The sequence below is a fragment of the Paracoccidioides lutzii genome (assembly GCF_000150705.2).
Source record: "Paracoccidioides lutzii Pb01 unplaced genomic scaffold supercont2.41, whole genome shotgun sequence".
NCBI classification, from domain to species: Eukaryota; Fungi; Ascomycota; class Eurotiomycetes; order Onygenales; family Ajellomycetaceae; genus Paracoccidioides; species Paracoccidioides lutzii.
Genome location: NW_015440987.1, coordinates 44 through 139,079, shown reverse-complemented (window position 1 = coordinate 139,079; position 139,036 = coordinate 44). Strand labels below are relative to the sequence as shown.

The window sequence follows — 139,036 nt, the reverse complement described above, 5'->3', positions numbered from 1 at the left end:
TGCATTGAAGTAGCGTATTTCTAAGCCGTAATGGGATTTCTTTTGTAACAAGGCCAAATGCTGTTTCTAGTGCGTATTGTGAATGTTCTCTTAAGAGCCTTGGGCATTTGACATCTAGCTCTCCCCGCGATTTACGGCTCCATACTCCGTAGATTGGCTTTAACCCCTGTATCTTCGTCATTTACTCTGTACTAGTCCGCTTTGAGCCTTTATGGTCAAGCAGAGTCAATAATCCCCAATCTTTAACGGAATACTCCAAGCCGTTTTTTTTGTACTTTTCGGCGACCTCTGGACGGTTTTTTACCATTTTCTAATTTTTAACTTTATTCTCCCCAATTTTCCTGGATGCGCTATTCGTACTCTGTAAGTTCTTTTCTCTTTTTACCCTTTTTTCAAAGACACTAATCAGTCTTAGTTGATCTGTTCCTTACACTCATCCCTCTTTTGAGGGCTGCAAGGGTACTTTTGCACATTGTCGCTTCAGGTTGTGGTTTCGTGCTGTTACTCCAGATTATAAACAACACCCTCTGCGGCCCCTCACAGACCTCCTGTCGCTTCCGATAAATGAAGCTCAAAAACTGCATACCCGGGCTTGTCTGGTTTTGTACCTGGAGTGCTTCGTTTTGAACTGACTTGTTCCTTGCCAAACACCCTTCCTTCTATTCTTCCTTTCTTGAGTCAATTTGGATTCTTGTGTTTTACGCCGTTTAAGTATGAATCGAAATTTCCTTGATTTTCTATAGTTTGAGAACCCTCATCTTCCACTGCGCTTCTGCAGTTGATCGATTTACTGCCCACGTCATCTTGGAACATTCTTTTCCCCTAGTCGGCCCGCTCTTTCATGCCCTAACGTATTGAGAGATACACAACACGTGTATAAGGAAAAGAGTATTATTCTCCTCTTCTAAGTGATTAAAAGAAAGGGACAAACAGGGACATTGACAGATTCACTGGATATGGATACTGAAACCCAACCGCAAGACCATGATTTTGGCGCCCCTCAATGGGTTGATATGGGAGGGTACGGTCAATCCCAGCACCATTCGCCATTAAATGATTATAATAGCTTTGCATATGGCTCCTCACCCGTCATGCCAGTAGAACCTTCTTACAGCATGTCGATCCCACAGCCATATACATCCCAACAATTGCTACCTCTATCAACCCCGTCGCAGTGGCCGAGCATGTTGACCACCCAGTCGAATTTTCCACCAGTTCCTCTTCCACCGATGCCAATGTCATCTTTGCCCAGTTTGCATCCTATTCATACAGCTCCAATATCATCCAGTGCCCCTACACCGCGCAGAACTTTAACGGATAATGACCGACGTCGAATGTGTTTATATCACGAAGAAAATCCACATGTTAAGCAGACTGACATTGGAGGTAAGGGATAGCTTTTGATAATTCGGAAACACTCCTTTACAGCCTATCGTGCTAACTTATTTTGTTTGAATAGCCATGTTTGGTGTGGAACGAAGGTAGATATATATCGCAAACCTCGTCTGGCGTTTACCACTGTCCGTTTCCTAACTTCATTTGTCCCAGCACCGTTTCCAAAGTTTTACGGCAGAAGGAAAAGTATCTCTACCCCGATGACGGTAGCCGTTCGCCGATTAAAAAGTCGAAGGGCAAATTTCCGGACATTGAGCGGGCTTTATCAAATTGGGTTAGGAACCATCAACGCCAAGGTGGTCAGTTAAGCGATGCTATGATTAAGGAGAAGGCTCTTTTCTTTGCAAGTACTGTTGGTGGTCCCGAAAATCATCAAAAGATACTGAGCTCCAGTTGGCTAGAGAAATTTAAACAGAAGAACTATTTATTAAGTACACAGTCACGAAAGGGCTCAGTTGATACAGTGAACGAGCTAGAAATCCCTAAGAATGGGCTATCCAACACGTCCTTGTCGAGCCAAAACCCGAACGGCCTTTCTCCTCTGTCACAAAGTGGAACGACAACTCCTTCGCCTCTATCCCCAAAGCAGCGGCAATCCTCTTTGAAGCAAGAGAGCTTCGATGGAGCCTTGTCTGAGTATGCTTCTGAATTCCGAAAGCAGTCGCACTCTCAAAGCGCCAATTCAGTTGACAGAACAACCACACTTGCCACCACCATAACCAGTCCTAATTCGATTGTTTTCTCTGAGAACCCCTTCAGTCCCGAAAATCAATCACGTGTGCCTCCAGACTTGGGCAGCAATTCCAGTCGACCAAGAAGTCAGACATTCCCGATTGCCGGAACAGAGCCAAGTTCAGTTGCCAACGGATCGTCGGATCATGTGTCACCTAAAAATGTATTTCAGCCATCCACGTCCCCAGGTGTAGACGACGAAGAACACGGAAATACTCGTCCATCGTCGAGCGAATCATCAAGCATCAAGAGGAATCGCAGCAACCCAGAAATCAAAACCAGTTCCATGCAACCCCCATCTCTACCTAAATCCTCCACCGTCTCTCCTATTTCTTCCCCGGGTTCTCCTACCCACGATGAGGCACGTCGTGCCCTGGAGCTGGTTGTTAATTATTTTAACAACCAACCAGCCGGTCTGGGCGCACAGGAGTACCTAACCATCGGGAAGTTAATGGAAAAGCTAGAGCTGGCTCAAAACCAAGCCGTTGGACAGCGAGGGCTGCCTCGCATTGATGAACATTCTGACGGTCCCCGGGTGAGCAAGAAGAGAAGCATACACACGCTATAATTCGAAGGCGCGCCAAAATGGTGACTGCATGAGTGGTCATTACAAGATTATGGATGAGCCCGTTGTCAGGTTTTGTAATGTTTATTATGAGCTCTGTTAATTTTAACGGAGAACCATTGGTTGTCTTATTGTTTATGCATCAGCGGGCTCTAAAAAAAAGAAAGCGAAATCAAAGAGACTAAGGTTGTGATGGGTATGCGAAAAGTAACAATACGTTAAAGCTCCGTCATGACTTTTACTTTTCGTCGGCCACAGCGGCCGTCTCTGTGTTGCTTTTGACAGCAGAGACTTCCCCTTGGAAGATAAGGAGACAGACTTGTTGATTCAAACTTGAGAATCGGGTATCAAGGTCCTGAGCTGTGGGAGGATGCACACGCACCGCATGACAGCAAGGTCACGATAACTCTCTGTGATACAGCAAGACCAATAAATGGGGGAACCTGTTGTGCAATTCTGGGAACATTTTCTTGGCAACATCCAAACCCAGGGTGGACTTCGAACCACGGCAAACTGGGCCCCGTCAGCATTTCCCGCCTCTATCTACTCCAAGTGGGCTATGTTGCTGTCTTAACCTTTTCTATATGTTTACTTCTTTTCTTTTTTCGTGTTGTCTTTCTTCCGTATTGTTTTATTTTTTGGACCAATCTGTGCTCACTTGATAGTTGTCTGGTGCGTCCTTTTCAATGTCTTCTTTCCCTTTCTCTCTCGTCTTATTTCTCACACTTCATTGGAATCATATATTTATCTATCGGTGCATTGAGAAGGACGGGGATCTCACATGGAATCAGACAGAAGAAACAGTGCGTCTTGGTAGCTTCAACCCTCAGCGGCTTCAAACATCGAGGTCTATAAGTGTTGATATTTTGTTTATATGTGGATCCTTTTTCTCTCCCTCTTCATACGTTGTTTTCTCAACCCTCCTCCTTCGCGAAAGGGGCTCCAGTTTTGCTGATTTCTGGACTCACTGCAAGTTTTATTTCTATGTATGCCCTTCTGTTTTTGATATTCGACTCTTCTTTTTATGTTTGACTTTATTCCCCTCTATTGTTGTCTTTTGCTAGGAAAGTTATATATACACCGCTCGCGCGGATAGGGATATGGGGTAACCGGTACGAAAAGGATTAAAAGGGAAATTTTGGATACACGAATCTCCGGGTCTTGGGAAAAGGCTCAATTTACCAGCTGGCATTTTATCTTGCTAACTGGACATCCGTTGAACGTTTGGACTCTTTCTCAGGTTGTTTTGTTGTCATTGTTATTCACTCATCCCCTCGTTCCAATTTCAACTATTATCATCCAATTTGCCATTTCTTTTGCTACTTATCTCAATGCTCTCATATTAAAAGAATTCTTATATTAATCTGATACCGATTGACAAATATGAAAGATTATTAATTGGTTGCCGAATGTTCCCCTTTTCAATTGAAAATTGGTAGCCTCCAACTTTCATAGCTTCTCTATGCTTGGTTCTTACTATATATATGTGTATATGGGTGGGTCAAGAAAGCGCTGGGCAAGGATACGTTCGTGATCGTGGACGGCGGGATGAATTATATTAAAGGATAGAGGTACCACCTCTGGTGCAAGAGCCCATTTTTGTACATATTCAACCTAATTCACGGTATGTACTGCATATATCTTAAACGACTTGCTACAGTCATACCACCCTCTCTCCCCAAGGGGGGTTTTTGCTTCATCGGAAATTCCTACACTTTTACTAGCCCTTGTTGCTACCCCAGTTTTATGCGTCTTAATCTTCAATTTGTATTTGTTTGGTTCTCCATTGAAGGCAACTCTTCGAACTAAAAGAGGTATAAATCCGATATGAAGCATATGAATTACAGCTGTTAAAGAATGTATTTCTTCAAGTAGCTGTACCTCTCCCAGTCATGTAAACCTTGGAAAAGGTATCAGTCGTGGCATTAGCCCCGCCACAGATAGATAATGCATCACAATATTACGGTATACATATTAATTTATCCATTACAGTCTCTTCACATTAGCAGACATGACACCCTTGACCCATGAGAATTATGATAATAGTTTCACAATTTTTGACACGATATCTTCATGTATCTCCATGGAAAAAATTAATTGATCTCTTTCATTGAAATTGTACGTCAATAAAAATGGAGGCGTCTGGGGCCAAAAACGAGGGGTCTGACCAAGCGTGGGAATTAGAGTTACGTAAAGGGGCCCAAAGGCGCTTGAAAACGCACCAACAATGAGGATTTTATGGACATACAGAGAGCATGCCGTACGCATACTCCAGAGACTCATACCTAGTTATGGAAATATAACATTTATAATTTATAAAACAAAACTTAATGTCAGGCATAAGCTCATTGAAATATCTGGCTAGCCCGCATTTCTTGCCTCCTTTGTAAGCCGATGGTAATTCTACCCGTGTTTTAAAACTTTTACCCCTTGAAACTGGGATGGTCTGTGGTGCCCATTGGATTCTGGGACCTCGGGAGACCTTGGTCTAATTCGAGGCCAAGAAGTTCTGAAGCAAGATAAATGTAACCAGTCGAAGGCAATAAAACATGTTCAAGGCATATTTAATATCTACATGGCAGAAAAGTGAAATGATTGGGAACCGCGAAATAAGTACCCACATTACAAGTAAATGGAAATACCTCTCAAGTCCGCTCATCATTTATGCATGTAATTACAGTCCACCACGTCCATCCATGAATTCAGGAATAACTGATAGCTAAATCTCCGGTTCAATTTTATATGGATGCGTCTCCACGGTTTATATGCCCACACGCACAGATATACCTTCAGGAGTTAGGGGAGGACATCGGCGCCTATCATCACATCGCGTAGATATGCAAAATGAGAAAAGGGACAAGACTGGATCCTCAATCAGCATGACTTAAGTACACAGGTCACCAAAACAATGAGAGAAAGGAAAAGAAACTGCGATAGGAAGCAGTTAAACACCTGAGCTTCCAGAGATATTTGATCATTGGAGGCAACCTCTCATTCCCCATTTTACCTACAGATAGGAAGAGAAAAAAAAAAGAAAAGAAAAAGAAAAAAGAAAAAAAGAAAAAGAAAGAAAAAGAAAAGCCCCGTCAACACGATAACGCTGTTGGAAGCAGCTCCAAGAGAGCTCTAGAATTTCCATTAAATAAAAGTTAGCGGGGGGCTGCAGACGCCGCCGGGCTTTTCTTCTTGTTTTCGTCTCGACTTCTCTCTATTTTCGGGCGGTTAAAAAAAAAAAAAAAGAAAGAAAGAAAGGAAGGAAGAAAAGTAAGAAAAACAGGCCTTACTAGTTAATACGTAAGTGAACTAGTTAGTTAGCCAGAGGACATGAGATGGAACTAAAACCCATAATAAAAAGCAAACACATGCTCAGGACGCCTGAGCCACCTCCAAATATGACATTGTTATTATTCTCCAACATTGCAGGAGTTTATTGAGTGGTTCTTGCTTTTTTCCTTTTTTTTTACCCCTCCCCCCCATTTGCAGGCTTCGTTCAGTGGGGCTAGGAGATTGGGGAGAGCAAGCAGTGGGGGGGATGATTAACAAGCCACGCAATGCAGAAACGAGCAGGGAAAGAAAACCATCCGCGGATGGCTTCTTCCGAACATGTATGAATGGGTTTGCAGCACTCCATATAAGGGGGGCATGGAATCCGTAGATCAGCTGAAGCTGAAGAGAATATGTCCTCAGCAGCGGCAGTGGATTTTCACAGCAAATACACCTGGTTTTCCTCCGCAGCAAGCTTAGCAAGCCTGCATTTGCAAATTACAGAAAATTTTTGACATGGGACTACGTCAGTCTACATATGTGAGATTAATAGAAAACAAGTTGAGAAGATCATACCATACACAGGTAACAAATGAGCATTTGAGGAAGTAGATCTCGAGGAAAAAAAAAAAAAAAAAAAAAAAAAAGGTTTTCTAGACGCCCCGTTCAGCCATTAGTTCGGTTACTCCAAGTTCGGAGATTTCGGGCAGGAGTTTGACGAGCACCGTTTCGATGATTGAGTACATGAGATGTTTGTTACAATATGTATCCGCAAATAAATCTAATATATCACGTTCAATGGCGGAGAGGAGCAGCTCTTCTTGGTCGTCATTTGCTTCATGCTCGCCTAAGGACGCCCCGAGGGCTTGAGTATGAGGATGAGCAACACTATTTTTGTTCTCTCTATCCGGATTTGTATTGGGAGTGCTCATGGTTTTAGAATAGCGAAAGGAACCGGGAGCACTTTGTATGGGTTGAGATGCAGATGGGTTAACGCCAGACTTGCATGGACCATAAGCGGATCCGAGTCTCAGGTCAATATCCGTGTCAACGTTGGGTTCTCTGTTACTGTTGCGGTTGGAAGTGTTTGCTATATTCGTAGATTCTAATTTCAGTGTCTGTCGTGATTTTTCAGCTGTAGTTGTTGGAATACAAAATATTGCCAAAGCCACTCTGTGTGGGATTAGCGAGAGAATACTAGCCGCGCATGATCGCCTAATAAGATTTGCTTGGGATTTTGATGATGTTTGTGATTCCAACTTGGTTGAACCCGAGGAGCCGTTGGTTCCGACAGGAGCCTGAGGCACCGTCAAATCTGCTGATGATGACCTAGCAGTGGAAATGTTGGTGTTTAGACTGGGTTTGGAATTCAACGGGAAGAGCGTCGTTCGAATTGCAAGGAGCAAAACTGGCAAGATTGTGGGGGTCAATAGATGGTTCTGGATCGTCTCGTGTAAGAACCTGCGAGGAACCGAGTGAAAGTTGTCAGCAGGCAGGTCATAATTAATTCAGAGGGATCGTTCTGAACTTCAAGCGAGAGAAGGACAAGTGAATTTTGGAAATTTAAAGGGAAACAAAAAGAAATCTGAAAACAAACAAACACGCACACACACACCAAAAAAAAAAAAAAAAAAAAAAAAAAAAAAAAAAAAACCCTAAAAAAAACCTAAAAAAGAGAGAGAAAAGAGAGAAAGTCAAATAAGGCCCATTCATAATCAACGCTAAAAGTGAATATCATCACGAGCCTCCGCTATCTATCGATGGACAGACATATACGGAAGCATCACAATCGGAAAGGCGGAAAAAGGAGGAAAAGAGAGGAAGAGATATAATAGTTTTCTGTGATATTGATAGCCACCGAAAACTGGCACGGTGAAGGTAAGAGCTGCACAAATTGAGGTGTACCGATATCACTGGTTTAGACGGGATCAGAAGATACCCATTTCCCGAAATTTCAAGCCGGGAATTGGCTCACGAAGTGGGGAGATGGTCAAATCCTCGAGATGGTCGATTTTATACTGGCCTGGAATTTCGCCTTGCAGATAAGACAAGAGGGGATCATGTGGGGGACGATCAGACTGGAGCATCGACAGACATGGTGGGTCATGACCAACAAGAATGATCCATCCCGTGTGGAGCTCCAAGATATTTTGCTGTCACTGGCTGGCTGCTGCGAGGAAAGACAGGTGGAATAATCGACCAATGACACCGCCTGCTAAAGGGCTTAAAATAAACATATTTTGAGAGCGGACGGGAGGGAAAGGCCCGGCCCCGACGAAAAAGATCAAAAATGACGCATCAGTAGCAGCCAATGAGGAACCGGAGAGGATGTTAGCGACGACTGTTTGCGAGCGTTCTTTTTGGTCTGTCTGCTGATCCTATGATGATTGCTTTCTCAGGTGGCAGTTGAGAAGAAAAAAACCCAACACAGCCACTAGCATTGAAGTAGTGCATGAAAATACCGCCTTTCTGAAACTGGAAAGGTAAAAAACGGTCTAAAAAGACCGCTAGAAAGAAATGAAATAAAACAGACATCAGTGAGACGTGACTGGTGCAGCGTAATACGGTAAAACAACGTCACGGAAATGCAAGGGTCGGTAAAAAGATCTCCAAGGTAAAATACAAAACAAGGAGGGCAACGGAGGTACAGGGTTTTTGGGCATGTTCAAATCACCAACGCTGGTTGGTTGAGGGTAAGACTGCGGCTAGGTCTGTCCCTTGGGAGGATATTCAGGTGCTCATTGGATCAAGAGCAGCAACTATCAGATCAAGTGACTGAAAAACCACGCACGCAAGTCACCAGCAACCCCTCCCGCTCATTGTTTGCTTGGCATCTCTGGCAGATGCCACTGCAACAACTTATGATCGATAGTAAAATCGCCAGGGTTCTCACTACAGGGGATTGAGCGATCCTGCCCTACCCGCTGGTGCATATGACGCGCATGACAGACATCATCGAAGAAATGTGATGTCACAATCAAGACGCCTTCTCAATTTAAAGAATGGGAAGAAGACAATGCAATTCTGAGCTTTAAGGGTAATGTAACGTAAAAGGTTGGGCTTACCGGTCGACAATCTCCCCAGTGTTCCCGATCATTCCTGGTCCTTCAACCATCGCATGCTGGGTAAGAGCTAGAACCCCTCCGAGCCATGGCATTCGCTTTGGCACATCGACCAATTGCGACACCATGCCAAAGAGTCGATATTTAAGAACGGGACGCTGCAAGCTGCCCCTGTTGGTTAAATATTGTGCTTCACATGCAGGGTTGAGGGGGCTCGGTGGCGGAGATGAAGACGGCGCTTTCCGTGAAGCAACCGGAAGTGACGAGGACGCTGCTCGGAAAAGGCCAGCCACTGTAAATCGAAAAGCCAGATATATCAGATAGCAATATTGCAAGAAACTCCACAAAATCGCTGACAAATTTGATTTGTTTGCGACTGACGAATCGTCGCTGGCAGACTCCTCATTCGTTGAAAGAAGGCCGAACTTTTCAAGTCGACTTCTTTGAACGTGCTGCACCTTTTCGTTAGAACATCCCTCCTTTTTAATTACCGTGATAAGGTGTGTGACAATTTCCCAGATAAAAGGACCTTCACTGGCCTTGCCGCCGACCAATTCGCCCAGGATCATATCTGCCAAAATATCACCAACCAAAGTTCTCAGGCAATCATTCTCCAGATCCTCGGTTGGTAGAAGCACAGCTAAGATTCCCTGGGCAAGCAATTGACGGTAAACTGTTTCCCGTTTTTGCTGTTCTTCAGTCGTCTTCGGATCTGACAGGTCCGGGACGGGGGAGAGTGCTGGATGTGGGTTTAAAGTGTGGTAAACCGTACGGAAATAAGAGGCAGGGCAGTTTAGTTGCGGATTCTGGCTGGCGGTGCGGTAAGCTGGATTTAGTGGTAAACCCAGTTAGCTTCAACGTATAAAAATACACAACGCTCTGCTCCACTCTCACCAACAACATGCGCTTCAATCAGCGCAGGAATCTCATCCAAGACCAAAGAGTCCACATCTACTTGTCGCAGCCTTTGTTCTAGCGCACGGGTGCAATGGGCAATAATTTGAATAACTTCATCTGTAAAAGTATGGTCTGTCGTAATTTTGGAGTACCAGACATTAACAAACTCTTTAATTATGATGGCAATTAGAGCATAGAGCTGTAGGTCGACTTCGTTTGAACTTGTTAGCGGAGGAAGCAACTCTTCTAGCGATCGCGAGGTCCCCCTTTCCCGTTGGTCTGACCCATGACTATTGGATTGTGGACAGAGCACACGGCGGATCAGCGACGCTGTAGCTTTGTCGTTGGTTGCATCGGTCAGGCTGGTCGGAGCACTGAATTTGTTGGCTTGACTAGCTCGCGACGGGGAGCGAGATACTGAAGATGACTTGGAGGATGGCACAGAAAGTGTGGCGTCTTTGACTGATAATTCTATTGATCCAGGTTTCGTGGCGGCTCCTTGAAGACGTGATCGTCCACCGTTGTTGGTGGTGGTCATCTCTCTCCGTTTGAACTGTGTGCGGTCAACGCACTATCCAGCGGGATGGCATCGATTTCATGGAAGTCCGTCGCTCGCAAAAACCAGGGTTTCAAGACTGTCGGTATATTTACAGCTATATAGTTTTGACCTGGAAAGTGGCTGATCTAAGGATACCTGACACTCCAGGAAAAGCTGTCGTTAATTTGTTGTTTGATCCTTGTACAAGAACCATGATCCTTTATCATGCGGCTTGGACGGGCCGAGAATAAGTCCGAATTAGTTAAAGAGCTAGTGCCAATATGTACTAGCGCTCTAAAATTGCCGATGCGCTTGTTGTGATCGATAAATAACGAAACTCTAGGTACCTAGGTACCAAGTGGCGAACTTCAAGCTTCTGCGGGAAAATTGCAGCAACATCGGCGCATGAGAACAAATCCGTTAGTATGGAAGACCGAGAAAGCCCTACACATGGGCTGTTGTCGCATGAAGGATGGGTAACTCCTCTTTGGTTGGATTGCGACCCAGGTAGGTTTTAGCTGTTACTTTTGGCGTCAAGTCAAATAGAGCAAATAACTAACATATCCCATACAGGACATGATGTAAGTCACCCAGTTGACACTATATTTGACCCCTTCGCATACAGTATTACGGCAGAACTGAGTTTAACAGCCGTAAAAAGGATGCATTTGCGATTCTCTTAGCTGCCCACCATCCCGCTTTGAAATTGTTAGGGATCAGTACCGTCCATGGAAACAGCTCGCTCGAGAATACTACGCAGAATGCGGGAAGCATACTAGAAGCCATTGGCAGGTCAGACATTCCTGTGTATCCAGGCGCGGCAAAGCCGTTTTGCAGAGTTGCTGTCCACGCACCAAATATTCACGGTACGGATGCACATTCGTCTCTACTCGACTTTTGAGCTGGCCCACCTAGCATCAGTCCATTGCTAACATGAATATCTCATTCCTTTTTAGGTGAATCAGGCCTAGATGGTACATATCTACTCCCAGCACCAACGCGACCCCCGATGAAAAACTCAAATGCGATCCTTGCTATGCGAGACGCCCTTCTGGCGCAGCCTAAAAACACTGCCTGGCTAGTGGCAACTGGCACACTCACCAATGTCGGACTTCTTTTCGCAACGTTTCCCGAAGTTGCTGAACATGTTCGAGGTGTCAGCATAATGGGCGGGGCAATTGGTAACGGGTTCTCGGACGCCCCTATTTGCAAACGGCAAGGGGGGGAAGCTCGAATTGGAAACATCACACAGTGTGCGGAGTTTAATATCTACGTTAGAATCCCTTTTTATGAATTCAGTTGCATTATAGTCCTTCCCTTTCCTTACCTCACTCTAATGAAAATAGGGTGATCCCGAAGCCGCACAATCCATCTTTTCATCCCCGATTCTCGCAGCAAAAACCACCTTGATACCTCTAGACTTAACCCACCAGGTATTAGGTACACCCAAAGTGCAATCCCTAATTTTACAGACCGAACCCCAACAAGGCACGAACGGCACTTCATCAGTCCTCCGCCAGATCCTGTACGCTTTACTCGTCTTTTTTGCGAATACCTATGAAAGTGTTTTTGGTCTAGACGTCGGACCGCCACTGCATGACCCCGTTGCTGTTGCCGTGCTCCTGTCTAACCTAAACAACGGGAGTAGTGGAAGCAAGGCTCCGGAATTTCTCCGTTTCGACGATAGGGGCGGAGAGCGCTTCCTCGTCAACGTTGTCACCGATGGACAACATAGTTCGGACCCGGAATTTACGGGCGAGGTTGGCCGGACTCTTGCTAGCCTCCTAGAACCCGGGAAGGGCGGTGTCACTATACCACGCGGAGTCGACGTTGATGGATTTTGGAATGTCGTACTTGATTGCTTGAGGAGGGCGGATGATTGGAATGCATCACGTGCCAAAAGACTTCACGAATTGAATTGATAAGATCGACTTTTTGGATATACTTATGTAAGTTTGGAAGGTTGGTTTCCCCCCCTTATGATTCAATTGTTGATGAAAATGTGGGCTCTTTTTCTACGAATAGATTTATTTATCGAATTTATTCTCAACATAGACGCTCAGATAGTTTAGTGTAAAAACCATATTTATCCTATTCGCATCTACGGGATACTTTCCCTCTTGTTAAGCACATTACCTCTCCCTGGCGACTTTTACTCAATCCTCTCGATCTTGGAGAACTGGTATCGGAAAGACATAGCGACTCGGGATGCTTTGATGTCTTGTAGCATTCACAGTTCAGCGGAAAGTCATGGCATGTCATTGTAAATTGCCAATACCCCTTATCCCCCATCTTCACCTTCCCCTGTCTGGGAAATTGGGCTTTGAAATAATACAATAAACGGTACCAATTGCCAAAGGCAAGGTTTCTATTAACCATTCTTTTAGTTCATTCATTTCCTAATTCCGAAAATAGGGGAGGGGAGAGTACGTGAACCGAATGTTGCAGTGTATTGACCTCGGCTAGCGTTTGTTTCCAAGTTGCCTTGGTTCAACTCAGACGCCGACATCGAATGCAGTCAATCAGACAGACCTTCCAAGGAACCTATTGAAAACTAAAATTAGATTGACAGATGCAAAGGGAGAACTGGTGTGGTTGCAGATGTAATCGCAGATGCTTGCACCTTTGAAACCTGCGATCATGATGATACAACACAAAATACATCTACAGAAACATTTATATTTCAAGCTAAACCAGGAAATCAACAAACACCTGTTCCATCATTCACTTCTGCTGTTCGCATTCCTTTGATTATCTGTACCATTGTCTTGTCATCCCTTTTCTTGACCTTCCGCATCTTTACCCACAAAACACAAATATATGTCTATGCATAATTGATTGGATAGCTATATTCACTGCAGGCCACCGATAATGCATAACACTCTCGATGTGGGCTGCTTTTTGGGTTCCAAGCTAGTAGCAATTACGCCGGCAAACTGCATTGATCAATTTTCGATGATATTGAGTATTTTTGGGCCAGAAAAAAAGAAAACATCACCGACAATGGATGTCCTTCCGAACTGTTTATGAAAAAGAAAGGCGTCGACTATCTGATTTTCTGTAACTTTCTCACTGCCAGATGGATGGCTAAAATATCTCGATTTTTCACAGGAGGCTAAATTCCGATGGATCAGTTGGGATATTATTACCCCTGCAACGACTTTTGGACATGATAAATATTTAAATGTCCCAACCTGTTCCTCCCCTTCAGTGGGTCCAGATTCACCAGCGGATCACTGCAACCAAACACCGTCTCTTACACCAGCTACCGGGAGGCTACTGGAGACACTACTGTCTTTTGATTCCACATGTCGAGTCGACGCTGTCCGATATCCAGCAATTTAAAATAGGCTTAAACTCCGGGGGATCTTTGTACGTTTCATTCATCAAGAAGAGCGCCCGTCATATTTTCTCATGAGTTCTCACTTTTGTGCCACTTCCGCTTCCGCCGTGTAGCAGTAGGTTAGCCAGCTTCCACCAAGGTCCTAGATAACTTGCAACCTTTAGATTGGCACAGATGTGATTACTTGTGTCAATCGATAACATGCGCTCGATTTTCTCTATTCCGATAGCGCCAAGGTATCTTGTATTGCATTCCTGGGTTACCCTGTTGTTGTCTTCCAACTAAATGCTGTCGAATTCCATGATGATATCGTGAGCATGTTATCTCTCTGCGGCAGAACCAGCATCGGGAAACCTCGCTTTATAGTATGTCGCAATGGACTCCGCTCCGTTAAACCATGCGGATACTAGCAGCATCTCTACCTACCTAGATTTGCGGGATACCCATAGCTAGAATTGCATCATTCTTGCTTTGTTAATCCCTGCTAGGGCGGATATATTCAATCCTACGAAGAAGACTTACTGTGGATTGATGTGTCCTTTCTCGACATTTATCACCCTTCTCCCACCTATATAAGCTGGTATCATTCTCCCTGTCCATCATCCATCAATTTCACCGTCCATTCGTTCGTCTCCAAATCCCCTAGCTTGACGAATTCAATTATAATAGCTTCCCCAGCTTTACTACTCAACCCACCATTCCATCCTTGACAAAAGATTTAGCATGGGTAAAATCAGAACCATTGAGTATTTCCGTGTACTTCCACGTTGGCTGTTTGTTAAAGTTACTGATGAAGATGGAAACCATGGATGGGGTGAAAGCACATTAGAGGGACATTCAGAGGCCGTTGAGGGCAGCCTGAATGCTCTTTGTAAACGATTTCAAGGATATGAAGCAGAGTATGTCGAAAGAATCCATGCAAAGAAGAGGACTTATATATAATGGCTGATTTAATTGGTACAGTGACATCGAGCAAATCTGGCAGACGGCTTGGCGCCTAGGCTTCTACAGGGGGGGCGCTGTTTTCATGTCAGCAATCTCTGGCATTGACATTGCCCTTTGGGATCTCAAAGGCCGCCGGTTAGGCGTACCAATTCATCAGTTATTAGGAGGCAAGGTTCGCAACAAGATATCTGTTTATGCTTGGATTGGGGGTGACCGTCCTTCAGATGTTGAATCAGCGGCTAGAGCCCGGTTGGCCCAAGGGTTTAAGGTAATCAAAATGAATGCTACTGAGGACGTGAACTGGCTTGACTCTCCCCGAGCTCTCGAATCCTGCATCCAACGACTAAGAGCCGTAAAGGCTCTGGGACTTGACGTTGCTCTCGACTTCCATGGCCGTCTACATAAACCAATGGCCAAGCAGCTGGCTAAACTAGTTGAGCCCTATCATCCCTTATTCATTGAAGAACCACTCCTCTCGGAGCATCCCGAGGGAATCAAACATTTTTCAAAGCAGGTTTCCACACCGATTGCCCTGGGAGAACGGCTTTACCACCGATGGGACGTCAAACGGTTCCTGGAAGATGCGAGCGTCGATATCCTACAGCCAGATATCAGTCATTGCGGGGGTATCTCCGAAATCCGCCGCATCGCAGCCATGGCAGAGGCATACGATGTGGCGATGGCCCCGCACTGCCCGCTGGGGCCCATCTCACTCGCTGCTAGCATGCAGATTGACCTCACAATTCCAAACTTTGTCATCCAGGAAATGAGCCTAGGGATCCACTATAACACGGATGCGGGGGAGTATGATATCACCAACTATGTGACAGACCCTTCAGTTTTTGATGTCAAGGACGGCCATGTTGACGCTCTAATGAAACCTGGCTTGGGAATCGAGGTAAATGAGGAGGAAGTGCGCCGTGTTGCTGAAACCGCGGCATCATGGCTACCAAAGGAGTTCTATGGGATTGATGGGGGTATTCGGGAGTGGTAACTGATGCCCGCTGCTCTGCTTGTACTTGGATTTTTTGTTTTCCCATTGTAATCAGACTGAGATGGTAGGGAATAAACGGTTATTATTGTCTTAAATATCTCACTCGCTGATTTTCCTTTTCCGAGAGGTTGTAGGCGAACACTGTAATCTGGTTTTACTTTGGGTCTGGTCATAGAATTCTATAATGAACGATAGTAAGCAATGTATTATGCTTGGTATAGTATTGGATAAGTTAAAAGTTGATTGAGTGGCTAGACTTGTATATCCAGCAACTAAATTCTTGACAGGAATTATCATAGCTGTTCAAGAGAGCACGTTAGAGCACCATTCTAGGTAACATTCTGCAGAAGGAATACATTAGGTTTAACTTTCTGGTATCTAGCTTTAAGTCCACGATGTATTGGCGTTGGCAAAAGTCATCAAATAACTATATCAAACATCCAAACAGTAAACGTTGTATCTCAAACAACCATTATAGTTCGCGACAGAATTGATAGCCAATAACAGTCAGACATACAGTTGGCTCTGGCTTGGTTCAGTTCATTGGCAACCTACGGGCCGATGGTCCTTCTTTTATGACGTCGTACACGGTGTGCATGTCCAACAGAAATAGTTGCCGACGATGATGGGGCTATCCAAAGGCAGGAGGTTCTGGATAGCCAAAGATGGGAAGGTAAATGATTAGGGTCTAGGAGGAACGGGTGACAATGCTTAGTTGGCCCAATATCGTAATATCGGAACAAGTGCTCGCCGTTCAACCATCACTGTCATGGTCATGCCCTTGGTGGATCACAACCATCACCATTTATCTAATTAATTTAATAAAAATAAAAATAATACTCATTAATATGGTTGCCCAAGACTGGGAGGATAACCCTCTCGCATTGAGGGGTGAAAAAGAGAGCGATTCTGGAGATGCTTGCTTCTCAGCAGATGAAGGCAATGAGACGGGCTGTTCTTCTGTCTCTGGCGATGACCTACAGGCCAGGCTACGTGAGCTCTATGGGGGTGGCGGCCTGGATGAGCCAGATGATGTGGGAGCTTTGCTCCTCAACGACGAGGAACATCCTCCGGAGCATTACCTTGCAGAGGAAGCAGACCTTGAACCTTCATGCCTTCGACAGCGACGCTACAGCCCCCGAACACAAGAGAAACTTGACTGGATCAAGGAGCATTGGGAGCAGTGGGTGTTGCGCATTGTTATTAATCTCCCTAGCTTGCGCTAAGCACCTTGGGTCACCAGGTATTGCAAATTTGTACATCGGGATCCCATCCAGGCATATCACGACATTACGATACAATCCCTTAAAGGGTTCCTCAGCTGGGTCTGTGACCGGCGTCGGGGGAAGAATGGAAGGCGACGAGGGATCAAGCGTCTGAGCTCGTTCCATACATTCTGGAAGTGGTATATGCTTGTCTACGAAGTTGAAGTAGGAAAGAGGATCAATGAGATGATCATTGCCCAATCCCAGGATGTGAGTATGCATTGCCCTTGCATTCAACCGCTCTGGGTCTAACATCTTCGCAGCTGCTCAATCTCATTGCTGATGAGAAGCACCTCAGCCGGGAAAAAAGAGAGAAAGCAACAATGTATGTCCAGGACCTTGCAGAGTTTTGCTGTGTGCTTCTGGCAACAACAGAGATGCTCTACTTGATTGGCTGGCTGCGCATACAGCTGATCCTTTTCTCTCACCTTGCCGGCTATACCGGAAACCGCCCAGAGGCATTGTTGCAGCTGCGCTACCGGCATCTAAACCCGACGCTAGTCCAGGACCTTGAGAGCAAACACCCCCATCTTGTAATCGAGTTCACCGCTGAGTTCACAAAAGGGTTTCTAGGAATGAAGGATGCGTATGGACCCTTGGACTAAAGCTTAATACATAAAATGCTTTTACTTACTATTTGCAGCAACACATTTCCACTTCCAGAAATTATATATGATCCCACACTGGTCCTGAGCCCACATGTCTTGCTGCTCGGAATGTTATTCCATATCAACGCATACAAGTCACCAAGCATTGATTGCCCGCAGAACCTATATAACTTGAATGTTCTCAAGGGCTTAAATGAGCAACAGCTACCGCTTTGAGATGACTTGGTAGATAAATTTGTCTTCTGTGAGGCAGTCCATCAAAGAGAGACTGCTCAGCTTGTCCATGAATTGCAGTACTCCGCTGCCAAAGTGAAATATCGAATGAGAAAAGGCGGTGAAATCACGGGCTTTGCGCAGGTGGTCAAACCGTACGTGCTGCGTCATGGTCCGGCAACAGCACTCAATGCAAGCTGTAAGTTATATTGATTCCCCTTGCTGACTTCACTATACTAACATGCTGAAATGCAGCGGATGTCAGCGAGTCTCTCCAGAATCTTATCCTTCAGCATTGCAATATCAGCACATTTCTCAGGCATTACCTTGACCGTAACATCACGGCTGATGACCTCAGCATCTACCGTGGCCTCACACCGCAGAAGGCCATCATGGATATGCTGTGCTCTATGAGCCGGTCAATTGACCCACGCCGACTGTGGAAACTGACAACGGAGGAATCAAAATCTGTCAATGATCAGCCGCGCGTCCGGGTACTGAAGGCGAATGTGGATACCTTGAAAATATACGTGATGGGGCTGCCTCTCGAGACTTGTATGAAATCTGGGATGATCAGCTTCACCTAGCACAACGTGAACTGCTTAATGAGAAGCAACGAGCTAGAGCACAGCTGAAACGGGTTAAACTGGATCAATACAAACAGGAACAGCCTGTGATTGACAGCGAGCGGCAACTGTCAGGAGGGATAATCAATGAGGATGTCAAAAATGCACTGGAGGGGATTAAGTATATGACACCTGAGCACTTGACACTCATTGATGCTATTCTGACTCTGCCTGGACGAACCTGGGAAGCGGAACAGCAAAGACGGATCAACGCAATGAATGCAGTTACCAAATACTGTGGGGTGGAGGAAGGCTCTTGGTTCTTCCGCCAGCACAACCTGCAGGGCCCAACAACTAGTGCCTCCGTGCAGATCGGCAGACAACTCAGTCAACCGCAACCACGTATCCATGAAGCTATTCAGATAGTGATGGCAGATAAGAGACCAACTATCTGTTTTCTCTGCCTCCAGAATCCCGCGCTCCCAGAGTCTCAGCGAGTTAGTCAGTTCAAAAGGCCGGGAGAGTTGACCAGGCATTTTGAGAGGAAACATCTCAACAAATTTCAAGGGTTGAACTGTATTCTCTGTCAAGTGACACTGCAAACCCTTTCACAACTTATGCTTCATGCAGAAACTAAGCATGGGACGGTCACGCGGAACTCAAAATACAGGATACTCTGCAACTCACCGCACCCTTCAGCAGTATATAAAGGTCAGTTGTCTCAATAGCAGTTGGTTATCTTCTATTTATTCTGAGGGAGAGCTGGTTTCTCCACTGTTCAGGCGCATGTTTTGCTTTATATAGAATCTGAGATTTAGGATTATATATTATATGTACTTGTGTTTTCTGCTTTAGAATACGGCACTTTGAAAATGCAGTAACTAGGTATGAAATGGTCTTGGGACCGTTGAATTATTCCTTTGTCGAAATCAGGCTATGTGTTAGAAAGCATATACTGTGCTAATATACAGTAGTAGAAACTGGCAAGACCAGATTGCATTCTGTATAATTTATCTCTAGTTCGTTGTGTACAACTACCAGTCTGAAGACAATGACCACAAAGTTAATAGCAATCTTCTTTTGAAGGTTATTACCACTGAGTATCACAATGAGGACAGGTATGCTTCATTGTGTCAAAATCTGGATAACATCTGCCGCAAAGCAAGTTGTGTTTTGTAGCATCACTCAAAAATTGTCCTTTTCCAACAATTCTCTGATTTGCTTGTCCGAAATATTTGCCAGCACCTGTTGCAAATCAAATAATGCAGAATCAACTCCAGTGTACACATCTGCAATGACTCAAGAGAAACCATCCATGTTTCAGCAGGTCTGTACAGCATTCGCAAACTTCTCTTCAGCATAACTTATGAGTGCATGAACCCCATATCTCTCCGCAACTCTACACACTCTAGCATTAAAAATCATGGGCGAGAAACTGCCGCTGTCATAATCAGACCCATACATAAAATGAATCCTGGCTGCAATCGCGTGAGGATCATCGCTTGTTAGCAGTACTGTAAAATTGAATTCATTCTAGGGCCAAGGAAGTATCATCCTCAGCCCTAATCATAGAGATTTCAAACTTACTTTCAAGCAACATTCATCAAACAAGCAAGAGGAAAATCCGGATTGACTGCTGAGTACTATCTTATGGACTTTGAGCTCACTGTCCGCTGTTTAAATAATACAATCCGAGAATTTTGAGGTATAAAAGTACCTAAAAATTTGAGTCCACAAAGAAGGTATTTTGCACAGAGACAATTTACCTCTAGAGACTCCTCTGGAGTGCAGCAGGGCTGTCTTGGACTTCACTCTGAATCTCCAACTTCAGATATGGTTGAAATCACCTGAGAAAAAACAGTATGATTGAAACAGAATTTATAGATGAAAAAGTGGGCTGCAGCTATCTATGTGTGGCAGCCAATTTAGGCCACGCGTTTACAAGACCATATATTCAAACCCTTGCAACATAACCCCATTCGCGGGCTCCAATTTCTGCCAAGATGCCAAGCAGTCCTGGATAGGGCCCTGTCTACAAATCTCACACAAGGTGCTATCCGGCACAAACTGTGACGGCGTGGCAAAGCCTAAGCTCAAGTGCAAGCACCAAGTCTTGTTGAATACTGCTGTGGCTGGTATCACAGTGGCTGGTGATTGTGGCAGGGATTGGAAATAGATAACTACATAGTTAGATATGGATGGCATGTGCCCCAGTGGAAGACAGCCTTTTAGTTAACAACAAAAAACTAACTAAGAGAGATTCCACCGTCACTTAGCTCATCCGGTACAATCATTAAACTCAACAGATTATGAGCCCGGGTGGCTGCTCACGGCAGTCTCTGAGAATACCGCCAACAGCTAAGCTTCCCTTCAAATGATAGCTCTGTTAACTCAAGGATCTGACCATCAACCTTTGTCTGTGCTTTTGTCCTTGCCTTTGTCCTTGATTGATTGCTCCCTCTTCTAAGACCTTCCATCGTTGTTCATTATCAGTCAGGCGGATTTCTTGTTCTCTTCCTCGACCTTTGTTTTGTATAGAAAATGACCTTTCTTCTGCTACCGCGCTGTCACAGATGCCATAACAGGGCTTTGGACAAGGGTGTGTTTCAGACTCCAATTTCGTAGTAAATTGGCTTTCAGTAAAATTGCCATTGTCTTTGCATTTGCGGCAGCAGATAGGCTGCAAATCCTGGCTGTCACTCCTGGAATGTATAGCTGGCCGCATTATCAGCTGTGCAAGGGTTTCATCAGCGTGGATCTTTGGGTTATACTGTATTTAAAACCATTGTGTCTCAAATGCAGCTGAATAGGGCGACTCTATATTCTATTTCACCCTCCGACCCCTTTTGTCCTAAGGATCCCAATTTTCCAGTTGAGTTGTTACTATTTTAAATCCTCTTGCACATTGACAGGCACTCAATATGACACCCTTCCTTGATTTAGATACCCCAGTGCCTTTAAATCCGCCAAAAGTGCCACTGCAGTCGCAGGAACATCGTGACTTGCTCGATATCATCGATAAGCTACGATCACAAGGAATCAACCGATATGTCGACCTGCCGCAAATTGTTGTTTGTGGAGACCAGTCGTCCGGCAAGAGCTCTGTCCTCGAGGCAATATCAGGCTTGTCTTTTCCGACGAAGGACAACCTCTGCACGGGATTTGCAACAGAACTCATCTTACGTCGAAGTCCTTCGAGCGCAATCAACATTTCCATCGTTCCCGGTGAGGACCGTTCGGAAGCCGAGAAAGAAGTGCTGCATGCGTTCTCTTCCTCTGTCTCCATCAATGAGTCCGGCCTGGAGAAGGTTGTGGAGGATGCCAAAGTCGCAATGGGCCTCTCGGTACCGGGTTCGAGCAGAGTCTTCAGTAACGACATTCTCAGGGTCGAGCTTTCCGGGCCATGCCAACCACACCTTACCATGGTCGATTTGCCCAGTCTGTTTGAAGCCGGGAACCGCGATCAAAGTGAAGAGGACGCAGGGATGGTCAAGTCTCTGGTCCTTGCATATATGAAAAACCCACGAAGCATCATACTGGCAGTTGTGTCAGCAAAGAGTGACTTTGCACTTCAGAGTGTAACCAAATATGCACGGAATCTCGATCCGCAAGGCATGCGCACAATAGGTCTTATTACCAAACCGGACACCCTCGATGCGGGTTCAGACAGCGAACAAGGCTATCTGGATATGGCCCAAAATAAGGATGTGAAGTTCCGCCTTGGATGGCATGTGTTGCGGAATAGGGATTTCTCTACACGAGATGTGACGACTGCCGAGCGTGATCAGATAGAGATTGAGTTTTTCTCAACGGGAGTCGGGACATCTTTGAACCCAGCTCATGTGGGTGTTTCCGCGCTGAGACCTCGATTGAGCCATATTCTTCGTGATCAGATTCTTGACCAGCTCCCAAGTGTCCTCGCAGATGTTGAGTCTGGAATTGATGACTGCAAAGTTCGACTGCAAAAACTGGGTGCCCCACGTGCAGACCTACAGCAACAACGGCAGTATCTTCTGCATCTCAGCCATGCCTTCCATACCAACATTAAATCTGCCATCAATGGAATGTATGACGGCCCCTTTTTCGGTTCTGCTGGGACGGAAGGAGGATATAAAAGACGACTGCGGGCAGTTGTGCAGAACAGGTTAACTTCATTTGCGGCCGAGATGAGGACGAAAGGACACGCCCTGAAAATAGTTGAGTCAGGGAAACAGTGCAAACAAGGCCACATCACCCGTTCCCAGTACGCTAAGAAAGTGACAACTCCGATGTCTCGAAGTCGTGGCCGCGAGCTTCCTGGAACCTATAATCCACTTATCGTTGGCGAGCTTTTCCGCGAGCAATGTGGTCCGTGGAAAGGAGTGATTGGTCGATTCAAAAGCGACATTCTTGGGGCTACGCACTATGCAGTCTCCGCAGCATTGGACCATGCCGCAGATGAGATAACTGCGGCGAGGCTGCTGCACGAGATCATTGGCCCTGACCTAGGCCAACTTGAGGCGGTCCTAGATGAGAAAATCATGGAGATTTTGGAGCCTCATGAATCGGGACATCCCATCACCTACAACCACTACCTCACGTAAAACGTCCAGAAAGCCCAAGTGACACGGAGAAAGCAGGAATTGGAAAGCCTTCTACAGAATTTCTGAGGAAAGCCTTCATCGGTGTGTGGCACCAACACGTACTTCGATGTTGATATCCAGAAGTTATTATCGACGCTCGTCGAAAGCACGGAAGCAGATATGGATCGCTACGCTTCCTATGCAGCGACCGATATGATGGAAGCGTACTATAAAGTATGTTTGGAATCTCCCATGTCATATTCCTGAGCGGCACTGTTCCATGGCCGGCAATAAGGAGAAATGCATGCAGTTTGTTTCTTTGCAACCTTGAGCTAACTCTCCAAAGGTTGCCCTCAAGAAAGTTGTTGATGACATCAGCGTCCTCGCTATTGAGGCGTGTCTGATAAAAGAAGTTGCCAGCACTGTTTACTCCTGAAACAGTGTATGGCTTAAACGATGATGTCATCCAGAGAATTGCAGCGGAGAGTGAGGAATCAGCGGCTGAGCGGGCGCGATCCACAGAGAGGTTGAAGATCTTGGAAATGGGATTCCAAGCCTTGAATAGTCTCAAAAGCCATTCGAGGAAGACTGGTAAGGGCCATCAATTTTCGTACTTCACGAAGCTTGCTAATTGTTGCGGGCACATGAAATTGAAGGGTTCAAAGAATCAGCAAGCACTGAGGGCGACATGGGTTCCCCACTTTTGGAGACTGATCCTGAGGAGCTGGATATTACACCCCCACCAGACGAGGAGCACTCTGAACTGTGGCCAGCTGTGGAAGCGGAAGCACCGATGCCCGAAAAGCCATGTGACCTTCCACCGCCTTCGGTAGAGGTCAACTTTGCTCTGTCAGGTAAGAGAAAAAAGGAAGGGTAGGCAGGGTGATCTGGGTGGTAATACGTGTGGCTAGATTATGCTGTGCAAAGCTGATTGGTTGTTCCACTCAAATAAATTGGCCTGTGCTCAATTGACAAAGACATGAAGCGTCCGCGAATGATGTTTTTCGGTTTTCAATTGGATTATAGGAAAGCTGAAATATGGCAAGGGTAGGCGCCGACTCAAAGGCACCAAAGCAACAGGTGCGCTGGAGCCAGACTGGAAATATTTCCAGGGTTACTACAGGAGGCAGACAGGGAATCCGGTGGGCAAGGAGATGAGTGAAGATGTTCGCCGAGTGGTTCAACAGCATCCCATCTGATACACCTAGTAGCTCAAGGCTGAGAGCACTGATGGACAGGGCCGTGATCGTGGACGACGAGTTGAAAGAGGAGGCAGTGGCTTCCGTGGAGGAAGAGAAGGTGTATCAATGACCTATCTGTGAAAGTAGAAGAAGGGATAGTGGACCTTGCAAACAGTTAAGACAGAAAGATTAGGATAGATGTGGTATATTAACTTGCATATCCCCTGGGCCGTTCCGGTTTCGGATTTTCCTATTTACCGGCCCAATAGTGGTTTCAAGCACGGCCTCCTTGCGGCTCCCCAAGCTTCCTTCATTTGCCCATGTTGTTATTCTCTTGAAACCGCCTGTGATCTCACTGAGCAGATCCATTCATGTCCACCCACCATTGAGATGTCATTCTTCATAACTTCTCAAGTGCACAAGTGTAGGTATTGTCAAAAGGCCTACTGACACAGACATTCTTGTCATGGGAAGTCGCATAGACCACCCAAACCCCCAAAAACAGAACATTTGTTATCCAATCAAGGTCATGAATGCGAAGGTAGGTCCATCATCCTTGTCCATATTCAAATGTATGCTGATAGAATTACAAGGCCAGAGTCAAATCTGGCCTCCTCATTGCACTTCGACATGCAACACGTCCCTTTCACCAACTGAGCAGGAAGTACTTCCGAAGTGCCAGTGCTTTGAAATGAAGGATCAGTAAGTGGGGTTCATCACAACAGCATCTACCAGCAGAGTGAAGAATGACTTTCCCAGAACAATATTGTCATCAAAAATTTACCTGATCCTGTTTTAAATATTGTTAAAGAAATTCTCACAGACCAAGAATATTGCTACAAAGTATAGTGATTTATTTTATATAGCACAGTGTATTAATAACTAGTTGAGTTGATTTTGTTAACTTTTTGCTAGCAGCATTTAATATCACATTCGGAACCTGAGCTGCTGAGAATGAATTCTCAATTTGATTTATTATTTTTCACAGATACATGTGAAGATCACTTATCAATAGAGTATTTTAATATAGCTAAAAAATGATATTGATAACTTCAAGTATATCATCAAGTTATTCTTATCAAAGTTAAATTCTAAGTCTCTCAATTTAATATATGTAAATTTTTCAACATTATATCTATCTTAGATAATGAATCATATATACAACTTCAGTTTTAACAAAGTGTATAAAGAAGTTAGAAAATAAATACCTATTGCAGAAGTTTCAGAAAATCAGAAACATCTGCTTTGAGATCAGATACTTTATGTTAGTCATATTATATAAGAAGAGAGATAATTTGAAAAGATAAAATTATACTTTAAGACTTGTTCTGCAACTCTTAGACTATTTCAATCTAAGTATTTTCTAGTTCAATCAACTTTAGTTGATCTTTACTATGAGCTGAACTATTTATAAATGAAAAACTGAACTGATTATCTCTTTCAAATAAAGAAAATACTAAAATCAAAAATTGAATGACTAAGACTATTATTTTATAATCATCTAAAAAAAATTTCAGTATTTACTTTTTTTCTTTATTAAAGTTCAAATTATATAAAAATATTATCTAAATGTTGATATATTGATTAGAGAGATGATAATAATATATAATAATTTATAAGAATAAAATATAGTGAATTAGTTTGAGCATATCAAAGCTTTTATTATATTTGTATATCTCTTTTTATCACTATAGAATATGCTAAAGAGATGAAAAGATGATCTAATCTGAAATAAATTCTACAATCTCTCAGAAGATGAAGTTTTTATTTTTGATGTTATTTATTTTTTTCTTTATATCACATAGGATAAAGTTGGAGATATTGACAAGAGTATAAAGAGCTTTAAAAATGTGATAAAAATGATCAAGAGGAAAAAATATCAGTTTCTAATCTCAGGAATTAACATTTATCTATTTCAAAATATATATGATCAAGTATAGTCTACAATATAAAACACTTACAATGAGTAAAAATTCATCAATGTTTTTACAGAGTCAATCTTCTACCAGTGAAGATATTTCTGAAAACTGAAGAGTAAATTTATTAACGTTCAGATAAATTCTATTCAATTTAATCACATATTTAACCCTTAATTGCTAAGAGTAATTTTATTAGACTTAGCAAACTAAAAAAAATTAGTAACTAAATAGAGTATTACTTGCAGATTTAGATAATAAATGAAATTTTGACTAATGACATTTGCCTGGTAGAATAAGAAGATACTCATAGCCATCTGACAAGTCTCCAAGTGGCCATTGCCAGGTTTTCTGAATCTTTTTCAATATCTTCAATAGCTCTTCATGATCAACAAAGAATCTAGTATCTACTCCACAAACAAGTCCTGTTGAATCATTAGGCTTGAAAAGGGTACCACATAGTTTTGCTTCCCTAATGTAAAATATTGGTGATGTTTTCATAATTGCTTCAGCATTTTCCTTTATAAAATCCAGAGGTACTCTCTCAATACCCACTATTCTGAGTCAGAATTATATTCTATATTTCTTTATAAATAAGGATTGTACTTACTCCCAAATGATGATGCAGCAGCCAAGCATGCAACTGGGTGAGAGCTCATGATACCATATATGTCATCCTCATTTGATCGAATCTCTCTCAAGAGTCCACTTGCGAGTCCACGCTCCCGGTAGCTTCTATCTACCACCAATTGAGTAATCCAACAGACAGTCTTGCCATTGTGTTTCCAACGGCAGGCAAATGCATTTCCAGCAAGATTCCCATTAACTGTCACTCTGATGTAGTAGCTCCTCCCAGCAGGATAAGGTAAATACTGCTCACGTAATCGGCGTGCACTGAGTTTGACAGGCTTTCCTAGACAGATGTTAGAGATGAGAAGAAAGAGGGTCATCTTGCCTACCTGGGCTCTGTGAATTCTTTCCCCAAGTTCCATAGTTTTCATTGAATATTTTCGCGGCTTCATTGAGCATGGCATCTGTGACTCGGTCACCAGGAAAGGTCTCATACAATTTCTTTTCCATCCTGATATAGTCCCTTTCGCTGGAATTCCAAGAACTCTCAATGAGGACAACACTGGGTGCTAGTAGAAACTGACAACAGAAGACGGTGATGGGGAGGTCGGGGGTAAAGAGACTGACGGCTCTCCTGAAGTTAACATTTTCCTGAGAACACCAGCCTGTAGCGTCGCCGTGACAGCTATGGCGGGATGAAGTGGGGTAAACGTGGTGCCTCAAGTTGACGACAGGGAAAGTTGCGGCAAAATTTTTGCCTGAATTGGAATTAGTTTACTTCCCTTACAGTATTAGTCAGCCCCAACCGCCCCTGCGCCTGCTCACGGCTCGGATGTTTTGTTGCGGCAAAAATATTTCCCCTGCCGTCAACGTATCCATTTTTTGAATCCTCGACATATCCCTGCCCGGCAACGTACCTTGCGGCAAAAATATTCCCTACTCAAGTCAATGCATGAGCTATTCCTAGTAATATTATCAGTCTGCCTGTGGGTCTTCTGGGTTCTGCCTAGATTATCTCTGCTTCAGCTCTGCTAATCTCAAAGTTATGTTAGTTGCGCAGTTTTGTCAAAGCCTTGGGCCGCCACGGACATCCCTACAATGCCGGTAGTTGGCCTCCCGCGGTGGGTCTGAACATGGTGTCCGTGGTCACCCTGTTGAATATTCGCGCGGACCGCCGATTTTGTTACCAGGTCAATGTCTTTCTCGCCCCGAATCCGTCCCTCCCATCCAAGTGGCCGACGGCAGGCTAACCCAAGCTCATCGCTGTATTTCCGTAACGCGCGAGCTACCGCGGGTTTGCTAGTGCCCGACCACACCACACGAGAGTTAGCGCTTGCGTTAGCCCCGAGCTGAGATTCGGATGTCCAGGCCTATGTTGCGCAAATAATCAATCCTCCAAAATTCGCATTATTGTGTGCTCGCGGCAAGCCATCCCATCCTGAATGTTAATCTGAGACACGCCAATCTCTCACCACTACTAGAAAGGTTCCAGGTGAAAGCGCCTCTGGACTTGCAATTTCTTGTTAATGAGGTGAGCATCTTATTTTCGCTGGGGCATTTTTCCTGAGACCCTCCTGCGCGTTCAGTTGAGCTGCATCAAGGTTGCCTATATTAGCAATGGAGACACGGCTCTTTGGCTGCTTTGCTTCCTGCAGCCTTGTGCATAAAGTTCTCTCTCCACTGCAATCCACTCCCGCCTGATTTGCGATGGCCGCGAATCTCATTTCAAAGCCATGCAGCCCTCCCACCGATGAGCCAGCAACAGGACCCTACAGGCTCACGCCTAGCGACACCGACCGAGTCCTAGAGTTCTACGAAGTGATACGCGAGCCCCTGGGTGCGCCCCGAGTAAGGTGTACCGTGAAAACGAAAAACGGGGACAACAAAACTGGGATATGTTCCTGGATGCAGTTCCAACTTGCACCAGGAGCGAGGGAGAGCTGTGGACGGGACTGGGATTATTACATTGAAAAATATGGCTCCATGCCGGCCGCTCCAGCGCCACCAAGCGTCAAATGCTACCCTTCGGAACATTCCCAGTGGAGATACATCAGCAGCCGGGGCGAGATTAGGCATATTGTGCGCTTTAATGTGACTACTCCTGGTCAGGATGATCCTGTGCACGATGCGTTAGTAAACGCTGTGACCATGGAGGGCATTCTCGCGGTCCAATGTCCATGGCAGATCTGTCGAACAGTGCCTGATGCAAAATCGGCCGCCGGAGCTCTGTGGGATATTACAGAGGGGAGTACAAAAAGCAATATGGTTGGCTTACTTGGTTTGCTCAATTTAATGATTGTCTTGGACTCTGACAACTCTTGTACTGCTGGTAATGAACAGTAACTGGGACATGTATTTTTATTATGATCCCTAGTTTTGCCATGAGTCTGACCCTTCTCTGGAACTTTCCCAACCTCCTTTTGCCTTACCTGTTCCTCAAACCTCTTCATTCGGGAGCTCTTCATCTCCAAAAGTTAAGTAACCCACCATTCCGCCAAAGGTATTTCATCTTGAAGTGATAATCTTCTTGGGAGACATTCTATACTGGATCCGGCAAAGAAAGGTCCGCGCGTTTCTCCATAACATACTGGGCTGCCTGCCCTCCCGCAGGTAGATCATGTCCCAATGTTCTCGATGCCGGCCTTGCTGACTCGTCCAAGGCGCATTTGTTCAGGAGCCATGGCAAATCTAGCCTGTGGTCATGTACGGGCGGTCATCCAGGCGACAAATGGCAACATTCTCACCTGGCGATGTTCTCAGTGCGACGACGGCCCATTTTTGGCCATCTGGCGCTGCAAAGTATGTGAAATGTAACCCATGTAAGAATAAAACTCCTCCGTGCCAATAAGGGTCCACTTAAGCATGTCCTGGGATGAGTACGTTTTCGTTCTACTTGAATATTCTAAATAAACTAATCGCTTACTAGTATTATTAATGCTAGGCTACTTAAGAACTAGAGATGGGTTTTTATAACAAGACATAGAGCAAGAAAGAAAAAGAAAGAGAAGAGGAGAAGAGGAGAAGCTTAGAGAAAACTCAGGAGAACTCTCCTGAGCTATCCTAATCCAGTTAATGCTGTCACGTATTGTCCCATGACATCTTCCATGGAGAACTGGCAGAGCAGGCCGAGCCGCAACAGAACAATACCAGATCTTGTTGGAAATATCCAAGGAGGGTCCTAACACTTCATAAATATCATGTCTGCAGGGCTGCTTCTGATTCCTGCCAACTCTCATAACAAACATGATGGCTCAACTTGAGCTTCTCTTGATGGAAATTCTCCGCATGGACAAAAACAAAAATCACCAGTCACTAGAGAGCTGCAGCTAGATCATTGACATACATTGTCGACAGGCCGGCGGCGTCAACAACCAGCAGGTTTCAGCCTAGCGCGAGACTAGGATATTGTGATCCCAGATATAAGGAAACCAAAGAGTAATTATCAGAGTTTCAGAGCCGTTATCAAGCCCATTCCCGCCCCATACGACTCCACCAGATTAATCTTGGCTCGAAGCTTTTCATTTTCATATACAAGTCGCTCCTGATACCATGACCGCCGATTCTCAAACCATGCTTCAGCCCCTAACCACAACCCTTTTTCCAATTCTGTATTGATCTTTTGAATCACCTATCAGCCACCCCAACTTTACGATGTCGTTCAACATGTTTATCGTGCTCGCTAAATTGCTCTTGCAAGTGCTCCCGCCATTTTTGTTGAAACTCAGCCAATTTCTTCTGGGTAAGTCCAATTTCATAGAGTTCATAACCCAGATCAAGGACAGCGAAAACATCGTGTACGGAGAACCCTTGCTCATAGAGCTTCCGATTAAGGTCAACAATATCGCCCGAATAAGAAATCCGCAGTGTGGCAAAAGGCCTTTGATCGCGACCTGTCTACAGTTAGGCTCCCCAGTATCAATCACCCTTGAGTTAAATTTACTCTAAGATTCTTTTTCTCTTGTATCTGAGGGCCTTGCATAACGGCTGACTCTTCCATTAGACAAAGTAGTGTAATAATTCGGCACTGGGGATTTTAGAATACGGGTGTAGGTTGTATGTCCCATCGGGTTGGAAAGAGGGAGAAGATCGCCTTTATATACCAAGAATGATACAGAGTATGGAAGAGAGAACAGTGTGCTGTGGCTGCATACCTTGTTAGTGTAGCTACCTCGCTTGTGGAATCTGTCCGGGGACAGCACATGCATTCCCATCATCAGCGCATATGTGACCAACGCAGCCCTGCCTGCGGGCATCTGACAATCAATACAGCGAAGTGTGCCTAACTATAGCAAATTAGGTGTGATTTGCTTCTAATCTCTATATTAAAGAATATTTTTGTAGAAGTGGAGGAGAACGGTAAACAAATATACTGTGATAGTTAACCTATGAATTGAATTCTAGGCTGACAGATGTCTCAAATAGCAAAAATATCTTGATAAACTGAAATGTAACAAACTTCCCATACAATACACCCGACAATAAAAGGGAAAATAAAATAAAGGGAAAACAAATTGACAGATCTTGAAAATCTGATGGGAATCAGAGGGTATAAAGTGTAAATCTTTGGTTGATCTGGGTTAAGTAAACATACGATGGAACTGCGAACAGGTCCATGCTGGTATCTGAGTTGGAGTTTCACTCCTCTCTCTTCACAAAAGATATACAAAGTGTCGGCCTGTTTGGACCAGTAGCTGCGAAATGAAGTAATAGAAATAAGTTTCAGTGGCATTGGATATGCCGAGTTTGTAGACTCGGATTTCCACCCAATGTAGTCTGTTAACAGTGGGGTTAAGACACCTTCACATCGATAGTTCGCATCCTCCTCTGTTATATAAAGATTCTCCAGTTTGGAAGGTAAACAGTAAATTAACTTTGACCCCTCTAAAGCAGCTGCCGGCACACTTGAAGTATTGAGATTCTTCAGCAAGGAAAAGCTAAAACCCGACAGTAACCGGGTTAGCGACCAGGCGAATTCCCTATCCAAAAAGCGCCTGATAACCGTGCCCTCTGACATATTCTCTGTGGGCATTACTCTCAGTGTCTTGATATACTGAGCTATGACAGGCCATCACTTGGTGGTTTCTAATAGTGTCGATAAATGGGCATCAACTTTTGTTGCTTTTGTCAGGGAGGTCAAGTTGACTACCTCATACAGGTTTGATTCAAACACAGAAAAGGATTTCGAGACACAGTAAAGATTCACACACGATTTTGTGTCTAGATATTTCGCAATCCGCCATTTCAATTCCGTTGGCAGTTTAGAGAAGCGTTCATTCATTTACTGTGACATTTAATTATTAGTATTATCTCAAACTCAAGCTTTGCAGAAGAATTTTACCCTGGATATATAGAAATTGAAGGAGAATTGATTTGGGACACAATATTCCATAATTGATCTGAGAAGAAGAGGTCTACTTATAGATCAGAACTTAGTAAAGCAGTGAAAATCACAATTATTGAGCATTCATGTACTTGCATTTACGATACTGAAAGAGCATGTCCCAAGCATTATGTCTACAAGCCAGGCTGCCAATGCTCTGAAGAATTTCCTTTGTGGCACAATGGCATAGCAGTACTGACATTAGTACTTGAACTGCCCGCCCGTGGAGTAGCAGGTCTATATGTTTATGTCCATGTCCATGTAAGATCCTTAGTGGTTGCGACCATGCTGAATGCTCAAATCTATGTCTATGTCAATGTCCATGTCTGTGTCTGTATTTATGTTTATGTAAGCTTCTTCTTAGAGGACCGTTATCAACCTTGTTGCATTGTGTGTGTGTGTGTGTTTTTATTTAACGCCCGGTTAGTCCACGTGCCTTAAGGGCACGTGATCTAGTAGAGTCCGCGTCGAACTATAGGGCGGGTAGAGCTACGCCCGTAGGCGACTACCTATCTAGTAGCTATCTTACAAATGAGGCAAAAATGGGTTGCGTATTGCTGCACCGGCAGAGCCCATGGGTCGGTTGCCATAGAGCAGAGGTTTTGAGAGGTTTTAGGTTTGTGGGAGGGAGGTAGGGGAGGCGGATAGGAAGGAAGGCAAGGAAGGAAAGAAAGGAGAGGAAAGAGAGGAAGGAGGAGGAGGTGGTGAGGAAGACGGGGGCAAGACAGAGGAGAGAATGGTCTGTGGGATCTGATCTGGAGGTGCGCGATGGCGCATTGGACAGATATTCTGATAGAAGGCTGTTTCTCTTAGCCAGTTATTGAATTCTAGGGCCCCACACGAGGTTGCCAGTGTCTCGCGGAGATTGTAGATAGGCCGGCGCCGCTTTGCTGCTTTTCTTGCAAGAGTGCAATAGTAGAAATGTTCTGGAGTTTTGCTATGTCCGCACCGGCAGTAGCACTCTGCATCTTCATGCTTAAGGTGGCTGTGGTAGGCTGCAAAGTCTCCATGACCTGATCGGGCGGCATAGAGCTTTCCTAATGTGAAGCGTGAAAGTTTTACCTCTGTTGAGGCTCTCTTTAGTGGGATCTCCAGCTCCATATAGCGTTTGGGCCGATTTTTGGCCCAGTAGTTCTCAAAGGCCCGTGTGGTTTGTTCCATAGTGTGTCGCTTTATATAAGCTAGAGTGCCTATGCTGTCAGGTTGAGGTACCATGCTTGCACTTGCTGCCTGCACTGCGGCTGCTTTGGCTTCAAGATCTGCCTTTTCATTACCAGCCACGCCTGCGTGGCCTGGGACCCATCTAATGACCACCCTGCTCTGGGTGGCCAATGGGAGCCTATCCCTGCTCTGCCAGGCCTTTATGGCTTTCAGAAACTGCGCGAAGACCTGCTGGCTAGAGGTGTTTGGCACGGATCCAAGGGCTCGTGCTACCTCCAAATTGTCTAGGCAAATGTAGACGTTGCTGGCAAACTTCGCCTGAGGCAAGGTGGTGGCTTCCTTTAGGCCCTGCAGGGCTGCCATTGCCTCTGCGTCAAAGACCTCTGCTTTATCCATTGGCAGGTTTCCTGTGGAGATTAGACGGTGTTTGCTACCCCAGCATATAGCCCATCCTGCACCAGTCGCACGCTGAGGGTGCTCTATCTGTGAACCATCGGTAAAGACCACCAGATCCAGGGGATTGCGTTGTTGTAGCCAGTTCTTAAAGTCTTGTGCTGCCTGTTCCTTTGTGCGGCCTGCCTCATACCCAATCTGCAGATCTTCTTTCCTGGGAAATCTCATCCAAGGGGGCGTGAGTAGAGGGTCATATGCTTCTATCCCACCAGCATGACTGGACGCTCTAGACAGACGTGTGGTATAGGGTTTGGTGGTAGCTACTTTATTAGAGCGTCTCACTAGCGGGTGCCTCTTGTCAAGCTTTTTGATTCTTACTGCAAATACAGCACGCCGGTTGTCTAGTGTCTCTTTCATTGGCATGATTCCTAGCTCACGGTGTAGAGCTGAAATGGGTGTGGTCTTGTAGACTGGCAGTGCCCCTCGCAAAGCATCTCTAAGGGCTAGATCTAGCTTTCTGACTAGGCAATCCATTCAATTGGAGATTTCCTTTCCCTTCTCCATTCGTGTGGCTCCAGGCCACCAGGCCTCTGCTCCATAGCAGAGCACAGAGAGCACACAGGCCTGAATGGATTGTCTAAGCAGTTGTACTGGGGCGCCTCTTGCTGTGTTGCTTAGTGCTCGTATGCCATTAGACACCTGTCGTGCCTTAGCCGCCATGGTCTCCACGTGTTTCTTGAAGCTCAGTTTTCTATCTAGCCAGATTCCTAGATATCTTATGGAGCTTTTCACTGCCTTTGCTGTAATAGAGTGAGTGCCAGATGTTGTTTCAAGGTCAATTGAGGGGTTTGAAAGGGTTCTGCGCCGTGTGAAGTGTGCTATCTCAGTTTTGGCAAAATCAAATGTCAGCCCTTCTTTGCTGGCCCAATCATTTAGCAACTTGAAATCCTCCTGGAGAGTAACAACATTCCCTTCAAGAGTGGTTCCAGCACTAAGCAGTCCTAGATCATCTGCGTAGCCTAAGCGTGCACGTCTTCTTTGTATAGTTCCTAGAAAGAACAGAGGCTGAATAAACAGCATGAATAGAATAGGTGAGACTGGCGAGCCTTGTGGAAGCCCTGCTGGGATATCAAAGAGCTCTCCCAGGAGTCCATCCAATCTGATCCTGCCTGTGCGTCCTGTCATGAAGCTTTCCACCCATCTAATTAAATTTGGTGGCCAGCCTTGTTCTTGCAATCTCCGCAGCATCCTTCCTCTGAGTACAGCATCAAAAGCACCCTTGATGTCCAGAGTAAGAAGAGAGACTACTTTTCCATGGGCCCAGGCTTCCTCTATATCATGAACCATCGCTGCCACTAGGTCTGAGGCAGCCCGCCCAGGGAGGGCTCCAAAATGCTGGGGGTGGACAATCTTCTCTTGTATAGCTGTCCAGGCCAGCCTACGGGCTACCAGGCGTTCCAGTCCCTTCCCCAACGTTGAGAGAAGGGCTATAAGCCTGTAGGATCGCGGGAGTGTTGGATCTCTGTTGACCTTAGGCAGCACAACCAGTGTGGCATCTCGAAAGGAGGTTGGGTGCCAGCCAACCCTAAGGCAGGCTCTGAACAGCCTTTCCACTGATACCTTAATATGTGGCCATGCCTTTTGTAGCACCTCTGTTGGCACTCCATCAGTTCCTGGAGTGGTATTACCCGTGTTCAGCAGAGAACTTTGTATCTCATGTGCTGAGGCAACAGGAAAAGGTAATTTGACAGATGGTGGGTTGGACCAGCTAATTGGGATATCCTCTCTGCTTGCAGCCTTCTGTAAGAGCACCCGTTGCAGAAGGTCTCTTTTCTCTCTAGGGGTTGTTCGCGTTCGCCCAGTCTCTACATCTACAAGAGGGGGGGAATGAAAGGAGCCAGTTGAATGGGCCCATTTGATCATCTTAAAGATATCTTTCCCCACTGAGGCCTCTGCTATCTTGCCTCGCCAGTATTCTCTCTTGGCTTTCCTGGTGGTCCTGGCTACGTTGCTTTTTGCTTCTTGTAAAAAACTAGAGCCTAGGTGCTGTGCACGATGTAGTGTTGTCACTGCTTTCTGGCAGTCCTCATTCCACCATGGCTGACCTGTGCCTTGCCCGGTGCTCTTCTTGGTGGAACTTTCCAGGGAAGCTATTAGTGCATCTGTGATACCTTTAGCCAGGGCATCCAGCTGATCTGTATTGGGGTACTCTGGGAAATCACATAGTTTGTCTAGTTTTGGCTTATAGGCCTCCAGCGTCTGGTTAAAGACCTTCTCATTCATGGTGTCGAGACGGAAAGAATGGGTTGGCCTGTCAGGCCTTGCGCCCTGTGGAAGGCTGATTTTGGTGAGAAGAGTCTGGTGGTCAGAGGAAGTGTAAAGGGATCTGTCCACCTGTGTGTCCACTCCTTTGATAACTAATTCCAGGGTGGCCCAGGCCAGGTCTATCATGTTATGCCCACGTGTGGGAGTGTCTGGGTCCATGGTGAGAGTAAAGTTGAAATTCATGGTCCATTGCAGGAATGGTTCCGCCCACATGCTTGGAGGCACTCCTGGTTGCCACACGGGGTGCTTGATATTGAGGTCGCCAGCAAGGAGCAACGGGAGTGCTGGGACAGACCAGGAGAGAAGACAGCCCACACCTTGTCCAGGATCCTCTGCGCCTGGGGGTGCATTGTATATGTTGACTGTCTGAAGCTGTAGACCCCAGGCCTGTATGTGCAGCATGTGGATGTCCCGGTTTTCTGCCCAGGGGCCTGGGACTGCATGAGCATGGATTTGTGGGTGTTTACGCACATAGGTGAGGACCCGTGGCTTCCTGTCCCACTTTTCAATTGGGGCAAAGCAGTTGAATGCTGGATGCTTTTTGGAGATGCGTTGGCTTAAGTTCCTGTGAATCCAGGGTTCCTGTATGAGAAGGATGTCAGTCTTTCTTTCAAACGCTAGATTGAGGGCCGTCTCGTGTGCTGGGCCCCCTTTTCCTACGTTGACTTGCATAATCTGCAGGAATTGCGGAGATCTAGAGTTCTTCTTCATTGAGTAGCTGAAAGGAGGGTGTTGTTGCGTGAGATGACGTGTTGGGTGTTGCATTAGATGTTGGGTTGGGCGCCATGCCTAATGCTGTGCCTGATGCTGTGCTCAATGCTGTGCTTGGTGCTGTGTTTGATGTCGGTGTGAGGTTAGATCTATGCTCAGTAGAATCATTCAACCTCAGGTCTGCTGATGGCCCTCGACCACCGCATTTGCTGTTACTTGCCTTGGCCAAGTATGCCTTACTCTGTGCATTGCGGATATCCCTCAGCTGGTTTCTTGAGTGCCTTTGAACAGTCCCATTCTTTATCCCTGGTCTGGTGGGGCAGGATGGATCATCCGCGGCATGTGGTCCAAGACAGTTAGTGCAGCGATTGGGGCATCCACATGCTTCATTCTCCTTATGACAGGATGGATTTCCTTTCACATGATTCTTAGAACTGCATTTTTTGCAGCGAGGGACGCGGAGGCAGTATCTCTCTTGATGAAATCCCCAGCATTTGCTGCATTGTTGTATTTTGACCTTAGGTGCCTTTCTGATCACTGGTCTTTGATATCCATATAGTTCCACTTTTGATGGCAGGTTTACTGCTGTCTCTTGCGAAAAGTGTAATATAAGAGTGGCTGTTGGGTTTCCAGGGTGTATTTTTGCCCAGCGACTCTGGACAGGCTTGATTCTGGTTTGGAGTGTGAATTCTTCTGTCATGGATTCTGCTGAGAGACGCAGAGTTCCACCACCATAGTCACTAATCTCCATGGGCAGCCCAGGAATCAGGCAGGTGATCCAATGTTCTTCCTTCTCTATCTGAGTATTGGTGAGGGTGGCTGCTAAAACATTCTTTTGGGCTAGCAGGGCCTCCATGTCTTGCAAGCTTCTAGGAATGATGGCAATGCCTGTGGGGATGGCTTGAACTGCTGTGATGGCTGCTGCCAAAGGCCCTGGGAGTTCTGCCTTCAGCTTTCTAAGAGTAGCAATTGGGCTTGCTTTGCGAGCTAGATGATCTGAAGGCAGGCGCGCGAGGATTCGTGGTGTTTTTCCTTCTCTGGGGTTATTCCTAAGCAGGGGTTTCTGCAGTATGGTTGCTGGTGTTTTTGTTACATTGGTGCTGTCTGCAGCTGTCTTTGCGTAGGTAGGAGCTCTTGCATCATTTGCACCAGTGGAGCCAGCAGGCTTGATTGTGGTGGACTGCTTAGCTGTTTCTAGACTTCCATTGTACCAGTCCTTGACTAACGCCTTCACAGCGGCTCCAAGGGCCAGTGCCCTTGATAGGCCTTTTGCCTTCATGACATCTAGGTCTTCTTCAATCCGATCAAGCATATTTGCAGCCGCTAGTGCTTCTGCATGGGATTTCTGTGCCTCAGCCTCGTGGGCGGCTAGGAGATCGCTAGCCATCGGGCCACGTAGGTTGAGGTGAATTGGTGCGACATTTCTGCTCTTTGAGCTGCCTGCTGGTGTAGGGGAGCTTGGAGACTCCATGTCATTCAGTTCACATGTGCGGCGGGCGATTGGGGTGAGGAGATGGGGTCTCTTGGGTGGACGGCGTATGGGGGAGCAGATGCGCGTCAAGGCTCGGGACGCGTTCGGTGGTGTTGGGGGGCTGGGCGCGCTGGCGGCGCTGCGTCGGCACGCCATCAGGCTTGCTGCCTGAGGGGATGGGAGAGAGCTTATAGGGATGTGATCAGGATTGATTAAGATGTTTTTGTATAACGATCGTGACGTTCCTTCGTGTGTGTGTGTGTGTGTTGCTTGTTGCATTGTGTGACTCTAAGCAAGCTAGCTAGCTACTAATAAATACATAGGTGCACGTGACCTCGGGTAGCCGGGGAATCCTCTAACACCCCCCCATGCCACGGTGAGCCTGAGCTCTGCCACCTATCCCCTAGCTGCTGAATGCCCTCAAATCCGCAATAAAAATTAAATACAGGAATCAGATGCTAGTTTCCCTATTAGGAAAAGCTCTATTACACCTCTGTACTGTAACTTTGCAAAGAAAGCACACAATTATTCTCCTAACCTGTATTCTTATTACACCTCCTTAGGGGCTACAAAATCATGTAAAATCAATCATTCTCATCAATGAGACCAGACCTCCATCAATCTTATTTTCTCCACAAATTCATTGTAAGCTGGCTTTGGCAGAGACTTCATAAATTCATCTGCTTTATTCACTGTAGAATCTATATATGAGAGCTCTACCTCTCTCTTCTCAACTAGATCATGAAGTATATAGTAATAAATCTCTATATGATAGAATCTCTTTGTCAAGAACTCTCTCTTTGTCAGATCAATGACATCTTTATTATTCATCTGCAATGTTGTGCAGATCTTTGACTTCTCTTTCATCAGATCTGCATCTTGTAGCATATTATTCAATCAAATAAACTTATATATAGTTTCACTAGCAGTAATATATTCTGCTTCTGTTGTTGATTTTGCAGTTGATGTTTCACATTGTGAGTGTCATGATATTGAGAATCTATTAATCATGATAATATAATCAGATGTTAATTTATATTGAAGGTCTGCACTTGCTCAATCTGAATCACAATAAGCAATTGACTGTGGATTTCTATCATCTTCTTCATTTTTATAAATAATTCTTATAGCTTTTATCTTCTTTGCATAGTGAAGAATATACTTCAGAGTCATCTAGTAGTATTTATTCAGATATAAATTGAATTTTAACAGATAATTCATAGTAAATGTCAAATCTAACCTTGTACTTGATATAATATATTAAAATAATTCAAGTTTCTGATGATATCTTATAGCTATAAACTCATCTTTCAATCTGATATCTTCTTTTAGAATAAATTCAAGTTGTATATCTACTATCATAGATATGCCAGTTAAATTAATCTTATTCATCTTAAAATCTTCAAGGATCTCTTCAATATAGTAGATCTATAATACTGCTAAATTATTATTTAATCTGTATTTGATCTTCATCTCAAGATAAAATTTATCTTCTTCAATATCTTTTATATTAAATTTTTTCTGTATCTTACTCAATACTTAATCTAATTATATCTCCTTGAGGTCTGTAACCCTGCAATCATCAATATGCAGTGTTATATAGATTTTGTAAATAGAATAAAATAAAAATTCTTTATCATATTTTGAAATTTTGAATCTTAGTAATATGAGATGCTCTGTTATCATAAAATATCAGGTTCTTGCAGCTTGCTTTATGCCATACAAGCTCTGTCTAAGAAGGCCCACCAGTTTTTTTCTTTTATGTTTAATGCTTGTAGGTAACTGCATATAAACTATTTCATACTGTGACAGTATATCATTCAAAAATGCTGATATATAGTCAATCAACTTTGATTTTCAACCTCTGGCAGTTGATATAATGAATAAAAAGTGACTTGTAGACTCTGAGATGACTACAGTATAGAACTTAAAGTAATAAATACTCTGCTGCTATAGAAATTCTTTAATCACTCAGTAGACTTTAAAATGAATTATATTATCTCTATTATTTAACTTATAGTCAAATACTTATTTGTCTATCAATATATTCATCTTAGACATCTTTTCAATGATAATATATATCTTATTATTCTTGAATATTTTGACTTCTTTTCTCATTACCTCAAGCTAATGATTTTAATCTGAGCTCTTCTTTATCTCTGCAAGATTATTTGAGTAATTTATAAACATGCTTAAAACAGAATTAGTGCTATTAACAGATATTTTATATTTATTATCTTTGACTAGTTCTCTCTCATTGAGCAAATAGACTGAATTAATGATACTTTCTAAGTCATCATTAATCAATATCTTTAGAATCTCTGATTTATTTTTTGCTAGTTATCCTAGTAGACAGTAATACTAGTCATTTATAAAGTTAACAACATCTAATTTTTTTAACAATTTGATATCTTCTCTCATTATCTCAACAGCTTCACTTATAATATTCATAGTAACAGATTCTGTGATAAGATTTTCATCAAAAATAATATTTTTAATAATCTCTAATTTACATTCTTTTGAGTCTCATATATGATATTGATGCAATTCTTGATAACTCATCAATTATTACTTCTTGTCACCTGTTCTATCTGTAAGTTTATTTATCATTTTCAGATTTTTCTTATAAATTTTATATTCTCACCTGTAGATTCAATGAGTTGATAGTTGAACCTTTATCCAGACTTCAAAAGATATCAATAAACTGTCATCTTTACAGTCAAAAATCTTTATTGATGTAGAGAATATATTTATCAATATTATAGCTACTTGTATTACTTTACCTTAAAGCTCTCTGGCAAGCCCACTATCAAATAGTAGATTTCTTATTTTATTCACTACTAACTGATTTACACATTCTGTAAAATTATTTGATTGAGATATATCTGAAGTTATCACTTTATACACTATCTTCTTATTCTTACAAAACATTTTGAAATTATCACTTTTAAACTCTTTATCATTATCTTAGTGCAGAGTCTCTATAAGTTATTGAAATATTATCTCAATTATGTTAATAAAGTTCATAAGTACTAATATGATCTTTACTTTTGTGACAATCAGAATAATTTATTTAAAATGAGTAATATTATCTATAATTCTTATTCAGTATTTTATATCTCTTTCAATGAGTAGATTTTTTTTATCATATAGTATTTTTCTCTCTTCTGTAAAGTTCATAAAAAATCTCATTACTGATTTGACAGCTTTGCTCATTGAGACAAAGAGCAGATGAGTCATTTTTATTTACATATATATCTTGTAAAATGGTAAAGTTCTTTGATCTATTATTCATATTTCTAGTTTAGAATCTATAATTATTCTTGATATATTTACTGGATTTAAATAACTCAACTTTTAATGCTACTATATTATTATGTATTTTAAAATCTTGATATTTTTTTTAAGTAGTTTTATTAGAGAATCATCATTTGATTGCAAGATATATGCAGGTTCAAAATCACTATTTGATATTGTAAAATGAATTAAATCTCTTAATATTAATAATTTCTTTATTGTATAAATATTTTTTTCATTTAAATATACTATGAAGCGTATCATTCTATCAGAAGATATTATCAAAATTAAATAATTATTGCTGTATATCAATTGTTTGAAAGTATAATCTTTGTGTATAAGTTTTCTGAGGCTTATTAAATTGACCTTCAGCTTTGAAATGTAATAAATATCATTCAGTTCAATATATGATTTCTCAGTTGAGATGCACACTCTCTCTACATCTACTACTAGTATTGTAGATTCATCTGTCATCTTCAATATAACATTCATCCTCTGAGATATAACCTCAATAATATTCTTTATAGATGTAATATGGGCTTCTGATTCAGAGTCTAAGACTTAAATATTCTCTATCATTTTATCACTGGAATAAATTATCTCTTTTGCAAAGAATATTTACTTCACAGTATTATGAACTGAAGTAGTGCTGTCTTTATTCTTGTTCTTATATTTATTCTTTTTTTATGATCTGCAGAGTGTTTTTTCAAATATTTTATTCAATAATTAGTGTTTAGATGCTTTATCTTCTGACAGTAATAGCATATCTTTTTCATGTTATTGCTATTCTACTTGAACTTTTTATCTTTATCTTTATCTTTAGTTTTTAAATTTTTATTCTTACTTTTATTCTTTTTTCATAAATCTTGAGTATTATTTGTAGAATTTTTTATATTCATTAAGATAGTATTCTATTCAGCAACTAATAGATATAATAAAATATCTCAATACAGTCTTATAAAATCTGTTTTAATATCATATATATTAGAATTTTTTTCAATATAGTTCATTCTATCTTTGATAAATGATGCTTATTCAGTACTGATATTAGTTAACAAATAGTTAAAAAGAATAAAATCTTCAATCTTATATTTTAAATGAGTATATTTAGTCTAAATGATGATTAAATATTCTATAAAAATTCTATTTGAGTTTTTTATTTTAGCTATTAAGCTAATTAATTTCTCAAAAATATATATACTATGAACTGCAGATTTCTTTGAGAAGTTCTCTTCTATAATTGTTCATAGAATATATATTAACAACTAATGATCTGAGAATATTATAAAATAAGATTTTACTTGTAGAGAAATTAAAGACAATATATAATTATAGAATCATATATTTCTTTCAGTTTAAAAATATTGTATATTCATACTAACATCATTTTTCAAAGCAGATTGCTTCTCATTGAGAATATCATTGATTTCAGATTGCTTAGTGATCAGTATCACCTCTTCTCTTCACATTGAATAGTTTGTGAAATCAATTAAAATGATAGATTTCTTGATGTACTTTACTTAATCTTTAAATATTATTAAGATCTTCATCATAACAATAGTTCTGTCTTTTTTCTGTAGATAGTTTGCAAGATTTTTACTCATTTCATTATCACTAGCATTGATAATGAGTGTGTTTTTGTTAACTTTCATCATTTTAACTTCTTACTGAAGTTTTGTAATCTCTAATCTCATCAAAGTTTCTTCATTAACTCCTGACACCTGATCACTAGAATCAACTGTATTCTCTGATATTTTATCAACCAGGTCTTTATATGTATTATTAAATTTGTTTGATTCTTTTTAAATTATTTTATCTATTTTAAATATTTCAGAGACACTTCTACAGACTGTAATAGATATATACAGTGAACCTGTAGACTCTGAAGTCCTATTCTCCAGGGTTCTATTCTCAGATTCTCAGTTTTGTCTCCTTTTTAATATGTATTTTTCTATCAAATCTGGCATTTCATTTGAATATAAATTAATCATTAATGTTATTTAATTATTGTTTGTATTTTTCTTCATATTATTTATAGCTGTTCATTCATAGCTGTTCATTCACAGCTTCTCCTCATGTTGTTCACAGCAAAAGACCTTTAATTCAAGAGTCTTATAATCTATTAAAGGACTGTTATCTACATTGTTGCATTGTGTGACTCTAAGCAAGCTAGCTAACTACTAATAAATACATAGGTGCACGTGACCTTGAGTAGCCGGGGAATCCTCCAACACTTCTTAGTAATTATGACTATGCTAAGTACTTAAAACCTTTGTTAATTTTTTGTTCTTGTTTATTTTTCTTTTTATCTTTATTATAGAAGCTTCTATTGCTGCTCTTTACCAGGAATTTGAAAGTACTATTCAGAAGCTTTATCATGAAAATCAATAGCTCTGCTTTTAATCTCAATTTTGTCAGAAGTTCTCTTTGCTAGACTTTAATCAAATTCCTGGCAATTTATATCACTAAGTTGAATATATTCTCTATGAGGTTAGAGCTCAGAATTGACTAGATTTTTCAAAGATATCTCAATTCTATCAGAATTTTAACATGTCAATTCACAATTATCTAACTTAGCAATTAAGTCTTTTTAAAATTTATAAAAAATTTCTGCATATTGTTCAGTGATTAATTTTTAATTTTTTCTATTTATTTTTATCATATGCTTCTCAGTTGATTATCAGCTGCTCAAAAGCTCAGCTTATTTCAATAGCTCAGCTTAATTAATTACTCAGTTCACACAACAGCTCAGATTGCTTCATAGTTTAATTTATTTAATAGTTCAACTCATTTAATAGCTTAACTTCTTTAATAATTTAGCTTATTTAAATCATTCTATTTATTATAATTCAATCAAATTTAATTTAATATTTTTAATTTTTTAAATAATTTTTTATTATATATATTATTTAAAAAACTATTATATATATTATAAATTTTATGATTATTAAATTAAAAACTATTATTTTTATTTATATTTTTCTAAGTTTTATCACTACTGTCAAACTATCAAATGAATTTCAATTTATAAATAAAAATCTAATGATGATAACTTTAATATTAATAATATATAAAAGAAAATCTATAAAAATTTGATAAAAAATGATTAAGATGATTAATCTACTGATAAACTTAATGATTTTTTTTTTTTTTTTTTTGCTGTTTTCTTGCTTCTAACAAAGCTGTTTAAGAGCAAGCACTTCTTTAAACTGAAAGATACTGTTATACTATAACTGTTTATATATAAATTAAAATTAATTTATTATTACTACATTTTGAAAATTGATTTATTTTGATTTTCAACCATCTCTATATATTCAGCTGCTCATTCATTCCACATTCTAATCCTCAGTTTAGTATTCTCGTCGCAGCTGCCTAGTTAGATAGATGAATTGAAGCTGTTGTCTTGTTATTATCCTGACTCTAGTTGAGCTATAACAGTCTCTATTCACAAAAAACTAAAGGTCAGACGGCAAGCCCAACTTTTACTAACCTTTTATGGTCTAGATCCAAATCGAGCGAGTTACGGTAGACGATGTAGTCACGTGATGGTGGGCTAACAATGCTATGTCGTTTATATAAGCAATAGGGCACACCAAATTAGACGAGGTTCAAATTTAAATGTTGTTGACAGAACTTCGAAATATCCACCACATCATCTTTGGACTTGCAAGAAGAAACTCACTTTCCTACAACTCACCTCTTTGAGGATAATCCGACATTTGGAAACGATCCCAATCGATTCTACTTAGATCAAAATGGTATGTAGCCCTCCTTTCAAACTACCCCTTCCAAATGGCTAGAAAGCGGAAGCAAGCATAGATGGCGAACCTCAAAGCTGCCAAAATTCCAGGCCTACCTTCCCCCCTAACACCCCCCCAAAAAAAAAAAAAGAAAAAAAGAAAAAAAGAGAAAAAGAGAAAAAAACTAACTGATGAAACCGCTCAAACAGTCGGACGGAGAAGAGACTACATCCAAACCACCCGTCGGCACTGCCGATGAGGTCGAGGTATCCGCCGATACCACCGTCGGCAGCTCCATGTCCGTCATGGACGCACTCAAGGGCGTGCTCAAGATCGCTCTAATTCACGACGGCCTTGCCCGTGGCCTGCGCGAGGCTTCCAAGGCCCTCGACCGCCGCCAGGCTCACATGTGTGTGCTCAACGAGGGTTGCGAGGAAGACGCGTACAAGAAGCTTGTCATTGCGCTTTGCTCGGAGCACAAGATTCCTCTCATCAAGGTTCCTGATGGGAAGATGTTGGGCGAGTGGGTTGGGCTTTGTGAGTCCTTTCTTTTCATCTCTCTTGTCGAATTCTTGTTGGGCTTTACTCCATTTCGATGAGCGCCTGGACTAATCAATTACTTTTACCTGTGAACAGGTGTCCTCGACCGTGAAGGCAACCCCCGCAAGGTTGTTAACTGCTCTTGCGTCGTCCTCCGCGACTGGGGTGAAGAGTCCCAGGAGCGATCCGTCCTCCTCAACTACTTTCAGACCGAGCAATAGACAAAACGCAGTCGAATGTCGAGTCGAAAGTCGGGATCCAATTGAATGAAAACTTAGTTAGGGGGATGGGAGGGAAAAGAAGAAAAATATTAAAAAGGAATGAGGTATAATTGTGGAGTAAAGTGGGGAGTGCCCGTGGGGAATAAAGGATATCTATGGCTATTAAAGTGGGTTCGGTTTGCTTCCGCGGCTGCAAGAACGTTTTGCCGCATAACGCAAAATGAAATTCTTACGAAATAGTTGGAGTCTTTCAAAGATTCAATATCTCTGATTTTCCGCAACACTTCATACCGATCTAACTCGCTTTATACCTCCTTTTTATCATTAGCTTCGTTCCCTCATCTAATTGGTATTATCCCTGTGTTGTCTGTTGCAATTCTTCAGAAAGGGAATTGTAGGCCAGATGCTATTAAAAGACTACATGACTACAAGACAAGACGGATTTGTATAAATTCATCGGTGCATTAATTTTGTGTACAATTTAGGATCCGATAGGTACACATCTCATAAAAGCAATCATATATCAATTGCGCATTTCAGATGTTCGATAGGAAGGGATGGGAAAGAGACGAGACAAGCAATGAGCACTCGGTTCCGCAGTATTTTAATCACACAGGCATCATCCATTATGGAGAACAAGGGAAAGCAAGTATCACGTCAATGTGGATTTCCTCTCTTTTAAACCAACCCATCCTTCCCTTCTCTCATAGTACGGGGTGCATGCCGAAAGGCGATGTGAGGGTAGAAGAATGATAACATCTTGTGGCTGTCTGTTCATGGCAAAGAGAACAAGAAAATGAGGAGAGGGTAAGACAGAGCAAACACCCCCTTTTAGAACCTCCCTCATTTCCCAACGTCTCTGGATTCATTCATGTAGAAAAAAAAAATCAAACGTGTCATTGTCAAGCCATTTGTCATGCAGTACACTTCATTTTTAACAAAGGGGAATTGACAAACAAAAGTGAAATCAACTCCATGAACCAGGAATTAATGTCAGTAGTCAATACACACATATGCAGCGGCACAAATGATGAAAATAATTTCAAAAGCACAACACACATTGACAATAATAGAGCTAAAGCTATTATATATAAGTGTTTTTATGTAACTGAGCATCTGAGGCCTATCCAAGAATTTCATAAATTTCATAGAGACATTGTTTCAGAGGATGAAAGATAGCATATAACAAGCCAGGACCGTTTTTGCCATTGTGTTGACCAATCAAAGCAAACCAATCAATCAATTAATATATCCTCTTAACGGAAATCATAGGCAGGGAAGATCATCCTATGCCTCGTTTGCGGGTCGAGGGAGAGGTGCTGGTACGGCGAGCTGCCTGGGTCATAGTACATCCCTTCGATGTGGCCGTCTGAACGACGGATGGAGATGTAGTAGAAGCCAGATATCGTGAGACCTTGGCGGGAGTGAGATGGGGTAATGAAGCAACGTTCTGGAGGTGGAGGAGGGTCAATGCATAGTCATGACAATATTTATTCAAGATTTGACAAAAGATGGGGGGAAGGCAAATGGAATAAAGCTAACCTTTCCAACGCATTAATATCCATCCCTTAGCCAACTTCTCTGTCACCCATTTCTTGCTCACAAGGTTCTTCACAATCTCGACGTAAGACAGGTACTTGAATGGTTCCAACTCGCGCCAGTATCGGCTATCGACCTCTACATTTGCTTTAAAATTCTTCGTCTCCAGTGAATGCGTGTTGAAATCGATGATTTCGCCCTCCAGAAAAGTGGTAATGTGAGTCCCTTGGCTGTTCGAAGTTTTATCGGGAATATTATATGCCTCCATTGTCCCAGACAGTGTCATCGTATTATAATCAACATGATGTATTGTCACCTTGACCGGCCAATGTTCATGGCTGCTACTGATGCTGCTGTTGTTGATATGGCTTGACGCACCAGTGGAATCCCCGTTTCCGAACTCATACAAGCCATCCAAGCCGTAACTGCGGCCTTCTGAAGTTGTGTATACATTACGTCGACCAGGTTCGCCTCCACTAACAATAACAGGTTCCAGGTCTTGATGGGGCCTAGGTCTCTGATGGGGAAATATGCCTAAGCGGGCACACTGATTTGTAGCATGCTGTGAGCCTTCAAATACCATCCCTGGCCGTAACCATGAAGAGTCTGAAGGTCCGACTATCGAACAAGTGTCAAGGATGAAGTCATCCTCGTTGCGACGCAGATATTCATATTGAACGAAATTGCCTGCAGTGGTAACCTGCACACGCTCGTTGTATGAGTTGGAGAATCGAATCCTGTCTAGATATTTTATCGTTTCTTCGAGACGATCAACCGGTCGGTCTTCAGAATATGCATCTCGAAGCTCAGAGGCACCAATGGTTCTGGGTATATCGCCACGATTGACAACGGAATGACGGCTGGGAGGCAGCGTAGATAAGCTAGTATTCATGGTGGGAGCAGTAACTGGGGGTTGCCACTCTCTTTCTTCTGAGACATGGCCACTACGTTCCCGGTCAAGTACAAAGGTCTGTAAAGTACGGGTTCGGGAAGAGAATCGCGGGTGGTGTCGAACAGATTGAAGCAACGTAGCCGTAGCCAGATCACTCCGACCATATCGCGACGGCTCGCCTAATTCTCCATCTGGATTTGCGGTCCATAGACGGGGAGATCTAGTCGAACCTTCCCGCCTTTGTCCCGGAGATCTCGAAGATGTACGTCTAGCCCTTAGCAGCCGACCATCCCACCTATCCTGGATTGGATCAGGAGGGTCTACACTGGGATCTTCCTCATCTTCGTAATCCGATCCTTGCGCCCAGGCATAGATAGAAGTTGACGAGCGAGAGCGGGTTTCGTAGTTGGCAGCAATGTTAAAGGCGTCTCGTTGGGGCCGAACAATAGGAATGCGACTGTTTACACCAACAGCCGCAGGCGGCCTTCGATGATAACTTGGATCCATATCACTATTCAATTCATCTTCCAATGACTGTAGCTGGTGTCTGCGGCTTCGAACACGGCCTGGAGGTGAATCGAGGGAGGATGGCATGTGCGTACGCAGAAAGCTAACGCTATAGTCATTCACGCCGTCTTCGGGGACACTCATGAGGGGTGGCTGCGAATTCTGGGACCCGACGAAAGATGACCTCAAGCTGTTGAAGATAACGGAGGGAGGAGGCTATAGATGGAGAGCTGAGTGAATGTAGAGATTGCTGTTCCTCTGATGGGCAGATATGAGAGACGACAGTTATCTGGAAAATGTTTATACGACAGCATGTCAAGGTGGGGAGAAGTTAAATATTCTATGTCAGTGGGAGGCGGGAGGATTGAAATTTTAGATCGACTTCTCTAGCCACCTTTGTTACAGAAGGCAAATAAGAACTATTAACGCCTCAATAAAGAACAGACCAGAAGCATGTAGATATTGAGGAGAGGGGATGTCTCACGACGATGGCAGAGGGAGAGGATGTGATGATATCGAAGAAGAGATGTCAGCGGGTGGCATTGTTGGTTGGGATTAAATATTTATACCAAGCTGTGAATATAACCGGGCAGACTAATGCACAGAAAGCCAGGAAAGGAGCAACAGAAGCCGAGATGTTTAACTAATAAGAAGTATGCATTTCCGCATTGATATAGCAGGGGGGAAAAACGAACAAGAGCAAGAGGAGGGGAATGGTTACAACAACAGCCGCAGATCACAATGTGGGAAATGGATAAGGGACCATCTCAGACAGGGATGAAACCGGATGAATACACAGAGGCACAAAAGAACCATCTTCTCCTCCGCCTCATTCTGAGTATTTGGCGCTTAATGCATATCCACGCCTGTCCTATCCCTTAAACACGGACATCGAATCCCTCAGAACTCGTCCTCGTTTCACCTCGCATTTTATATATCAATCTTGCGTCAAAGCGCCGGGTTAGGCGACATGACGCGGTAACTATATACAGATAAATATCCCTTCGTTGGACCCTTGCTGCGAGCTCATTTTCTTCGCCTGACGCAACTGAGAAGCCCAGGGTGTTTGATTAAATTAATAAATATTATTTAAACTAAATAATTAGAACCATAGCTCCTTGAGACGATAACTGGTAACTTTTCCCACATCTATCTAAATATTTTGCCGACACAACTAGGGGCGAAAACAAATGTTTCCCAGCCCCCATTGAAAATCAACATCAAAAACACCGCCAAAAATAGCCAAAATCGCCAAAATATTTAACCAAAATTTCCATCATAATAATAACCATTAATATGCTAGAGTTCCTCCCTGCTAAGCTGCGTGTCTCGATATCACGTGACATACTATCGCGTGACCAAGTAACCACACTTTACAAGTTGTATTAATAATAAACTACTTCAAGATCTGCTTTAATTAAATTATTATATTTTAATAATTTTATAACTAGTTTATTTTTTACTTGAAATTTAAATATAATTAATTTATAAATATATTATTATTAAAATTAAAATATTAAAAATAAAAATAATAAAATAATAAAATAATATTTAAAAAATTAAATTAAAATTAATTATTTTTTAATTAAATAAAGTTTTATAATTATTTAAAAATTTTAATTATTAATAAACTTTATAAATTTTTTAAATTAATTTATAAATTTAAACTTTTATAAAATATTATTAAAAAGTATAAAATTTTATTAAATAATATATATAATTTTAATAAAATTAAAATTTAAATAAATATTATAAAATAATTAAAATAATTTAAATTTTATATATAATAATTATTTTAAAAAATATATATTAAGTTTTAAATAATTAAATAAATAATATATTTATTTCTAAATATTATATAATTTTTTAATTTAATTAACTTATTTTAAATTAAATAATTAAAATAATATTTTAATATAATTAATTTACTTTTTATTTTATTATTATTATATTTATTTATAATAATTATATATATTAAAATTTATTTTATATAAAAAATTATATTTTAATTTTATAATTTTTAAATTTTATCTTTATATAATTAAAATAGTATTATTAAAATAATATTATCATAGTAATATTTTTATTTTTATATAATTTTTATATAATTTTAATAATATTTTAATTATTTTTATATAAAACTTCTTACTATTAAAGTTTTATTTTTATAAAAAAGTTTAATTTTTATATGATTTATTTTTTTTAATAATTTTTTATTTTTATTTATATTACTTATCAGTTTTTTTTAATAATTAATTTATTATATTTTATTTATATATTATATTTATTTATATATTAAGTTATTTTTAAATTAATTAATTATTTTATTTTTTTAATTAATTTAATAATAATTAAATAATATAATTTTTAATTAAATTAAATATTTAATTAAATTATATATTATTAAAATTTATATTTAATTTATTAAAATATTATTAATTTAGAGTAAAATAAAAAAAAATTATAAAAATAAAAATAAAAAATTATATAATATTTAATATTTTATTATTATTAATTAATAAAAATTAAAAAAATTTAACTATTAAATTTAATTAATTAAAAATTATTTTTTAAATTAATATTTTACTATATAAAATTTTATATTTTTTTCTTTTTATATTAATAAAAATTAAATTATAAATCTAATAAAATATTATATAAAAATTTAAAATTAATATTTAAAATATTAAAATTATAATTAAATTATAAAAATATTTGAGATTAATGAACTAAGTATCAAAAATATATTATAAACACTATAACTAATATTATAAAAAGGTAGAAGTATAGATACTATAAGCACTATAAAGGAAAAAAAATAATAATAAGTAAAAATATAAATATATAATTAAAATAATAACTAATCACTGAATTTTTTAAAAAAGTTTAAAGAATTTAAAATAGTTATATATATAAATAAATAATAATAATTTTTATTTTTATTTTTTATAAAATAAAAAAATAATAATATGATAATTTAATTTTTTATAAAATATTAATTCTAAAATAATTTTATTTTTTTTAAAAAGTATTAATTCTTTATAAAGTATTTAATAAATAGTATAAGACTAAGAAGTTAATGTAAATAATCTTAGTATTATATAAATAAAATATAAATATAATAAATTTATTTAAAAGTAATTTAATATTTTAAATAATATTTTAACTTACTATAAAATTTAATTTAAAAATATATAACTTCAAAAAAATTAAATTTATAATAAAATTTTATATAATTATTAAAGTTATTATTAGTTTAAATAATTAATTATATAAAACTTTTTCAATTTAAAAATTATAAATAACTTATAAATATTATATTAATAAATATATTTAATTAAGATTTATTTTTATATTATTTTTAAAAATTATAATATTTAAAAAGATTAATTTAATAAACTATTAAATAATTAAAAATTAATATTAACTATAATAAAATATTAAATAAAATTAAATTTAAATAATTTATAAATATATATATATTTTAACTATAAATATATAAAAAATATTTATATTTTATTTATTTTAAATAATTATATAAGTTATTTTATTTTTAAATTTATTTAATTTTATATAAAAGTATTACTATATTTTTATATATTGTTTTATTTATATTATATCTTTTAAATATTAATATATAAAAATTTAATTAAATAGTAAATATAATATAAATTTTATATTATATAATAAATAATTTTTTAAATATTTATTTTACTATTAAAAAAAAAATAATAATAGAATATATTTACTTTAAACAAGAAGAAGAAGTAAAAATATATATTATCTAGAAGATTAATTTAAGACAAAGAAGATTTTATAAAAGAAGAATTTTAAAGTCTTATTATTTTTTTTTAAATTTATTCATTGACTATAAGATTGATCAATTATATAAAGCTGAATCTTCTGTTTTGCAATCATGATTGCATGTCTTACAAAGATATAACTGCGAACTATTATATACGAGAAGAAAATGTTCAAATTCTAGTATAATTTAATTTTTAATGAAAATTTCTTTTTCTGTTGTCAGTAATTACAATTAAAATCAAAATACTTTGTATATACTAAATTTAATGTCTGACTCAGTTGAGTAATATATTATCTTGCTCAACTAGCTACTAGTTTTCAATTAAATTCTTTTCATCTTTTATTCAAATAATTAAATATTTTAATTTATCTAAAATTGGCAACTTTACTGACAAAACTCTACGAAGTGTAAAAAGATGTTACTATTGACATGAATCAGCGTATCATGCTCATTACTGAGCTAAAGCACTGACTGCTCTGATGAAGTAATATGAAATGATGCAAGGCACATGAGCTGGGACGGCACTTCAAGAATTCGGAAGTTGGCACGTCGCACGTCAGCGCAGAAGGACAATCATGATATTAATATCCAAACGCTCCATCTCGACGCAGAAAAGAACAAAAGAAATCCATGACTACATCATACACACAAACAATACAGAAAATCTCCCCATCCTGGCCGAATTCCGTTTGCACCTTAAAAAAGCCCGACCCAAATCCCGCATATATCCCATATATAACTTTAATACAACCAGAGATGGACCAAGCTCCGAGATCGAAGGAAGGAGAACCGGGTGGGGAATAACAAAGGAATAGAAAAGTTGAAAATGTCAGGTAGCTTCAAAAATGGGCATGGCCGTTTAATGTTACGAATCCGTTAGTTAAGGGGGATTTTGATCCAGCATCTACGTTTGGAGTGCCCGATCTTATCCCATTTGACAATTGAGACTTCATGTCGGTCGTTTCAGCATCAGGCTCAGGGTCAACATGCATTCGCAAGGTTTGAATATCAAGCCCGTGAAAATGAGGTATGTGAGGGACCAAATCCATAAAATCAGAATACTACAAGTAGGTTTTAGCACAGAGAAACCACGCAAGGATACATTGGAGGTATTACCTTGACCCAAAAAATATGCTCCATGGCAAAGTACTTAGGTCGAGTTTCGATAACCTTCCGCTTAACATCTTCGTAGCTACTCGTCAAGGGATTGAGTTCGCCTTCTTCTACTAGGATACGGCGGGTTACCCTCCAGAGATTGCTCCTCTGGGTAGGAGTGGCCGGTCGTTTTTCCCAACTCGGATCTGTGTCAATGAGGTTAGTGTTAGTGTCTCCACTGGCGCGCCTAATGGTAAATGGAGCGGGATTGACATACATTGCGAAAGCTGAAGATCATTAGTGGCAAGAAGGGGTGCGATCAGATAGTTGGGAATCCATCTTTCATCTTTCGCCTCGGGGTCGCAACAGGGATCGATTTGTTGCGTAGTTGCTGTTACAACTGGCATGAACTTTTTAAGCCAGGCATGGCTTTTAGAAATGGGGTCATTGCAGCCAACAAAATTTGCCGCAGCACGAAGTCGGTTTGGAAGAGCATCCCGACGCCGCTGCTCCTGCTCCTCCTGTTCCTTCCGCAACCTAGCAAGACGAAGTCGTTCCTGTTCTAACCGCTTTTGGCGCTCTTCCTCCGCTTGTCGGAGTCGACGAAGCTCCAGCTCTTGTCTTTTTCGCTCCTCTTCTTCAGCCTTCTCGCGAGCAAGGCGGGCCGCTGTTTCTGCGGCTTCCCTCGCTTCTTCCGCTTCCCTCGCCTCCTCCGCTTCCTTCGCCTCTTTGGCCGCCTGAGCTTCGCGAAGCTCATTCTCCTGTTTTTCACGCTCAGCTTGGGCAGCGATACGTTTTTCTTCTGCTTCCTGTGCTTCTCTACCTTTCTTGGCTTCCCTGGCTTCCTTTTCTTCGGCCTCCTGAGCATCCTTCACTTGTCTGGCTTCTGGGGCAGCGCGATCGACATCCTCCATTGGAATGTCGCATATATCAGACTCGTTTTTCCTCTGCTCTTGCTTAATCGTAGACAGTCCCAGATTAGACGTTGATGTACCCAAGGACTCCATCTCGATTTGATTGTCAGTATCGCGAGTTCCATCAGTGCTTGGCTTCGGGGCATTACTGCTTCTCCGCCGCCCTTGGGATTTCGAAGGCCGTCCTGGTAACTCTAGAGTTTTCTTTGCCGTACTATTGGAGGATGAAAGGTCATTCTCCTCAGATCGGACGCGTCTCCGCTTCTTTAGAGTATCACGAGAATCTTCATCCTTGCGTTGGCGGCCACGAGCCTGGGGTGGTTCTGGGGAAACACTGCTTCGAGAACGCTTCAATGAGCCAGCCTTTTTGGTAGGCTTGGCGTCGCTATTTGTGTGCTCAGCAGGCAGTTTGGCGGTTTCATCGCGACCAGAGTGAGAGTCGGACGATATCAAACTCTCTCTCCGCTTCACGCGGTCAGGTGGCCGACCAGCAATGAGACGCCGACGTTTAATAGGCTCTTCCCCGGTCTGTGAAGGGGTGGAGTCCTTTAGCTTTTTCCGGTCTAGATGTGTCTCTTGATCGGATCCGACTGCGGACTGGTCACGGTAGTTGCTTATTCCTTTATTTGATGCCTTTGCTCGGTTGCCGATAGATGAGGCTCGTTTTTCTTTTTCGTGACTGGTACCCTCGGGCCTTTTCTTTTCCTTTACGCTATCTTTTCCCCGAGGCGAGCGATTGATTTGGCGATTCTGGTCCGAAGATCTAGCAGCTTTTTGTTGTAACGAAGGACCCGGGGAGGGTGACTCTTGTTGAGCATGTTTTTTCACATCTGCATCTTTATCACGAGACCTTCGAGGAGATTTGGTATCCAGTTTCCGGGTTCTGCGTGTTTTCACATGTTTATCATAGGCCTGCTTTAAGAGCTCATATTCCTTTTCCCAATGATCTCCTCTGCGTTCCCGGGACAACTCAAAGTACGTACGACCACGGCGATCAAGGCGTGTAGGGTCGAAGCCTCGTTGATCTAATAGAAGTTGAATAACAGCGATATTGCCTCTGCCAATTGCAGCTAACATAGGAGTATTGTAGCCCGGCTTATTGTGATTGCCAGTTTGTAGTGGTTCAGGATCCGGGTCCGGGTCACCCATTCCTAGTAAAATGCCTAAGACTTCGTCATGGCCGCCTTTCGCAGCAGCAATCAGCGACTCAGGATCAGCTTTTTGCCCCACGTTAAGTATATTCGCCACACCGGCCATATCACCTTTGGCAGCGAAATCTCGGAGATTTTCAGGAGTTGCCTTCGTCCACAACAAATCGTTTCTTGTTGCTTCACTCCTCACAGTTCTTCGTCGAGCTCCGAGACCAACAGGAGGAGGGCTTCGCTGAGAGTGTACTGGAGGGGAATCACGAGGACTAGCTGCGGATGCGCCCCGAGATGATGGATCTCTGACTGAAGAAGTGGCACGAGCAGATTGGTCCGCAGACTTTCGTCTTCGCTGCCCCTTGGCTTTTGCCTCCGCGATTATTTTTCGCATCTCTTCATAGTTCTCATTATCAGATGGAACAAGGTCGTATGGCTCATCACCTTCAGCATTACCAAGGCGAGGATTGGCGCCCGCATCCAAAAGTAATTTCACCACGTCCAAGTGACCATTTTCCACAGCATCAATGAGCGGAGTATCTCGGTCGATATTTCTTGTGTCGATTTCGCACCCAGCTTCAATGAGGAATCTAACAATTTCCACGCAGCCTTCCAGGGCTGCGATCTGAAGTGGTGTGTTCCCCGCATTATCAGAGATGTTTAGATCCTCGGGACGTTCAGCGTGGCGTGCTTTCGCAGCCTCGACTTCTTGCATTGCACAAGCCCTGGCAAGTCTCGTCCGGCCATTTTGATCTCGCTGTTTTTTTGCCTGCATCTGTTTTGCGGGAGACATAGCAGATTGTTCACCCGTGGCTGACTTGCGCAGACGAGCAGATGGTAAGGGAGATCCGCTAGCGGAGGACGAAACAGAGTCTCTATCCTCTGATATTTGGCGGCGTGATCCCGTTGCAAGTGTAGGTGGTGGTCGCCTTCTCTTCTTGGTATCAGTAGATGGCTGAGATCCAGATGTAACTCTATGGTGGGAACGATAAACTGGTGATGTGGAACGATGGTTAGATATACGTCGTGAATGAGATATGTTTGATGCTTCGTCGGGATGTTTGTTATGGGATGAATCCGATCTATGTGGACGGTCGCGATGGCGACGGGTCTCTCCTTCCCCCGTTCGAACCACGCCCTCGCTTGACCAACGCTTTGTCGAGGGCCGACTTTTGTTAGTTTCAACATCACCAGATTGTGGGTGTGGTGAACCGCGTATGGCAGAAGCGCTCCCTAAATCTTCAGCCTGAATTTGTTTCGTCTCCTGTGTGGGAGATGAAACCCGTGAGATCCGTCCACTAACATCGCGAGATTCGGTGGGTCCATCGTTCGCGTTATCATTTTCCACCCGCTGTCGCTTTCGAGGTTTCGTACCTTCAGATGACAACGCGATTCCTGAATCTCTATCGTCTTCAGTTCTACCAGGACTCCTATCGCGTTTATGTTGAATGAATCGCCTCTTTTTCTCTGGAGATAGCTCTTCTCGTTCTGACTGGATTATGGTTTCCGCCTCTGAATCCGCCTTTATACTAACTATATCTTCATTGTCATTACCACCATCGTTCTCCCGCTCCACCCTGTGCTTTTCATGTAGAGAAGGAACCTGCGATGGAACGTTGTTCACTGTAAGCTCTGGGGTAGGTTTCACGTGTTGATCGGTGTCACCATTAGTGGGAGAAGCAGTTGGCAAAGACAGCACTGCATCAGCATCATTCATAGCGGCTGCAGTAGGGATCTTTGGCCTCTCTGCTTCATCGTTAGTAGCCGTAGCCGCTGATTGTGAGCGATTTCCGCCGGTCGAGCCAGACTCGATCACAGCTTCTAGGAGGAGCCCAAGGCAGGACCGCAACGGCGCGATTGTATATCTAGCTACAAAGTTGCCGGGAGAATATGCGGCTTCTGGTGGTTCACGTTGGATGATACGGGGTTGGGTAGCAGTAAAGGTTGATGGTTGGGGTTGTCGTATGGATGATTCACTTGAATATCGGGCGCAAGACGTTCAAGTTCTCAAAGTGAAGGGCGGTAAACCCCATCCTGGCGCTAGTACTATTTTGGCTTTCTGCCACTTCGGAGCAAACCTTGGGAACTGTTGCCTGGTTGAATTCCCCCGTGAGATTCGATGATATTTACCGAGGATAATTACATGCAATATGAGGTTGTTATGTTGATTATGCGTATTGTTAGGGGAGTTGTTTACACTTATCAATTGTGAATATCATATTTTTATGGGGAACACTGTATAAGATATACCTCTTTTTAAGACGAGCCTTGATTTGTTGCGAAATCGCATGGTCGTTGAAGTGCTGGAGATGTGGATTTACAGTTGAACGTGGTTTTAAAGCTGAGTTCCCTTTTTCTAAAACCATGATCAACTCAGATCAACCTCATCTAAAATAAAACACAGTCTACATACTCTGCACATAACTACAACACATATATTACTAATCCATTTCTATTCAACCTCACCGATCAACACCAGGGTTAGGGTATGTGAGGAAACTATGATAAGGGTTAGTTAAGAATAAGAACCTGACATATGCAATATCACTACCATCAATATAGAGATGCACATGAATGAGATATGTGTGAGATATGACCGGTGGATGTAGTTTTTGTAGGAGTCTTAAGGATTGCCTTCGTGGAATGTCAATGGGCCTGGATATATCCACTCATCACGTGATTGAGCTAGGCGAAATCGCAGAGCAGCCTTGGCGTTGAGCCCAAACGTTTAAACCACGCCGAAGGTATTTTCCCGGGCGAATTTTAAAACCTTGAACGTTCATGCTCTACAGTACGGGGGTAATTATGTAGATATGGTTACTGCACCTACACTACATTATTCCCCGACCCCGATAAAATATAGGGAAAAGTAAGAGCATGGCCACGGTGCCCTCTCTTGACCATATTATCATCATATACGCTCTAAAATCGAAGCGAAACGGGGTTAGCATCTCAAACTTCGTCTGTAGTATGCTGACTCAAATGATACAGCATTCTTGAAGGCCTGGGTAACCTGTAAGGTCTAACTCGATACTACAAGGAACGCGATTACCGGATGGGATTGCATGAGTCGACTGCGAAGACCCTGCCTGGAGCGGCGATGAGATACATCCAGTGGATGTTCTCGTACTTGCAGACAATAGATGCGATAAACTTCATTCGAAGCTATTTTTTGATCACGGCCTGCACTGTGAGAATCCATCCATTCCATGTATCCATATCAACATCTATTGAATGAATGATTGATCAATGTGTAGATTCTGCTTGCGAACAGCGTCCCTTTTGTTCGCAATCGTTTCGTGACATATGGCCCACGGGCCACAACGCCAGAACCGATCAACGCTTCCACAAAAGGAGCTCAAAATGACGCCAAGCTGTCGAAACAGCCCAATTGTGGATGGGGAGCGTCTTTTCTTGACTATATAGCATCGTGGCAAGTACCACATAGCTTTTTCACTCATTTTTACGTGGCATCGGTATTATCCTCAGTTCTCTGGGGAGCTCAAATCTACTTCAGAGGCCCACTGTTTCGAGCTGTATCTTCACAGGTTAGAGAACAAAACATTCAAAAGTCCATGACACGCAACCAAGTTGTTCTGTGCTGGACGCTACTTTTGATCCAAGGTGTCCGTCGACTGTGCGAATGCAATTTAATGGCAAAACCGTCCCGATCGAAAATGTGGTTCCCACATTGGGTTGTTGGGCTGGCATTTTATGTCGCAATGGGGTTGGCTATTTGGATCGAAGGAATACGTATGTGCAATTTACCGTGACCTTGTTTCGCCTCGCCCTCCAAATCGTCTACTGAAAACTGCCATATCTAGCTGCGATCCATTCTTCAGGCAACTTACTAAATGATGTGCGATATTGTGCACCATCATTGAAGACACTCGCTTTCCTTCCAGTTTTTACTATTGCATCCGGTATCCAACATGATTGCCATATGTACCTAGCTTCGTTGAAGAAGTACACTCTTCCGTCTCACCCAGCTTTCCTCGCCGTCGTATCTCCGCATTATACAGCCGAGTGCGCCATTTATCTATCGCTCGTTTTCTTGGCTGCGCCAAAAGGATCTCTTGTCAACAAGACTGTATTGTCGGGACTGGTTTTCGTTCTTGTGAATTTAGGTGTTTCTGCTGCCAATACTAAGGAGTGGTATATGAGAAAGTTTGGTAAAGAAAGCGTGCAGCATCGGTGGAGAATGATACCACGTCTATATTAGAATTTCTATTGTGGAAGCCTCAAACCTTCTTCTGGACATGTCGGCTGCAGTATCATGAGATTTCTATAACCTTTCTTTGCTGCTTGCAAACGCCAATAAAAGTAACCCATTGGATGGTAACCATGATCAGCAGCCAGCCTCTGCGTCAAATTTAATTATTAGAACCGAAGCTAGTCGTTGCTGCCTATCATCTAGGCCCAAGGAATTTCATAGTATTCCCCAGCTTCGAGACCTTGAGCACATCCCGATATGTTAGGCTTATTCTAGTCTCCCTCTCGTAACTGCCTGCTGCAAACGTATCTTTATCCCCAAGCAATTCCCAGTTACAAACAGCTTCCGGGCTTAAATCAGCATCCCTTTTTCGCTCCTCAATCCCATGCAAGAAATCAGTGTATAGTTTCCCAGTCGTTATCAACAAACTTCTTCTTTCTTGCAATATTCTAAACCGGGATGGCGTTGTTTCTTGGGCTTCTGCTCCAATTCCTTCTCCCGATTGACCTGTGTTTGCGCGATCTGTGATCTTCTCACTCATCTCCAGTACAATCGGTGCCCCCAAACTCACCGTCGCGACAACGGGGTAGTATGCGGCACCGTCCTCATGAGGCATGATTCCTTGTCCAGGTTTATACTCATTAATCAGTACATGGTTAGGTGCGTGGTGCGGTGAATCCCGAAATATTCCAAGCGCCGTATATCGGGAAATGATGGGAGAAACCAGCCAAGTTGGGAGGGGGGAGCCGAGAAGAGTGTTGGATTTGGTCAATGCGGATGGCCAGGTCTGAAGGCGTCGCCGGGAAAGCTGTGTCCAGCGTGGAACGGGGACAGATAATATCTTAATAGTTGTTAGTCTGTAGTTTCATTTTATGATCAATATGTCTCCCTTGATGAAGGGAATCAGAGGGAAACAACCAGGGTATTTATTCTCTTAATGGGGCGATCAGTTAACCCTCTTATTGATCCCAAAACTTCCTCCTTCAGTTGAAGCATCTCTGTTCACCTCAGTCTAACTATTAAATTCCAACATAAGCTACAGGTAAACAAATATGAGAATTTTACCTTCTGAAGCAACCTATCCTCTTCATCCTGCGTTATAAACCCGGGAATATAATAGGCATTTTCAGGAATTGACATGATTCGCACATCTTTGAGCTGCAGGGGCAGTCTGACTTTCTCCTTTGTCTCCTCAACAGTTCCAACATGTTGATCGTGTTCCATATCTATGCGATGTCCATAACCTTAATTAGGAGAAGGAGCTTGCCATTGATTCCACCTGGGAGACAGAAATTTGAGAATTGGAATTTGGACCAAACCACGGAAAAGCAACAGTAGTTTCAAGAATTCAAAAGGCTTGTTTTGCTGCTGCCAGTGAAGGACTCCAGTTTGTGTCTTGGAGCAAATTGAAAATTTGAGCTTGGAGCTGATAAAAAAAAATAAATGAAATGAGCGACGTTGAGCTTCAAGCTATAAATATTGAACCTTGGAAATAAATATATGCGTGGGTGCTTCACAAACCCCACACACTTCTTTGGAACATCATATTTTCCAACTTGCTCCAACTCATCATAAACCAAACCTAACCTCAACATTATCTCTTCTGGTCTCTTCACGACTACGCGGGCATTTTCCCCTCTGTCCCTAATTCGGGACTCTCAGACACTCCAGGTAACTTTCAGATAAACAACCTTTTAGCACTCAACTCAATTGCCATGGGGAAGAACAGCGCTAAAGACGCGGGCGCCAAAGGAAAAGGTAAAGGCAAGGCGAAAGACAGTTCAGATGGTAATGAGGGTGCAAAAGGGAAAGGAGGCCTGAAACCTGCAAATTCGATCAATGTTCGACATATTCTCGTAAGTGTCTGATACTCTTCGTGCTTGCTCTTCTTGCTCGGCTTCAATCTCTTGCTTGACTGTGATTTAAATATACCCGTTTGCGTTTGCTTCTTCACTTGCCATTGGATTGGAAGTAGCTCTGTATCCTCTTTACATGATTGCCATGCTACGCATGTGTGTTTCCATGACTGAAATGTGCAAGAATATTGTTCCTTTTCATATGTACGAACCCAAACTAACTAGCCATTGCGAGAAAAAAGTGTGAAAAACACTCGAAGAAAGAGGAAGCGCTTGAGAAGCTGAGAAATGGGGCAAAGTTTGATGAGGTTGCAAGGGAATTTTCTGAAGATAAAGCTAGGCAAGGTTTGTTGATTTTATTTTCGCTATATGTTTGATGACACTGGCATTCGTGCTACGTCCTTTACCCTTAATATATGATTGATACCAAACAACCTGAGCTCAAATGTGAGAAAGTTATCAACTGGGACCATTATATCCTAGGTTTCGCATACGCTCACATCCTTCCACCCAGGGCTTCTCAACTCCACTCTATCATCCTCAAAAGGGTGTTGGAATTGAATAAGGGCCAAAGGGAGGAATTCAAATGAAACTCACTGCCTTGTTTCGTATATTACATGTTCTTTCCACCCAAGTACATAGGCAAAGAGTGCTATATCTTTTATAAACTACCCCTTTCCTGACACAATCCAAAATATAGGGGGATCGCTTGGCTGGAAAATACGAGGTAGCCTTGATGCCTCATTTGAAAAAGCAGCATACGACCTCGAGCCCAGTACGACCGGGAATCCAAAATGGACGGAGGTGAAAACGGGATTTGGATACCATATCATTATGGTGGAAGGGAGGAAGTGACGGGCAAATGAACGTGGAGGATTGAAAATTGGAGTTGGTTGAAAGCGTATTTCCTGTTCTTTTCGATCTACACCCGGTAACAACACATATCTGGTTATTGCTATGTATTGGGTTGGATATATGTCTCTGCGTTGTCAGTTGATATTATTTCCTCTTTTCTAAATATTAATGATGGCATAAGGCAGCATTCGACATTGTTTTTTTATTTTTATTTTTTTTTAACAAAGCATCATGTCAGTATGAGGACATTAAGGCCATAGGAGATTCTCTTTTGGCAATTAATTGGAGAAAGACTTATCTTCCGCTAATATTTGTGCTTGGTCGAATAGTTTATCTGTGTTAGATGGAGGAAATTTGAATTGAAGGGCATACAAAGAAGAAGATGGAAGAATTTGGATTCCAGTTACTACTGCTTGTCAGTGATCCCCTTCCCAATATATGAATTCAACCTTGGATTTTAGCTGACAGTGCCAAAAGACTCCAGCATATGTTCTCCTGTAAAAACAGTATTCCTACAGGTTCCCATATCAATCATCCCAACCTTGGAAGCATTCTATACAGATCAAATAACAGGGACGAAAAAATCATTAGGCTAGCAAAACTTCAATCGTTTGGAACCTTGAATGGGATACGGTACCATAATAGGCTTCGCATATAAACTGTTCGTTCAACATCGGGAGTTTTTAACTTTAATTGGAACCGTGCAAACCACGGCACACTGACAGCAGGAATGAAAGGGAAACGGAGATATTAGATTAACAGGCAAACTTCCACAACCCTGTATCAGGTCCTTTTTTAAGCTTATTCTATGGGTCCATCACCGTAATGGAACTCGGGTTTCGGGGCAAGTAGAGGAATTTTCTGGGCGGACAAGATAAGCCCCACACATTATTTCGCAAATCTAATGGCGCCCATTGACTTTAGTAGTTACCTTAGAGTTCACTCATATCAGTTAGTTTGGGAGATATTTGTTTCTTCATTGGATCCTGGGAGCGGGACTATAAACATTGTACTGGTAAAGTTACCGACAACATGACCTAGTTGGATAGGAATATGATGATTCTTCATTTCAAGAATATCCTAAGAAAGGTGTTTTAAAGCCGCTGGCATGAAATAGCTATCAATTAGTTGCCTTGTGATTGGAAAATAAAATCATCAACCGCCCATGAGTGCGGGTTTTGGCCATAGACCAATGGATCATCTACCCTCAAAAAAATGGTAACCCAAACCCCCCGGGCTTTTCATGCCAAACATTTGACAGGAAGTCTTCCACTGCAGTAAATTCGTGACCTGGGAAGAGTTGATTTAGCTCATCTGATGAGTCCTATGCGCCTTTTGTACTGCTTAGAAGGATTCCAATGGAAACGGCTTTGAGAAGTGCCCACGCCTGATCCTCAGAGACTGCGCGGTGAACTGCTTTCAACCCCCACGATATCTTTAGGTCTCCGGCTTCGAGATCTTCGACTTTTACTTTGTCGACAGTGAAAGGCCGCCTAAGAGATTCATATTAATAAAATTCGAAAATATGCGACGCTCAGAAAAACTATTCTAACCTCGAACTTTCCTGCCGATCTCAATGAGTTGCGAGAACCTGACTCTGTTGCCTCTAATACCGCCAGCTGTAGGCCATTTGCCATCGTAATCAGCTGATCGAGCAACGATTGCGGCAAGGGCCGCGACAGTGGTTAGAGTTATAACAGCGGCTTCGTGGCCTTCCACAACGATCGCACGCCTGTTCTCAAAATCGAAGACGCTCTGTAGCGCGTCGACATACTTAGCCGTCTTGTGAGGGAAGGCTAGATAGTCCAAGAACAAACCAGGTTGAAATAAGATGTTCTCGAGTTTCTAATGAAAAAGCTATTTGCGGCTGGCTGGAAGTATTGAAAGATCATAGTGATTTTGATGCAGATTCTCACGTTTCCTTTTGAATTTACTTCTTTTGGGTGCTCCCTGATTCTTTCTTTTCTCTGCCACCAGGCTATGTCAACCGTCCCCTTACTGGTCAATTGAGTAAGCTATGGAGCTAATGTGTTGCATTGATTGCGGGTAATATCAGCGCTAATATCCGCATCGATAAGGTTCCTCTGAGACCTCTGGTCGGGATCCGAGAGAATCTGGACGAAGGACAAGAGGGTGTGGATCCCTCGAAGGGCCTCAACCAATGCAGCCTTATCATCGTAGTCTACCGTTTGCCAACTAATTCCGGGTGTGATGGCTGTTGTCGAAGGCCCCTAAGGGACACATTAGCGTTGAAATTGCACATAAATGTAAAAGTTCCAAATGTTTCCCTCACCTTCCTACTTAATATGGTTATATCATGCTTTTTTGACGGTATGAGAACATCAACAATCTCCCGGGAAACATCTGCAAAGTAAATAAGTCTTGATAGGCGATTGCATAACAGAATTGGGATTAAACCCACGCCCAGCACCCGCCAGTTACAGCGATTTTAACCATTGTAAAGCTTTAATACCTGGGTTCAACAAATTGATACGATGTTCGGAAGCGTGGGTATTAAGATAATTTATCCATTACACAATGCAAGACCAACTTCTGTATTAAATATATTCGTCTCTATCTCATGAGTTCCAGTGGGAGGTCTTTTCCCAGTGAAAATATCAAATCCGGGACATCAAGCTCGCTATCTATCCACTTGTCCTCGACTGCGGAGCAGTTCATGGTCCATCATGGACCATATGGCTTCAACATCCCAGTGGATTGGAACAATGACCAACGCATCCATGGATTAATTGACTGCGTTCATTTGCGGCATTCTCCAAGAACTTCCTTCGGTTGTCCTTTACAGGTTATACTCCTCCCTCTGCAGTTGGTCCACCCTGGAAAGCCGTGAGACAGGGTTCTTAAATCGTAGTTAGTTAGCTATCCAGGCAAGGTTAGAGCCACTCCCACTCCCCAAGCCTGTTAACTCCGGAATAGGCGGCTGATAAAGGCTCACGCTTTTCTCCGCCGCGGCGGAAAGAAACGCTAGATTATGTAGCTGATGGAGTAGGTGCGAAAATAAATAAATAAATACCTAGTGGTGCGTCGAGATCCACGGAGCAACTTTTCGTTCGGATTTTAACCAACAAACTTGCTTTAGCAGGGCATCTGTGCTGGCAAAACTCCCGCAAGACACCGAAATGTCATTAATAATCCCACGTGCTCTCTCCTCCGCGGAGGGACCAACCTCCAACGCTGCTCAACATGCGAAAAGTCCGTAAAGGCACTTAAAGTTTCTGGGAGTGCAAGCGACGGAAGATCCGATGCACCTTTGCAGCGCCTTCAGAAACTGTCTGAGTCGTCGAACCCCATGTATTAGCCAGGAGTTCCATTATGAGGCAGTACTTGAGAGTATAAATGTTGATAGGATCAACCGGATGGAATCTCTCATAGATTGATTCATCAAGCGAAGAGGGGCTAAAGTGCCAGACACGCTGCGTCCGAATCAGCACGAGTTGGTAAATTCATCAGTAAGAACCATCTTTGCAAGTGTGAAGATAGTATAACTAGCTGTTCATCCAACATGGGAAGACGGAAAATTCTAGGCCTGATGGATGTGGAACCGAATCCGATCCTCCCTGCCCCACTCCGATCACAGTCCCTCCCCCGGTCCCAGAGAGGCTTTTGGCTTACAGCCATGACGAGCTGTTTGTCTCGCTTTTAGCAGCTTGGCCCAATCAGCATAATCTCAATCTCCTATTAAGCGTTTTGATCGATGTTTCGGTATTATTCCACGGTATAGTATTCATGCCGTACTCTAGATTCCTTTCCCGACAACGCTTGTCTCCGCAAGCCGTATTGCAGATGCCTCCGCTTGGATCCCATCCATCCTCGTAGCAAGAAGGTTTCTAATTCTTGGCTCTTTTATAGGGCATTCCGCTATCCTTGGCGGAGAAACTTGCTGGCCTAACATCGGACTGCCAGGATATCATGAATCGTGTGGTCCGAACCGCTACTAGGCTTGTAACAAATGATGATGAACTTGTCATTTCACTCGATGGTATCAAGTGTGTTATGATTGCAAGCATGTACTTAAATAATGCTGGCAATCTTCGCCAAGCATGGCTGACAAACCGCAGAGCCATGGATGTTGTGCAGATGATGGGATTAGATTACCTTTTCGAGCATAATTCTCGAGCTGGAAACTCAGGATCGTATCGATCCTGATTACATGTGGTTTCGCATAGTCTCCACAGACAGGTATCTGTCGTTGAGGCTGGGCCTGCCACAAGGTTCATACGAAAATGTCTTCGCGAGTCAGAAGGTACTGCAAAATTGCATAGCTGTGGAGCACCTGGAGCGCCTAGAGTCCGTTGCAGCTGGGCTTATCCTACAGCGTAATGTTGGCGAGCAAATTGATCTTGCGACAACACACGAAGTGGACAAAATGCTTCAGGAGGCTGCTGCCCTAATGCCACCACGGTGGTGGCTGATGACTTCCAATGGTGCTGTCGGTAGCGATGATGCCCAGGCATTCAAAGAGTCAATCCGCCTTACAAATCATTTAACATATCGTCATCTCTTAGTATGGCTACACGTGCCATACATGATGTTGTCCTCTTCCACCGAACCGCGTTATGATTACAGCAGGATGACTGCTGCAAATGCCAGTCGTGCGATAGTTGCCCAGTTCGTAGCATTCCGAGGTGCGAATTTATCGACGGCTTATTGTCGCGGTATCGACTTTGTTGCTTTTATTGCTAGCAGGACGCTGTGCATTGCACATATGGAAGCTCACCGGCAGCACCAATTCGGCTACGGCAAAGATGTCACCGTTTTCCAATCTCTCCAACATCAGCGACTGAGCGACCGCGGACATCTTGAACGGACATTTGAAATCATGAAAAGAATGGCTCAAATGAATCACGATGTTTGCTCAAAAGATATCCATTATCCTCCGGTCCCTCCTCGCTATCGAGAATGATTCTGCCAATGGAGCCTGGTACCGTACAACTGCCACCCTGGAGCTTTATAAGGAGGACCCTCATAGTTTTGGAGCTAGGGATGACAATCTCAATGAACTGCATATCAATATACCGTACTTCGGAACCATCAAGTTCGAACACAGCCCCACCCACCATTTCTATGATCGAACGGACAAAAACTCTCTCCGAAGGGCGATTTCGAAACGTGTCCATCCCGCAAACAACTGATACTGGTCATTTTTTTGTGAACCAGTCTTACAACTAATGCGTGAGCAACATAGAGCCTATCAGAATGATCTGACATCCATATCCCGCTCAGCTGGCTATCAAATCAGCACCGCCCAGCCTGCCAATACTGATTGGTAAAATGTTCCGTCGTCCTTTGGGCCACCAGATCCCTTTCAGTAGTTTGGAACAGTAAATTGGGATCATGGCTTTTCGTACCCCGAAACCAGCGGCGAACAAGAGCCTCACCTTCTTGTGCCAGGCTTAGCAGCAGATGTGAACGATTGGCCTTTGCAGGGAGTAGAAATAGCTTTATTTAGTAGTTTCATATAAGTTTGAGAGATTCAACTGAAGCTGCTCTTTGCTTTTCTTTTTTCGAAAGTTTTGGTCGTTGGCAGTATGTGATGACATCATTGTTTAGTCCGTATGATGATCCGGAACTTGTCATTTGGTTTGAGTTTGGTGAGCTTGGTCTGGCTTTTCAACAATATTGTTAATAGGTTTTTGCCAGACATTTACGCCCAGACTGTTTTGCTTTTGCATTAGTATTAAACATGATTTTTTTTCTTCTTGTAACAGAATCCATGTTAGCATGCCAGCGACTGCTCAAGTCACGGTCAGATGTTGTCACATCCTTGTACATGTTACCACTTCCAATCCGATGTGGCGCGACCTTAATTAACTCCGATGTTATCATTCATGTAATCCGAAAATTATCTCGAGCTCCAGAGGTGCGATGTGGGGGAGCGGGGAAGCTGAATCTGGAAGTGTGCTGGTGCTTATGTGGCAGAGGTTGAGCTATCTCATTTCCTGGGAAATTTTCCAAAATGTTGATTGTGAACATCAACTTAGCAGCACCACAGGGCCCTTGGAAAGTCGATTATGTCTGTCTAGCTCTTCCAGATACCCAGAAATGGTCTGAAGCTGCCCGCAACTGTTCGGAACTATGGTGCAATTGCCATTATCGCGGGAACGAACTTGCAAAGCAAGGATTTGGCCAACTCTTATCTCCTCCTCACCGCCACATATGGGTCAAGAGCTTGCTGGAGCATGCTTGACGGGCTGAGCAAGAAGTTCCGTTCCTCTGAGATGATGGAATATGAAACTATAAAAGGACCCTATCACTTTTAACACGACGCTCAAACTGTGGATAAAATAAACATGAATATTGAAAATATTTCCGGAATCACGTCATCTCCAGCCAAAAGATTTGATACTCTGAGCGCATGTGGGCAGTAAAATTTTTTGCATCCTTCTAGCTTCTCGGCCAAACGTGAAACAGAGGACTATCCAATGGTTATGATAATAATTTGCCCACTTCCATTATTGATGCTACTAATGTGGACGGCAAGGGAGGGACGGACCGGGCACTATAGCCTCTAGCCCGCGACAGAGAACCCACGTTGTTTCCAAAAATAAAAATAAATAATAATAATAATAATAATATATATATGGAAGTTAGCTGAATGGGTAATAGCCGAGCAATATCGTGAGTAGCGCTAGAAGCGAGCGGTGAAGAGATATGAAGAATGAGGTCATGATTATGGTCACTCACTCTCTTGTGTTATCTGCTAGGAGAGGAGGTGTCAAAACATGTGCTCTCAAGCAAAGTAAAAACTAGATAGGGATGAATTTGTCAGCTGTTTCTGTCCTGGTCCCATCAATATTGATGCACTTGTTGATACACAGAGGAATGATGGTGAGAGGGCTGGGCGATTTTGGGGTAACTAAGTAAGTGTAAGTGTAACTAACTCAACTAACCTGTTGTCAACTGCACCATCGTGGAATAAGAAAGTAATCAGAGACTAGATGAGTAATTCATCTCATCTCCAAAGCTGAATTGTATGCTTCAACCATATATTGTGCAGATTCTCTTAACCCCGAAAAGCGACACTGTGAGATATACGGATCCAAAAAATAATAAGCCTGCGCTTGGCGGAGGATAAGGAAGAAGGCTTGAACTTTAAAAATGATATAACCGGTATCGTACTGTACCGTACCGTACTGTGCAGTTCCCTCTAATATTAAATAATAACAAAGAAACCAATCCAAATGAGGGGATTGTTAGTGTCACACAATGATGGCATCTCAAGTTTGGCCTTTGAAGGCAGATCAGATGCAAGACATCCCACTTTAACTGCCTTAGGAAAAGGGATGTTGTCCACGGATGTTCTCTTTCTGCTTCTTCTTGTCCGGCACTTCCAGGTCCAATCCAACTGACCTATGGAAGGCTGGGGATTTTCAGCATGGGAATTGCGTCCATTGTAAGACCAGAAAGCTGTGGAATGTTTCAACGGAGAGGTTCCGTAGCGAAAATGGGACGTTGGGTGAGATGATTTACCTTCTGCCCAGGAACTAAGCCACGATGTTCGCGTCCGTTGGTTTGTGTGTGAGAGAGCTGTGTCCTGCTGTTTTCATGCACTTCTAATTCAATGAGAGCGCTTGTCTAGAGCTTCTTCCATCTACCCGGTTATCTGCACCACTATCATCATCGCCTTTGAATCCGTTGTGGCCTTCTGTTGTGCCACTGCAACGCGAAGCAAATAGAGGAAAGAAAAAAGCAAAATTTCTTGTTACGTGGGGTGGAAGTAAACGTGCAAGTCCATACCTGCCTCTGCAAAATGAAATCCGCTTGGGCTATCAGAAGAAAGGTCTGTACCCAGGTACTCCGTGTATTTAGCTCGTCAATCACCATACCGCTTAATTCAAGAGACGTCCCTTTCGGGGACCTGTTCGTGAGTCTTATTTCTCATACAGCGCATAAACAACATAGGATTAAAGGGTTTACTCTCCTAATTATTTGTTTTTCATTTCCTGGGTTCAATTCTGTTTCTTTTTCTTGCCGGGAAACAAAATGACCAGCTTGCATGTCGACATGGTTTGGATGTTTATAACCAGGAGGTCGCATAAAAGTTGCACCCTCCGAGCCAATTCTGATGACATTTGCGCAGATGCAGCCTGCCCATTGGTAGGTTATTTGAATCCCCTTGCTAGTCTTCAGGCAGGAGGCTGTTTTGAGCTTATGCTTAAAGCAGAAAAGAGGCCATGTAACCACCTGGCAGCAAGGTTTCTGTAAACCAATTGTTACAATATTACTGATCGATCGTAATAATTCCAGTCAGCTTCCTAATTGCATATTGGATTCTGGTTCATGGAATTGATGGTTGTGCTTTGTTGAGCTGATGAAAGTGTTTGGCGCGTGCACGATCCGCGGGTAGATAACTACCTGGTAGTAGACTGATGCTTTGGTAAACCGGTCATTCTGATCTACCAAGTAGGACTCCAAGATAAAGGCTGATAATCTGGTTGTGTCCTAAAAATACCGCTGTCATTCGGAGGAGGCATGACCGCATCGAGAAACGGGTCTCGCCATGCAGGACAGGGATTGTAGTAAAAAGTGAGGTAAAATGAGATTATTATTGCTCTTGTGATGCTTGCCGACTTCCTCCAAGGTTGATTTGATGGTTATTCCCCCTTCCTGCTCCCTAAAACCAGTGACTTTTTCATAAAGACTTTGGTAACTGGCTGATCGGCCTGCCTTTCGTCAAGGATGGTTTCACAACATCTAGAGAACTAGTCGGCGTGATTCGCTGTCCCGCCATTCTGGAAATATTCTTCTCTTCTCCGCAGATAGCTTCCTCTTGTGTGGAACGTTGGAAAGCTAACTCTCAAGGTTCTCTTTTCACAAACACCTTTGCGTGATCAAGAAGGCCAGACCCTGGCCAATTTTCCCTTGGTCGTTATGTATTTACTGGAATTGCCATGACGATGACTCTCCCCGTCAAGGTGAATCATCCTGAGAAGCATTCCGTAATTAAATAGCATCGGAGTTCTCTGTCTCCCTCTCTCTAATTTGCCTCCACCGGCTTGGGCAACATATCAATGCAAGAAGAAATATTGCGAGACTAACGATTTTGTCGATAATACCATACGTAGATTACCGGGACGTGGAAGACAATGAGGCATGGTAACTCTGGGGACTAACCGATTGGCCCACCCAGGGTGACCCCCAACTCAACACAAACCTTAGGTGTGAAATCAAAACCATCTCCCAGTCAGCTCATATCAGACTGTCTGTGGGAAGCAGACGAGACTTGGAAAGGATGACAATAAATAATCAAATGCGCATAACGAAAACGATGAAGATAAAGTAACACAGCCAAAATAGGGGAACTGACTGATCTACATATTGACCTCATTTTTGTATTTCTTGGATCCTCTTGTCGTTTTCCGCCGGTTCTCACTCTCTCTCCCTCTTTTTTTTTTTTTTTTTTTTTTTTTTTTTTTTTTTTTTTGCATGAAAAACAATCCACGCATATCGTTTGCAGTCGATTCCTTATCTTTACCGGTAATTGATTGCACATATCAAGACTGGTTCGCTCTTCTTGCCACACATCACATATGATAACCACCCCTTATAACGACCTGACCGTTATTAATTTTGCTCCAATTCGCTCTTGTTGTGCTTCTGCTGCCTCTTTTTCTCTAACCTCACCGGCAGATTGTCGGTTTTCTTTTCTTTTCTTGTTTAGACCTGTCAAATCCGGCAAATCTCCAATCAATGCCTATACCATCACCTAGGGCATGCATTTGACGTGTACGACATGGACGTATCCCGACTCTGATGTTCAGACCTAATTCTTCATCTGCTTGTTCGAATCCAACTTCTCGCTCGCGGGCCCACACAAGCAACTTCACCCTGCCGCTTCCAGCAGAGTTGGCTCTTCCGACAGGTGAATGCCTCTTTATATTACTCCATCCATCTGTTCCTGACCAGCGCTGCTCGTGTCAAGGATTTCGGCGGAATATGTCCTCCCTAGGCCCTACTTGCGAATGTGGCCATCAAGCATGTTACCATGCACCGGGTGACAGGGTGAGCAGTTTTCTGGCTCAGCAGCCGGCCTCACCACCAGTGCTACCGACGAAGATGGCTCTGCTAGAGCGGATCTGTCGGCTAGAGGAGCAGCACAGACATGATCGTAGGCTTTGGGAAGAGGAATTGAAAGAGGAAAGACGCGCACGCCGTGAAGATACTAGGGTTCTAAGGGAGGCTATGCATTCGTTTTATAAGTTTATGGAGGGGGAGGTACCACGCAAGTTTGCCGCTGTTGATGATAAAACTGACAGCTTGTTGGATCATGTGTCGAGGTTGGAGGAGAGGATTACCATAATTGATGATTCAACTATGACTTTAGAGAACCGTGTTTCGGATCTTGAAGTTGATGAGGATGAGGATGATGATAATGGTTGCAGTGATGAGAGTCATAATGTTGAGATGGAAACCGAAGAATCGAACGAGCACGAACAAAGGGGTGATGAAAATCTGAACCCTACTCGGGCCATGCGAAAATCGTCAAAGAGGGAGCCTGTTCCTATCAAGAAGGGAACAACCTGCCCCGAACTAAACAGTACGTCTCGGTTCGAGGATGCTTGCCCTTACAGAACTTCCATGGCACCTCCCAAACGTCCGGCCGGTTTAGAATTCCACCCAGCTAGTCTCTCCATACCGAGTAGCTCAAAATCACCAAGGAAGGCCGATATTAGGCCTCCAAGCCCTACCGCGATATCCACTTTCCCCCTAGATCTTGTTGAGACCTATTCCGCTGCTACCGGCACCCACACATATGTCCACAAACTAACATCCCCACCTCGCGATTTTGTCTCTCCGATCCTCCCCAAGCCAGAAACTCCAACGTGTAAACCCATGTTCCACGGGACCGTCCATACTGAAATGGTTCCTCTCGTCAAATCACCCATTTCCCAATCATCTTCTGCCAAACACAACGAAGACTTCAGTGCCTCAGAGAGTCAGAAACTATGCTGCGTGGTATATCCTGTGGACACCGACCAGTTTTTTGGGCCATACTGTGAATTGCCGAATTCCGTGTTGATGAAACGAAAATTCGAAGCGGGGGGGTACCAGCAAACCGAGATGGGGAGAGGCTTAACGAGGAGGGACCGGCCAAAGTTCATCCCAATACCGCCGCCACTATCACTGTCAGGCTCAGACCTTGAAGCCTGAATCAGGTTTCTGGAATGGAATATTCCATCATAAGTCCTTTGAGAGCAATCACAGCTGAGATGTGAATGATACGGTCTGTTCAACTCTCGCATTATCAAGCAACCTATCGCTTGATTGTGGCGCTCAGTCCTTCACTCCAGAGTAAAAAAAAGATAGATGCCAATTAATCAATACTCTAATGTAAGAGTCGACTATCACAATGCACATCTGCTTCCCTTTTCAAACCCATCTCTCAAGTGTTGCGAACTCTGAAGTGATTACAGTGATTTGTGTTTGCTCTATCCACGGTTACCCTATTCTCAACGAATCACGTGAAATTGTCCGATACCTTCCACCCTTGCATCCCGCTCCGCTCCGCTCTCCTCCTAACTCTGAACCAGCTCACCCCCCACCCGGGGCGCGGTGGCTCCCCTCCACACATTACGATCTCCGCTGACAGATATGTCGACATGTTAGGTATCCGTGGATCTCTCTCTCCCTTGGTAGCAGTGTTTACCTTGAAATGAATATTACGCCTTTTTATCTTCTTCTCATGTCAAATGCAGATCTTCTAAGATCATACCAACAAAACACCATCTATAGAACTCAGGGACACGTCTTGTTTCTTTTTCTCTTTCTTTTCTTTTCTTTTTTTCTTTCCAAGGACGTTTATTTTGTGAATCAGGCATTTTTCTCTCAGATTTCTCTTTCCTCCCCTTCCCCAATTTTTCATATCTACAACCCCGCACGTTTTGCTTAGTTAAAGTTATCCTTTCTACCCCCTTAACGATTCACTTCTGATTTCATTCTTCCTCATATCGCGCTCCGGGTGACACTCTCCTATATTCTATTTAGCAAATAGGGCGAGTCAAGGTATAGAATTTCCCTAGCATGGGTATGGTGTACATAAAAAGTATAGATGAAATATGAAATGTTTTTGTTTGCACTCCCTGTCCGGTTGTTTAAGTATGCTTGATTATATATCAATCCAATTAATAAGAAGGTATTATCTATCACTCCTTCACTTGTTTTCTTTTTACGTAAGGCACAAAATCTATGTGCTTCGTATGTAGTAGGAGTAATATAGGAGTGTCATGTGAAGCGATGTGGTCGCATAACTCTCAGCAAATCCGGCGCTCCTTATGCTGCAAATCTTGATAAGTGTAATATCAAAAGGTGGGGGAATAGTTCAAAAGAGCAAGGGTTAGGTATAAACATTGAAAAAAGGATTCCCAAAAAGCTCCGAAAAAAATATACCCCTCTCAATCTCCATCCGCATAAATTCTTCATCTTTCAATTCAACGCGTCTTATCTTCACCACCTTCTCAAAATGAACTCCCAGCGTGAAATATCTATTCAAAAAGCTATTGAAGAATTGGAAAATGGTTCTATTTCTTCTGTTAAAGCTGCAGCTGCAGCTTACAAGCTTCCACAAACCACTCTACGCGACTGATTAGCCGGCAGAAGCAACCGCAATATAGCTCATCAGCAGGCGCAAAGATTAAGTCCTGAACAAGAGAAATGCCTAGTTGCATGGATTCTAGATGAAGATGCCCAAACCCCATCCTCCCTCCCTGTCTACGAGAAATGGCCTCTCAAATTCTGAAGGTTAATGGAGATACTTGCTCCTCTTAAAAAAGAATAAACTGCTAGATTCTTAAAGTGCAATCCTAGCGTTTCTTCTTGTGCTGGTAAAAGAAAAGATGTCAAAAGTTCTATAACCCCTTTAATGAGACACAAACTCATTATAACATACAGACGGAGAATATATGGAATACGGATGAGCATGAAATAGCTCAAGGAGTCTGTTCAAAAGCTAGAGTGCTAGCTGAGTCAGGAAAGAAGTCAACCTATGTGGAAACTCCAGAGAATTGAGACTGGGTTTCAAGTATGGAAACTGTCAGTGCTGCTGATCAGTTTATCAAGCCCTTGATAATTTTTAAAGACAAATATCCTCAGGCCACTTGGTTAAAAGCTCGAGAAGTGCCAGATTGAGTGTATACTAGCTCTAAAAATTGATGGAACTCAAATAAGCTGGCAATCAGCTGGCTTAAGAAGATCTTTCTTCCTAAAACTGTGTCTGCAGTTTGAGGCTCTAGATTACTGCTTCTAGATGGTCACGAAGGTCATACAAGCATCGAATTTCTATGGCTTTGTCATACAAATAAGGTGCATGTAGTCTCTCTACCAGCACATTTCTCTCACATGCTGCAATCACTGAATTTATCTGTGTTTTCACCTATGAAATCCTACTATCAAGCTTTCATAGGGGATCTAATCTATCTGGAAGATTCAGCTCCAGTGAAGAAGTTAAGATTTATCAGGCCTATCCAGTGGCACGTTCAAAAACTTTAAATCCAATGAGAATATGGAATGGATGGAAAGCAGCTGAACTGGTGCCTTGAAATTCTGCTAAGGCATTGAACCTAAAATGGTAGACCCCCTACTAACTCCCCCCTGAAATTCTCAGCACATATATATGGCTTTACAGCAGTTGGAATGTTGATGGAATATTGAACTGAAGTCAAAAGACCTTCTTACACAAAGTTAGTAAGGCTATTGAAGGCTTGAATGCTCAGCCAGGCAGCTCAGAAAGCTACAATTTATAAGCTTTCTAGTTAATTTTAAATATTAAAAAGAGAATTTTATTCTGATCCTAATAGAAAATTTGCTGATGTTGAAAACATTAAGGCTCTTCATGAAGCTGTTGTTTTGGAGGTCAGAAATGAGGCTAGAAAGCCAGAAATCCAAGTCAAAAAGACTGCAGCAGCAGTATTAGAAGTAGGTCTACAAGCATGTATGATAGAATGGCAGGCTTATTTGAATTCATGGAATTGTTGGGGTTTTTGATGAAGTAGCCAAGTTTTGAGAAGGTGGCGACTAGAGGAGGATGGCGAGTAGCCCAGGTTCCATCTTACTCAAGGAAAACAAAACAAATACACCTCTATTTGGTGATCTATCAATCTCACTCTTTTGTACAGATACATAAGTATATAGGTCCTATTCGTTTAAATCTTTTTCTTGCCTTTATTGTTGTCCAGCTTCTCTTTGTCCGCCAACTTCTTCGCCTTCTCCCATTTCTGCACCAACCCCTCCGCTCCAATCCCCCCGAACACTAGCCCAACACCTATCCACTGCCCGCCGCTCAAACGATGACCGAACCACATCACACTCAAGAGCATTGTAAGCATCTTCCTAGTCACGGTAACTGTAACAAGCAGTAATGAGGAGAAGCGCGCAAGAGTGTGGAAGATGAATAACTGGCCAATTGCACCGCAAGTGGCGAAGGCAATGACATCCTTTATCGCGGTTGGGTGGCGAGATAAGAAAGCAAGTGCAGAGGATAGTTCAGAGGTATCCGATAGGTCGATGGGGAGGGGCATGAGTGGGAGGATTGAGGTGGATATATGCGGTGTGACAAGAAGGTAGGTGGCTGTTAGGAGTGTGGAAAGAAGATTGTGTGCCACCATCATCTGCGGGCCGGTAAAGCGGGTGTATAGCTTCGGTGAGGAGAAGATGTGATCTTGGGTGGTGTTTGTGAGACCGTCCAGAAGGAGATTTATGGAAAGAAGGAAGAGGCCGTAGAGGGAGGAACCGTTTCCATTGTTATGGTTGTTCTTCTTTTTACTGGACGTGGGGTGGTGGAGGGTAAATGTTGCGACGCCAATGGTTACTAGGAGAATGACGCCGTACTTATAAAGCGGGTAGCGTTTGCGGAAGATGGCGAGGTGGAGGAACATTACTGGGAGGAGTTTGCAGGACTTGGCGAGAATGAAGGTCAAATAGTCGATGTGGCCAAGGCTGGCGTAGCCAAAGGGCGAGGCGAGAGAGGAGGATATGCTGATGAGGATAAGCGGAAAGACGATGCGCCTGGTCGGAAAGACTGGGGGAAGTTTTCTGCCTTGCGGCGTGGAAAAGTAGAGATACACAAAGCCTGTAATGGCGGCAAAAAAGGACTGGATTGTGTTTAGGACGACAGGAAACTTCCATCGTTCTGTTGGTGGTTTGACGTTCTCTGCGGTAGGGGGTGAGATGGGGAAGGCAGTGGTAGTGATGGCTTCTTGAAGGACACCCCACGACAAACTTCAAATAATTACAACCGTTAGCTTTTGCATGTTGAATGAAGTAGGCAACCTTTCTTACAATGAAGCATATATTCCCCCGACACATAAAACCAATTGAAGAAGACCGGCGTCTGGGGAATGCCGACCAACCTTCTTCGAAGGTTGGTTGGAAGCGACACCATTGGTCTGCCGGGCATCAGGTTCTGGGAGATTTGGAAGTTCGTTCATGATCCCGGACGAGGGAGCCCTTTGCAAGGGAGCCTTTTGTTTTTGACGCGCCACGGTGACTTTAATTAATGGAGCATTAAATTAATTTCGCAAGAAGGGCGGTGGAGAGAAAGAAGTATTACAAAATGGAGACGATATGAAGCGACGGGAGAGATACGCAGATCTGCTCCATAGAGTGCTGGATTATGGTAGACAACAGGAAAACCTCTAGAACCAAAAAAAAATAGGGTTGTTGGAGAGCAGCACAACCCGCACGTCGAATGGAGGAGAAATGGGGTATATTGGGGTAAATAAATCTTAGACGAACTATTGTTAAATGGAGGCTATCCGCAAATTTAAGCTTGAGGTTGTTGATGCCATCTGTTCTATTCGCGGGCTGCGGAGTTTACCTAAGCAGCCCGCCGATGAGGTCTTGGCTTCGTTCCCCCACTCGACAGCTTCCAACCAGCATCGGAGGTCGCTTGGTTGATCTCCACTGCTTCTCGAAATGTCAACCGTCGGTTGAACCATCCACTCCATGACTCAGTTTCAATAATAGGCATTGTTGACATATAACCAATTGCCCATTTGTTTTTAAAAAAAAAAAAAAAAAAAAAAAAAAGAAAAAAAAAAGAGCTCTATATTGCACTACATTGGATTCATGCTGCTGACAACTTCCATTTGGCCTACAACGCTACAAACTTTGTCCAGGCGCGTAGCTCATCATCTTGAGACCAGCTTACAGACACCAGAGACTGAGGAGCAGAGCTTGAAATATCTGCACACCAAAGTCAAGACCCAACCCTCCCCTCAGTCACCTCAAATTTATCTTCCCATAACCTCCCCGCCACTCCGCACTGTGTGCTACTCCATACACCCATCATGCCGCCCGGCACAGTGACACCTCCCTTCCCCTCTGCCCTATCAACCCTTACACACCCCACCTCCCAAAACCCAATAAGCTCCTTAACCACTCAAATTCAACACAACCTCCAATACCAACACCGTTGGACATCACTGCGCATCCACTCTCCTCACACCCTCTCCCCAAGCCAAAACATAACCCTCATATCCGGCCTTCCCCCACAAACCCTCTACACCCACCAGGACGAACAAGCATACATGCTCGAGCACGGAATTAACCCAGATGACGTCCCTACGGAGCGTGAGTGGGTTATACCGACGGCGCAAGGGCAGGCGTGGAGTTTGAGGCAATTAGCAGAGTGTTTTGACGTGATACCATTGCCCGATAGCAAGCATGCGGAAGGGGTTGAGAACGTTGTCGGAATGACGGTGGAGAAAGGCGGCGATAGCAGAAGCAATGGGATTTCAGAAGTAAAGAGTGGAGAAGGCAAGGGGATGAAGACGGAAAAGAAGAGTAAGGAAGAGATATTTGCGGAATATCAACGGCGGAAAAGGGGGAAGGAGTGGGGCGGGAAGAGGGCTTTGTTGGCCATGGTGGATAGGGGCAAGGGCGGGGATGGGACGGTGGTTTACTACGTTGTGCTCGAAGGGAGTGTGAAGCCTAGGCAAAATTGAGGTGCTTGATGGTTTATAAATAAAAAGAAACCGCGGTTGCTGATATCCGTTCTCCCCCGTTTTTGTTGGTGGAGGGGTTCACCTTGACCACTTGGTTTCAAAAACCCCACCTCCAGCGATATTGTTGCCTGGACCTGTCGTTGGATGTCAACCGCAAATTCATGTCAAGAGGATACGAGCCTATATCTTTTGAATCTGTATCTGGATTTGCTCGCAAAAGAGCTGTAGAGTAGGCGTTTCCTTCAATCCCGGTCCCCATGAATGCACGCCACCAGAAATACCGGAATGAAACATCACTGTCTCACAAAGAAAGGGCCTTCGATACCTCCAAAATATCGGGTCGAAATTAAAAGCTATACATCTATCTATTCGTTAAAGATATTCCGTCCGAAAAGAATAAGGAATAAAGATATACTCTTCGCAGCTTCAAAGGGGTAGAAAAAAACGATGGTACGATCTCTCCCCCAACAAACCCATAATTAAAAAAAAAAACACCCCCATACAAAATTCTGTCATTAAGTCATCCGCCATGTTCCCCTGAACACCACCTTAGCTGGGTATCACATACTGCCCAATCCAAAACCGAAACAAAGAAAAGCTGTGAAAGCAAAATTAAAAAAAAAAAAAAAAAAAAAAAAAAAAAAAGGAAATGGGCCAGGAGAAATGTGCCAGAGCCTCAGATACATGTATATATACATATATAACATCAGCAACCCCTTATTGACCAAGCGTCCTCTCCAACTCCCTCTGACAACTCAAACAATAATCTGTATACCAATGCCAGATATCATCTATCTCCGCCGCAGCAAACCGTTTCCCAAAACCCATAACAATTTCGTCAGTGTCACCATTGCTCCTGTTATCGCTATTTTTTCCCTGTTCACGATCTTTCAACATAACTTCAATGATGTGGCACCTTTCCGTCTCCTGTTGAAGCCACCGTTCCCACTCAACTTGCACCACCTCTTTTTCTATCCGGTTCACTACCCTTAATGCAACGAGGAGGTTGTGCCGGTAAACCCCCAGACGATCCCTGGTACGTTGGAGCTGCTGTGCTGCTTGTTTTGCTTTTGTGTCCCGGCCAGCGGAAGGTTTAAGGAACCACGATATATCTGTGGCTTTTAGCGCGTTGTTTTCCTGGAAAGTTGCAAAGCTAGAATAGATAACCAGAATCAGCGACTGTGGGGTGCATGTGGCCGAATATAACAAGCTGTGAAATGAATGAACTGTGGACAATATGAGAAAATATCAATAAACCTACCAGGAGCTTGAGTTGTTCATTTCGATCCCACTCGCATTGGCAATCACAGCATCCATATCCTTAATATACACCGCCTTGCTCATAATGGTATTAGGCCCAACCCCAATCCGGCTCATAAAATTGCCTGCATTGCGCTCTTGCCACCATTCAAGCGTATCATTGTACGAATGGAACCCATTGATGAGAACACTGAACAGAAGTAGCAAGAGTATAATGCTGTGCGCACTGAATGCTTTCCATACCCATCTAATGAGTGCCCAGAACCATATCATAAAGGAGGAAACTGCGCTCTGCAGCAAGGACCCGGACGTCTCTAGGAGTAGTGGGATGACGCCGCTCTGTCTGAGAGGCCGGCGAAGTCTTGATTTCAAAATTTGTAAGTCTTCGGTGAACTCAGTTACATGACTTTGGCGACCTATGTGGCCAAATTGGGCAATAGCCCTTTTCGTCTGGTTATGGGGGCCGAGTCTTTTAACATCTTCAGAGACAAGGTCCACAAGATCAAGTGCATCTTGCTCAAGATCGTTCATGGCTTGCCTGTCGATTATACCTTAATTCACAATGTAAGTTATTCTTAAGTCGGGCACGAAAATCTAGGACATAGGGCAAAAGTGTCAACTTACTTCGGATAAGGTATGGTTCCCATAACCATTCAACTTTAGTGAATATGGCAAGTTTACATCTGGACTTCGAAACATGGGTAATAACAATCTTGCTAACCAGCCTGAAATAACGTTTGAATGGGAGATGCCAGGGTGTCCGTTTGTCCGTAACAACGTAGCATAAGTGGCCATTCTGAACATCAATAATCTGATAGTCAGATACGTCAGTGAGTCGAAACCGTCCTATAATAAAAATTGTTAACTGGGATCCTATTATGGGGTACGAAATTTGAACTTACCGAACGTATCAGCCATCTTTATCTGATATTGTATATCACGTCTCATATGCGCACCATGGCGATTCGACCAGGGTCCCAGTTTAATGTCTTTGTATCACCATATTAGCTAATGCTCTTCCCCACGCATGGGAAGATACATAACTTACTTTGGGCTCTCCGTTGATGTTGCAGCAGCTGCCAAACAACAGTTCTATCCCCGAAAAGGATATGAAACAAGGCTTTCGCGCTGACGTCAAAGATTTTCTCCGCAGCCAAATTAGGAGCTCCCTGAGGCACATATTCCACCGGGTGAGATGGTAACTTAAGTCGAGGTACGTCGAGATGATGGTTATTATGACGGCCCAACTTGCCTTTATGCATATCCAGGCTCTTGTCGATGTGTATTGCCGGCTTGAAAAGTGACTCTGGACGTTTGCCGGTGGCATCATGCGTTCCATCAATTGGGGTGTTTGGGGACACATCCTCCCAGCTCTCCGCACTAGGCGTCCTAGGAATATCCTGTTCCATTTTCACCAGGGTTTTGAATATGGCTTCAAGGTTAGCTGGCTCTTTTGCAGATGTCATCGTAATAAGGTAATTCAATCGCTTTTGAATTAGCTTCCACGGCTCCAGAAATGTTTTTATGGTAAGTCGTCCTGGAATATCGCTTCCTTGGTCAGGGGCCAGGTGAAGGAATAAGAAATCGCAATCTCTACCCGGAGCGGCCGTGACTTCCGTTATAAGATCAAGACTGACACAGTTTATCAGCACAAGATTGAAATGATTGCTGTAAAAGTAGATATTTTTCGTCGTGACAAAAGCTCGTCCAGGGAAGTCATGCTGGCCATTCGGGCTAAAACTTGCTCGGAATACAAAAACAAGAGCCTCATCCGCTGGTACGCCAGGTAAAAGGAGCCGGAACTGGGAGTCGTGTGGTTTTAACTGTGCGGGATAATAACTGGGGTACTCATATGTGACTGCAGCGCTGTCCTCTATGGCGCCTGAGTCGCCGCCACCAAGACTGACGGTTTGCCGGTGCTGAGGACCAGTTGGTGGTGCAGTGGTGTTGCCTGATGAAGTATTGACGGAACCGCTGGGCTAGAATGCAGTTATCTAGGTTAGGTGAATGCACACAGCCGCTGTTAAACATGTGGACAATCGAAAAAGCATACCTGGCTATTAGTCTTCCCAGCTGAGGTAGATAATTTTTTACGCTCCAGCTTGTTCACATACCCCCAATTTGAACTTCCCCAAAGGTTTGCCAGTATACCGTTTGGTATCCCTACCAGCCCGTCTGACATTCTTATCCCAACTCCCCTTTCACTACTTACAATTACTGCTGCTCTACTCATACTAGTTGGGGCGGGAGGATTCGCCAACGTTGGCGGCGCGAGAGTGCCAATGGGTGAATCTCGAGCATTGTAGTTACTGGTCACCAGAGTTTTGGGTTTATTTTCGATTTCGGAGGCGGTAACTGATAAAGATGCGTTTAGAGGTAGAAGAGTGTGACTGGCAGATATTAGGCTAGCTATCCCGGGTGAACTAGATGGTAGCGACGAAGTTGCAGACTGCTGTAAGCCTGTTGCTGCGCGGCGGTGAATGTCAAGCTTCTGAATGAGCCTAGATCCATGGTCTCTCCCACCCTCCATCTCACGATCGAGGGTTGTTGATCGCCTTGCAACTGGAAACTCGGTACTATTTCGCACAGCCAGGCCGTCTCGATCAGTAGCTTGAACTGTTGAGCATCGGTCGAGAATGGAAGAAGACTCATCATTTGCGTTGGGCGTGAGGGACTCCAAGCTATCTGCAGCAAACTCAGGTGCAGGCGGTTGGGAAATTGAGAATGCTGGGTCTTGGGCTGAGGGCTTTCCAGGCAAAGGGGTAGGGCTGGGGCTATCGAGGGCTTTTCGCTTAGCCGCTTCGAAAGATCCGATCCATTCCGTGAGCTCCCTCTGAGTCTCAGCTTGTAGCATTATGGTATTATTTTTAGTCTTCACCTCAAAGCAAAATCGGCGTTCCTCCTGGAACGCAGGACGAATACTACATAGGAGAACCCCTATTCTCTCACTCTCCTCCACACCACCTGTTCGAGAACCTTGTACTAGACAGCCAAAAACACCACTGTTTAGAAAGGTCCAGCGCCGGACCCATGCTGTTCTCGCCGGTTTCCCCGTTAAGATTCTCAAGTTCAGCCATCCTTGCTTTTGGGGAGAGAAACTGTGGTCCTTTGCCATTTTAAGGGGAGTGGGACCATGCGATCCAAGGTGCGGTACCGTAGAGACCGAGTAATCGTCAAGTTCACGAGAGGGGCGAACCGCGAGCTCAGCTGCTTCTTCGATCTGCTTCCGCGCAGCCAGCAGATCACGCTTTGACAACTTCTCGCTCGTCTCCATCTCATGCGTCCAACCTTTTATGCGGTCCATCTCCTGGCCATATTTTAAATAGGTTGAAGAATTGTTATCCCGCAAAATCTTAAACTCCCTCCACTGATCGAAAGAAATGCGGACTATGAGCTTATCGAGGGTATTCTTTATCTGAGGTGCTTGAATGCAAAAGTCCATCGAAGCCTTTAAGTAAGCCTTATGAGCTTCATGCAACTGGAACGCATCTTCTCGCAGCGATGAAGGCTCTTTGGATTTGCCCTGGGCGGAATATTTGGCCTGTAAGCTGTCATGCTGTTTCTGGGCTAGCTCAAGCGTACGACGAGTTTCCTGACATAACCGGATAGAGTTAATAAATAAACAATTAACGCCTAAGCGGGGTCATAACGGGGGGAAATAATAACAACGAGCGAGAAGCCGCTAACCTTGAACTGCCGCAGATCATTCTGGATAAACGCTCGAATAGGCTCAGTAATCAAACTGTCCGACTTCTTGACATTTGACAACACTCCAGCCCAGAAATCTTTCACGCTTTCTCCACACCGCTTCAACGCAAGTAAAGCATAATCATGATCGACGACAGCTTCCGAGATGGCTACTGGAGCTGGGATGGAGGATATGAAGTTGTTGGCCACGGCTTCGAGCGACGAGAGCTCCGAACCCAGCTTCCCGGCACTCCTAGCATATCCGTCCAGCCATTTCTCGACTAAATCGATCTGTTCGGCAAAGTGAACTGCTGAAGCGCGAAAAGTTGGGGAGTCGAGGGCAGCCTCCTTTAAGCCAACCGGGCTGGATGTAAAATCCGTGTTAGCACCTGGAAACCTACATAGACAGATACACGCATGCACGACATGATAAACGTAACATACATAGCATTAATAACATTCCCATCCTGGGGAAGAGAGGATGCTGGAGGGGACGACATCTAGCAGAGTATCATAGGTTTGCAGACCGCTGTGTTTTCGTAGATGGAATGAGGGAGGCGCATTCATAAACGCCCCCCCGATGCAATTAGAAGATAGGCCACATGGCAAAGATATACACTTGCAGGAGGAATATATATAGTAAGAAGTAAGACATAGAAGAGAAGAGCAAGAGAAGAATGTTGTCGGATTGGTGTAGTGGTTGGTGGTATGTCGTTGTGGTGTAGAGCCGTCAATGGCGCGCGCGCTCTTAGGCTGTATCCGCCTTTCCACAGCGTCACTTTTCGCTAATGGCCGAACCGCTGCTGGCTTCTTCTGCTATTGGCCACTAAGGATTAAGCTCACTCCACAAACAGTGCAAAGAAATGAAATACGAAAAAAGGACCTAAGCCCCACCAGGAATAAATAAATGTATGACTACTATCAGCGCTAATAAATTGTTGACAACAGGGTTCTTTTGCTGTATTTTCACTTTAACCTTTTGTGATTATTGCCCACCTGTCCCGGTTCTCTTAAAAAGAGGATCGGTTCTTCTGCGTTAAAACATGGAGCCACCGGCCAAAAAGCAGAAAAAGCTGCTGATGGACGATGACAGCGCTGACGACAGCAGCGACGACGGAGGAGCTCTGTTGGGCAACGGTGAAAATGTGGGATTCAAAATAAACGAGGAGTATGCCAAACGGTTTGAATACAACAAGAAGAGAGAGGAATTACAACAATGTGCGTTTGGTCCCCTTGTTTTTACTCTAATTCTACTTTTCTAGAATTGGAAATTGTCTTACCTGAAAAATTGCAGTGGAGGACAAATACGGAAAATCAGTCGGTCTTGGGAAGCGAAAAACGACAGGAGACTCTTCCACCGAATCAGACGGATCAGAAGGCTCCTTATCCGAGTCTGAAGAAGAAGACGACGAAGGAGTGCTGGCAACCGAAGCCCTCGACCGCGAAATCTTCGACACCCTGAACGCCATTCGCTCCAAGGACCCCAGGGTCTACGATGCCAATGTGAAATTCTACAAGGAAATCAAAGAAATTGATGAGGAGACGGCTAGATCGGATAAGAAGGAGAAGCCGATGCTCCTACGGGATTACCACAGGGAGAATTTGTTGCGTGGTGCAAATGATGAGAAGGATGAGGATGCGCCAAAAACGTTTGTACAGGAACAAGAAGAGCTAAAACGGGAGATTATTAAAGAAATGCATAATAACGGAGATGAGGACGAGGACGAGGATGAGGATGGTGATTTTCTCATCCCAAAGACAAAGCCAACATTTCCGAATGCTGCTGCTACTTCTACGAAGCCTGTACAATTAGATGTCGAATCTGCGGATAAGGATCCGGAAGCTTTCTTATCCGACTTCCTGGCTGCCAGAGCCTGGGTTCCTACAGAACGATCAAATTTCCAGCCTTTTGAATCTGACGACGAGGAAGAAGAACAAAAGGCGGAGATTTTTGAGGAGGCCTATAACTTCCGATTCGAGGATCCTAACAAACTAAACGAGGCATTGGTCACCCATTCCCGAGACACTACTTCCAAATTCTCGGTTAGGAGGGAAGAGCTAAGCGGCAGGAAGAAGAAGAGAGAGGCTGAGAGGCTAAGGAAGGAAGATGAGAAGAAGCAACGAGAAGCGGAGCGCAACCGTCTCCGGAAGCTGAAGATTGAACAGATTGGAGAGAAGATTGAGAAGATCAAGGCTGCGTCTGGGCTTAAGACTTCTGATTTCAGTGAGGAGGATTGGGCGCGTTTCCTTGACGATGGATGGGATGATGCGAAGTGGGAAGAGGAGATGAGGAAGAAGTTTGATGAGAAGTACTATGCTGAGAGGGAGGGTAGTGATGTTGAGGACGATGGCGCTTCCGGTAAACGAAAGTTGAAAAAACCCAAGTGGGATGATGATATCGACATCAAGGACTTGGTCCCTGACTTTGATGACGAAGAGAAAGTGAAAGTTCAGCTTAGTGATATTGGCATGCAAGACGATGGAGAAAACGATAACTACGAGGATGTTGACATGGACGACGAGGACGAGGATACCACTGAATCCAAGTCCCATAAAAATAAGAAGAAGAAGGCACTACAGGACAAAAAGGAGAAACAAAAAGAATCAAGAAAAGAGCGCCGCAAAATCGAACAGCTCGTCGACCGCAGCCTTGACCTAGATCTTGCCACCGCTCAACTCCCAGGCTCCTCGAAGAAGTACAGCGGCCTCTTCCGCTACCGAGAAACGTCACCCATGAGCTTTGGGCTGACTGCCCGAGACATCCTCATGGCGGATGACAGCCAATTGAACCAGTTTGTCGGGCTGAAGAAACTGGCGTCGTTCCGGGACCCGGAGAGGAAGAGGCGCGACCTGAAGAAGATGGGGAAGAAGGCCAGGCTACGACAGTGGCGCAAGGAGACATTTGGAGATGAGAATGGCTTCGCTGAAGAGTTTGCGCTGGCTCGGGCTTCGGCTGAGATACCGGACAAAAATGTTGCCGATAATAATAGGGAGAATAGGAGGGATGGTGAAAGGGGGATGGAGGTGGATATTCGGGAAGGTAAGAAGCGGCGGAAGCGGTCGAAGAAGAAGCACTAAAATGGGATGCGTTGCTATTGCTATGTTGCTATGTTGCTATGTTGCTGTGTTTTACTGTTTGGTACCTAACTAACTATATATCGATGGTGATTTTTAAGTTACGTCTTTATTCTGGTTCATTGGAAAAGTTTAACTACATGGGAGATGGTAAAGATGCACGCCAATCAGACGAGGGATGTTAGGATTTGATCAGAGATCTGGGCTGTATGAAGCATGAACCGGGTCATTAATTATGTGTGTAAACAAGATAGCACCAAATAAAGATCTATTAATTATGTGTGCAAACAAGGACAGCATCCAAATAAAGATCTACCAAAGAAGAATACTCCACATTTTATATTGAAGTCATAGGAGCAAATAAGCAGCTTGAGCTTCATTATTGATGCTGTAATTATTCTCTGATGTGATTTACTTTTCGAGGAATGAGGGCGCAGGTTGTTTGGTAGTTACTCTGTATGAACACCGCAGAACAAGACAGTACAGATATCTGCCCCCACAGACGATCTTGGTCGAATCCCCTTTTTTTCGGCTAAAGATATACAGCCCACTCCCGCATAATTAAGTAAATTTTATCAAAAGAAAATAAATAAAAATAAACAAATAAATAAATAAAATAAAATAAAAAAATAAATATCCCACAGCAACCCATTTCCCAGCGTGGTCCGAGGTGGAGCCCTTCCCGCGATCGGAAAATGTCGGCTGTTGCAGCGTGTGGCCCAAAGCGGTTTAGCGCGCTAAAAATCCTTCTCCTGCCCTGCCAACCGCATTTATTCCGCTTCTCACTGCAAAATTTTTTTCTCCTTTCTCCTCTCTTCCATCTCCCGGTTTTGACCACCTCATCCATCCCTCCGCCATCCAGTCATCCCTCAGAGGCAGTCTCTTGTGGTTTTCCGCTTTCACTCTCTCAACCTCTACTCTCCCTCCAGACTTTCTTTTTTTTTTTTTTGGTTTCGCTATAGCGCTTCTTCACATCACACAAAATGGCTCAAGATAAGTCCTTTATGGGCATGCCCGTAAGTTATCCCCATGGCCCCCAATCAGAATCCCTCCGTCGATTTCCGCCACTTTAGGCACTGCGCATCATCGCTTCTGGTTACTTGCATGTCTTGGAAGGCCTTGGGAATTGATGATGCCCTGTTGTAGGGTTGAAAGATGCCCTCTCAACCCTTCGTTCATGACTTGTCCATGGGATCTCCCTTTCCATCGCAATTTCAAATTAGTGGCTAATGTATCCATTACTTTTCCCTGTAGGGCTTCGTCGTCGACTTCATGAGTATGTCCCCATATCCTTATCGCGTTTATTCCATGATAGCCACTGTCGCGGCATTGTACCACCATGATCCGTTGAACGCGTTGTGAACAATTTTAATTTTCGTCGAATGGGCTGGAACTAACATAATGCGACCTAACAGTGGGTGGAGTCTCCGCCGCCGTGTCGAAGACTGCTGCTGCCCCCATCGAGCGTATCAAGCTCCTCATTCAGAACCAAGTAAGTGGCCAAAGAAAATAAACGAAGAAATCAACACCATACCCAAACCCTAACCCTTAAATTTTAGTTAGAAATTGTAAATTGATCCTAACAGATTGTTTTAGGACGAGATGTTGAAGACTGGCCGTCTTGACCACAAATACAACGGCATCATGGACTGCTTCAGCCGGACTATGAAGAACGAGGGTATCGTCTCGCTGTGGAGAGGAAACACTGCCAACGTCATCCGTTACTTCCCTACCCAGGCCCTCAACTTTGCTTTCCGTGATACCTACAAATCCATGTTCAACTTCAAGAAAGAGAGGGATGGATATGCCAAGTGGATGGCTGGTAACTTGGCTTCTGGTGGTGTAAGTATTGACCATTGACATCACCATAATACGATAATACGAGGTTGCAACTCCACAGGAGCAATTCTAGAAAGTAATAACTTGATATGACAGGCTGCTGGTGCCACCTCTCTCCTCTTCGTCTACTCTCTCGACTACGCCCGTACCCGCCTTGCCAACGACGCCAAGAGTGCCAAGGGTACCGGTGAGCGTCAATTCAACGGCCTCGTAGATGTCTACAGAAAGACCCTCGCGTCTGATGGTATCGCTGGTCTCTACCGTGGTTTCGGTCCCTCCGTTCTTGGAATTGTTGTCTACCGTGGTTTGTACTTCGGCATGTACGACTCCATCAAGCCTGTCCTGCTTGTTGGTCCTCTTGAAGGCAGCTTCATCGCCTCGTTCTTGCTCGGCTGGGGTGTCACCACTGGTGCTGGTATTGCTTCTTATCCTCTGGACACTATCCGTCGTCGTATGATGATGACCTCTGGTGAGGTATGTATAATCCTCAAGTCACCCGCGTTGGATCCTTAACATAGCCGATCTTTCTTTGTGCTGATCCATAATCTTTTCTCAATCAAACAGGCCGTTAAATACTCTTCTTCTTTCGATGCCGCCCGACAGATTGCTGCCAAGGAAGGCGTCCGATCCTTCTTCAAGGGTGCCGGTGCTAACATCCTCCGTGGTGTTGCTGGAGCTGGTGTGCTCTCCATCTACGACCAGGTCCAGCTCCTCCTCTTCGGCAAGGCTTTCAAATAAGCGTATGTATTATTTATTAAATTCCTTCGATACTAATTCCTTGTGGTTGAGTGGATGGGCTGGGTTGTGGTGATGTGATGGGTGTGTGAAGGGGTTATGTGGGATGTGGGTGTGGATTTGAGGGGCTTGAGCGTTGTATGAGATGAGAGGCTCGAAGAAAAAAAAGATAGAAGAAATATGTGCGTCAAGATCAGTTTGATCTTGGAGCATTAAAGCAAATTTTTTTTTTTTTTTTCCTCCCTTTTTCACCTGTTGTAACTTTACTATACTGCTTGCGAGCTTTTCTTTCTCTGTACTTCCCTCTTGTTTGATTTTGGCATTCAATCAATTCTCTCTCACGTTTTCTTTTCTCTATATGTTTCCTAGCTGTTTTTTCCACCACAATTACCTGTGTCTGAATAGAGAATGTTCTTTGTGTTAAATGGGTCCAACAAGTAGAGATTTATTGTATTCATCCTTCAATGTTACTTCTGCTAGAATGTGGCAGCTACATTCCTGGAACTGTCAATACAGGTACTAGGATTTTGGAGTCCACGTGACTGATGACGTCAGCCTCAGATAGGTCTTTTGGACATTCTCTCAGTCATTATGTTCTACATCCATTTCAATTGTACGGTTCTATCATAGATTACTAGAATTGCAAGTCCACCAACATTTTCTCGCTGTTATTAAGTCATACTGCCCACCTCCAAGCGGACACATCTCAACAGACTGCATCTAGCAAACCAATGTCAACGGAGTCTAACTCCACTACGCAAGGAACGACACCACCTGTACATCTACATTCCCATCCATGACCTCTTCCTCTCCTATCAACAGTAATTCTGGTGCTCCGCCCGAAACCCACGATTCCTCCTCTGTGATGGAGGGCCCAGACTCTCTCTCACCGTCATCCACGCAGACAACCACTATCTCCCCCAGCGTATCAAACAAAACATCACCTCCTGCCCCTGTTCCGGGAGCAGAACCAACGCCAGCGCAAAACCCCGCTGCTCTACTAACCCAAACCATTCCTGTAATTGGAACCGGTAAAGGACAAGGAACCAGCCCCACCTCGAACCTCAATCTTCAATCCATCCCTCCACCGCCAAAACCAGGTCAAATCCCCTCTCAACCAACTACTCACACCACAACCCCACCTTCAACCCAACCAACGCATACCCAAACCCAAACCCAGCCCCCACCCAGCCAACAATCCCTCTCCCATCCACCAGGCTACATCCAAAACCCCTCTATAAGCGCACCCATCGACCCCTTCCACAAGCACTCTTACCCAGACGGCGCCGCACGTAGATACAACTACAAATACACCACTAACTCCAGTACCACTCCCGCCTTCCCAGTCTCAGGGGGGTCACAACCCACCGCCACAACGACAGCTACAGCTGTAGCGAGTCCAAACGGTGTCCGCGGCAGATGGCGCTGGGACGACGCGCCCGGTGGTGCGGGGGGCAGGTATGAATATGTAACTGATGGGCGCGAGGAAGATGATGAGGGCAGTTGGACTGCTGCGGGTATTTGGCGGTCAACAGTAGATTTGGCGAAGACGGCTGGAAATAAATTGGCGGAGGTTGAGGAGGGTGTTTGGAGGTGGGTTAATCAGCGGTAGAGGGGGGTGGGAGTGGGGGTTGGGGTTGGGGTTGTTTTGGTTTCTTTTCTGGCTAGGGGATGGGTGATCTTTTTATTTTTATTTATTTATTTATTTATTTATTTATTTATTTATTTATTGTAGTGAGAGGTTTTGGGAGAGGGGGAGGGGGGGATGGTTGTATAGTATGGGTGATTTCTTTTGGTTGTTGGTTGGCTATTTTTTGTGTTCTTTGGATATGCGGTGGGCTGGGTTGTTCATTGAGAAATTATTGTTATTATTATCCGGCGATGGTTTTATTTTTGGTATGCTTAGCTGTCAATTCTTCTTCTCTTGATTTAAAGTCAGGATTTCACACCTGTGTCAGGCCCGTCGGGTGTACATGCCCACTGAATATTCTTATTGACCAAATCAAATCTCTTCATCAGTCAGACAATGTAGCTATGAAAAATAATTGACCAAGTCGCAAGTAGATAGAAATTGGTATACTAGTGTTTTTTATTTATCAAGTTCTCTCAGAATGCAGGAACAGATCAAGAATAGTGAAAGGGAAGCATGAACGGCTGCTTTTAAACATAAGAACCTGAAGAATCACCTAGATGCACAGGAAATAAATCCATAAACGGAATTATATATATATATATATATATTTATTTATTTATTTATTAACATTAAAGGAAGTATAGATGTAATAAGTGGTACCTCTATATAGGTAATGGTGGTAGTGGTAGAATTCCAATCGCAAGGACGTAAGTAGAGGGATCGATATTTAAAAGAAGGGTCACAAAACATAGAAGACATGCTCACTCAAAATCAAACTCTCATCAAAAAAGAAATTCAAAAGGACTTCTAGTACTCTCAGTACTGTACAATGAAGACGACCGAGGCAGTATGTGAAGCATGATAAGGTAAAAAAAAAAAAAAAGAAAGAAAAAGAAAAATAGAGAGAGAGATAAGATCCACATGAGAGAAATAAAAGCAAAATCAATAACTCAGTGCAGCACAGTTAAGTTGACCAAGTTATTTTGTTTTTGGCCTCTCTCATTTTTCTAAAAAAATTTTGTCCCTCTCCCTCCCATTTCTCTTTCCATTTGCACCTTTCTCAAAAGAACTTCTCAAATGTCAAATTGATACTCGAGATCCCATCCTTTTTTTCTGTCCTGTGATTTGCTTAATTAGGCCTGCCCTGGACAATGCCCTTGGGCTATTAAGGAGTTAAAAGAAGACAATACAAAGAAAATAAAGGAGGAAAAAAGGACCTGTTAATGGGGAATACGATGAGGCATCAAAGAATGCAATATGAACAGAAAACAAGAAAGCCTGAACAGAAACTTAAGAATTAGGCATGATATGTATGAGCCAAAGAGATGGTGATTTTGGTTTACATCTCAGGTGGGGATCCCAAGGGGTGTTGAATATATCAAATGAACCAGCAAAAGACAAAGACGGAGTATCAAGGGTGCTTATAGCACCGGAGTGGAGAGTATTCGGGAGGATGAGCAACACGGAAAAAAGAAACCTTAAGAGCACAACAGAAACCCAGCTAGGGCGAAGCTGTTACTTCATTTAGTAATTTCAAACGCCTAAAAAAAGTAATCTTCATCTGTCCCAAATGATTTGTGTGTGCCTGGTGTGTCCTAGGGAGTGGGAACCCAATATGAAGGAGATCGATACAGCCAAGGAAGCAAGAAAAAGGACAACTTGAAAAAGCAACGGAACAACAAGTGGCCTCGTGGTAATGCAAATGGGGGATATAGACACTTGAGAAAAATGCACAAAAACAAGGATACAAAAACCACAGAAAAAAAAAAAGGTTGGAAAAAACGCCATTATTTGATGCAGTCACCGAAGGGCATTTTAGCCAGCCAAACCCAATAACGCAACCGCGAAAAGGTTTGTTTTTCCATCCACTGTCCCCATGTTGGTTGATGTTTGTGGATCGAAGCGCGTCGTCCCTTTGTTCCCACCTGAGTTTAATTGGGTCAAACTTTGGGTGAGTGGATACGGGGGAGGAGCATCGGTAAATCGTGATATAGGGAATTATTACAGTAAACAATAAAAAGGTATTATTAGGAAATGGAACATAAAATGGGGTTCAGCCTGGTCCGGTCCGGCCCAACCAAAAAGCAAAGTTTGGATACATGAGAGAATGGTATGTTGAATATGCGGTAATAAGAGCTTGGTAGTGCAGTGCATTGCTTCGTGTTGCGTTGCGTTGCGCGTCGAAATGTTCCTAGTAAACGAATGAAGAGAACTGAAATATAAAACGGAATTACATAGAACCCAGTTTTAGCAGTGCTTCGACCGCAGCGCGTTCCTCGACGCCACCACCAACACCATCCAAAAGGGAAAAATCAATTGGCTGAATAGGAATCCCACCGGGGGAGGATTTGGTCAGGGCCGAATAGGAAGGTCCGCCACCACGATTCCGTCCCCTGAAGCCCTTGGTGTAGGAAGTGTAATGATGGCGGCCATATTTATGATTCATATTGTCGTTGATATTCGTAAAACTACCGCCCTCAGGGACGCTAGTGTAAGACCTAGCCCTGAGGGCGGCTGCTCCAATCTGCGCCCAGTCCTCTTCGTCCGTTAGGTCTGCCTCGTCCCAGTCTCCGTCAATCGGTATTTCATCCTCAGGAGCTTCGGACGAGGAGCAATAAGAGGATGCCCTATCATCCCCGTCGCCGTCGAGAGACATTTTGTCCGCCTCGTGGTCTGCGTAATCGAAATCAGAATGGGAGAATACAGCTGAATCCCCTGCCATGGACGAGCCATACTGGCCGGAACAGTCCCTTATCTTTCGACCAGGAGCAGTGGCCGGGAACTGAATTCTCTCGTGGCAATATGATGATGGCACACTACCAGGAGGGGATGCGGGGTTATCTCCTCCGCTGCTGCTGGGATGTCGGGGTGGCTGGTTACGACGCCGCGCCTCCCACCGGCCCCATCCGACTTTTTCAAATTCGACATCACCATCGACCCCTGCGCCTTCACCATTGTCGTTGCCTCGACCTTCCAGGGCACCCACAACCAGTCTGCGTGCTTTGGCCGGAGGGATCCTGGAGAAACCTGGTACCGACGCGGTCAGGTATCCAATGATGTGTCGTATAGCAAGGGGGCCATGGTTCAAAAGGATGTCGGGGAGATGGTTATTAGCCAGCATTCGTGGGGAGATCGGGTCCGACCCGGTCAGGGAGCTCAGGTTCTCGGCCACCAAGGGAGTATGATGGTGCTGGTCCTGGCTTTTCGCGTGGTCGACAGCGTCCTGCAGGTCAATATCGGAATCCACATGCAGGGAGGCATAGGGAGAGGAATCTGGGAGGTTCGAGTGGAGGTTTTTGAAGCCATTCGAGTATATGTTCGGGGAGACAGAGTGCGGTGGAGTAGGCAACATAGCGGGCTGGCCATGACGATGGTGACGAGTCTGGACAGCCACAAAGCTGTCCCTACCGGAAGCGAAGCCACTGTCACGCGGCTTGGGAATCTCAACGGAGGCGGTCTTGCTAGCAAGAGCCATGGCAATGCTGGACGAAGCTGGACGAGTCGCCATGATTGCAGATATAAGGTGAATTGGTTTTAGTCTGTTGATGATAGCAAGAGTGTCCTGAATTAGCAGTGAGTCACACAAAGTAGGTATACACTTTGCACGCCAAAAAATAGAGACAATGAGGATTAAAAGAAATATTGAAAGAAACATGACCACCAGTCCAAGTCAATACAGATGCAGTGATGAAAAAGACAGGTGCAGTGACACAGCAGGAAGAGACTGAGAAAGACAGAAGATATTAAAACAGTGAATGAGAGTGAAAGAGCATAAAAACATACACCAGTCAAGAATATCCACAGTTAAGTTCAAATGGTTAAACGTGAAGGGGAAAAGTGAAGTCGAGAAGGGCTAGAAGCTCAAGGCTCAAGTAGTATGCGACAAGAAAAAGAGGAGAAGCAAGGATGGAGGTTGAATCACAAATGACGGGGTCTAGCTGACAGGACTGTCACTTGAATAAGATGGAGATGCTAGAAGACGAAATGAAGGAAGAAGAAGAAGAAGAAGAAGAAAAAGAAGAGATAAGCCGAGATAAAAGAAAACCCGGCTTGATTAGATAGGTGAAGAAAGAGAATAAGAAGGGAACACTCGCAGTCTGTGGTGAATTCAGCTGATGGTTGATGACGTTTGATGTTGATGTTGACCAAAAGAAGAACGGAGGAGAGAAAGAAAAAGAAAAGTTGCCCTAACCATGGAGAGTCACGACAAGGTAGCGTGTGTGCAGGTGGGTACTTCCCCATACAAAGAACTGAGGAGAGGTACCTGGGCGTTCATGGCAACAACCCGAACATGGGGTCTAACATCGATGAAGGCGTGCATCGTGGAACTGGCTGTGATTGGCTGCGATCGGAAGGGTAATGTATTATCACGTGATATAGATACCCGCGGGCTCTGGAGTAATTTATCGGTATTGGCCTGTATGGGTATCCCGTAATTGCGAAGCCCGAATTGCGAAGCCCGATGACGAAACACAGTGCTGGGTCTGGGCCCCCCATAATCCCGCACAAAGAGATTGTATCGTGTTTGTATCGTATCCCTCTTAAAGTTACCCCTCACCACGAAAATCAGATGACTCTCTTCTTGTCTCTAGAGGTATTCTGTACCGAGCACTGTATTAGATGTATCTTTAACTAGCGCTACAAATTTCTAGCTGCAAGATAACTAGGGACATCCTCTTATCGTTGCTCGGATTGCCCACGTTGATGAATCCTCCATCCAGATCAGGACGGGAGGCCTGAGAGTTGCCTAGCTGCTAAGGTCGCCAAGGAAGAATAGTGAGTGATTAGCTGAGAGAGACCTGAGTGTATTACTTGATCATGTCAAAAAAAATTTTTTTTTTTTTCCTGCTTCTCCTTTGTATATCACTATCCTATGCCTTCTTTGTCTAGGCCCTGAGGAAACAGTTCTCTTGACTGGCACCAGCAGGCATTGTCAATCATCTAAATTTATCACACCGCGATCAATATGTATGTATGTATGTACAGTTCAACACTTGCATGCTCACATACATTGCAATATTAGTTAACTGTTCTACATCACAGAAAAGATCTCCTGTATCTCACCCACCTGTCCAAACAGGCCTACTTTATAAACACACAACTAACTGACGTAACTAATTCACTCCTACAAGGAAACTCTCTACTGAAACATCATATTCAATCTCACGTGCACGGGCTAAATAATTAATTATGTTAATCATTTTTAACAAGAAAGCTTTAAATCAAGAAAGGCTTGGATGAGTCATTCAAACTTATAAAAATGGTCAATTTACTACTCTGTAACTAGTATTTGAGCTGTTGCTCTAACATAAAATATCACTTATATAAGTTTTTTATAAACTATAGAATTAAGAAATGTATTTAAAAAATTCAACAACATTAAAAACTGATTTCTACAATAAAGAATGTTTACTTTATAAATAGTATTTATAAATAAATAAAATTAATCTCTTCAAATCACTAATGTATGAGATATAATTATCTTACTTTTTTAAATTAAAGTATAGTAAAAAAAACTTAAAAACTTAAATTTATAAACTAATATTTTAATTTATTTAAAAAATATATATAACTATAAATATAATTATTAATAAGTTTTTTGTAAAATTTAAAGATTATATATATTAATTTAAATTATAAAATAATAAATAAAATATTAATTAAATTAATTAAATTAATTAATATTTTTAATTAATTATATATATAATTAAAAAAATAAAATTATTATAATAAATTTAAAAATTAATAAATATAAAAAATTATTTAATTTAAAATTATTTATTTTTATTAAAAATAAATTATATTAATTTTATTTATTAAATTTTATATTTTAAATAAAAATTATATTTTTTAAAAAAATTAAATTTAATATAATTTATTATTTGATTAATTTATAATATTTAATTTTAATTTAAATAACTTTTTATAATAATTATATAATTTAATAAATATTATTTAAATAATATATTTTATATAATATTTTTATTATTTATTTTATTAATTATTATAAAATTTAATATATTTATTTTTAATTTTTTAATTATATTATTTAAATTATATTAAAAATTTTATATTTATATAATATTTTTAACTTATTATATATAAAGTTTTTTAATTATAAATATATAAAAACTTAATTTTTAATAATTTTTAATAATTTATAATAATATTAAATAAATTTATAAATTTAATTGATTATAATAGATAATTTTAAATATAAATTTATATTTAATAAATAAATACTTAATTATATTTTGTATTATTATAATTTAAAAAGATCATTTTCTTTTATTTTTAAATATTATTTATTGAATTAACGTCTTTGTTTTTGTAAATGTCAATTTTTATTTATTGATCTTGACATTTGAATATAGTGAATTCACATAGTTGAATATATAAAGTAATAACTAAAATCTTATATGTTCTAGAAGCAGTTTATATATGAAAATTTCCCAGATTTATATCTCTATAGCTAATAAGAGTCTTTTCTCTTGGTTGAGAATTCCAATGCTAAAGTGGTGGCTAGATTCAATGTTTCCAGTAGAGTATGAGGGTTGGGATGAAGTGGTGAGCAGTTGAGTAGTGGATTACGTTGGTGAACTATTGTTGGTGGCTGGGTTGTTTGGCAGGGAGTTGATAAGCCACAGAACGAACACATTTCTTTTTTTAGAACTATTCCCGTTTTAAGGCAGGCTTAATTACATCATTTCTAATATGCTTGAAACCATGGAAACACAATAAACTTGTTTTCCCTCATTGTTCATTGACCTGGAAAATATACATACCCTTGTGTCACACGGTCTATTCTACGTTCCGAAACTGTGTACAGGGACACCTGAGCATTCCCTCTCTTTTCTCTGTTGCAGTTGACTACCTGTATTTTGTTAACCCACCCAGATGTGATTCTCGGTGGGTCGCGGGAGGATCCGGGGGTTGCGAGTGGGCAAGTGGGAGAGTGGAACTCACCCGAGACGGTATTGCGTCATTTCCAAGCCAAGGTGTCCAGTAACTAGGTTTTGTGAGCATTGTGTCTCCCAAGAACACACATGGTGTAGTTTCCTTCACAACTTAACAGAGACACATAGCCAAGCGAATGATGCAGAAGGGGACCTATTGTATAGCGCTCCAGGGACCTTGCGCTCTGGTCCAACGTCTTTTCAGCCCGCCAAAGGAGGTTACCAATATGGTGTAACTAGATGGAAGCTCGGGCAGGAGTTAACCAAGGGATTGTGTTTCTGGGTACCATGTGGGAAATCTCACAGTCTCTACCATCTCTGTCCACTTACCCCAGAGGCTGCTGCTCGATGCGATAACAGTGACTCACCACCCGACGCTCACCAAATTGTAGGATGGTTATCAATCGTATATAAAATTTGGCTAGCTCCTCCAATGTGAGAAGATGAACCATCCGACAGGCTATGACCCGGAGGCGTACGTTTTTAAGGAAATCTCGTTATTTTTATTTTATTTTATTTTATTTTATTTTTTAGACGAGTGGATGAGTTCACTTCACCACAGGATAGAGTGTTATTCGCATGAAGATCTCATTTTATACGCGCGAAGAGGATCTGTTTGGGCTGTATAAGCAGGATTCTTGAGAACTCCTCGCGAGCTATTCTAGGCGATTAGCCTTTACCTTTTTCTTTCATGAAGAATCAATTGATCTTTCATTCCTTTTTCAGGTTTTTTTTTTTTTTTTAAAAAAAAAAAAAAAAAAAAAAAAAAGATACCCAGGTACTGAGGCTAATTAGCGGATTACTCCCTACCAGCCCTAACTGCAGTGCCTTTTTAAGTGGCTACATTTTTATGTGATTGGCCGCTTATGCAGTGTCGCCCGTGCAAATGGGAGGTTTGTATATCTATCTGATAGCACCTTTCCGACAATTAGAACTGGGAGTAGCAACAGTATAATAATAATATTTCTCGTATATTTCAGCTGTCGCTAGAGCCTTCAGGTGAAATCAGCGCGGAGAGTATTCGGTTCCTCGGAGAGGTTACGTAGGTCATGAAAAGTAAGCCCTGCTAACTTAGTCAACCAGAATGCTCTGTCTTGCCCAAATCCCGGGTCTTTTTTTAGAAATGATTTTTTTTTTTTTTTTTAAAAAAAAAAAAAGAAGATATGCAAAGCCTAATGCATTTAGTCGTTGTCATCCGCGAAGACTGATTGCGTTAAGATATATTTTGAGGAGGGATAATAGGATTGGTGTCGATGCCCAAGTTGACTAATCGTAGGCTGTAACTAACTAAATTAACTAGTTAACTAACTCTGTTTCTCAGCAATAGGTCAGGCAATCCATAGAGTGATTGATTAACTATTATCACAAAGTCCAAAATATCATTGGTAGAGAAGGGCTAGAGCTGACACCTAAAATACTACTCATCGAGATGGAGACTAAAGCCAAAATAAAATTCTGGGCTGAATTGGCTGGTCTGCAGCTGAATTTTATTATTTTTTGTGACATCATTTGGAGTTGAGAGATTTGAGTTTGTTTTTGACGAATGAAGGGTAATGAGTCACATCAATGTCTTCATCAAACAATAGTGATGAATCATTCACTGTTTTCAGGCTCCTTTTTTATGCAGGCAGTTATCTAACTATAGATTGTGCAACTAGCTATTGGTTTGAATTTGCCAATATTGCCCAGAGCATATACAAACACTTAATTTCATCTTCATTTTTCACATTTTTTTCAATATAACTGCAGTCTTAGAAATCATTTGATTTCTCAAATATTTATAATTATTTAATCATTCATTGATGATTATAAATTTACTTTTTTTTATCTGTCAAGAGTGAAAATGAAGCAGATATCATACATGCTCATAACAGGAAGGGCGAAGCTGTTGATGCTAAGAAGATCCAGACTTGATAACACATCTTATAGTGATGAGAAGAGGTAAAAAGATGTCAAATATCTAGCCAATCTGCTGGTACATAATGTGAGCTCTTAAAAGTATCACATCAGCTTGATGAATACACGAAAAAGCCCTCTGAAACTGCTTGACTGCATTAAGTAGAAGTGATCTAAATGAGTGTCTTATTCAAGAGCTCGCAGCGGCATTGGTTACAAGTAATTGTCTCAAAAGAAACTTCAGCCAAAGTAAGTTATCTATCTTAATAATTCTGTCAATCTTGTCAAGGTATATGCCACCATCATCGAGAAGCTTGGTCTATGGAAACAATGGACTCTTGCGTTGCCTATTCCTTCAGCTTGTGGAGCGCAGAGAAGGCCAAACAACCTTCATTCTGATTGAGTTTAGTGTTGAATTCTCAGGAGAGAATTTAGAGAAACAGAGGAGTATACGAAGAACCGATACATCCTGCTTAGATCTATCCAATCTAGATCAATTCATGTGGCTAATGAACATATCCAGGCCTATGACCAGAAGCGGATGCGCGATGCTGAAGATCATCTTCGATCTGCCCCCCCTTCCCAGCTCAAATCTCTTTTTCTACATTGCGTCTGTGATGAATCATTTGCCCTCTTTGATATACAGGGAGTTGTCACACTCAGCACAACAGCTCCTCAGCCCATCTATAATAGAGAAAAAAAAGACCTTAGACCGCATTTGATTTCCGCTCTGGATGACATCGCAGTGTTTCAGAAGTTCATCCAGACGCTGGGGAGTTAATATACCCATCACTATAGTTTTGGTTTACATCACCATCAAGTTTTGAATTACGCACCTGGGGGAAACATCAGCCTTTGTCAAATGCTTCGAGGGCACATTTTTGTGATACCGTGTTGGCAAGGCCTAGTACAAGCCGCTCATCTTCTCACCACATGTTCTACCAGCGATATCGACCAGGATCTCGTCTTCCAACATTTTGCCTTTCTAATGTGTACCTGCACAAAAAGCTATGCGAAGATGTACGCGCTATTGTGAGCGTTACGATTTATTATGGTCCTGTGACTTGTTTTGAATAGCCTAGCTAAGATTCGGGGCTCAAGGATCAAATTCAGGTGTGGAGAGTTCACTTCAACTTCTCAGCTAGGGTGGGGCCGTTGCCTGCTACGACCGTTACATGATAATTTGTGCACCTCATTCGCAACAAAGACATATAACTAGTCAATCCTCCTGTAGATACGGCGCAAATCAAAATTCGAATTTTGCTACTCTCGAGTTGAGATAAACATTCAATTTCAACTCTAAATTTGCCCCCTTTTCTCACTTTGGCGAAGAAAAGAAAAAATATGGCATCTAAACGCCCCTTCTTCGTCATCGTTCCTGCTGGATCCCAGAATCCCACCCACTACGGTTACCTTTCTCATCTCCTCCAGCTCGCGGGGTATCCCACTTGCTCAGCTCTGCTTCCCTCTGTGGGAGCCTCGGGAAGGGTCTCCGTTGAGGATGACACGACTTTTATCCGGCATAAGATGCTTCTGCCCATACTGGAGGTCGAGGAGCATGATATCGTCCTTATCATGCATTCGTATAGTGGTGTACCAGGCAGTGCTGCTGCGCAAGGCTTGGGCAAGGTAGAGCGCACTATGCAGGGTAAAAAGGCAGGTGTAATTGGACAGATTTTTATTGCGTCGATGCTGCAAAAGGGAGGGGATGGAACGGATATTTTGACTGCTGCTGGCGGGAGTTTTCCACCACATATTAGGCCTGATGTAAGTTCCAATACTTGCAGTTTCTCTAGTTCAATGTTACTGAAGGCTCTCTGTAGCCTGAGGCCAACGTTCTTCGATGCGATGACCGCATTCCAGTCCTCTACCAAGAGGTCCGCAAGGATCTAGCGGACGCAGTAGCTGCATCGACGATGGCGCAGGGCATGACAGTCTTTACAACTCCAAGTCCAAGAGCGACGTGGGACAGCAAGGAGTACAAGGGACGCGTGGCATATATCCGGGCCTTGAACGATACTAGTATTCCTCTATCAATCCAGCAGATGCTGATTGACAACACTGGTATAGAGTGGATTGTCAGGGACATGGAGAGTGATCATTCTCCGCAACTTTCGCATCCAGATGAGCTTACAGCAACGTTGCTGGAGTTGGCGAAGAAATTTGAAACCCTTTAAGGGGGCAATGCAGGATCGAATCCTGGCAGCTTGTATACCTCACCTCTCTGTAAGGGCCTCTTTATTTACTATCCATGGCTTTACGCCGTTTACTAACTGAGTTCCTATAGAGTACGCTTCATTTGCCCCCAATTTTTTTTATTTTTATTTTTTGGCTTATATATCCTTCTTTCATTGATAACTACAGCCTGCGGAGTATATTAATCTTATTTTAAATTAAGTCTTGACTGAATTCCGATCCCTCAATTAGTTATGAGTATATGGCGTTTCATATTGAATGGAAAATGAAACTTTCATGGACCCTTCTCTTTACACTGTATTAACAGCACTCTCATAAAACAACAATTTGCTTGCATCAATAATCTTTTAAAGATTGACTACTACTACTCTGCTATATATTCTGTCTTTGCGTTGGTACACAAAAAGTCATTAAAATATGTCTAATTTATCATCTCATACGATGAGATATTTATCTCATTTTTGATTTCATTTAATACCTTGTTAGTGTGATGTGGGTGGTTAAAAGTGTATATCCACCACCATCACTTGAGTAGAATTGGACCCAACTTTTTGTAATATTTTCTTCATTTTTATTATTTACTATTTCGATTTTTTGGGAGAGCGATTATGCTGTTCCATGGCTGCATATGAATCCAGATACCACTGTATAATGCTGTGTATATAGTGGGTTGCAGTTGTGACAGAAAGCCCATCAATAATTTGAATTTGAGTAGCTAACAATAGGAATCAAGCCAATGTGAAACCTGCAAGGGGAAAACCAGATTGGTGGGGATATCGCGGCTTGGGTGGTGGTTCGAATAAAAGAGCCCGGCAGAGGGTATGGATCCCTCAGATAGAGCCTCCTGAGCGGAGCGGAAGATCGATTCCCTGGGAAGGCCTCGGCCAGAATAACATATAGATTGTGCTATATAAGTTCACAATCCTCCGTATCATATATCATCTGTCTTTTCAGCATCCATCTCCGCCTCCACTCTAAGCCTTGGAGCCCTATCCCTCCCCCTTTTCCCTGCCTTCGCCACTCTCTCCGCTTTTACTTCCTCTTCCTCTTCCTCCCCCGCCCGCTCCCCCCTTCGGAGTTTTCGCCGTCATCATCCAATCCGGCGTCTCCTTCATCAATCCTCCCATTTCCCTATCCCACAAAACACCCAGACCATTCTTCCTTTCGACAACAAGATCAAAAAACTCAAGCCCGACAATTTTCCTCCCATCCCCATCCATATCCAAACCCTCACTCAAAATAACCCCATTCTCACTCCTCCAAAACGGCACCCCGGCCTCTAACGCTTTCTTCAAATCAATGTATATCAATATCTGCGCATCAGCTCGCATTCCAGAAATCACTCCACCACGACCAGGTGCCATGGTTACAACATGTCCCCCACGTCCCTCAGGTAATACGCTGGATAACGGAGGGCCTGTAGCGAAATGTACATGGTTTCTATTCATGCATTTTAGACCCCCCGAAACTAGAATGGAAGGCCAGGCGCCGTGGTAGGTGCCGTGCACTACGGTGTCCGGGAGGGGTGGGGTGGAGGGGGCTGCATTAGTGCCATCGGTAAGGGAGAGCCTTTGGAGTAGGGAGGACGCTTCGACGGTTTTTATGCTGTGACCTTGCGTGGCGCGGATGAGGTAGTGGGAGGGCTCAGGGTCATTGGCGGTCAGGGCTAGGGCGGTCGCGGTTCTGCTTGCAGTAGAAGCGGAGGAGTCTGTGGGTGTCGCAGTGGCGGAAGGGGAATTTGAAAGAGGTTCATATAGGAGGCCAAATCGTTGCTTGTCGGAAGTTGAGACGGCGCTTAGGATTTCCGGGAGGGTGACCTTTAAGGATTTTAATTTCCTCCATGCTAGCTATGTAGCGCGGTTAATAGATATAAGTCGCATTAGCCAAGTTCTTTTATATCTTTCTGAAGTCCTAGTGCATGGTGAGGAGGGCGGAGACCTAAAACGTGAAGGAGATAATAAGCCAAACATACCACGTCCGCCACATTCGCATACCCATGACTATCGATCTTGACACCTTCTTTCTCCGCTGCGTGTCGTAAGATGTAACTTAATGTTTTGGATACAGTTACTTCCCGACTGGGCCCAGAGCGTCCCGATCCTCGTCCGCGATCTCGTCCACGACCGGAGTGGGACATGCACGGCAGTTTTACTTTACTGTTCTTCTAAGAAGCCCAGCCTGCTGGAATGAATAGGTGTGGAACGACGTCTTTTTTCAGTTTGCCAAAGAGATTTGCCCTTTCCCCTCCCTATATTAATAGCCCTAACAGAAATGCAGCCTTCCTAAATCGAGTTGATGTATGGAGTAGGTTTTGAGTTGGGGGATTTATTGGAAGTGCTTCATCAATCAATGAGCCATGTAGAATCGCAATCAGTACACTGCGTTTGCTTTGATACAGAGAATACTGGAGAATGAAACTCCAAGACCCTTTCTGCCGACCGTATGTTCTTGTATGAGAGCTGTAATAGCATAGTGGCGTCTAATGAGCTTCGTTGTTGGGTAACTATTGGTGGGTATTACGAGCTTCAACAACGGCAAATATCTAGCCCCACTAAATAGTTATATAATTCCGCCCCTGGGGGTTTCCCATGGCTATGAGAAAGGAACTGTCAAGAGTCACTGATATATAGCTGCCTCTAGTTACAATGCTCTACAGACGTTCTACGTCATCATCATTACCATCGACAGGGCAAATGTAATCCAAATCAATCTCCACCAACACGTGATGTATCGAGGGGTCCAGGGGTATCTAATAAAATTCCATAACCAAGACTTTCAGATCATTCAGTTAGCTAACAAATAAAATACCAGCCAAATCAAGCAGACGTCAATGTTGCAAGACACCAATGAATCCTATAAAATCAACTTCCTCGATCACAGATACAGCTGCATTCTGCAACAGGGCAGATCCTATGCTTTTGGAACCAGTCCCTCGCATGGTTGGCATGGAATCCATGGTTACAATTGATGCAAAAGACCACGAATCTTTGCATAACATCATCCCTCTGAGGTTTCCCATTGCCTTGTTGTTTCCCCGTAGTATCGCTCGTAACCGCAGCTCTGGACATGGGATCTATGGTGCCTAGCCACAATGAACAAATTCCGCATCTGGGCATATGCCGCCCACACTTTGGACACACAGTGCCTGACATAGATGTAGTACCCAGAGGGCTTCCTGACGTTGAATGAGAGGCCTCCATGCTGATCGATTGGTTGACTGGGGATTCGGTTCCATCTTGCTGGGAAAGAGGACGGGTGCAATAGTTGCATATTAAACTAATTTGTTGTGGAGGAGGTTTTACCAGACTCCTGCCATCCCAGGTCGCCGCCAGCTTTCGGGATTCAACATCAAACCTGGCCCTATTAAGCTGGAGTTTCCAGGAATTCATTTGCCGTCGATACGTTTCTCTCCAGGCTTTGAATCGTGTACTATTCGGTAGATCTGTAATGAATCGTGGGACGGTATGGCTCATGGCGAGCCCCGGAGTTTGAATGTCGCCAAATTTATTGATGTATGATTGAAATAGGTCCATCGCGGCATGGTCGAGGCCTGTGAGGATCACCCCTTCAATATCCCCCTGGCGTATCACATCCATGGTCACGTCCCGCAAGTAAGATGCAAGTTCTTTATCTGGGAGCCAGCGGAGAGCAACCTCCACCCGGTACCTTAGAGGAAGGGTGGCTTCCTCAATCACAGAATTCCAGTCACCTTTGCTCACAAAGGCTAAAATAGCCCGGGCAAAGGGATCTGTAAGCTCCTGCGCAATCTCCGCACAAGTTTCCTCCCAGTCTGGATCAGGTTCTCCCTTCGTTGCGCCAGCTATAGCCATGGCGAGAAGTTTATGCGCTTGACTAGGCTGGTTTCTTCTAAGGGTCATGTAAGCCAACTTTGGCTCATCTTGGAAAAGAGCCATGGCGGCAGCCTTAGTATGTTGTCGATCTTCGACAAGTTTATTCACTGTCACCTCCAAATCCGCGGTAGACTCTGCAGCTCCAATAATGTGGAGGCACAGCTTACGGTGGGCAGGGAATCGAGAGCTGCATCCCTTGCCCTCAGGAAGGTGAAGTTCCTGGACGAGGTCTAGAATGAGAGTATTTACATCGATAGTTTGATCCAGATCGGAACTAAGCATGCGATTCTTGAAACTCTGGCCTGCATTAATGTCAGAAATCTGGCGAAAACATAGATTTTTATTAGGGGCAACTCTTACCAAGCCTATTATTCCATATGCTGTACACACCTAGATAGTTCATGTCAACAGAATGGATTATCATGCATTCGCTGGACGAGTTTGTTTGGGCGCCTATTTAATTAGTCTGCTGTAAAATCAACGGAAAAAGAAAGCGGAGCACGTACGCCCTACCCAATCCCAAAATTCTAGAAGCCCAGGATCCTTAGACACTAATGCTTTATTCCTCTCACTGTCGACGAGGTAACCCTCCTTGCATCGCAGCCGAGCGACTGACATCCATCTCAAGGCATCATGAACTGTAAGCGGAGAACCAAATGTTCCCGCTGACAGTGATCTCTCCCAGCTTTCTCGGCTGGACAGACATTGAATAGTACCGGGATCGGCGGTAATAGGATCGGGCAGGCTTTGGTTGTCACTAGTTTTATCTTCAGTTTTAATACCTGAAGTATCATTTGATGGAGTGATAAGAGGTGCAGAACGGCTTTGTATTCCTTGTACCACTTGGGATATTCGTGATGGATGTTCTGTTAGGGCGGTTATAAACTTCAAATTGGATTCATGTTCTGCAACCATCCCCCGAGCTAACACGCACTGGGAGGAAAGGTCCATGGGGTACGGCGGTGACGGAAGTGTGAATAAAGCAACAGACCTATTGGCCAAAATGGTAACAGCAGTCGGTTCATTTAACGCGCTGAAGTTTAAAAAATCAAAAGCTGCTACTTTCCGCGAATCGTCATTACTTTGGTCCTGAGGAAAGTAAGGATTTCGAAAGTTTCGGACAGATTTTGTATATAGTTGCTCTGGATAAATTTTGGCCGAATCTTGGCCCAGTGTTTGCTCAAGTGAAGTCCGGTTTTCTTCCGAGATATATTCTTTGGCAATGTCATATGCCTTGAATTCTCCAGCACTTGACAAGGCCCCTAGACGACCCCTTTTTGTTCTAGAGAACCGAAGACTCCATATTGAGGATTTCGAGTCAATGACATTCTTGAATTCCAGGGCTGCCGACAGTTGGCTGGAGTCCGTTGTGGCCATGGCCGCGGATGAAAACCGAGACCCTGAACGGCGGTCCCAAATACGGATGGAAATATCACCAGAGGGATTGCACGACGCAATGTAATTTTGATCCAACCAATCGATTGCTAGATTATGCACACAACAGGTGGAAAATTGCAAGGACGGGTTAACTAAACCCTCTATACACAACAAAATACGTACGTCATTAGCTAGGTAAGATGTTTTGAAGGCGGTGAGGATCGCATACCCCGTAAATCATAAATTCTGACGAACTGGCCATTGACTCCCGTAACCAAGGTATCAGGTTGGTCCTTGAAAAACTTGATGCTGGTAATGGGCTCAGAGCTTGCGAGCTTTCTCAAAGGTTCTAAACCTTGCCTGTCGGATCCGTAACCTCGGGTACTGCTCACTGAGAGGCGCTGGTTGACATCCCAGATATTTAAACAGAAATCGTTTCTCACCTTATCCAGCCCAGCTGCTAACAGACCCCCCTTAGTGCTGAACGCAACAGCATTACAGTACCTTTGATTCCGGATGGGGAAGACAATTGGATTTTGGCTATCATCGTCCATGCGAAGGATAGCTGCCTCTCCCGATGCTTGACCAACCGCGACGAGAGATTCGTCAACTGGAGACCAGTCAAAGGCACGGAAGGCAGGGATCTTGGAATATGAGGCAAGGACATCGTAGTTCAAGCCAGCGCTATCTCCAGAGGTCACTCTGCATAACTTGAACGATTTACCCGATACATCGACATAGAGGAATCTTTGTTCGTCGGTATTGGAGTTTGGCGACCAACGGATTGCCGTCTCCATTTTGCTCATTTGGCAGTACAGTTCATATCACACAAATTGTATAATCGTTCAGCCAGGGTCCAATGCCATTATGCCCGCGAAATTTAGAAAATGAGGCGCGAAGTCTCGGAAACATCAAGAAGTAGAGGCCCATGAAGAGTATCGTCGCGAAAGCGACGTTCAGTCCTGGAGCTTTGATACTGCGCCCCTATGATTGGCTGGCGCAATTGGTGCGCACGGGAACGCAAAACGGCCCGACGCTGATTTCGTTTATGTAACTTAGTTAGGATGACTAATCTGCGGGATCTCAAATAACTATCTTGTTAACTAACTATGATTTTTGGATTGTTTAAGAGAATCTCAAGTCCCGAGGATCAGACAAGACTTTGATTTCTTTCCACTTTCCAACCGGGCAATTAGGAGTAACAGCGTTGGGTTATCTATGATCACGATCGCCAGACCACATTTCTGGCGTATGATCTAAGTTGATTTTAGCCACTTTATAGCTGTCGTTGGTAACCCCGAAAAGCCACTACATTCAGCCTGCGATAAACAAATCCCCATGGATTCAAGTCGGGATCAGGGAAAGCGGAAGGATGCCGGAGATGATTTTATTCCTTTAGTACCTTCGAAGCGACATAGAGGGAATGATCTCGATCCGCAAGAAGCGTTCCCATCAGAACGGGACGAGCGTCTCAACCACCAAGATGGAAAAGACCTGAATAGTGAACCCCGCAAACGGCACAGCAATCCTCAGATACAGAGTCTAAAGTCACATAAAACCTCCCAGTCACGGCGAGATGTCCGTGTTTCTTCTACCGGACGAGCTTCAGCGAAGCAAAACCGTCCCCGCGAACTAGACCTGCCCTCCGCAGGCGAGCTCAGGAACAGGATTAGAGACATCAAACGTCTTTTAAAACGCGCCGATCATCTCCCACCTGGCGTGAAAATAGAGAAAGAAAGAGCGCTGATTGGATACGAAAGAGATTTGGAAATTGTTGAGTCTCGAAAGAATCGAGCTGCAATGATTAAGAAATATCATTTTGTTAGGTTTTTGGGTATGTTTCAAGACCGCACTGGCGAATATTCATCAATACTTTACTTTCGCAAAGCCATGTAAATGCTAAATTGCGTACGTATCCCCACTCTAGAACGAAAAACTGCTACTCGACAGCTCGCAAAACTCATAAAACAGAAAAAGTCCCTCACCAAATCAAATCCAAATCCAAATAAACAAGAGCTCGACGCGCTCGAAAAATATATTTACATTACTGAGGTCGACCTCAACTATGCTATATACAGCCCCTTGACGGAGAAATATATATCCCTCTACCCGAACCAACACCGTGACAAGCAGTCGGCTCCGGAGCAGGAGAATCCAAAGGTTACCGTCAATAATTCTGGAGAGAAGCCACCGCTGTGGTACGCGGTAGAGCAAAGTATGAAGGATGGTACTCTCGACCTATTACGGGAGGGGAGGCTGAAAATTGGCATTTCAGGGCAGAAAAAGACGGCGAAAAATTTGTCGCTGCCGGTTATGGGACGGGAGAATGAGCCTAGCAAGAGAGCTTTATCGACGGCGGAAACAGATATCAAGAAATTTGGGAAGAAAATCAAAAAGGAAATGAACAAGGAGGTGTTCTCCAAACATTCAAAAATGGATGTGGATATTGCTAGAGATGACAACGATAACGATGACGATAGTGACGGCGGGTTCTTTGAGGAATAATTTACATATTATCGGTGAAAGTTCATGCGCCCACTCTTGATCTCATGTCCTCTTCCCCTTATTTACAGCCACACCTTGATGCTCAGTCAGCACCCGCGCCAGAACCTAACGTACGCAGAACGTCAGGCGTGTTTTTTATATCAGTTTAATAAATACCCATCGAAGTACAAGATTCACCCACATCATTACCAACTATTTCATCCTATCTACATTCTATTTACATACCCACCTCATCTTATCTGCTGTATTGCCACTGTTCGTCCTTTCGAAATACTCCAGGGTTTGTAAAATTGGACACCCATAGTTTACTTTACATGCACTCCTAACCCCTAACCCCCAAAAATTTATCAAAAGAAGCAGCATGGCAGTCAGGTGGAGTTTCTCCCCTGTTTACTCCTTCAAACCAAAGAAAAGGATATTGAAGAATAGGAGAGATAAAACGAGCGGAAGACTCCTATTCCATTCTAGATATCAAGTCGCATATATAATTTGGTGGGTCGACAAACATTCCAGGGACGAAGTGATGCAAGTATGTCAAACAGGCAGCAATAGATAAGGGTGAAACATAAAGCTACTTGAGAAGGGGAAATAGGAATATTGAAGAAAGGAGCGCGAGGGTGAAGGTGAAAAAGGAAAACCGGCCAGATTTGGATTGAGGATGACCTTCTACCCCTGTTCTTCATGCTGCTTGAAGGCTTGAATAGTGGATGGGGGAAAAGAATATGCATGTATGCGCCTAATTTAAAATTGAAGCTTTGGGTGAAAGAAGTACAATCCATGGATAACAATCAGGGAGGAGAGAAAATGAGTGGGGAGACACTAGTTACATCACAACTCCCTAACAACATCCATCACTAGTTATTCCTTGCAAAAGTGAAACATTTCAAAATAAAAATAAAAATAGAAATAAAACAAATTAAAATAAATGAAATTATAATAGTAATAAAAACATGTACATGTACATATATATAACAAAAGTAACAATGAAAATCAAAGCACACCATTGACGCAGCAATCACTCATGTACACATGTTACCAGCTGAACCTATCGCTAAATCATCCTAACTTTCACTCCTGTTTTTGTATCCCATTCTACCATCCGATCAGTCATTCCCCCTTTTCCATATCCACCCATCCCTGTATATATGTACGAAGTACTTCGCAATCGTGAAGCACGTAGCCAGGCGGTTTTACTAGCATTGATGTATGCACAACACTTCTGCCATTCATCCATTCATTCAGCCAAAGTAATCAGTAAGCAGGTCATCCATCACCGAGTTCCAGAGACCCAGATATTGCCATCATGGAAATGAAGTAAACGGCGACGGAAATCCGTATACCAACTAGTTATATTTAGGAACACAACTGGCAGAAGAAAATATACAACGAGAGAGACAGCGATTATCTGGAACAATGATAGGCGAAGGAGGCGTCAAAAGGGAACAGTGAGTAAATGCATAAGCCATATATATGCAAAACTTAGTATGAAAGCAAGACAGATGATGGAGAGGAATCCGGCCTGAAAATTTAATTTCGAAGAACAAATAGGGAAAATAAGAAGACAAGTAAAATATAATAAAAAATAAAAAAAATAAAAAAAAAAAAATAAAAAAATTGAAAATAAGAAAAACAAACTTGACCAAGCAGTGAAAGCTTTCTTCAAGTCCCAGAAATTCCATTCCATTCCCAACCCAAAACCTGCAACCAAATTCACATGATCACACATCCTCCACTCCTAGCCCTCCTTCTCCTTCCTCCCAACGGCGCTAACCCCGCAGGCCCATACGCACTCTCATCCCCATCATCCTCTTCAGTATACATGCGTTCCACCTCCCTAGCTCTCCTCCGCCTCCTCCTCGCATCAACCCCTCCAGCCCCATCAGCCCCCGCCTCTTCAGTCGCCATCATATAATCCGCCCACTTGCGCTCAAGCCTCATAGCACCCGCTAAGTTCCCACGCAGCACGCGCTTCGTGTGTTCGTTAACCATCATCTGCCAACCGTAGAAGCATTTCAGGTCTATGATTTCTTTGGGGTATAGGATGGTGGCACTGGGGGGGAAGGTGGACGGGTCGTCGGTTATGGTTATGGGGTGAATGTTGTAGGGTGTATGGGGTAAGAAGGTGGTTGTTGAGACTGTGGTAGTTGTATAGGAAGAGGGTGTGGATGAGAGAGATTGGCTGGATTCGGTAGGGGATTTGGCAGTGGTGGGGGGATTGATGGCTCGCTGGCGGGGGACGTATGTGTTGCTGGACAGCACTTCGCGGACACCGGCCCAGGTGACATTTCCGCAGTCGAAGACGGCGACTCTGAAACCCAGTTTTGGGAAGCTATTTCCAAATCCGCGCTTGCGGGCTTGACTGCAAAGTTCCATGAGAGTGAGATCGGAGACCCTTGTGTTGTCGAGATCGAGGGAGCGGATGGAGGAGCAGTTTTTTAGCAACTGCAGCACTCCAGTATCACCTATTCTTTCGCAGAAGCTGAGGTTTAGATGCTGCAGAGTTGCAGCGCATGGCGCTTTGGACAATTCAATGAGAAAGGTGTTAGTTAGCTTGTCCAATTCCTCGAGATCGAGATGCGTAAGGCGTGGGGTGGAGCGGAGGACATCTAGGAGCGCTTCATCCCCTATATTAGGACATTGTGAAAGTTGCAGCCCTTCCAACAAGGGAAGGTTGTGCGCAAGACTTTTGATTCCCACATCAGTCAGGGATCGGCAGCGAGATAAATCAAGATGCTTCAGCTTCCGCGGTGGTACGACAGCTCGGTCTGTTAAGAGATCTATTTCCGGGTTAATACCTTCCATAAGGATCTTCAAGCTCATATCTGATAGAGAGGAACAATGGGATAGTATCAGTCTTTCAAGGCTATTTTCTTCAAATAACTGCTGCTGCAGCTGGTGGTTGTCAAATCCGGAAAGTTCATTAACACGTAAATCCCTAAGATGAGGACAGGAAGCAACAATTCGTTTCAAACCCTTCGCATCCACCCCCTTGCACCAAGAAATGTCGAGGAGCTCCAAATTGGGACAGCTTTGGGAAATAATTCTCATAGAGCAATTGTTCACTATTGCCAGTCCGGACAGATCGATATGGACCAGCTTGGGATTCTTCCTGAGTAACAAATGAAGCGTGTTCCGGTCAATCCTGGAATCCCTGATGCAAATGTTGGCGAGATTCCGACAAACATCAGCTATTCGTTCTCCATGAGACTGCCATGCGTCTTCCAGCTGGGTGCATCCACGAAGATTCAAGTCTCTCAGAAAGGGGCCTGCAGCGGTAATAACTTTTACCAACGCCTCACTTGGAATATCAGTGTAGTAGGTCGATGCATCTAGTCTTGCCCATAGCTGCCCATCAAAACACATCTTGTTCCACGATTTTGATACTCGAGAGCATCTGAAGAGATCTTTGGCGGGGAGATACTGTAAAATAGCCATTTTGATTTCTTCCGGCATATCTGCCCAGAATTCAAAGTGAGACTTTTGCGGTGGCGCCGTTTCCCCGACGGCATCTTTCATTTCACAACTATCTTCGTCAACCTCCATTGAACTAGGGAGTATGCCGCTTCTGGATGTGGGCCGCACATCTGCGGGGAGTGGTACAGTAATTTGGGGCCAGCTATTGGCCGCAGCAGCAACAGCAGTGTCCGAGAATACCATTCGGATTGGGGTGTTGTTCTCGTCCTGCACCGTTTGCCTATCTGAAGGGATATTATTTGGTGCAGTGGATAGGCACTTATAGATCTGTGGTGAGCTTGAGTTGCCAAAGCATTGTGAATATGACGGTGAGCTTAGAGAGACACAGGACATGGAAGGATTCCCAAGACGCCGAGAGCCAAGGGAAGAAGAACGTTTTCTGCCTGTTCGTACAAGGGAAGGACTTGATGACATTCGCTGCAGTCCTTTTAGGAGTCTCTGATGACCCTTGAGTTTGGTAGGGGTGCCTGGCTGGTTATCTCCTGACGATCCAGAGCTCATTGATGTTGCCATACCGGGAGATTTCCCCTCCTCGTTGGGAAGCGTGGAGGCCAATGTGAGTCGTGTCCGTCTGATTTATTATAATGCAGAGTGCGATCGAGTTTGGGGATGTAGATTAGGTACGGAATATGGCTTTCAACAGCCACCACCGGCGGGTGAGGAGATGAGACAAAGGGGGATGCGCAAGAAGGATACAGGGGGGAACGGAAACGACGGATAGGTTTGTTGTATATCGAAACCAGCTCGATAGCATACAATAAAAGATATAAAGAGAATACAGGGATAAAGAAGCTCCCAGGGCGCACAGACGGTCTAGAGTTTAGCTGGGACACAGGTGTCTCTACTGCAGTCACCGACATGCATAACCAGCGAGGAGATGAAGTTGGCAACCAGATGACGCAGGAAGCCCAACCCACGACCCAAAGGGGTAAAGAGAAACGACCTCCGGCAAGTCTGCTGCGTCTTATGGAGGTAGGATGATTGAATTGAGGAGAGAAAAAGTGTAGGGAGAGAGGGAGAGAGGTCAGTCTGCGGTTAGACTTAAAAAGAAGACGGGGGACGGTTGGGGAAGTTGATGAGGTCAGTCACTATTCTCCAACAACGGAACCGAGTCAACCTTAATTAATGAGTGTGTACTGTTTGGCCACGGGATGGGAAAGAAAATTAAGATCGAAAGAAACGGTAAAACGCGGAGAGGGGGCAGAACAGATCGGTGCTCTAATGGGCGGAGATAGGAAAGCGGAGATGGATAGGGAGAGATCATGTATTCATAGGCAGCTGGTTAGTAGTGGTGGGGTCAGAGGATGGGAGATCATGACCGTCTGATGACCATGGATGGAGGTGGACCTGTCATGTCAATAGCAAAGCAGACCAAAGCGTACCACGACCATCAGCAGGCCTGTAGCTGTGGGTGTGTACGTATGAATGTGAATGGTCCAGAGAAGGAGATAGGGAAAACAAGAGGGGGAGTGGGGGAAGTTCAGCAGATATCGGAGTCGGTGGTTAGTTCCAGCGTTAAACTAGCCGTTGGTGGAATTCCGTATTTGAATCTAACACTTGAGGTTTTGGTAGCTAACTTAGTTTATAAAATTAGGCTAAACAGAGCGGTTTAGGGAGGAAACGCCTAATAATAAGCATATGAAGTTACTCACTAACCAGGAGACATAAAACTATTTCACCCTTGATGTCTTATATATCTAGTTGGTGGTCATTCATCTTATTCTTATAATTACATTTAGTTACCGCGGAGGATAGTTGACTGACTAGTTAGCCGAATAGTTATCATCTTCTCCACCCCGTCTCATATCGTCGTTATCGATAACGATAAAAGCGTTCAAAGACTGGTCCCCGCAGTCAATCTCCTCGCACCTCTCATCTCAATCTCAATCTCAATATCCATGGACATGTCTCAACTGCTCATCCATGCTCCATATTATTTTTCTTACTTATATGACGACCACCCAAAATTAACCTGTGATCTAAACCAAATGACCCTGGTTTTAAGTATGGAACGCTATTTTTTTTTTTTTTTTTTTTTTTTTTTTTTTTTTGGGGCCATCGTACCCATTGTTTTTGCCTTGAGAGTGTGTCACCCGCCCAGTTAAATTTAAGTCGATTGCCTCTTTACGTAACCCATGTGATTCTTCTTCTTCCTATTTTATCTTGAGCGAATGAAGGATAACTGATGGTCCAAAAAGACAGCATCATTATCTGTCATTCTTGTATGTGTGTATGTTTGTACATACATGTGGAGGTAGCTTAGATTGGATTTTTCTGTCATGTAGATTCCCCTCGGCAGCCCTTGCAAGCTCTACTGAGATCCGCTTGGAACCTGCACCGGTCGGGAAAAAGGATGCGAGAAGTATGTACTTTTACATTTTGCTAGGTGTCAAATTTAGGTAATGGGTATGCTGAGACTGGAAAGTTAAAATGTATTAAATTGGATCAAATCGAACCAAGTGGTTGTGGTATCTCGCGCATATAAATAAAACATGTATACGCGTCTATCAAAATTAACTAGTATCAAACATCAACGGTAATAACAGAAATGGTGATGATGATGATGATGATGATGATGATGATGATGATGATGATGATGATGATGATGATGATGATGATGATGATTGATAGGGATGATAACGGTAATGACCCAAAAAGGAAAGAAAAAGGATTTTGAAATTTGACTCTATCCCATTTATTCATCCGTAGGCTTGGGGGAAAAAAAGGGGGAAAGTGAGGGTGAAGAAGAAATGACATGCAAGTTACCTCAAGAAGGTAGGGCTGGAACGTGGGCCTCACTGAGATGATGATAAGGTGAAGAAGAAGAAGAAGAAGAAGAAGAAGGAGAAGACGATGATGATGGTGACGGTGACGGTGACAGCTAGGTGGTGGTAGAAATGGTGGAAAAGATGAAAACGAGACAAGTTAGATGAAACAGAAAATAAAAATGCTGCCCTCATCAGCTAAGTTTCGACATCCTGACTGGTTAATTCTTCACCGTTCTCTTTTCCCAGCGACATGGATTTCAACGCATGGTACGACCCGGTATGCTCGAGCAGTCATTATGCACCATGCATCTCCTGAAACGAGTCGATTCCACACATCGTAGTCTTACCGAGATACAGCTAGCTACTTCCAGAGAAGCCCGTAGTTGCCGAGCAAAAAGATATATATCTGTAAGTTTGTGAATATGTCATTGTGCAGTCAAAAATCTCCTGAGTGGCCGCAAAATTGCTAGAGTCAACCATTTTTTCATCTCGAATCTCCGTCAGGCTATACAGACGCAATCGCAATTGAAGCTGTAACCGCTGCTGGCCGCATCCATGGATGCTGTATGACTTCCTCAATGGTAAGTCGGCGTTCTACATCACGATCGAGCATTTTTCGAACCAAATCGATGCAATCTTCCGAGAAGGGAAGATAAGGCACGCGCAACGGGTGGTCAAGGATCTCGTCGACATTGTAAAATGGATTCTCTTTGTAAACGATGGTGTAAAGGAGGATTCCGAGGGCCCAGACGTCTTGCTCCTTGCCACCGTATGACTTGCCTTGGAGGACTTCGGGGGCGGCGTAGTCTGTGGTTTTTCGTAGCTTTATTTTAGCATGCCTTCTTTGCTTCCTTTCCTTTTTTGGAAGTTTGGGGGGAAAACGGGAGTTACTTGGTGAAAACACCAATGGAGGCCCATAACGACAACACTGTATGTGTGACAAAATACGTACCTATTGTGCCAACAAAGACGTCAAATGGTCCTTTGTTGAGATAAGCAGCGCTCCCAAAGTCGATCAGCTTGATCCGCCCTTTCCCGTCAAGAATGACATTTTCATCCTTGATGTCACGATGCACAACCCGCGCTTTTGTGTGCAGGTGGTGAATAGCATCGACGACCTGATAGAAGATATTCCGGCACTCGTTCTCATCCATACTTGACCGCAGCTCAATGTAGTCAAATAGATCCATACCTGGGAGTCCATGCGGAACCATTTCTATGTAGTAGTTAAGGTCATCTTCGAAAAAGCCTTCCATCTCGACGATATTGGGATGTTTGAGGCCGTCGCGGCGCAGGAAATCCAGCACATGGATTTCTAACGGGACAGTTCCTAGACGCCGGTCCCGCGTCCAAGTATCGACCAAGATTCGCTTCTTGGTTACGTATTTAAGAACTACTTTCTTTTCGGGGTTTCTCTTGCAGCGGGCCAGTTTCACTTGACCGTAAGCGCCTTGACCCATGTCCTCCAGGATGACATATTCTGATATCGATTTCTTTCTTGTTATTCCCTTCTCTGAAGTAGCGGGTCTCACTTCGGGTATTAGCTGTACGGGCTTATCTGTCAGAGGTTCTGACGCAGCTTCGCTGAGTTGCTGAGACAATAGAAACGGATTTTGGTTCTCGATAGAAGGAGTATCACTGCGTGGGATTTCATTTGGCGGTAATATCGGTGACCGCTGTCCTGGAGAAGGCTGCGGAGGGGCGGAAGCAATGTTGGCAGAGAATGGTTCAGGATGCCGGTCTTTTTCTTGCAGTATGGAGTGAAGTTGCCGTGAATAGGTTATCCACAGCGCATATACAACTTCAGTTACGGCAACCGGCACCCCATGGTCATCGCCCAGTAGCGGCTGCTCGTCGATATCGCTTGTTGAGTTTCCAGGGAATATGGTTTCGCTTTTTACGACACGCATTTGCACGTCAACCATAATCTCTGCTCCGTCACGGTGACGAGCTGGAAGGCCAGAGGGTCTCAAAAACAGGGATGCCGCATTGACTTTGCCTTCCCGAAGGACGGACATAGCCCTCGCCCTTCGGAAGCTATGCTCAGGAATTACCATCCCATCAACTAATGAAACGCCGTCTTCGTCCGTCAAAATGCTGAGGTATTCATCAAAATGTGGGATCAAATCCGTAATCGCAAACCCCTTGGTGTGTTCCTGGCCAAAAAGTGCAGCAGAAAACACAGAATTGGCGTTGATAACACACAAGGTTGCTGGAGACACAACCATGATTCCGGCAATGTGAGGGAAATGGGAGATGCGTAGATGATATGGATTGGACAACTCGGTAATGGTAATGGGTATAGACGCTTTATTTTGAGTCAGAGTGGTAAAATACCTCAATTCAACAATCTTGGCGAAAATGTGATCTCTGAAATTTTCATGCTGCCGTTGCGGGATATTCGGGATTATATCTGTAATGGGTATTCCACGTTTGAGCACCTTTTTACCCCAAATGGGCTCAATATCACCACGAATTTCTACCAGTCGTTCGTCATCACCAAAGAGCAAATCAATAGTATTTTCCACAATCTCTTCTAGAACCCATATTAAGCCTTGTCGTATTTCCATAACCCAGACACTAGCTGAACCCGTTACCCCGTTCCTTTTCTGGATTGGTACGACATCGCCACACAACAGAACCCCGCGAGACTTGTTGGGGGAATGATTCAGATTTTTGGCAAGTCTAGAGTTGAAACAACTAGAACCACTGCCATCCTCTGGCGTCGCTCTTGGAGAATTCTTTGCGTGAGAAGGTGGCTTACTGAGCAATTGCGCCGTTACCCCGTTCCCCATACCCAGAGTGCGTGTATTGACTGTGTTTACCGTAGATTTGACCGGCGGATCGGTTTTCCCCGAAGAACCAGGAGGAATTTTTCGCAACTTAGATTCCAGCCATTGCCTTCTTTCCTTCTGGACCAAGGTAAGAATACTCAGCTTTTTCAGCTCGCCTTGAGTCACGCCAAAGCCGAGACATGCTAGGTCATTGGCAGCAAGAATGGTCCAGGGCGCTTTGGATTCTGTTGTAAAAACATCCTGTGAAACAGGAGACCATTTACTACTATGGGTGTGAACACTTGAAACACCGCCTCCTAGACCATAGGACGATATACCAGTTGGGGATATCATGCCTCCAGTAGTGTAAGGCTTATCTAGGGCCTCCGTGAGTTTGTTTTGAAGTGAAACTAACCCCAGGTCCGTGTAGGTTCTCTTTAAGCTAACGCGCCTCGATAAAGGTACAGACCTCATGCCCCCTTTTTGAGATACTGGGTAATCTCCAGCAACAGGACTTAAAAATTTCTCACCACTTATTTGTTGAGATGCAGTCCCATTTTCCGCAGAAGGTTCGCCAGTGGTCTCAGATAAATAGTTGGTATTTGAGAAAGCCTTCTCAAATATATTATCCCCTTCCACATCGGGCGGTCCTGTGAGAGGTCCTCCTGCTAAACCTGTATGCTCGTCTTGATTTTCATTACGTTCCAGGAGATTCGCCTTAGCAACCAGTTCCATCATACGCTGTATATCCGTATCACCACTGAGTCGAGCCTGAGCATTGGCAAGGTGAACATTGCTTGCGGCAAAACCAAAACGACCTTTCATAAAATCAAGTGACCGTTTTAGTATATTTTGCCGATTGTGAAAGAACTCTTCAGATTGCTGGGCAAATGAGAATGAGTGAAGGGATTCAGACGGAAATCTATGAAGGTCTTCCAGGCTGGGAGTGGTTTGGTCAAGTGGGTAATGCATGGACGGGGAGCGGGAGGAGGACACGCTGTGAGGGGCGGTAGGGGAGATGATCGAGGGCGCCGACGTGTTTGGTAGAGTATGAACCCTGGATAGTGGTTGCTGTCGGATACGTGGTAGACCTGAGGGCCCGGGGCCGTGGTCATGTTCGAGTAGAGGGGACCTGTTAGAATAGGATGAGTTGATGAGCACCTAAGATGCCACGAATGTTAGAGAAATGATGTAGAGCTAATGCGGACCTTGACATGAAATCATATTCCGATGAACCAACATCCAATGAGTGTCCTTTTTGTAAATGGTCTCCATCATCCGTAGTTCGCAGTGAAAGGCTTCTGGAGCCCGATATCATTTTAGGTACGGTTGGAGGTGACTCCGGAGAAGAAAAGGGTAGGCTCAGCTCGTCTGTCTCAGAAATTGTCAGTCACAGGTGTGAAAGGTTTCCCATTTCATATGTTAGACAAGAAATTTAGTTAGAGATTTGGTCAGATTATTCAAGCGGTTGGTTGGAAAATTGTTCAATATCCTATCCTTGAAGTGCGACGTTGGCGGGATCTTTGAGGATGGCTCTACACACATCCAGAAATAAGATGTATGTGTACCTATCTCCTTACTCATGACCGCTATTCTTCCCGTGGTCTATCGTTGTCCCCCGCACCGTAAACCTGACCAGAGTGCGGAGTTGGATTTCGGGGGCAATGTAATATATGTTGCCGCATCGCAAGTCCCAGAGAGAAAGAACAGAGCATGCTCGCACTAACCATGATCCTCAAATGTAGGCCCTGACGACCCCATGTCCGACAGTCGGACCATCGACAAACGCTTTTGGGAGTTAAAACAAACCCACGCTAGGCGCGGTAAATCTGGGCCGCCCGCTCTATCGATAGCTCTGCCTAGGAAACATGTGTTGGTTCCTCACGCGCACTGCGTTGGCGGCAAGAGAAAACCCCGCCGCGGGAATTCCTATGTATTTCTGGCGTCACTTGCTTTGAACGGGGCCGTCCTGAATCAGCCGTCTGTGTTTCGTGCGATGCTCCGGTTGGAGGAGTTGGGTGGCGGGTACCGAGTTATCCGCGGCTGTCTATATCTCGAGAGGTTCGATGATGAGGTGGGGGAGATGGGGTAGATGGGTCGATTTTGATAAAGACTTTGCAATCTGGCATAGCCAGAAAGTAAGATTAACTAAGGTCTGAAGCTACCAAGGATTCATTCCATATCCTTTTTCCAAGTATTGGTGGGATCAACATCTGGGTGGATCGTACCAAAACAGAGCAGCAGCCGTCAGTGGCGGGGATAGAACGTGGAGAGGGGAGAGACACTGATATTATTATCTTCAATCTCTATGGATTAAGTAGGAGACATAAGAAACAAGCAGTTGACTGCAACCGTCAAATGACTTTGTCTTTTGGTGCGATTTCCGAGAAGAATATTTTAACTAGTCGCCACTTTTGCCCAAGGCTGGGAACACAGAGGTTTTAAACAGCCCTGGAACTGAAAACGTGCAGCAAAAAATGAAAAAAAAAAAAAAAAAAAAAAAAAAAAAAAAAAGGGGGTAAAAAGAAAGCAACATCCGAGTTTCGAGAGAAATAGGAATAATTAATATCCAGAGATCGAACCTCCCCGCGGCCCCGCGCTGGGTCCTTTTGTTTATCTCATATGGGGGGATGGGGATAAGATACAGACTTGAGAAAGAGACTAAGGGAGAAGCAACATGTGCCAACATCAAGCGCCGTTGTCACTAGCGACGGTGCCTATGCAGGCTGCCGTCATACACACCTCTATTTTAAATGCTTGGTTGAACCGTTTTAAGCTCTACTCCGTACAGAAAAGACAAATATCGGAGGAACGGGATATGTACGGGTGTACGCGAGAGGATGCAGTCGATACATATGGAGTGCCAAAACTGGGAACCCGCCAGCCACAGATCACCATCCGGATATTGACCTCATGGTTGGATTTTGCGCCAAGTGGGAGTCGTGTCAGTCATTCCACTATTGAGCCCGAGATAGCTATGGTTTCTTGCTGTACATGATGCTTGGTGATTGATGTCCTGACATCTATATTCATACAGCAGCGAGATTACCAAGCTCAATACGCCATTCCTAACGTCCTAGGATTAGTTATTAGCGTCAATAGCATTACTTATTGGCAGTATATACAACTATTAAGTTAACTACAGACTGTACGTGACATTAAAGAACATAAGGCATGTCTAATCATAAACAACTAAATGACAATCAAACACAGGAATATCTAATGAAAATCGTCACAAAAAATCCGTAATCCGGTAGGGGCGAGTGAAGCCGATGTTCTGACAATTCCCGCTACAAGGAGGTTTATGAAGATGATAGAAAATCAACGGTTGAAATAGGGGAAATGCGTATATCCGAGGACGCAAAATCGAACACCTGGTTTCGTATCGCAACCCTACTGCTCCCAGACTCATACATTAAGACATTATCGGGGCTTTTCTGACCCCCGGCGTAATCGATTAAGAAGTACACTTCCTTCTTCCTCTCCAGTCACGTTCTTCTTCCCATCATCCCGAGCGTCGCCGAAGAGCGTGGCCGAATTGCGGTTCTGCTCCGGAAGAGGAAACACGGATGTGATAAACCCAGATCGCTGCTTGTCATCACCCAACATCCACGAAAATGAGGTCTCTGAAAGTGGCGCACGTGTTGTAGGAGGAGATCGAAAAGATGCCGGTTTCGACATATTTTCAACTTCAGAAACTCTTGTTTCAGTAAAAGGATGGAGAGGTGATTTCTTTTCTGCCCTCTGCTCACCGTTGGGGGTGTTGCTTTCTTTTCTCGCCAAAGCCGTTGTTGCTATTTTCACATGCTCTCCTAAAACAGGCTCGCTTGAATGGGCGCTCACTGCCGCCCACGTGGTTGGCTTTGTCTCTTCAGGAATCGGCATTGTGGAGTCTTCCAGGTATACCTGGACAAATTGTATTTTTGCCAGAGCAAGATCCATGGCTTCCGTTGTTGATCTGTTTGGGTCTTCCTGTTGAATGCGCAGCTCGTTGATGGCGTTACCTAGCATTCTAGCTAACGCCTGGTTCCGTATCTCAAGAGCCGAAATCCTGTCATTCAATTCACGCTCCGTCGCAAAGTTCATGGGTGGCGAGTAGGTTGATTCACGGCTCGAGCTTTCAGTCTGCAGGACCTGTGGTGTGCTTGCGCTGGATTGGATGATTTGTATATTCCGTCTAGCTTCGACCATCGCGCCTCGGACAGCATTGGTGACGCCCCATCCCTCTGTCCGGCGATGGAGCCCTTCTGACACGTCCTGGAATAAGGAATCAAGACGACGTTGGTGAATTCGTACGGAAGAAACGCTCGGAGACGTACTACCGCTGGATGCCGGACCCCACTCTCGGCTTGTGGACTTCTTCCTGCCAGGAGTGAATCGCGGGACTGTAAAAGAGATTCGTGGCTTCCACTGTTTGTTTGAATCAGGTGTTTTGCCGGAATACTTTCGTATAAGTAATGCTGCGCCTTCGCAGTCTTGGTTTTGCTCAAGAAATAGTGCATCTTCCACAAATGTAATTGGTTTATAGGGCATTGGCGACGGATATTGGAGTAGCAATCGTAGGGAGGAAGAGTAATCCGCGTCGAGTACTAATCGAGATATCAGCCGTGAACATCAACTAAATTTTGAAGTAAACGCTTACATTGCCACCTGATCCGTAGGAGCATCGCGACGCATATTGCATCTATGAGCTCAATTCGCATGTTTTCAGCAAACAACATATCCCAAATACTAAGTACTTCTTTGAATGGGAATTCCCGCCCGAATAACAGGCGGATCCAGCGGCTATATGATTAAGATTAATATGCACTCCTAGACTTTAAGTTGTCCGATACTCACGTTAAAAATATCTGTGGAAGTATATCCGTGCTCTGCAAATGATTTGCCAACTCCAGATCAACCACCCTGAGCACAACCTGATGTATATACCGGCTCCGGGCAACGATGGGTGAGACATCTGATTGAACCCCAGGGAACCTTTTCGGCTCTTGTTCATAAAATAGTTTTGCCGTTTGCATGATGGCGCAGAAAATAGTGAAAGCATCGTGTTCAACATAATCCGAATCAAGGACTTGGAGCATTATGTCTCCGTCATCAGCAGGAGGGGTTGTAGTGTGTATTAATTCCTTGTTAATTGCATCATGTTCTAAAACCCACAAGATAGGTGCTAGCAACTCGTGCATCCCTTGTCGGTAGCCAAGGTCGGGATTCAATTTTGTATATACGAACAGTATGTCCAGCATCCTTGCTTTTGTCGTGGGTTCTCGAAAGAAATAATTCTCTTGCATGCACCTCTCCACGTCCTGGTGTATTTCCGCCCGTATCGCCTCATCTCGTCGCAGGGATTGCCACGGAGACTGTTGAAATAACCAAGTTAGGCAAAAGCTCCAGGATATACATATGTATGAACGGTCTAAAATCCGAAATCACACCTCATCATCCTCCGCCAATGGGTCTGCTGTAGACGGCAGGTCATTCGGATCGTTAATGTATTTCAGGAAGTGTTCTCGCAGGGACAGATATGCTGCTCTCGAATCAGATATCTTTCCGGGCCATGAAGAGGTATCGACGGTTTGGTGGAGGAGAAACGCCTGGCCACTGTTCAGATTTCCGACCTATGGTAGATCATGGAGTCTGTCGACTTTGGAAGCAAAGCTAACCTTCCAACACACCGATCTTAATCCATCTTCACACGGATTACTGCCATCTTTGTTTCTCAATGATTGCTTAAGCTCGGCCAACGAAGAATTAGCGTTGAAGAGGGAATCCCACCGTTTTCTGCGACGTTGGTTAACTCAAAATGAAGAGAAATGTAAGAATGACAGGTATCTTACCGAGCTTCATCCACAGCTTTCATCGCATCGTTGAATTATGTGTCCTGCTCCCTTATTGAGCAGGCTAGTGAGCAGCAATGTTTGTTGCTGGATGATGGCTCTTGGCGGCCTTGAGGTCAATTTAAGATCCCAAAAACCCGTGACTTCGCGACGAATTGCCCCTTGAACCCGCCAATCCTTAAAATGGGCTTGGCGCCTCCTCTTCTTCCACTTGTCATGAAAAATACAAAACGAGTGAATTCAACGTCTTCATGGAACCATCAATAAGAAGTTCAATATTGTGCATAGCATTTCTAATTGAATTTGTTCCGCCCCCAATGATGAGGTTGGTGAAAATTAACCTGCATATTGCTACCACATCGTGGCATCATCATATTTAACCTTCACGATACTGAACCGCGCATGATTTCGAGATTGAGCTTGTCCTTGACTTGTCTACCATGTCGGCCGATCTACTGGCTGCGTTCGGTGAGCCGAACAACACTGTGCAACAAATTCGGCCATCTCAGAGGCCGGTTCCCGGGAATGCCGGAGCTGAGCGCCTTTTGGACGTAGATACCGATACAGGAGGACCTTGGGGTTCCTGCTTATCTACCTCTCGAGAAGCCCGCATCTTAAGCAGGCGTGATAGTGAACAGGTTTCTCGATCTCATACGCCAGTGTCAGGTCTAAAATCAGCTCAGATAGAACCATTTCGCTCAGATAATACTCTCTGGCGGGACGAAGGGGGCACGGATGTGCTATTTGATGCATCTACAGAAGATGTTGCAAGCGATGACGGTACGGATGAACGTGGGGAGTTTGAGTCAGCAAAGCCATCTCTTGACAATAATAATGTTGACATACTGGACTGGGATATTAGCAACAAGAATGATTCAAATACCCCTTTTAATATCATTAAAAGTACGACTACAAAATTTCAACAGCAGACATTGGTTGATCGACCTGCCGATGTTAAGGTCCATAACCAGGTTGCGGTGGATGAGGCAGCGGCGTCTGACATGAAGTCCTGGGATACCGAGAGGACAAGTTTCGAACCGAGTGTCCGTAATATCACAGCCCCGTCGAAGTCAGACCCCTTAGATGATGATGTTGACTGGGGAGATTTCACAGATGCGGCCTGGCCTGAAAATACTGCTGCTACAACCCCTCTGGAACAATCCAAGGCTCAGACTAACCTAGTCGAGGCCATAATACCAGAATCAAAAAACCCATTATCTATGCAGAGTCCCTTGAGTTCCGTGCCGATTCGCGCCAAAAAATCTAGCGGATATCAACATCGGCCTACGAATATCCCACCTCCATCAATCCTTCTTCCTCTATTTCCTCCGTTACTAGAAGAATATTACCAAAGAACCGTCAAAACCAAACAGCTCGAATCACTAAATTCAAGTTTAGCCTCTTCCCTAGAGAGTGATTTGAAAGTAATGGCACGGGTTCTTGCCGGACGTACGCTTCGTTGGAAACGAGACTCGGTATTATGCCAGAGCACCAAAATCGGGCCTGCGCGCTCAGGAAAGATGGGAGGAATGAAGTTGACCAGTGTGAACAAAAGCGAGAACGTCAAGGAAGAGAAAGAAGCCGTGGAAGTTTATGCAGCATGGCGGAAACGAAGCAGTTATCTGAACTCTGTCATTTTGGCAGCTGGTGGACGTGCAGTGCCTATGTTACCAGACAATGTTCAAGTGAGGACAGGCACGATGGAGGAAGACGGCGCTTTGAAAGCGTCGCATGCCTGTGGATTGTGTGGGCTGAAACGAGATGAGAGGATTCCCAAGATTGATGGGATTGTATATGACAATTTTGGGGAGTGGTGGATTGAGCTTTGGGGACATGCGGAATGCAGGAACTTTTGGGAGGCGAATTGCCGCAGGCTTGCTCAGCGGTGAGGCAATGAGTGGCTAATAATAGGTACTTAGGTTCTTGGGGGGAATATGTTTAGATTTCCATTTCTATGTTGTGCCTACCCCATATTCCCTTTGCGCAATTCGGTCTCGAGACTTGATTCTGTGCAAAAGCAGCAACTGCTTAGTTAGTTGCTTTTTGTTCTGCCCGACTTGGACTTTATACTCTCTTTATGGCTATCTGCCATGTCTACGTGCCTTCGATGCAGCCATTGTCTAATTTACTGACGACAAACCAAGGTTTCAATTGCGCTGATGTACCGACGACTTGAGTGAATACGTTTGACTGATACATGTATATGAGCTTATTTTCAGGTCTTCTAATTGTAAGTCCCCTAGGATGCTAGGTCTTTCGAGTCAACATCCATGTAGTTATTCCCTCAAATAATAACTCTAGTTATGTAGTGTAGAAAGTAGCAAAATCCATATGACTATTTTTCATATATTGGTTGAAATCGAAGATTTTGAGAAGAATGAGCATTTAATAGTGTTTATATTCACTATTCAAGAATTATTGCATAATAGAATAGTTAATATAATCAACCTATTATTTATTCAGCTACATCATTTATTTGACTCATTTTATTATTATTTATATTTTTACATTTAAATTTTACAATTATATAAAATACTAAGTTAATTATATTATAAATTATTTTAACATATTGATAATATAAATAAATATTTTATTTAATTTTTAATTAAATTTAAATAGAATAATTTTAAATATTTTAAATTAAATACTTAAAAAATTATTAATATATTGTGATGATGTAAAATAAACTCTGTTCAGATTACTTGACAGTGTGATGGCGTAGAACGGGCGGGCTCCGTCCAGCCTCCTCGACAGCGTAAGGCCACGGGCCGAGGCGATCGGTAATCACAACTGCCTAGGCAATGGCATAGCAACCAACCCCACAATTACCCCGCATACGAATAACACGTAAACGTGGGAACCGCCTAGCAAACGGCGCTAAGGAGAAGGGCTATATAAACAGAGCCTTCCCCGAACCCATCTCTTAGGAACCATTTTAGTATTTCGTCTAGATAGCTTACCTAGCTGGCAATCGAACATCTGTTTCACCTGCGCCTAGATTGAAGCCTTGACATAATACTAAGATCACTAGTGGATTCCGGAGCAAATTGCTATATTCTTATCAACTCAGATTTTGTGCAGAGGTATGTCAAAGCATTAGGAGCAAGCTCTGAAGATCTAAAGAAAAGACATCAGTTGTGGGCTTCAATGGTCAGAGAGAAACTTCAATCAGAAGAGTCATCTTTTTACACTTGTGGATAGATGGAAGAAGGTTCCTAAACATGTCCATGCCGATGACAGACCTGGAAAGTACTGACATGATTTTAGAATGGGCTTGGCTGGCGAATCAAGAGACATAGCTAGACATGAAGAATCAACATCTAGTTTGATCAAGCGTACAGACACCTGCAGATGAGATATCAGAAGAATGCAGTATAGTGATTTCAAGAAAGATTTTGAAGAGATCAGGAGTAAAGTCAGAGCATCAACAGAATGCAGATCATCACAATAGATTTATTAATGAAGAATTTAAATGTGAAGTTGCTGAAAGAAGTGAGATCAGAGGATTAGATAACTCATAAAAAGAGTCAACCTCTAGTCTTTAAAAGATGACATTTATTAAAGGTATTGTTTTTCATCACTATGAAAAAAGTGAAAAGTCAGAAATTTTTATTTCAAGGTTCTCTGAGATAGATTAAATCATTAAAGAAAAGAAGAAAGTCATTGTTAATGCAGAACTGAAAAATAAAAAGATAATTGATGAACAACTACTGAAGAACTATAAGAAATTTCATAATATCTTTATAAAAATTATTTCTAATTAATTATCTTTCTTTTAGAAGACAGTGAATTATAAGATTGAGTTTGAGAAAAAAGCTGATTTAAATAAAGTCATTAGTCACATATTACTATATTGAATGAGTTTGAAGAAGCTTGAGACAGCCAAGCAATATCTTGAGATTAATTTGAAAAAATTTTTTATTTCATCAGTTACTTTTCTCTTTATATTCTCAATTCTTATAGTTTATATAGTCAACAAGTTGAGATTCTGTATAAATTATCATTAGCTTAATGCAATCTCAAAAAAAAAAAAAAAATCACTATTCAATTTCATTAATTGACAAGCTTATAAAGTGGCTAAATAGAGTAAAATTATTTATCAAATTAAATATTCATCAAGACTTTTATTAAATACATATATACTTTGAGACTAAAGATCTAACTATCTTTAGAACATGTTATGAAATCTACAAGTATAATATTATACTCTTTAATTTAAGTAATGATTTATTGATCTTTTAGCACTTCATTAATATTATTTTTTTTGACTATTTAAATCAATTCATAATTGCTTTTGTGAATGATCTGCTTATCTATAATAAAAACTTAAAAGAATATAAAAAATATATCAAGAAGATATTAATTAGATTATGAGAGACTGAACTACAAACAAGTATCTCAAAATATAAGTTTCATATTCAACAGGCAAAGTATTTGAAATTTATTATCATAGATCAAGAGATTAAAATTAACTCTGAAAAGATTATAGTAATATCACAATAAGCAGTATTTAGTATAATTAAAAAAATTTAATCATTCTTGAAATTTTGCAACTTCTATTAGTATTTTATCAAGAAATACAGTTGAATTGCAAAGTTACTATTATCACAGCTTCAATTTAAATGCAGATAAACAAATGTTTGACTGTCAACTAGATAAGCTATCTGAGCAAATACTAAGGTAATTTCTAAGAAATGGGTTCAGAGAAAGCTTTGTTTATATAGCTTTTTTTTTTAGTGCTATTTTTCATATTTATATGTTATTTGTATACAGGGTAATTATAGAGTTAACTACTATATCATTGTCTAGATAGTTACAATTTCTAATCACCTCAGTCTATATAATGAATGATCTCCTTAGCCTGTTCTATACTATCATATTATCCTCTTTTGAAGTCTAGGCATATTTTTATATCAGTAGATTATTATCTGCATTATTTGTTAGATAGTTATTTTTTTTTCAAGCTTTTAGTCATTTACTTAATTGTTTTAAAGACTTTGCTTTCATTGAATTTACAGTATGAAATTTTCAAATTAGATATGGTGATTTCTTTAGATTTTGTGCTGAATACTATGTTGAATCTTCATCAAATTTTAGTTATTTTATCTAATATTAAAGCTTCTCATAGAAGATATAGTTTATTAAAATATTTTCAACTTTTAACTTATTTTTTTCTTATATTTTAGGTGATTCTGAAGTCTTATTTAGTTGTTCTAATAAAAAATTATTTATAGCTTTCTGTAGCTTATCAGAAAAGAATATTAAATGAATTTTCATACTGTTTAATAATCTTAGTCTATAGCTATTGTTAACTTTCTCAATGATCTCAAAAAAGTTTTTATTTTGCTTTGTAAGCTTTCTGCTGAGATGTTGAATTCTATAGTTCTTGAATAACAGAAAGATCTTATTTTCTACTTCAAAGTTTAACTTTTAATGATATTTATTGATTTATAATTTTATAATTTCTTGTATTTTTTTCATATTGTTAGCTGTCAACTTTTAAATTTTCTTCATTTGAATGATGCACTGCTGGGTATCTTCTCATTTAAGCTTTTTTTCTTTAAATAGTGCCTTTAGTAGTAGCTTTTAATCAAAGAACATTTGAAATTTATATCTGTAAGCAGTTAGAAAGAGTATTATCTCAGTTGTTCTGATAGTAGTTTATATATAAATGAAGTTTGATCATCAGATATTGATTGACAATTTTAGTCTGATCATCTGTTTATATGTGATAAACTAATAAAAGCTTCAGCTTAACTCTCAAACATCTGATGAACTTATCTTAGAAGTCTGAGATGAATTGTGATTTATAATCTAACACAATTGAATATAATATTTTATAATATTTATAATAGTGCTTCAAGAACAGTTTTATTAGTTCTTTAACATCTGCCTTTCTTGTAATAGAAATAAATATAGACTTCTTGCTTAGTCAACAGATAATCATCAATATCATATTATAATCTTTTTTCATCATAGAGTTATTTATGAAGTTCATTGAGATGTGCTGCCAGACTCTACTGAAGATTGATAGTAACTTCAACAGCTTTAAAGTTTTATTATAAAAGATTTTTATTCATCAGCACATCAGACAATTGTTCATATACTGATTGGCATTTTTGATTTAGTTATTTCTATAGTATCTTCTCTTCACTAGCAAGTATAGTTTTCTTTTCTTAGAATGTGCTGTTGATGACTGCTCACGAATCTTCTATAGAAGATATACTTAGAGAGTAGAATTTTTTTCAATTAATATCACTAAGTGCTCTTCAAAATATAAAAGTTCATTTATTAGCTCTCAGTGTTATTTTTTTTATTGTACTTTCTCATATTATAATTTCAATAATTCTATCTCTCTGTTTCTTGTCTTGACTTCATCATAAATATATGTATTTATATTTATAGTCTTGACTTTAATAAATTCTTTGATGATCTTTAAATTCAATCTTTTTAAGTTAAGAAATAGTTATATTTAAGTGCTTTTGCTATCTTTCTGAACCTCTGACTGACTCAGTATATCTGCTAGTGTATTCTGATATTCAGACCAGTACTGAATTAGAAAGTAGAATCAGAAAAGAAACTCTGCTTAGTATATTTATCAGATATTAATATTATTAATTATTATGAAGTACTTAAAATCTCAATGATTAGTCAAGATCTTGAATCTCTTTATTCTCTGAAGATCTTTCAGCTCAGTATATTATTCTATCAATGCTCTCATAATTACTAGTATTTTTTTATCATGAATTTCATAGTTTCTCTCTGCTTTATTTATTGAAGCTAAGTAGAAAACAATTAAATATCACTGCTTATTCTCGTATAACTGAGATAGAATATCAGCTATAGCATTATTTGAAGTATTTATCTTTACTCAAGTCTTTTAATTTGAGTTATAATGATAGAGCACTGAGGCTTCAGATAAAACTTTTTTTATTTAATCAAAGATACACTGACAGATCTCATTTCACTCAAAAGATTAATTTTTCTAAATGAGCTTAAATAGTGATTTTACAATCTGACTGTATTTCTTGATAAAATGCTGATAGAAGTTGTAGAATTACAAGAAGAATTAAACTTTCTTGATGATACTAGACACTACTCATCTTGATATCATTATAATCTTTTTTAAGTTTACTTTAATTTTTTGATTAATGATAATAAATCTTAAGTACTTTATTTATTGAATATAAAACTCATATTTTGAGATACTTGTCTATAGTTGAGCTTCTTATAATTTAATCAACATCTTATTAATATACTTTTTATATTTTTTTAATATTTTGCTATACATAAATAAATCATTTATAAAAGTAGTTATGAATCAATTTAAGTAGTTAAAAAAGATAATATTTACAAAATATTGAAAGATCATTGAGTTATTACTTAGATCAAAAAGTATAATTTTATACTTGTAGATTCTATAATATATTTTAAAAGTAGTCAGATCTTCAGTCTCATAATGCATGTGTATCTGATCAAAGTCTTGACAAATATTCAATTTGGTAAAGAACTTAGCTTCAATTAGCTACTTCATGAGCTTATCAACTAGTGAAATTGAGTATTGATTCTTTTTTGAAATTGTATTAAATTAGTGATAATTCATGCAGAATCTCAACTTGCTTATTATATGAGCCATAAAAATTGAAAATGCAAATAAAGAAATCACTGGTGAAATAAAGCTCTTCTCTAGATTGATATCAAAATATTATTTAATTATCTCTAGTTTCTTCAAGCTCATTTAGTATAATAATATGTAATTGATAGTTTTATTTAAATTAGCTCTCTTCTCAAGCTCAATTTTATAGTTTACTTTCTTTTAAAAAAAATTAATATTAATCAGAAATAATTTTTAAAAAAATATTTTAAAATTTTTTATAGTTCTCTGATAGTTGTTTATTAATTATCTCTTCATTCTTCAGTTCTATACTATAATAACCTTCTTCTTCTCAATAATTTTATTTATTTTACAGAGACTTGAAATAAAGATTTCTGACTTCTTACTTCTCTCATATTGATAAAAGATCATACTTTTAATAAATGTTATTCTTTGTTACTTGTTCAATTCATTTCTCATTTCAGCTCTCATAGATCTTTCAGTAACTTTTTATTTAAATTTCTTATTAATAAATCTATCGCAGTGATCTGCATATTATTATTACTTTAACTTTACTACTGATCTTTTTAGAATCTTTTTTGAAATTATTATATTATATTCTTCTGATATTTTATTCTCAGTTGTTTATATACTTAGTCAAATTAAATATTGATTCTTCATATCTAGTCATATTTTCTACTTTATTAGCTAAAATCATTTTAAAATTATATCAGTGCTTTTTAGATTTATCATTAGCATTGATGTGTTTAGAAATCTTTATTCATCTACTTATAAATATAGAAAAATAACTTCTGTAATTAAAGTTTCTCTTTAATCATTAAATTTCACAATCTGATAATCTTCTATTAGCTTTTCATAGTTTACTTCTAAAATTTTAACATACCTATATATAAAGCTTGTGTTGATATGAATATAGCAATTTGCTTTAGAATTTATTAGTGCTTTTGTAAAAATAATATATTTATTAAAAGCTACTTTAATATATACAATAAAGAATTTTCACTCATCAACTGATTCATATTTAAAGTTTCTAGTACAACTATATTATCTGAGAAGAAGACTTCTCTCAGACTTAATTTTTTCTCAATTTGATGACAGCAGTTTCAGTATTCACTTTATTCAGTTTTGTCTTTTACTTATATAAGTAGTTTTATACTATATAATATTTGCTTCAGCAATTGAAGTATTTCATATTTTTTTTCAATTTTCATTCTTCAGTCTATTTTCAGTTATATGTACTGGTATGATTGAAGTCAATTTACAATTTTAAGTTGAGAAAGTTTCCTCACAGCTGTTTTGAGTCATAGAAATTTCTTCATAATTGAGCAACTATCAGTTATTTTGACTAGATATATCTTTAAAATAGTGACTTGTCCTGGTGTATATCTTTTAAATCTCATAAAAGATATTGCAATTGATGCAGACTACTGTAACTATATATTGAAAATCAAAAATAATTATATAAAGAAAGTCTGCTTTATAATGAACTTGAGCTTCATCAGTTATATGTAAAAACTTGATCACAAATACATGATAATTATCTTCATTTCTTATTATTAGTCATTGATATTTCATCTTTACATTCTCAAGCTTATCAACATTCTTATATATTCTTTATAATACTTTAATACTTTTTAAGCTATTTTAAACTTCTTAAAATAATTTTTTTTTATTTTTAAAGCTAAGTATTTGATAGCTTCATCATCAATTCAGTTCTCAATATAGACATTATAGCTTTTTTTAGTTAAAAAGTAATCCATATTAACAGCTAGTTTGTATTTTATTTAAAAGAGTCAGTTTTCAAATATCAGTTCTTTTTCATTGATAAGATATTTAGAGTTATTGAGTTTAACTGATTATTATATCTGTTAAGTATTTATCAGTCTGATTTAAGAAATTAAATAGTTTACAGTCTGCTGTAAAATATTTTATTTCTCTATTAAACTGTTTATTTGCTGGTTAAATTTATTTAATTTACTTTCTCTGCTTATTTTGTTCTACTCTAACTCTTTTTAGAATATCTATTATCTCATTCATGATAGCAGTAATCTTTTGATATATTTGATCTGAGTTCTTTTCATTTTGTCACAAGAAATTATTCTTTTTATATGAGATTTCTTAACTTCATATTTCTTTCAGTCAGAGTTATCATATCTCAGTCTGATCTTTATAGACTGTCAGACTCTCTAACTACCTTTAATATATTAATAATCTTCTCAGAGGTTCAAAAACAAAAGTAGATAAGAATTTTCAAAGATTTTTTATTTAAAAATCTTCTTTAAAAAGAGTAAGAAAAGTATTTAATTTTAGTATTATGTTAAAATTTCAATCTAAATATAGATAAATAGATATTTGATTATCAACTAAATAACCTATCTGAGTGAATACTAAGATGATTTCTAAGAGATAAGTTCAAAGAAAGCTGTATTTATATAGCTCTTTTTCTTAGTATTGTTTTCCATATTTTTGTGTTATTTGTATGCAAGGTAATTATGAAGTTAGCTGCTATATCATTGCCTAAGCAGTTGCAATTCTCAATTGCATTAGTTTATGTGATAACTGATTATCTCAATCTATTCTACACTATCATAACTATTTAAGCTCACTTGAAAAAATTAATTTTTTGAATGAAATTAGATCTATCAGTATATCTTTAATCGGATGAAAGAGCTATATTTAAAGCCTTAATGCTTTATTATTATAATCTGAATCAGAAAACTTATATAGAAATAAATACTTTAGATAATGTTATAACTGATATTTTATCTCAATTATATGAGAATAAATAGTAATATTTAATTACTTTCTGCTTAGTTTTTATAAATAAAATAGAAAGAAACTATAAAATTTATGACAAAGAAATATTAATAATTATGATGTAAGAACACTAAAGTAGATGAACTAAGTGTCAAAAAGAAGTATAAGAAGCTCTATAATTAAGATTATAAGAGAGTAGATATATAGACACTGCAAGTATTATAAAGAGAAGAGGATAGTGATGAATGAAATGAATATATAGGATTGAATAGTAGCTAAGCACTGAATTTCTCAAAGGAACTTTGAAGATTTAGAGTGTTTATATACATGAATAAGTAGCAATAGATTTTATCTCTAATCTTCTATAAAATAGGGAATTAGCAATGCAGTGATCTGAATCTTTATGAAGTGCTGATTCTATCCTTCAAGAAATGCTGATGCTAAAAGACTGATTTTTGAGAAGTGCTGATTTGTGCTGATTCTGAATACTAAATTTTGAGATGATGCTGATCCTCTAGGAGGTGCTGATTCTAAAGTGCTTTGATAAGTAGTATGAAGATAAGCACTTTAGTAAGTGAGTATAAGGATTTAGAGGATCTGATTCTAAAGTGCTTTGATAAGCAGTATAATAAGCAGTGTGAGGATAAAGAGATAGTATAGAGAGCCTTGACATCATATATAAAAGCATTATCAGAATGATAAACTGAGCTAAAAGACCTTCAGAGAACAGTAAAATTCAAGATATTGACTAATTATCAAGCTTTTGAGTACTTTATGACAATTAAGAATCTCAATACTCAATAATCACACTAAGTAAATTTTTTCTTTTAATTCTACTCTCTAAATCAGTATCAATCTGAGTGTTAGAATAGACTAACAGATGTACTGAGTTAGTTAAAGATTTAAAAAGATGATAATAGTATTCAAATGTAATTATTTCTCAAGTTAAAGAGATTGAACTTAAAAATTATTAAGAAATTTATTAAGATTAAAACTTCAGATATTAGTATATATATTCTTGATAAGATCAAAATTAATAACAAAGAGATAGAATCACTAAAATTATAATGTAAGAAAGTACAATGAGAAGAAAAGCTTTGACAGCTGATAAATAAACTTTTATACTTTGAAAAACATCTAGTGATATCAATTGAGAAAGATTCTACTATTATAGTATATCATTTAAAGGAGATTTATGAGTAATCATCAATAGTATATTCAGAAAAAGAAAATTATACTTACTACTGAAGATAAGATACTACTGAAGTAGCTGAATTAAAAATGTTGATCAATATATGAACAATTATCTAATATGTCAATAATTAAAGATTTTCTGTAATAAGATCTCAGAGTTGCTAAAGTTACTATTAATCTCTAGCAGAGTCTAATAGTATATATCAATGAACTTCATAAATTACTCAATGATAAAAAGAGATCATGATATGATATTAATAATTATTTATCAATTAAGTAAGAAGTCTATATCTATTCTCATTACAAGAAAGATAAATATCAAGAAGCTAGTAAAACTATTCTTGAAATATTATTATAAGTATTATAAAGTATCAGATTCAATTGTATCAGATCATAAATTATAATTCATTTCAGATTTTTGAGATAAGTTCATCAGATGATTGAGAGTTAAGCTGAAACTTTCATTAACTTATCACATGCAAACAGATGATCAAACTAAGATTGTCAATCAATATTTAATAATCAAGCTTTATTCATATATAAACTACTATCAAAATAACTAAGATGAGTAATTGTTAATGATAAATTACATAGCCGAAGCTCTGAAGAATAAATTAACTAAAATAATATTTTTTTAAACTACTTATAAATATAAATCTTAAATATTTTTTGATTAAAAGTTACTATTAAAAACACTATTTAGAGAGAAAAAGTTTAAATAAGAGGATGCTCAGCAGCATATCATTCAAATGAAGAAAATCTAAAAGCTGACAGCTGATAATATGAAAAATACACAAGAAATCATAAAATCACAGATCAACAAATATTATCAGAAGTTAAACTTTGAAATAGAAAGTAAGATCTTTCTATCACTCAAGAATTATAAAATTCAATATCTCAGCAAAAAGCTCATAGAATAAAATAAAAATCTATTTGAAATTATTAAGAAGATTGATAATAGCTATAAATTAAGTCTATTAAATAGCATGAAGATTGATTCAATATTCTCCTCTGATAAGCTATAGAAAACTGCAAATAATCTTTTATCAAAACAATTAAATAAGATATCAGAATTAGTTAAAATATAGAATAAAAATAAAAAAGAGATTAAAAATATTCTAGTAAGCTATATCTCTTATAGAAAGCTTCAATATCAGATAAAATAACTAAAATTTGATAATGATTTAATATGATATTCAGCTCTAAATTTAAAAGAATTATTGTATTTAATTTGAGAATTTTATACTATAAAATCAATAATAGCAAAACCTTTGAAATGATTAAATAAATAATTAAAGACTTGAAAAAAGAATAATATTATAGCAGCTAAAGCAGATAATAATCTACTGATATAAGAACATACCTAGACTTCAAAGAAAGAGTAATATGATGATATAAAATAAGCGAGCTTCATTTAGCCTTCTCAATAGTATAAAATTATTAACTGAGATAATTAATAATTATATAATCTATCTAGATATTGATATAGTAACTAACTTTACAATTACCTTACATATGAATAATATATAAATATAAAAACTGTCTAGTAAATAGTACTAAGAAAAAAAGCTATATAAATAAAGTCTTCTCTAAACTCATCTCTTAGAAATTATCTTAGTATTTTATTTAAATAACTTATCTAACTAACAATTAAATATTTATTTTATCTATATTTAGATTAAAGTTTTGATATAAGCTAGCTGTTAATACTGATCACTTTCTAATTAAAGAAAGCTATATTATCTATATTAAAAATTAAATAAAAAATAAAGCTATAAAATATTTTATTTTAAAAATAAGAGAAAAGTATTCTGAGAAGTTTGAGATATTGACGAAAGTATCTGAATATCTACAAATAATATATAAAAATATCAATAAGTTTAAAAATATAAAAATAAAATACTAATAGTTGATATTAAGAAATTAAAATAACTATTATATATTTATGATTAAATTTCTGTATTTCACTGATA

At 41.9% G+C, this 139,036-nt stretch overlaps 39 protein-coding genes across 39 annotated transcripts; 23 read left to right on the top strand and 16 right to left on the bottom strand.

Annotated features, from left to right (window-relative positions):
• Positions 1-956: 956 nt before the first annotated feature.
• PAAG_08645 (hypothetical protein) lies at positions 957-2,695 on the top strand (the record flags this gene model as incomplete). Its single annotated transcript, XM_002789430.1, has 3 exons — positions 957-1,386; positions 1,460-1,481; positions 1,549-2,695. The coding sequence occupies 3 exons, from the start codon at positions 957-959 to the stop codon at positions 2,693-2,695; spliced, it is 1,599 nt and encodes a 532-aa protein (XP_002789476.1).
• Positions 2,696-6,609: 3,914 nt separating this feature from the next.
• PAAG_12608 (hypothetical protein) lies at positions 6,610-10,453 on the bottom strand (the record flags this gene model as incomplete). The annotated part of the gene is made up of 3 exons (XM_015848079.1): positions 6,610-7,417; positions 9,022-9,844; positions 9,913-10,453. The coding sequence occupies 3 exons, from the start codon at positions 10,451-10,453 to the stop codon at positions 6,610-6,612; spliced, it is 2,172 nt and encodes a 723-aa protein (XP_015702309.1).
• A 425-nt stretch (positions 10,454-10,878) lies between these two features.
• Positions 10,879-12,375, top strand: PAAG_08642 (inosine-uridine preferring nucleoside hydrolase; the record flags this gene model as incomplete). The annotated part of the gene is made up of 5 exons (XM_015846575.1): positions 10,879-10,960; positions 11,027-11,034; positions 11,079-11,319; positions 11,410-11,726; positions 11,800-12,375. The coding sequence occupies 5 exons, from the start codon at positions 10,879-10,881 to the stop codon at positions 12,373-12,375; spliced, it is 1,224 nt and encodes a 407-aa protein (XP_015701372.1).
• Positions 12,376-14,519: 2,144 nt separating this feature from the next.
• On the top strand, positions 14,520-15,735 carry PAAG_08641 (galactonate dehydratase; the record flags this gene model as incomplete). Its single annotated transcript, XM_002789426.1, has 2 exons — positions 14,520-14,695; positions 14,760-15,735. 2 exons carry the CDS (start codon positions 14,520-14,522, stop codon positions 15,733-15,735), a joined length of 1,152 nt encoding a protein of 383 aa, XP_002789472.1.
• An 848-nt stretch (positions 15,736-16,583) lies between these two features.
• On the top strand, positions 16,584-17,824 carry PAAG_12607 (hypothetical protein; the record flags this gene model as incomplete). Its single annotated transcript, XM_002789425.2, has 4 exons — positions 16,584-16,918; positions 16,979-17,210; positions 17,264-17,586; positions 17,644-17,824. 4 exons carry the CDS (start codon positions 16,584-16,586, stop codon positions 17,822-17,824), a joined length of 1,071 nt encoding a protein of 356 aa, XP_002789471.2.
• Positions 17,825-17,929: 105 nt separating this feature from the next.
• On the top strand, positions 17,930-19,115 carry PAAG_12606 (hypothetical protein; the record flags this gene model as incomplete). Its single annotated transcript, XM_015848078.1, has 3 exons — positions 17,930-18,020; positions 18,077-18,376; positions 18,409-19,115. The coding sequence occupies 3 exons, from the start codon at positions 17,930-17,932 to the stop codon at positions 19,113-19,115; spliced, it is 1,098 nt and encodes a 365-aa protein (XP_015702308.1).
• A 2,193-nt stretch (positions 19,116-21,308) lies between these two features.
• On the top strand, positions 21,309-22,970 carry PAAG_08639 (interferon-induced GTP-binding protein Mx; the record flags this gene model as incomplete). Its single annotated transcript, XM_002789424.2, has 1 exon — positions 21,309-22,970. The coding sequence occupies one exon, from the start codon at positions 21,309-21,311 to the stop codon at positions 22,968-22,970; it is 1,662 nt and encodes a 553-aa protein (XP_002789470.1).
• Positions 22,971-23,129: 159 nt separating this feature from the next.
• Positions 23,130-24,148, top strand: PAAG_08638 (hypothetical protein; the record flags this gene model as incomplete). Its single annotated transcript, XM_002789423.2, has 5 exons — positions 23,130-23,183; positions 23,296-23,347; positions 23,391-23,540; positions 23,606-23,803; positions 23,976-24,148. 5 exons carry the CDS (start codon positions 23,130-23,132, stop codon positions 24,146-24,148), a joined length of 627 nt encoding a protein of 208 aa, XP_002789469.2.
• Positions 24,149-26,319: 2,171 nt separating this feature from the next.
• Positions 26,320-27,126, bottom strand: PAAG_08637 (hypothetical protein; the record flags this gene model as incomplete). Its single annotated transcript, XM_002789422.2, has 3 exons — positions 26,320-26,600; positions 26,657-26,959; positions 27,006-27,126. 3 exons carry the CDS (start codon positions 27,124-27,126, stop codon positions 26,320-26,322), a joined length of 705 nt encoding a protein of 234 aa, XP_002789468.2.
• Positions 27,127-28,323: 1,197 nt separating this feature from the next.
• Positions 28,324-28,959, top strand: PAAG_08636 (hypothetical protein; the record flags this gene model as incomplete). Its single annotated transcript, XM_002789421.1, has 1 exon — positions 28,324-28,959. The coding sequence occupies one exon, from the start codon at positions 28,324-28,326 to the stop codon at positions 28,957-28,959; it is 636 nt and encodes a 211-aa protein (XP_002789467.1).
• Positions 28,960-30,240: 1,281 nt separating this feature from the next.
• PAAG_08635 (hypothetical protein) lies at positions 30,241-31,645 on the bottom strand (the record flags this gene model as incomplete). The annotated part of the gene is made up of 3 exons (XM_002789420.1): positions 30,241-30,510; positions 30,768-30,899; positions 31,208-31,645. The coding sequence occupies 3 exons, from the start codon at positions 31,643-31,645 to the stop codon at positions 30,241-30,243; spliced, it is 840 nt and encodes a 279-aa protein (XP_002789466.1).
• Positions 31,646-45,288: 13,643 nt separating this feature from the next.
• On the top strand, positions 45,289-45,858 carry PAAG_08634 (40S ribosomal protein S12; the record flags this gene model as incomplete). The annotated part of the gene is made up of 2 exons (XM_002789419.2): positions 45,289-45,634; positions 45,734-45,858. The coding sequence occupies 2 exons, from the start codon at positions 45,289-45,291 to the stop codon at positions 45,856-45,858; spliced, it is 471 nt and encodes a 156-aa protein (XP_002789465.2).
• Positions 45,859-47,114: 1,256 nt separating this feature from the next.
• PAAG_08633 (hypothetical protein) lies at positions 47,115-48,940 on the bottom strand (the record flags this gene model as incomplete). The annotated part of the gene is made up of 2 exons (XM_002789418.2): positions 47,115-47,308; positions 47,401-48,940. 2 exons carry the CDS (start codon positions 48,938-48,940, stop codon positions 47,115-47,117), a joined length of 1,734 nt encoding a protein of 577 aa, XP_002789464.1.
• A 4,500-nt stretch (positions 48,941-53,440) lies between these two features.
• PAAG_08632 (hypothetical protein) lies at positions 53,441-58,118 on the bottom strand (the record flags this gene model as incomplete). The annotated part of the gene is made up of 4 exons (XM_015846574.1): positions 53,441-53,662; positions 53,718-53,902; positions 53,974-57,728; positions 58,003-58,118. The coding sequence occupies 4 exons, from the start codon at positions 58,116-58,118 to the stop codon at positions 53,441-53,443; spliced, it is 4,278 nt and encodes a 1,425-aa protein (XP_015701371.1).
• Positions 58,119-58,629: 511 nt separating this feature from the next.
• PAAG_08631 (hypothetical protein) lies at positions 58,630-59,974 on the top strand (the record flags this gene model as incomplete). Its single annotated transcript, XM_015846573.1, has 4 exons — positions 58,630-58,695; positions 58,793-58,942; positions 59,010-59,505; positions 59,577-59,974. 4 exons carry the CDS (start codon positions 58,630-58,632, stop codon positions 59,972-59,974), a joined length of 1,110 nt encoding a protein of 369 aa, XP_015701370.1.
• A 187-nt stretch (positions 59,975-60,161) lies between these two features.
• PAAG_08630 (hypothetical protein) lies at positions 60,162-61,189 on the bottom strand (the record flags this gene model as incomplete). Its single annotated transcript, XM_015846572.1, has 2 exons — positions 60,162-60,806; positions 61,031-61,189. The coding sequence occupies 2 exons, from the start codon at positions 61,187-61,189 to the stop codon at positions 60,162-60,164; spliced, it is 804 nt and encodes a 267-aa protein (XP_015701369.1).
• A 491-nt stretch (positions 61,190-61,680) lies between these two features.
• On the top strand, positions 61,681-62,676 carry PAAG_08629 (hypothetical protein; the record flags this gene model as incomplete). Its single annotated transcript, XM_002789414.2, has 3 exons — positions 61,681-61,821; positions 62,064-62,166; positions 62,522-62,676. The coding sequence occupies 3 exons, from the start codon at positions 61,681-61,683 to the stop codon at positions 62,674-62,676; spliced, it is 399 nt and encodes a 132-aa protein (XP_002789460.1).
• A 1,324-nt stretch (positions 62,677-64,000) lies between these two features.
• On the bottom strand, positions 64,001-64,568 carry PAAG_12605 (hypothetical protein; the record flags this gene model as incomplete). Its single annotated transcript, XM_002789413.2, has 3 exons — positions 64,001-64,169; positions 64,268-64,431; positions 64,494-64,568. The coding sequence occupies 3 exons, from the start codon at positions 64,566-64,568 to the stop codon at positions 64,001-64,003; spliced, it is 408 nt and encodes a 135-aa protein (XP_002789459.2).
• Positions 64,569-64,691: 123 nt separating this feature from the next.
• Positions 64,692-65,133, bottom strand: PAAG_12604 (hypothetical protein; the record flags this gene model as incomplete). Its single annotated transcript, XM_015848077.1, has 2 exons — positions 64,692-64,907; positions 65,119-65,133. 2 exons carry the CDS (start codon positions 65,131-65,133, stop codon positions 64,692-64,694), a joined length of 231 nt encoding a protein of 76 aa, XP_015702307.1.
• Positions 65,134-66,199: 1,066 nt separating this feature from the next.
• PAAG_08627 (C6 zinc finger domain-containing protein) lies at positions 66,200-67,829 on the top strand (the record flags this gene model as incomplete). Its single annotated transcript, XM_015846571.1, has 5 exons — positions 66,200-66,323; positions 66,438-66,520; positions 66,547-66,683; positions 66,802-67,450; positions 67,560-67,829. 5 exons carry the CDS (start codon positions 66,200-66,202, stop codon positions 67,827-67,829), a joined length of 1,263 nt encoding a protein of 420 aa, XP_015701368.1.
• Positions 67,830-72,633: 4,804 nt separating this feature from the next.
• On the top strand, positions 72,634-73,848 carry PAAG_08626 (hypothetical protein; the record flags this gene model as incomplete). The annotated part of the gene is made up of 1 exon (XM_002789411.2): positions 72,634-73,848. One exon carries the CDS (start codon positions 72,634-72,636, stop codon positions 73,846-73,848), a length of 1,215 nt encoding a protein of 404 aa, XP_002789457.2.
• Positions 73,849-76,835: 2,987 nt separating this feature from the next.
• Positions 76,836-78,119, bottom strand: PAAG_08624 (UDP-galactose transporter; the record flags this gene model as incomplete). The annotated part of the gene is made up of 2 exons (XM_015846570.1): positions 76,836-77,910; positions 77,971-78,119. The coding sequence occupies 2 exons, from the start codon at positions 78,117-78,119 to the stop codon at positions 76,836-76,838; spliced, it is 1,224 nt and encodes a 407-aa protein (XP_015701367.1).
• An 861-nt stretch (positions 78,120-78,980) lies between these two features.
• Positions 78,981-79,637, top strand: PAAG_08623 (hypothetical protein; the record flags this gene model as incomplete). The annotated part of the gene is made up of 1 exon (XM_002789408.2): positions 78,981-79,637. One exon carries the CDS (start codon positions 78,981-78,983, stop codon positions 79,635-79,637), a length of 657 nt encoding a protein of 218 aa, XP_002789454.1.
• Positions 79,638-80,354: 717 nt separating this feature from the next.
• On the bottom strand, positions 80,355-85,084 carry PAAG_08622 (transcription factor SipA3; the record flags this gene model as incomplete). Its single annotated transcript, XM_015846569.1, has 7 exons — positions 80,355-80,790; positions 80,899-81,448; positions 81,522-81,743; positions 81,946-82,876; positions 82,951-84,489; positions 84,585-84,948; positions 85,029-85,084. 7 exons carry the CDS (start codon positions 85,082-85,084, stop codon positions 80,355-80,357), a joined length of 4,098 nt encoding a protein of 1,365 aa, XP_015701366.1.
• A 543-nt stretch (positions 85,085-85,627) lies between these two features.
• Positions 85,628-87,662, top strand: PAAG_08621 (ribosome biogenesis protein Kri1; the record flags this gene model as incomplete). The annotated part of the gene is made up of 2 exons (XM_002789406.1): positions 85,628-85,802; positions 85,879-87,662. 2 exons carry the CDS (start codon positions 85,628-85,630, stop codon positions 87,660-87,662), a joined length of 1,959 nt encoding a protein of 652 aa, XP_002789452.1.
• Positions 87,663-88,642: 980 nt separating this feature from the next.
• PAAG_08620 (ADP/ATP carrier protein) lies at positions 88,643-90,236 on the top strand (the record flags this gene model as incomplete). Its single annotated transcript, XM_002789405.2, has 6 exons — positions 88,643-88,675; positions 88,914-88,935; positions 89,075-89,151; positions 89,256-89,501; positions 89,595-89,972; positions 90,063-90,236. The coding sequence occupies 6 exons, from the start codon at positions 88,643-88,645 to the stop codon at positions 90,234-90,236; spliced, it is 930 nt and encodes a 309-aa protein (XP_002789451.1).
• A 793-nt stretch (positions 90,237-91,029) lies between these two features.
• Positions 91,030-91,845, top strand: PAAG_08619 (hypothetical protein; the record flags this gene model as incomplete). Its single annotated transcript, XM_002789404.1, has 1 exon — positions 91,030-91,845. One exon carries the CDS (start codon positions 91,030-91,032, stop codon positions 91,843-91,845), a length of 816 nt encoding a protein of 271 aa, XP_002789450.1.
• A 2,251-nt stretch (positions 91,846-94,096) lies between these two features.
• On the bottom strand, positions 94,097-95,374 carry PAAG_08618 (hypothetical protein; the record flags this gene model as incomplete). The annotated part of the gene is made up of 1 exon (XM_002789403.1): positions 94,097-95,374. One exon carries the CDS (start codon positions 95,372-95,374, stop codon positions 94,097-94,099), a length of 1,278 nt encoding a protein of 425 aa, XP_002789449.1.
• A 5,521-nt stretch (positions 95,375-100,895) lies between these two features.
• PAAG_08615 (hypothetical protein) lies at positions 100,896-101,121 on the top strand (the record flags this gene model as incomplete). The annotated part of the gene is made up of 2 exons (XM_015846568.1): positions 100,896-100,967; positions 101,008-101,121. The coding sequence occupies 2 exons, from the start codon at positions 100,896-100,898 to the stop codon at positions 101,119-101,121; spliced, it is 186 nt and encodes a 61-aa protein (XP_015701365.1).
• A 941-nt stretch (positions 101,122-102,062) lies between these two features.
• Positions 102,063-102,895, top strand: PAAG_08614 (hypothetical protein; the record flags this gene model as incomplete). Its single annotated transcript, XM_002789399.1, has 2 exons — positions 102,063-102,485; positions 102,542-102,895. The coding sequence occupies 2 exons, from the start codon at positions 102,063-102,065 to the stop codon at positions 102,893-102,895; spliced, it is 777 nt and encodes a 258-aa protein (XP_002789445.1).
• Positions 102,896-103,903: 1,008 nt separating this feature from the next.
• PAAG_08613 (tRNA splicing 2' phosphotransferase) lies at positions 103,904-105,051 on the bottom strand (the record flags this gene model as incomplete). The annotated part of the gene is made up of 2 exons (XM_002789398.1): positions 103,904-104,761; positions 104,887-105,051. 2 exons carry the CDS (start codon positions 105,049-105,051, stop codon positions 103,904-103,906), a joined length of 1,023 nt encoding a protein of 340 aa, XP_002789444.1.
• Positions 105,052-105,775: 724 nt separating this feature from the next.
• Positions 105,776-108,939, bottom strand: PAAG_08612 (hypothetical protein; the record flags this gene model as incomplete). The annotated part of the gene is made up of 4 exons (XM_015846567.1): positions 105,776-107,067; positions 107,126-107,218; positions 107,272-108,249; positions 108,372-108,939. The coding sequence occupies 4 exons, from the start codon at positions 108,937-108,939 to the stop codon at positions 105,776-105,778; spliced, it is 2,931 nt and encodes a 976-aa protein (XP_015701364.1).
• Positions 108,940-109,480: 541 nt separating this feature from the next.
• Positions 109,481-110,647, top strand: PAAG_08611 (hypothetical protein; the record flags this gene model as incomplete). Its single annotated transcript, XM_002789396.2, has 2 exons — positions 109,481-109,976; positions 110,070-110,647. The coding sequence occupies 2 exons, from the start codon at positions 109,481-109,483 to the stop codon at positions 110,645-110,647; spliced, it is 1,074 nt and encodes a 357-aa protein (XP_002789442.2).
• Positions 110,648-112,357: 1,710 nt separating this feature from the next.
• Positions 112,358-114,634, bottom strand: PAAG_08610 (F-box/LRR-repeat protein; the record flags this gene model as incomplete). Its single annotated transcript, XM_002789395.2, has 1 exon — positions 112,358-114,634. The coding sequence occupies one exon, from the start codon at positions 114,632-114,634 to the stop codon at positions 112,358-112,360; it is 2,277 nt and encodes a 758-aa protein (XP_002789441.1).
• Positions 114,635-115,452: 818 nt separating this feature from the next.
• Positions 115,453-116,749, top strand: PAAG_08609 (hypothetical protein; the record flags this gene model as incomplete). Its single annotated transcript, XM_015846566.1, has 3 exons — positions 115,453-115,661; positions 116,407-116,483; positions 116,643-116,749. The coding sequence occupies 3 exons, from the start codon at positions 115,453-115,455 to the stop codon at positions 116,747-116,749; spliced, it is 393 nt and encodes a 130-aa protein (XP_015701363.1).
• Positions 116,750-117,394: 645 nt separating this feature from the next.
• PAAG_08608 (serine/threonine-protein kinase ppk6) lies at positions 117,395-120,981 on the bottom strand (the record flags this gene model as incomplete). The annotated part of the gene is made up of 3 exons (XM_002789393.1): positions 117,395-117,696; positions 117,842-120,795; positions 120,872-120,981. 3 exons carry the CDS (start codon positions 120,979-120,981, stop codon positions 117,395-117,397), a joined length of 3,366 nt encoding a protein of 1,121 aa, XP_002789439.1.
• A 441-nt stretch (positions 120,982-121,422) lies between these two features.
• PAAG_12603 (hypothetical protein) lies at positions 121,423-121,755 on the top strand (the record flags this gene model as incomplete). The annotated part of the gene is made up of 1 exon (XM_015848076.1): positions 121,423-121,755. One exon carries the CDS (start codon positions 121,423-121,425, stop codon positions 121,753-121,755), a length of 333 nt encoding a protein of 110 aa, XP_015702306.1.
• Positions 121,756-123,086: 1,331 nt separating this feature from the next.
• On the bottom strand, positions 123,087-125,520 carry PAAG_08607 (hypothetical protein; the record flags this gene model as incomplete). The annotated part of the gene is made up of 6 exons (XM_015846565.1): positions 123,087-124,252; positions 124,306-124,448; positions 124,503-125,020; positions 125,096-125,278; positions 125,336-125,441; positions 125,498-125,520. The coding sequence occupies 6 exons, from the start codon at positions 125,518-125,520 to the stop codon at positions 123,087-123,089; spliced, it is 2,139 nt and encodes a 712-aa protein (XP_015701362.1).
• A 417-nt stretch (positions 125,521-125,937) lies between these two features.
• On the top strand, positions 125,938-127,386 carry PAAG_08606 (hypothetical protein; the record flags this gene model as incomplete). The annotated part of the gene is made up of 1 exon (XM_015846564.1): positions 125,938-127,386. The coding sequence occupies one exon, from the start codon at positions 125,938-125,940 to the stop codon at positions 127,384-127,386; it is 1,449 nt and encodes a 482-aa protein (XP_015701361.1).
• Between the last annotated feature and the right edge of the window lie 11,650 nt (positions 127,387-139,036).